General features: G+C 37.9%; 1 protein-coding gene across 14 annotated transcripts; it reads right to left on the bottom strand.

Moving 5' to 3' along the window:
• Positions 1–28,419: 28,419 nt before the first annotated feature.
• On the bottom strand, positions 28,420–100,387 carry LOC134475058 (zinc finger protein 709-like). Of its 14 annotated transcripts, none has more exons than XM_063244439.1 (7): positions 83,750–85,318; positions 69,581–69,707; positions 69,321–69,381; positions 60,571–67,786; positions 53,221–59,166; positions 43,294–43,420; positions 28,420–30,613 (listed from the first exon to the last, which is right to left on the bottom strand). In XM_063244439.1, exons 1-4 carry the CDS (start codon positions 83,750–83,752, stop codon positions 66,769–66,771), a joined length of 1,209 nt encoding a protein of 402 aa, XP_063100509.1. In that variant the 5' UTR covers positions 83,753–85,318; the 3' UTR covers positions 28,420–30,613; positions 43,294–43,420; positions 53,221–59,166; positions 60,571–66,768. The 14 variants fall into 14 exon arrangements, with proteins under 14 accessions (XP_063100509.1, XP_063100508.1, XP_063100497.1 ...); XM_063244438.1 differs by having other exon boundaries at positions 41,408–43,420; XM_063244437.1 differs by lacking the exon at positions 28,420–30,613 and adding an exon at positions 39,193–41,484.
• Positions 100,388–144,179: the final 43,792 nt, after the last annotated feature.

Consider the following 144,179-nt stretch of genomic DNA (forward strand, 5'->3'; position numbering starts at 1 on the left):
CAGTCCATTTTGTGAGAGAAGTGAGAAAGTCTTGTAATTCGAAAGGAAATCACCTCCTGTGGCCAACAGGTGCAGAAAACATTGAGCCTCCCAAAGTTGATTCACGCAGGCACAAGTCACTGTGATGTTCTGTGTCCCATTCAATGGCACATTTTAAGGCAGGATCTGAACAGAACTGGAGAGATCATGGGGGACAGAGCAGAGTCCTGTCCCACAGCTCCCATCACAGCTATATATGGAGCCATCCTTAGACCTCACAGGACTAAGAAGAGAGGTTTCTCAAACACAGAATGATACACAAATTGTCAAGATTTCTTTTCAAGAGTTTGATTCACAGTACGGTTTAAAGCAGAAAGGAACTGGGACCCTCACTAGCCTTTACATAGAGCATGCACAAGAGACCTGTTTGGAGAATGCCATGCATGATTGTTGGAGGGAACTCTGGCCAGGGCCATAGAGGTGCAGGTCTAGGGGTGAAAAACTCATAGCACAGCAAGGTTTTTCATGGGTTAACCAGTGCATTGGGAGTCTACACTTCAAACCAGTGCTTCCTGACAACAGGGACAACACTGAGCAAGGGCATTTGGATGCCAGAGTGGTCAGTCAGGTGAGGGGCAGCCCTGACTGACACAGCTGAGCAGAGTATCCCTCTGGAGCTGAATCCCTACCTGGTCCACCTCACTTCCTTCTTCAGGTCTGTCAGCAAGGACATCACACAGAAGCATGGCAACACAATTGAATTTTGCTCAGACTAAATCGTTTAGCTTCCTTTGAAGAAATGATTGAAAATGCACTAGTCTGAGAAAAACAAGGCTGAGAACAGCACTCTGCATGTTGTGTAAATAAACTGACCCTTTACAAGTCATGGAAATAATGCCTGTGGGTGAGTCTGCAATGGCAGAGTTGTGGAACGTCATGCATGCAGGTTTCACAATTGCAAAAGAATAACTCCAGGGGCTGAGGATTTAGCTCAGCGGCATAAACACCTGCCTTGCAGGCAGGCAGTCGTGAGTTCGGTCCCTGGTACAGATTTTAAAAAATAATAATAAATAAATAAATAAATAAAATAACTCCAAATAAATGCTACATGGCCATGACTTCCCTTTGGCACTGCATTGTAGCAAGCTAGATTTACTGAGCCACCTCAGTAAACCCAAGCAAAAACCCACCAGACAATTCCATCAAACAAATGTGATGTTTCAGCAGCTCTGCTCCCTGCTTGATGCTGCTGCTGGTTGACAATTTCAAGGTGTTTCCTTCTGCACAAGCCATCTCTGCCCCTCTCAGCTCATGATTGTTTCGGTGTGGATCAGACTACATCTTTACATAAAATCCCATCATGATTTCAGGATGGGTAGCAGTCTCCTGTTTACTGGAAATTATTTTTGAAGTTTGGGTGTAAGAATCCTTAGACCATGTGCTTAGCAATTTGAGGGGAAATGAGATTGTTTGAAGTAAATGTAGGAAACTCATTTGTCAGTGGCAGATTCAGTTGGTATTGAAGCCCATATGTTATGGGTAAACAGGCATGAGTCAGGGTTTGCTGTACAAAATGCTGGAAGGCACAGCAGTGTCCCCAAGTTCAGTTTCTGCTTTCCTTCCCTCATTCTACCAAGCTTGAGAGTAGATTCTCAGCATTCAAGCACATAGGGTTTGAACTACAGTAGAAATCTGTAAAAACTTCTGTTAACTGGGTAATGAAAAGACAAGGAAATGGTTTTTGGCAAAACACAGTTCTAAATATATGCTTAAATAAACAAAGCAGCCCCAAAAAATAACAACAACAAGAACTGTAATGACAATATTGTGTTTTGTTCCAATGCCACTACCTCAGTCTCAAAGATAGGAGCAAAATTTGCAGAATAGAAGCGTCACTGAAGACAGTGGTCTTTGTGGTCTTCATCTCCAGAGGTGCAGATTGGGTGCCCTGCCCACTAAGTCAGATGAATTCAGGATAGTACCTGAATCCTGGTGGAGGCTGAGACCAGGACCCAGGAAGTGAGGCCCCGGGGGCTGAGGAATCAGAGTTTTTGCTGTGTCCTGGCTGCTCTGCCTTCCCTTGCCTCCCGGGCTGCAGCACAGAATGAGGTGGGGGAAAAAGGTGTAAGGCAGGCAGTGCTGGGCTCCTGTGCAAGCTGCACACTCCCTGTGCTGCCTGAAAGCAGCAAGATTCAGGACTTCCTTGCTGGAAAAATAGACACTTGCTGAATACCAAGCCTGCTTATTTTATATTTACAGTGATGTTTGAAGTGTCTGTATTGTGCATAACTTTCAGTATATATAATGAAATTAAATCACCCATTTTCACATACCTATTCAAGAAATTAGCCACAATTAAATATTGACTGATTTCAATAATAGGAATATTGAATAGAACACTATAAATAATGCTATGGAATGGAAAAGTGGGAAAAACACCAAAAAGGATTCCCCCCAGGTTCAGTGGTCTGCCCTCCAGGAGCTCCTCTCTTCTGTCCTCACATGCTATTCAGGCCTGGGTCTCTTTTTTGCTGGGTGGAGAGAGGATCAGGCTTTGAGCTCTTCTATCATCTCAGGTAGGATCCAGGACATGGCCTAGGACATGGTCTTCTTTCAGCATTTTCTGTGACTATAATTTTAGAATTGGCTCAGCAGCTCTGTTGTGGTACATTCACGGTTTTTATCTATCCACACTCATAACTGAATAAGAAGAGATCATGCATGTCTCTCAAACTTATTTTTTATAATGAGGCCATAGAAGTGGAATTTCTAGGTTAAATGTATATAAATTGAATTTCCTGATCATAAAATTTACCCTAAAACTCACCATAGAGTTGGAGCCTGGAAGGGGAAGCCTGGGGCTGCTCAGATCTCTGTGGAGATCTGAAGTCAGGGGAAGATGGACCATGCAGATGTGGAGGACACCACAGCACCTAGTAGTGTACCATGTACAAGAAAGGCTCAGTTCCAGGACTCCTGATCCATCAGTCAGCTTCTCAGCATACAGCATACACTGCAGGCTGGGTAAGAGAGGGCTGTTGTGGCCCTGACGCCAGAGCTCCTCCCTGCAGCTCTGAGGCCCCATGGCTCACTCAGGGGAACTCTGTACAAGAAGATCAGCATGTTTCAGAGCCTACCTTGACTGAATGTCTTCCACCAAGGTGAGATCTCAACTGCCACATGTGGATTCACCACAGCTGTGGAGCAGGACAGGTGTTTACAGGAAGCAGGTCAGGAGGTGGGAACACTGCAGGCAGGTAAGGGTACAAAGCCTGAAATAACAGACCTGGGACTAACCTGCCCCGGTGTCCTCCAGGAGTAACTGTACCTGCAACAATGTGCTTTAAAAGACTAAATAACTTAACAGATTACTCACAAAAATATATACTGTAGGGGAAGTTTGAAGATACAAAAGTAAATTGCTACGTCCCTAAGTAAAATGTGATGTGACCCCTAATCAGGACATGATCTCCTATGGCGTCCCTGACCCACATCCTCAGAAGAATACACACCATTTGACACAACATTAACAAAAAAGGGCAATGAGTCAACAACCATAACTGCTTAATAATAACAACACATGGACTTCCGGGAGAACATGGCGGACAGATAGCAGCAACTACGGGAGGCTCTCTGAAAGACTCGCTCAGAAGCCAGGAATGGTGCGGACTATGGAGACATAAGCAGGTGGAGATATGCTCTGCTGACTCAGGAACGAACTGGGCTGAGAGAAACCAACTTGGAATGCAATCCTGGTGCTAAAACAGGAACAGAAAAGCCTCGGTGTGGAGGCTGGATGCCACGCCATTGTAAGCCGCGATTTGGGTTTCCCGCCGCGCGGCGGCTGGCTGCCTCTACAGTGGCTCGGCAAGGGGAGAGACGCGCAGAAGCTCTGAGAACGGCAATCTGCGAACGGCAGGGAGGCGTGCACTGACTTGTGGTGAGGTGAGTGAGAGAAACTGACACTCTACCACAGTTTGACTCCAGCAGAGGACTTTCTGGGCCCGAGCAGTCCTGCGGGAGCAGGGCGCGGTGGCGACTCCAGCCACACATCCCCCTCTCGGGCTGGACAGGTGAAAAGTGCCTGGCCTGCGTGACGCTGCCAGCGGACCTGGTAGGCTGTCCCAACCCAGATCCCAGAGCCTGACAGTGGCCGGGAGGGGAGACGCGTAGGCTGCCTGGTCCGTAACTCCCTGGTGCGCAGCGGTGAGCGGGAACACCTAACCGGCGCAATTCGATCAGGCTGTGGCTGACTGGGAGAGAAGCTGGGCCTCTTATATAAGCTTGCATATATAAGGAACAGAGAAGAAGAGGCAGCATGGGAAGAGGCAGCAACAAGAAAGGCTCCTCGGCCCCCAATTCTGAGAAACAGGCAATAGCAGACACCGCACCAATACACATAAGGCACCATATAGAGAGCCTCATAGACCAATTCAGGAATGAAGTTATCAACGACCTGAAGCTATAAGTATGCAGAATAGTTAGAGAAATGCTAAGCACCACCCAAGAAAAAACAGGTGGTGGAATGGAAGAACAGAAAAAAAGGGGAGAATTGTTTGATGGAGAAAACAGAGAAAGCATAGAATATGTGAAGCAGGTTCAAAGGGACTACCAAGATACTAAGAAGTCTATCGAAGACTGGCATAACAGCTTGAAAGAAACTAAGGACAGACTATCTGAACTGGAGGGCAGACTTGTAATATGGGAGAATGAAATGAAAAACTTCTTTAAAATAACAAAGAAACAAACAGCAATAATACAAAGACAAGAAGATGATAAGAGGATCCATAACTTAAGGATTAAGAACATAAAAGAAGAAGTAGGGACACAAACAAGTGAACTACAAAAGCTACTCACAGAAATAATCCAGGAGAATTTTCCTAATTTAGCAAAAGGTAAAGATACTCAGATGTATGAGGCATACAGGACCCCAGCTACCTACAACCCAAACAGAGCTACACCCAGGCATGTAATAATCAAAATTCCAGAAATTCAATACAAGAACAGAATATTAAAAGCTGTCAGAGACAAGAAACAGACCACTTACAAGGGAACACCCATCAGAATTACAGCAGATTTCTCTGCACAAACCATCAAATCACGAAGAGCGTGGGGAGAAATAATTCAAGCTTTGAAAGATAATAATCTCCAGCCAAGATTGCGATATCCTGCACAACTGTCCCTGGAAATTGATGGAAAAACAAGGTGCTTCCAGGATAAAGAGGAACTGGGGGAATTTGCAACCACCAATTCAACTCTACAGAGAGTATTGCAGGATATTCTAAAAAAAGAAAACTACAAAGAATCCAGAAATGATGGCAGAGAGGCCACAATGAATGGAGCAGAGAACAAAATGAAGAAAACAAACTGACAACTAATGACAGAAAACGAGCTCAACAGAAATGAGGCAGAGAAGATTGGATGATAGGAACAGCTATTTCGGAGAAAATGACATCTTAATAGGTAATACTGATTTAGTATCATCTTGTTTTGAAGTCTCATCTAGCTTTTGTCCTTCTGTCTCCAATGGTCTAAATAGGCTGTATCTTATTGGATTTTATTATGTATGATAGTATAAGCAAATACCTTTTAAAGACAAGGAGATTATACAGAAACCATTGTTCATTTTCTGTTAGTTGATTCTAAATACTCTGTAATGCTGTCATTCTCTTGAATGGTTTTACATTGTTTTGATATACTTAATGCTACAGTATACGAAGTTGTACTCAAGGATTTCAAAGAAAGAGACAATATGGTAACTACTTTTAGGTTAGGATTATCTGGTGGTGAAACACTACTCTGCTTAAATGGTTATGTTTTGATCTGCACTGTTTCGTTGTTATGCCCTCTTTTATCTCAATCTCCATTATTTACTTTTTTATCTTTATCCTTTTAATTAAAGGAAAAAAATAGCAGGATATATTATAGTAACCCACTTTGACTCTCCATTATCTCGATTTAAAGCCCTGTATTACTCTCACCATGTGGTTTTTAACTGATGTTCCCCTATTCTGTTTTGCTGGATAGTATCAGGTTCGAAAGTTTAGGCATCAGCTGTGAAGATAATGAGATTCATTATGACGCCCATTCTTGTTGACTTTTATCTACTTTTGAAGACCTACAATGTCTCCAATGTTTTGGTTTTGTCGGTTTTATTCTTTACTGTTTTGTTCAATTGTATTATAACTAACGATATAGGCAATTCTATTAGAGATAGCGGGAGGCATTATGGTAACCACTGTTGATCACCTTGTATTATGTTTTTACATTATCTATTATGTCCACCCTTTTGACTTGACCGATTTTGTTCTGTTATGTCACATTTGGTTTTACTCTCTTCCAAAAAAGTAATAAGAACCATGGGAGCAATGAAACCCAAAATGTGTAATAGTCATGGTACAAAAGAGAGGAAAAGAAAGTGCTCCAAACTATATAACTGCATGTACATTTAAGTGTATAAGATAGAAAATGGTATCACAGTTTTATTGGATCAATGAACAGAACTGTTTGCAGTATCATTGATGGAATGTCCACTTTATAAGCTTTAATTTTGTGACTTGAACAATTATTTCTAAGAAGACAATATGTAATCCATTAACTAGTGATTTCCTACTGTTCATTTTTTTTCTGTAAATCTGTATAACTTGTACCCTTTCCCTGCTTTTTTTTTCTTTTCTCCTTAAATAAAATTTTTAAAAAAATTTTAAAAAAAATAATAACAACACATGCCAGAATATGATAAATGCCCTGCTGACTTGTATGAAGTGTATAGTAAAGAATAAATACTGGATTTGGCCATGTTGGGACTTAGGGAGCTGAACAAGAAAACAAATCTCCTGCCTTCCTGGCAAGCACCCCTGGTGCAAGCCAGGAGGAGAACCAGTCAGCATCTCCCATGAGCCTACTGGTGCATGGACTGAGAGCCATACATCTCATTTAGCCACCATTGGTTAGCAAGGAGAGGCAGAATTCTGAGCATCTCTTAGGAAGATGACTGTGTGCAATATAGAATATATGGGAGATTTCTTTCTATCTTGTGTTTGAAAACCAGTGTTGTCTTTAGACTTTTGCTGTGTTCTGATTAATTGTTTTGCTCTATTCAATATTATCTTTTGACTGGTTTTAAAATGTTCTGTGTTTGTTTGGATTTCACTATAACTAATTGAATGGAAACCGATTGTGAAGATAATGAGATATACTATTGTACCTATTACTGTTATCACGGACCCTGCTGTGAATTTCTGTACCAATTTCAGTGCATTGTCTCAATTTGCTTTGTTCTGTTTGCTCTGTTGTATTTTCCTACCTTCAAAATAAAATTTTGAAAAAGAATAAATACTAATAATTTTTCATGTTTTTCAAGGGAAGGGAACCACCACCAATTCTTTTTAAATGACGAAGTCACCCTGATGACAAAGCCGGAATATAATGCATTCAAAAAATGATAATACTCTAATGGCCAATGTTCTTAATGAACATACACAAAAATATTCAAGTAAATGCTCATCAGCTAAATTCACCAGCACATACAAAATTTAAACACCACAATAAACATTGGGTTCACCCTCAGTGGTGCTACAATGGTTCCACTTGCACAAATCATTCAGTGTCACTTGCCACATTCACAGCATGAGGCACAGCTAACCCCTCAAGGGATTTAGAAAAATCACTTTGAGAAATTCAAAAGTTCACCATTCTTTCATGATAAGAACCATTCACACACACCATGGGTAGGAGGAATGAATCTCAGCACAGCAAAGAATAGGCATGACAAGCCCATCACTGACATCATGCTCAGAGGCTGACAAGCTGCAAGATTGGCTTCTCAGGTCAGGAACAAGACCAGGCTTTGGGCTCTTTTCAACACACTACTTGAAGTCCTAGTCCTAGAATTAATCAACAATAAGAATCCAAATGTTTACCAAATCAGAAAGGAAGAATTAAGAGGTACCTCTGTTTCCTGAGGATACATTTCATATAATAAACTTAAAACTCCACTGAACAACTTTTAGAACAAATTGGAAAATAACTTCATTTTCAAGGTGCAAAATCCATATGTCATAATCAATTCATATCTATGTGTCTCAAACAAACTGCAGACTCAAATACAAAGAACACAATTCATTTCATAATTCATCCAAAAGAATTAATAGTTATGTAAAATTTAAACCAAACACACCTTTTCTCAAAAAATTGTAGAAACTGAAGCAATGAGTGAAGTGGAACTAAGAGAAAAAAGGCAAATTATGATGGTGGACGGGAAAAATTCATGTTGTTATAATGTATATGCTACCCAGAGCAACTAGGAGTTTAAATGCCATTCCTGTCAAAATATCAGAGTCATTTTCTTAGAAATAGAAAAAACAAAATGAAAATGCACAGGGAAAGACAAGGAGTCATCCTATAGCCATGGAAAAAAACATTAAAGTAGAGGCAACAAAATACAGAGTTTTCTGGTATATAATAAAGTGACAACAGTCAAAAGGGTCCTACACTGCAAGAACTGGACCACAGGTTAAAAGGGCCAGCACAGTAGAGAAAAACTCATACAGTCACCAGGAATTTTGTTTTGTTTCACCTTTTTCCTTCCCTTCCCTCCCCCGCTTCACCTCTGCTTTCCTTCATTTCTGTTTACTTTAGTTTTCTTTCTTTTTCTTTTTCAGTTTTTGGTCAAGTTCTTCCCGTGTAGCTCTGGCCTAAGCTGAAATCAGAGTGTGTTGCAGGCTTGTCCGAAACTTACAGGAATCCTGCTGCCTCAGCCTCCTGAGTGCAGGCATTACAGGCATATTAAACATTCCATGCTCAGCCGATGAGTTTTTAACAACACTATGATGAAACCAGGTCTGTTGGAGCGTCTTGTAATGCCAGCAGTCCGGAAGGCTGAGGCAACAACATCATAAATTTAAGGACAGTCTAAGCAGTATAGCCACTTATCCAGAACCTGGATGAAAATATAAAGAATTTTAAATGTGGAAGGCCATGGAGCTAAGTGCAAATCTCAGTATTCAATCCATAGAAACTGAATGCAAAACAAAAAACTTGGAAAGTCCAATGGTAGAAAAAATAGTATTTAACACTGTCCTATCCTTCTGGAGGGCAGTGTGTCCCAATTGGCATTAGATTTCATGTTTTTCTTGTGGTTTGACTTCAAACAATCATCAAAATCCATGAGGGATTAAAAAAAAAAAAAACAGAATGTGCTTCAAGGACACCAAGTCTCAGACCCAGTGCAGAAGGCATTTGCAGTGATATTCTGAAGGGCATGATGAGCACAGTTACAAAGCAGAGAATCTACCAACAGTGTTAATGGGATTTTCAATCCTACTCACTGTGAAAAAAACTGCCAGTTAGGAAGTTGGTAGATGGCTTAACTAGATCCATTCTTTCTGCAAGTGTCTAAAGATCAAAGCCAATTATTTCATTCTATGAATGCACAAAATTACTGCTGATTACCAACTCAAGATAATACCTGCAATCATAGCACTTTGGGAGAGGGAGGGAGATTGAGTAAAGAAAGGTTTAAGCATGGCCTGGGAAACTCACAATCTTAGTGAGATCATGTTTTAGAATTTGTAAAAAACATTAACAAATTTTACAAATGTATGAAAATATAGATCATTAAGGAATCATTGTGCACAATGCAGTAGCCAATGTTATTCTCTCATTATTCTTCTGTATTTTATTCTTTTATAGACTTAACAGTAGCATCTATTAAGTGGTCCTTATTAATATGTAACTGAGTTACATTAAAATAAGACAAGAAAGTCTTTCCAAAAAACAGTAATCCTTTGCTCAAATCCTACTTCCATATATAAAGTTAGTACAAAAATAAAAAGAACCATCAAATTCTGTTTATACTATGTTATCCAAATCCTAAGATTGTGTATTCAGTAGCATACATACATTAATTTCAGTAAAAACGTCAAAAAAATTGAAACAGTTCAACTTCTTGGCAGTAGATCAATGTCTACCTCATGGTAAACCTAATGCTCAGTGTGCTGACTAAAGTACATATGTAAGAAAATTTCACGAAGAGTTGATTTGTTGATTTATAGATGATTTTTGTGTCTTTTTAAACCTTTTTAAATGTATCTTTTATTTTGATTTGTTTATTTATTTTTGAGACAGTATTTTGCTAGGAAGTTTAGGCTTTCATTGAACTCACATTGTAGCCAAGGCTCACCTCAACTCACAGCAATCTTGCTGCCTCAGACTTGTAACTTCTGGCATTAGAGATGTTTACTACCAAACCTGGCTCTTGTTTACTTTTTAAATTTTTTCCAAAATTAAATTACCCAGGATTATATGATATGTCATAGTTTATCAGGTGAGTTTTACAAAATGAACTCAGAAAGCACTGAAAATGCACTGAAGGAAACTCAAAATCCTCACCAACACTAAACATAGTGTAACATAACATAACATAACATAACATAACATAACATATTATAGCATTAAAAACACAACAAAACAAAGCAAAACAAAATAAGAAAATAGGGTTGGAGGTTTAGTTCAGCAGTATAAGTGCCCCCTTGGCAAACCTGAGGTCATAAGTTCAATCCTCAGTACCAAAAAGATAAGAACCACCTAACTGTGATTTTAAAATTGCTTCCAAGTGTACCTTAACAGTTTGTAAGCTAATCACACACAGGACATATAATCTGGCAATTTAACATCTAAGTACTTTTTCTTTGAAATAAAAATCTATGTCCACTCAAGACCATGTTTAAGAATGGCTGTGGCAGCTGGCTTTCCAGGGCCAACCCAGAAACAGAACAAATGGGATCAGTAGATGGGTGACAGATGCATGAACAAGTTGCAGTTGGCAGGTTCAGCCCCATGAGAGTGTGTGGTGGCTCCACCACCAATAGGCAGCAGTATGTGGAGAGCCCAGCACAGAGATGTTGCTTGAAGGAGACCAACCAAGAGCATTGAAAGTGAACAGGCTCAGAACCATCACCTCTAGGAAAGGCAAACTACCCAGCATGGACACAAAGCCCATGGTCTGTTTGGGATGGGAGAACAGGAAGTGAAAACAGTGACTAGGAGACAAATTCCCCAGGAGGGATGCCCATGTGTCCTCATTAGCACAGGGTGATGATGTCTATGGTCTTGCAAAGCCTCCCCTTGCCCTCACCACCTGCTGTCCTTCCTCAAAGGAGGCCATAGTATTGAGCACTACAGTGTGTGGCTGAGGTAAACATGAGTAAAACTTGCTATGAATCCTCCTTTCTGGACACATGGGTGTTATAACATGAAACATTTCCTATCCTTCAAGGAAAATTATTATGGGCATTGTGGGAACACCTCCATGCTCCTTAATGATAATGAAATGAAACTAACTTAAGTCCAGAAAAGACAGTCAAAATAAAATTTGAGAAATCTCTAAATGAAGAAACTGTGTACTTCATCCTCAAGGGAAAGGATTTTTGGAAGGAAAAGTCTAAAAACACACACATTTGCTAGTTTTTTAACTTGTTGTTTCTAAGTAGGACACAGATTGGCTCACAATAAAAAAAAAGGAGGTGGAGCCTCAACTGTGGACCCCAGCACATGATCTCACTTCCTTGGTGACAAGTCCAAACAGAACTCTGAAGGCTCTGGTCACCAGGCACTGAGGTCTGGGGATAGTTGGCCTTCATGGATGGCTGGCTCAAGATAGTGGACAAGGAACATGCTACACTGCTTTCCCAGGGCAATTGGCCCCATCATCAGGACCCTGTGTCAGGGAACCACGTGGGAACATATGGAGAGGATGGTTCACTTGGTCCAGGTGCTTCAGGAAGTTCAACTGGAAACACCCAGCTGTCAGCAGCTCAGGCCAGGACTCATTGGCACACAGAGGCACCCAGAGGCGCCCAGAGACAAGAGGAAGCCCAGAACACACATCCCTAGGCTCAACCCCCAGCCACTCAGAGACACTGAGTCCAGGACAAGTTCAGATACAGGGAAGTTAATTTCTCACCTGAACAGCCCCGTGGGACTTAGCCACCTGTGTATTCAAGTCCTGGCTATGTAAAAGCACCTCAGTCTCGGTTTACAACACTGAACTGTGGGGTCCTGAGTGGATCCAGAGTGCAGGGTCACTGAGGATGAAATGGGGGATCCATGGCAAGGGATGAGCTGTGGCCTGGGCCCCATGAAGACCTATGACAGAGGCTGTTCTGATTCCCAGGGATGAACTTCCACTGCCCTCACTGACACACACATGGGGAAAACATTTTCATCAACTCACTACCCAAATATATTTTCTTTTCTTTTCCTTCCTACTAGACCCTGGCCACCACTCATCCTATGTCCTTGTAATTTACCTGTCCTACCTTTTCCACATCCTGCAGTTATGTTTCTCCTCTGCCTTACCCTGCTGTAAGTAACTGTTTAATCTCGCCTTGTCTGAGAAGGGAAAATCCAGACAGACTGCATCAATTTCTCATTCAGGTATTCATGGACTTTTGGCAGGGCATAGAAAAAGAATTGAAGAATTTTTTGTAAATCTTAGGATTCTTTATTTTCTTAATTATGTTCCTGGCTTTATAGACATATACACGTCAAAACTGCTCCACATTTAATTACATGTAGGTTATTTCATGTCTATTTCATATGAAGGAGACTAACACACTTTCTTTCATTACAGAGCAGCACCATGGTAGTGTCACACCCATGTGTATACTTTAGATATTTCCAATGAAATATTATTAATATAGAAAGTGCAGTGTCACAAGCAGCATGTCCATTGAATTCCCATGTGGTTTATTTCCATGCAATTTTATAAATATGTCTGCCTATGTCCTCTTCTCTGGACAGAGTAAATTTGCATAAAGTCTGGCTCAGCATGTCACCACCTATAAGTTTCAGTTCTTACCCAGTAGTTCAATCAAAGAACCAGACACCTGAACACAGGCCAATTAAGAATAACGAGGCTTTGTGTACATAAGAAAAGAAACATAATGGTCAAGGAGGCAAACAAGCTGGAGAAATGAGCACTGGGAAACAGCAGTGGCATCAGGTCCCAGGTAGTAAAAACCAGCCCAGAACTTTAATCCACCAGGCTCCTGGCCAGGCTGGGGTAGATGGTGGGGGCCCAAAAGCTCTCCATGACTCCTCAGGAGCTGGGGTGCAGTCTTCAATCACAGATCTGCTGTGTCATGGTGTAAACCCCTGCAGCCTTCACAGAGGCCAGCCTATTGGATGCTCCATGCTATAAATGTTCCAGGCTGAAGTTATTCCACCAAGTCCTGGCTGTACTGTGCTGCTACTGGGGGTTGGCAACAGGAGAGATTAGGTCACTGATTCAGCAGCTGCTGGGTTTTCCACAAAGAAATAGCTGAATATGTGAGTGCCCCAGTGTGAGCTAAGGTGTAGCTCCTGAATTCGATGGATGATAGAAAGTTTTCCCATGGTCTATGAACCAAGTGGGCCTGTAAAGTGTCACAGGCTTGGGGCAAGGCATCAGTGACAGTGAGTGGTGAGTTCTAAGTCCAGGCTTTGCCCTGCCCAATGGACTGCATGTGACAATGGCAATGTGAGGTAACCTGAGGATGAAGACCTTAGTAGGGATGGTATCAAATTACAGGCAGGTGTGGATGGGGATAGTGCCCAGGTGAAGAGAACCCCATGTGGCCCTCTAGTGCCTCACCCTCGAGCATGCTAGAATCTCCACAGTAAAGGACTATGTGTGTTATCCCACTCCCGATGGACATTTGAGAACCAGTGCCAAGAGAGGGACAATGCCAGGTCCTAGGCACAGGACATGGGCAGAGTGAAGAGGATATGGGAGAAGTCCAAAGGAGAAAGACCTCCTAGCACAGGACCCAGCCGACTCACAAAGGCATTGGAACAGCAGCCCCCAAGCTCCTGGGACCTGAGCCTAAACATATGGGACTGATTTCAAGCAGCGTCCCAAGGGATACACACCCATGTGCACACACACAGGAACAAACAGTGATGCCATGGGCACACACTGGGTTGCTCAGAGGAAAAGTGATCTGATTCATTCAGTCTACATGCCTCAAATTCTCACATTATTCCTGGGCTGAACTAGGCTGGCACCAACATAGAACAGGACAATATGTCACTGGCCACCCAGAAGCTGGAAGGCTGGAGGAAAGGGACAAACCAATGCAGAATATAGTGGAAGAGAAGACCCAGGGCTATATCCCAATAAAGCAAGGGAACACAGAGGTCAAGGTCACTACATGGGGGATCTGAACAGCCTCACTGAGATGGAACTGATGCCTGAACCTGAGACATGCAGGCCCTAATGCTGTACAGAGTTGAGTCTGTGTGGCAGAAGACAGAGGACCAACCATTTAGAGATTCAAAGTCAAAAATTTTTTTAGTCAAGAAAGAGATGAGAAGAGAAAACAGAGGGCCTGGTGAGAATAAGAGAGGGGAGGAGTGGGGGAGTGAAAGGGGTGGGGGCAGAATCTCACATCTGCTATAGCGCATCAGTGACCACTGATGGTTGCATGGCTGCAAACTTAGGTACAGCAGGTAAACTTCAGTTCTCTCAGGTTCTATGGGTTAGGAATTCAGGAGGTGCTGCTGCGGAATCCACCATAGTTTCTCCTGACTAGGCTGCAGGCTCAGTGGAAACACTGCTGTGGCAGAATCTGTTCTCAGGCTCTCTCTCTTGCTAACAGGCAGGAACTCAGTTAGGATGGAGGTCTGATGTCTCCTCTGTCTGTTAACCTTTTTCTCTGCATAGAGCCAACCTCTCCTCAGGGAAAATGCAGAGATAGTCAGAGATTTAGAGAGGAAGACAGAATGAAACAGAGAGGAAGGAAGGAAGAACAGAGGAGGGAGAGAGCAGGAGGTTGGTCACAGTCATTTTATGTGTGAACCTTGGTAGTCACATCGAATTACATCTGCCATGTTCTGTTATTAAGAATAAGTAATTAATTGGGGAGAGAGCTCAAGATAGAGCACTTGCCTACCATGCATGAGGACCTGGGCTCAACTTCAGCCTGGCTAATACAAACCAGAACAAAATTCACTATGTGTTACTGACGCTCAAGGAATGGGCTACTCAGGAGGTGGCCATCAGAAGGTGAGCTGTCAGCAGTTGAGCACCCTTGCCAAGGGTGTAGTGATTCACACAGGTGTGAATGTAGGCACAGTGCTGGTAGATTTGGGGGTGCATCTGCATCCATAGTGCTTGCTTATCCTGTGTGAGGTCTTGACTTGAGGCCATAGCACCAACGCACAGAAGAAATTGAGATGCTTAGGGAACATAATGATGGCTGATCTGATGAATTTCTGCCCCCTTATGATGCCACCAGGGAAATATGTCCAGGAGGAGAGCGTTATTTCCACCACCATACAGCAGGAACCAGGCTTGTGTTCACCTCCCTTCCACCCCTTCATGGAATTTACCTCTAATTCTGTACACTGTGTACACATGACACCAGCCCACAAGGTTTAAAAGTGTTATCTCTCACTTCTGATGATGTCCCTAGGAAGCAGATGCCATAGTTCAGCGGGACACATTGGAAAGGAACTGAAACGCATTGTGTCTTTTCTAAGTTGACAAGGGAAGTGGGAAGGAGGAATTGGGTCTAAAACTAGGTCTGCTCAGACCAGCGACCCTGGCTTTATTGTGGTTTTTCCTTTCCCATGGGAAAGCTTTGCCTCTTGCCAAGGATCCATCACTTGGGTGGAGCTGTTGTCTTCACTCTGAATGACACTGGGCAGTCATTCCATGTGTTTCCATGGTATCCAGAGCAAGAATCTCTGGGGATGCCAGATGACCCAGTTCCACACAGACATCATGGAGGGAGCTGGTGAGGGCCTTAAATCATCAATGTACCAGGCATTGACCATGATGCAATGACCAGAGCAGATGCAAACATTGGTCTCTTGTGCTTCCATGTTATGAAAGCCACACAGTCACCCTGGAGAGCAGACCAGGTACTACCCACATTACTGTGAGTTTCCCTAATTCTTGGACTCTGTACACATGGCCATATAATAGGGGAAGGGGAGACCCATGAAGGCACACAGAATGGGGTGATGCATCCATATATGAACTGAAGGTTGAAGAAAGGCAGGCAGGAAGCACTCCCACTATCCACTCACTTTTCAGATAGTTACAGAGCAGCACCCTGTTGAGCACCCATGATTAAATAACACTGCAGACTCCTCTCTCTTTCTCACAGAGGCAATATGCCACAAGGGTGATAAAGGGAATTGCATTTCAGGCTTCCTGAGGAGTGGAGGACAGGTGGTCACAGCACTGTCCAGGGAACTCTGTCAGCAAGTGAGGGCTGATTATGGTTAGCACACAGGATACCCTCGGAGGGCAGTTTGGGAGGGAAGCCAGACCTGTAGTGCTGCTTACAACTGTCCTCCTCAGGATCAGAGTTTCCCTTCTTGGCTCCTGGCAGGTCCTGGAAGGTGGGACAACCAGCCCTATCAAATCTGATTGAGTTGGGCCAAGCCTAGCTCACTGAAAATGAGAAATACAGTGAGAAGGAATTGGCCTGGGTCTGTTGGTTTCTGAGGAGGACATAGGGCACTTTAGATGGAGAAAGACTCTCAGACTTGGGGCCTCCTGCAACACAGAGGCATGCAGAAGTGAGTGGGGTGAGGCAAAATAGGAAGTTTTCCTGGGCTGCATTTGTGCACCGAGCTGTTCCTGACAGGCCCTGGAAGGCTTTGGGGCTTGCAAGGGGCAAGGACAGTTGGGGATTTTTCTAAGGCAGCGCTGGTACCAGACAGAGCTCAAGGTCTACTTACAGATCTTGTGCCAGCCTCACCTCCAATGACCTCACCAGATCAATCTGAAAATCAAGGTCAGACACCCGGTCAGGTGGAATTCAAGGGCAGGTCTGTCGCTGGCTCCTTGGCAGGTGTCCTCAGCTCCACTTAGGGCTCAAGTCTTGCAAAGTACCCGCCCTTCGTTTCCCCTTCACTTTACCTCTTCTATTTCTCTCAGTTTTCATTTCTACTCTTAAATCTATAGTTATTTAAAACATTAAATTCTAAGATAATTTAATTTTAAGTTAAGATTTCATTAGTTTCCACATGTTCAGTTGAGTCACACATAAGCACATTGTCAATTGGTACAATCTTCACATCTGTCTAGTTCCACCTTTCTGCTCAGTGTTGGACCCATCCATACCCCTGTCTTTCCTGCTAGTCCCCACCCACCGCTGACCTTTCTCTCACTGTGATTTACTAACCTGGGTTTTTCATATCAGTTTATCAGATTCTGTTTGCCCAAACATTCCTGGAGGAGACTGGATGTTACTGCTGTTTGACAGAAGAGAAAACAACAGATAGACAAAGTCTATAGGGAAAATGTAGAGACCATTTGTATGTACTCATCTTTTCATGTCAGAAAATGTTTTCCATGATTTCAGTGATACAAAGGTACCTACAAATGACTGATTCATTGCATTTGAAAAACAACAATAATGCAAAAATCACAACAGGAAACCTTTCTTTACAACGAATAATCAGATAGATGTTTTTTATTACAAGTATGAAAGAGGTCTCATGAGTCCATATTGTGAGGTAAATGACAAATTCTTCTAACTCAAAGGGAATCACCAAGGCCAACAAGCACACAAAACACTGAGCCTCCTAAACCTGATACATGCAGGCACACATCTCTGAAATGTGCTGTTTCCCCATCCACTGACACATTTTAAGGCAGGTGCTGAACAACAATGGGAAGGACATGGAGGGCAGAGCACAGCCCTATCTCGCAGCTCCCATCAGAGCTCTAAACAGCCTTCCCTAGAACTCCTAGGAGTAAGAATAGAGTTTTCTCCCACACAGAATGCTGCACAAATATTCAAGAGTTTGATTCACAGTACTCTTTGAAGCAGGAAGTAACTGGGACCCTCCCTACCCTCCACATAGAGTATGCACAGGAGAGTTGTCTGGATGATGCTGTTCACTGTAGCTGGGGGGAAACTTGCCCTGGCCCCAGGGCCACAGAGCTTCAGGGCTAAGGATGACAAACTCATGGCATGACAAGGTTTTCCCTGGGCCAGGCAGTGCACTGGGCATCTCCACTGCAATCCAGTGCCTCCCAAAGCCAGGGACAGCACTGGGAAAAGACATTTGGATGCCTGGGTGGCCAGTCAGGTGAGGAGCTGCCCTGCCTGACACAGCTGTGCAAAGTGTGTCTCTCTGGAACTAAACCTCCAGCAGATCGCACTCATTGCCTTCATCAGGTCTGGCAGCAAGGATGTCACACAGAAGCACAGCAACACACTTGAAGTTTACTCAAACTAAATCGTTTAGCTTCCCTTCAAGAAATGACTGAAAATGCACAAGTCTGGAAAATCATGTCTGAGAACACTGGTCTGCATTTTGTATAAATAAACTGATCCTTTACAAGACATGGTGGTAATGCCCGTGAGTGGGTCTGCTATGGCAGAGATATAGACTCATGAACACAGGTTTTGTAACTGCAATAGAAAAATTGCAAATAAATGATGCATGTGCATGACTTTATGTTTATATTGCACTGAAGGAAGGGGGATCGAGGCAGCAACCTAGATTTACTGAGCTGCCTCAGTAAACCCAGGGCACAATGCACCACATGATTCCATTACCCAATTGTGAAAGCTCAGCAACTTGGTTCCTGCTTGCTGCTGCTGTTGCTTGACAATTTTGAGGTGTTTCTATCCGTGCCAGCCATCTCTGCCTCTCTTAGCTTCTATCCCCAGGGTGTAGATCAGACTATGTGTTTACAAAAAGTTCCATCTTGATTTCGGACCAGTGGCAGCCTCTCATGTACTGGAAATAATTCTTCAAGTTTGGCCATAAGAAACCTGATACAATGTGCTTGAGAGGAATTGAGATTGTGTGATATACATGCAGGAAACTCATTTTGTCTGTGCCAGACTCAGCTGCTACTGAAGCCCATATTTTTGAGGTTAAAAGATATGAGTTGGAGTGTTGGAAGGCACAGTCACATCCCCAATTTCAGTTTCTGCTTTGCTTCCCTCAGTTTACTAAGCTACAGAATGGATTCTGAGTGTTCAAATACATAGGGTGTGAAGTGCAGCAGAAAGCTGTACAAACTTCAGTTAACTGGGGTGTGAAAAGACAAGGAAAGTTTTTTGGCAAAATACACCTCTAAATAGGTATTTAAAGCATCAAAGAAACCAAGAAGAAGACAAAGATGAAGAGGAAGAGGAAGAGGAAGAGGAAGAAGAAGAAGAAGAAGAAGAAGAAGAAGAAGAAGAAGAAGAAGAAGAAGAAGAAGAAGACGAAGAAGAAGAAGGAAAAAGAAGAAGGAAAAAGAAGGAAAAGAAAGAAAAACAAAAAGTAATGCCAATGTGTGTGGTTATGTCTCCAATGCCTCAGCCTCATTTAGAAAGGAAAGGATCAAAATTTGCAGAATGGAAGGGTCACTGTGGAAAATGGACTTTGCCCCAAGGCACTGATGGTGTGTCTGGCCCACTATGTAAGTCCAACCCAGGGCAAAGCCTGGAGCCTGGTGGAGGCTGAGGCCAGGACTCAGGAGTTGAGGCCCCTGGGGCTGAGGTGGCAGAGTATTTGGTGCACCCTCATGGCTCTGCCTTATTGGGCCTGCAGGGCTGCAGCATGGATGCAGTGGTGGAAATGGGTGTAAGGCAGGAGGTGCTGGGCTCCTCTGCATGCTGCACACTCCCTGCTTGACCTGAACACAAAAAAAATTCAAGACATCCTTGCTGGAAAAAGAAACTCTGAAGAAGATTCTGGGTGTCCTCTACCAGACACAGATGAACACAGTGACTTCTCAGGTAGGGAGGGCACGACACCCACCACAGTGGGATCTGCATGGCTTCATGTGTTGGGGGTTTAAAAGTTATCATGAATGATGTGTTGCCTTCTTGAATAAAAGACTCCTTATTTTATATATCTATAAAGTTAAGTGTGAATTTTCTTCTATATGCATATCCTAATTAAATACAAAAGAATATTAAGTCATCCATTTCCACTCACCTATTCAAGAAAATACCAACTATTTATTCTTAAGTGAATTGAACAGAAGAGAAGTAATACTGAATGGAGCACTATAAATAATGCAGTGGAAAAACAAAATGGATAAAACCACAAAGGCATCCCTCCCAGGATGAGAGGTCTGCCATCCCTCCCAGGATGAGAGGTCTGCCATCTCTCTCATGTCCTCACCTGCTGTGCAGGCCTGTGTCTCTTCACTGCTGGGTGGAGAGAGAGCCAGGACACAAACTCTCCTCCATCTCAGGAAAGATCAGGGACATGGCCTAGGACATGGCCTTCTTTCAGCATTTTCAGGGGCTGTAATTTATAATTAACTCAGCTGCTGTGCTGTGGAACATTCAGGGTTTCTAACAGTCTACACCTTAACTGATGAAGAAGAGAATATGGTGTCTTTCAATCTCATTTCTTATAATGACCCTTAGAAATGGAATTTCCAGGTTAAATGTATATAAGGTGAACTTCACAGATTTTTCACCTGAAGCCTCAGCATAGAGTTAGAGCCTGGTAGAGGAAGACTGAATCTGCTCAGATCTATGTGGAGATCTAAAGTCAGAGAGATGGTCCAGGCAGAGGTGCAGGACACCATGGCTAAAAAAGGCCTGGTCCAGGTCGTCTCATCCTTGAGTAAGTTCTCAGGAAAGCATCACACACTGCACACTGGACAGGAGAGAGCTGGAATGGTTCGAGAGCTCCTGCCTACATGCCTGAGGGCCCCTCTCTCACTCAGGGAAGCTCTGTATGACAAGGTCAGTCTGTTACAGAGCCCAACTTGTCTGAATGTTTTCCACCCAGGTGCAGATCTGAACTGCCACATGTGGACTCACCGTAGCTATGGAGCAGGACAGGTGTTTACAGGGAGCAGGTCAGGAGATGGGGACACTGCAGGCAGGTCAGGGTATGAAGCCTTACATAAGAGACCAGGCACTCACCAGCCCCAGTTTCCTCCAGCAGTAACCACACCATGCAAGAGTGTGCATTAAATCTGAGTAACTGAAAGGAATTACTCACAAAATGATATATCGTAGAGATAGTTTGAAGATACAAAAGTAAATGGTAGCATCCGTAATTAAAATGAGATGTGACTCTTAATGGATATGTGGTGTCCATTGATGTCCCCAAACCACATGCATCAGAAGGAAATAGTCTGATGAACAGAGTAATAAGGAGCACAGACAATGTGTAAAAATCACAGCTGCTTAATAACAACAACAAAGCTGGGATACAATAAGTGCACTGGTGAATTTTAGCCAGTATATAATAAAGAATAAATACTGATTGTTTTTCAATTCTTCAATCAAGTTGAAGGAAAAAACAAAAACAACTTCTTTTAAGTGAGAAAATAATACTGAAAATGAAGCCAGACAATAATGTGTTAAAAATAATATAAATGAAAAAACTCTGTTGGCTAATATTCCTACCAAACATACACAAAACTGTTCAGCTAAATGTTTGCCATGTTAACTCACCAGCATATTCAAAATTAACCAACATGATCAACACTGGGCTCAATCTCAGTGGTGCAAGAATGGTCCCTCTCACACAAACTATCTGTTTCCACCGGTTTTAACATGTTGTATCTTACTATATTTTATGATATATAGTAGTATAAACAAAAATTTTTATAGGCAAAGAGATAATATAGAAACCATTGTTCATTTTCTGTTAACTGATTCTAAATACCCTGTAATTCTTTCATTCTCTTGAATGGCTTCACACTGTCTTGATATGCTTGATGCTATAGTATACAAATTTATACTCAAATAATTCAAGGAATCAAGCACTATGGTTACTACTATTATGTTAAATTATCTGGGAGTGAAACACAATTATGCTTAAATTGTTCCATTACGACCAGTGTTGTTCTATTACAATGTCCTCTTTTATCTTGATCTCCACCCTTTTTTTAAAAATTAAACTATTTTTTATTTTTTATCAATTAAGGGAAAACTAAATTAAAAAATAACGGGATATATTATAGTAACTATTTGTTTTCCTATTAACCTGATTTGAACCCCAATATTTGTTCTCCCCATCTTGTTCTGTCTGATTTTACTATATTCTATTTTGTTTGATAGTATCAAGTTTGAGGGCATAGGCAACCACTTTGAAGGCAATAAGATTTACTATGACGCCCATTTATAGCTTGACTATTATCTTCTTTTGAAATCTTGTAAGGTCTCCAGTTTAAGTTTTATTGGTCTTGGTCTGTACTGTTTTGATCAATTCTATTATACCTGATGATATAGGCAACTCTTTTTAAAAATAGCAAGAGGCACAATGGTAACCATTTTTGATCATCTGATACTCTATTTTTGTTTTTTTTTTTTTTTGTTTTTGTTTTAATTTTATTTAAGAGGAAAAAGAGAAAAACACAAAACAAAACAAAGTGGTATAAGGGTACACGTAATACAGAACTACAAAAAAAAAAAAGTAAGAAATCACCTGTTAATAGATTACATATTATCATCTTAGAAATAGTTGCTCAAATTACAGTATCAAAGAATACAAAGTGGACATTCAAACAGAGAGACTGCAAACAGCTGTGTTCAATGATCGAAAAACATTAATATAGTCAGCTATTTAACACCCCTAAACACACTTGCTGTTATATCCGTTAGAGCTCTTTTTTTTTTTTCCCTCTCCTGATAGGAAATTCATGGAATTTATCTTTGACTGCCTGGATCTTAATGCCAGCTCTATCTCTTGTCTAACAGTGTGAATAATTCTGGAAACAGTTTCCTCATCTGTAAAATAGAGTGCTCCTTTGGGCAGCACGTACACTAATCTATAAAACAGAGATACTAATGTATGTCATTAATATGTATACATATATACACACATTATATAACACACAAAATGCATAATATTGATTTAGTCTATTCAGAAGATCAAGTTAATTTGTGGAAAGTGCTTCAGCAGTGCTAGTTCATCTTACTTAGTTATTGCCAGCTTTTTAAATTGACATTTAAAGGCCATCTAATTGCCAACTTTCTTTCCATACATTTTCAACATTCTTTGCAACAAATAAAGGGAGGATGTAAGATTAATTTCATAGTCATTATAGATTATATGACATATACAAAGCAAAATTAACATGTTTGGCTCAGGACAGACTTCATCAGCCTACCAGGGAAGGAGTCAAATACGACTTACAATTTGCTTTCAGATACTTCAGTGCTAAATGGATTGACTTGTATTTTGTAGTGAAATCCTTTAATCTTTGCTTAGTTTTCATATAACATAACTCTTTGTAGAAATTTGTGAGTTAGTTCCTTTCTTGTGATATGTCTTCTAGGTTAAATGAAGGCATTTATTGAAGGCTCATTAAGTAATGGGCAATATAGGTGCTTTATGTGTATTAACTCCCTTAATTATCCTAATAAACCTATGAGTTGTAAGTACTATTATTATTCCTATGTTATAGAAGGCTTAATTAACCTGCAGGGATATTTTTAAATTTACCATAATTACACACCTAACAATATTGGAACTGAAATTTGACTGAACTATCTATCCCTTGAGCTCTATCAAATACTCTACAACTTGTCTTTGGATAAGACACATGTATACTTTACTAATCTATTTTAAATTTATGATCATTATATTAGGTCTGAAATAACAATTGAATTAATAATTGTACACCTACCATTTGCTACTTTCTGCAAATGGTGTTCCAAATGTGTTTTGAATTGAACATGAAAGTATTTGAAATAAATTTTAGAAATAAAAAATATGGCCCATGTAAATACAACAGGTAAGACATTACAAAGGGAATGGCCTCCACTCCAGCAAGGTGCACTTTCTAGGCCTACTAATTACATCCAGGGAATATGTCACATGAAATTTGTATCTATTTGTTTCAGGTAGCTTTCTATATTGATAATTCACAGTTTTCTTTTCTTTTTTTTTAATTTTTTTTTAAATTTTATTTAAGGAGAAAAGAAAAAAAGCAGAGAAAGGGTACAAGTTATACAGATTTGCAGGAAAAAAATGAACAGTAGGAAATCACTAGTTAATGGATTACATATTGTCATCTTAGAAATAATTGCTCAAGTCACAAAATTAAAGCTTGTAAAGTGGACATTCCATCAATGATACTGCAAACAGTTCTGTTCAATGATCCAATAAAACTCTGTGATATCATTTTCTATCTTATACACTTAAATATACATGCAGTTATATAGTATAGAGCACTTTCTTTTCCTCTCTTTTGTACAATGACTATTACACATTTTGGGTTTCATTGCTCCCATGGTTCTTATTACTTTTTTGGAAGAGAGTAAAACCAAATGAGACATAACAGGACAGAATCGGTCAAGTCAAAAGGGTGGACATAATAGATAATGTGAAAACATAATACAAGGTGATCAACAATGGTTACCATAATGCCTCCCGCTATCTCTAATAGAATTGCCTATATCGTTAGTTACAATACAATTGAACAAAACAGTATAGAATAAAACCGACAAAACCAAAACATTGGAGACATTGTAGGTCTTCAAAAATAGATAAAAGTCAACGAGAATGGGCGTTATAATGAATCTCATTATCTTCACAGCTGATGCCTAAATTTTCGAACCTGATACTATCCAGCAAAACAGAATAGGGGAACATCAGTTAAAAACCAGATGGTGAGAGTAATACAGGGCTTTAAATCGAGATAATGGAGAGTCAAAGTGGGTTACTATAATATATCCTGCTATTTTTTTCCTTTAATTAAAAGGATAAAAATAAAAAAGTAAATAATGGAATGGAGATTGAGATAAAAGAGGGCATAACAACGAAACAGCACAGATCAAAACATAACCATTTAAGCAGAATAGTGTTTCACCACCAGATAATCCTGACCTAAAAGTAGTTACCATATTATCTCTTTCCTTGAAATCCTTGGGTACAACTTCGTATACTGCAGCATTAAGTATATCAAAACAATGTAAAACCATTTAAGAGAATGACAGCATTACAGAGTATTTAGAATCGACTAACAGAAAATGAACAATGGTTTCTGTATAATCTCCTTGTCTTTAAAAGGTTTTTGCTTATACTATCGTACATAATAAAATCCAGTAAGATACAACCTATTTGGACCATTGGAGACAGAAGGACAAAAGCTAGATGAGACTTCAAAACAAGATGATACTAAATCAGTATTACCTATTAAGATGTCATTTTCTCCAAAATAGCTGTTCCTATCATCCAATCTTCTCTGCCTCATTTCTATTGAGCTCTTATTCTGTCAGTAGCTGTCAGTTTGTCTTCTTCACTTTGTTCTCTGCTCCATTCGTTGTGGCCTCCATTATTTCTGGATTCTTTGTATTTTTCTTTTTTTAGAATATCCTGCAATACTCTCTGTAGAGTTGAATTGGTGGTTGCAAATTCCCCCAGTTCCTCTTTATCCTGGAAGCACCTTGTTTTTCCATCAATTTCCAGGGACAGTTGTGCAGGATATCTCAATCTTGGCTGGAGATTATTATCTTTCAAAGCTTGAATTATTTCCCTCCACGCTCTTCGTGATTTGATGGTTTGTGCAGAGAAATCTGCTGTAATTCTGATGGGTGTTCCCTTGTAAGTGGTCTGTTTCTTGTCTCTGACAGCTTTTAATATTCTGTTCTTGTATTGAATTACTGGAATTTTTATTATTATATGCCTGAGTGTTGCTCTGTTTGGGTTGTAGATAGCTGGGGTCCTGTATGCCTCATACATCTGAGTATCTTTACCTTTTGCTAAATTAGGAAAATTCTCCTGGATTATTTCTGTGAATAGCTTTTGTAGTTCATTTGTTTGTGTCCCTACTTCTTCTTTTATGTTCTTAATCCTTAAGTTATGGATCCTCTTATCATCTTCTTGTCTTTGTATTATTGCTGTTTATTTCTTTGTTATTTTTAAGAAGTTTTTCATTTCATTCTCCCATATTACAATTCTGCCCTCCAGTTCAGATAGTCTGTCCTTAGTTTCTTTCAAGCTGTTATGCCAGTCTTCGATAGACTTCTTAGTTTCTTGGTAGTCCCTTTGAACCTGCTTCACGTATTCTATGCTTTCCCTGTTCTCTCCATCAAACAATTCTCCCCTCTTTTTCTGTTCTTCCATTCCACCATCTGTTTTTTCTTGGGTGGTGCTTAGCATTTCTCTAACTATTTTGCATACTTCTAGCTTCAGGTCGTTGATAACTTCATTCCTGAATTGGTCTATGAGGCTCTCTATATGGCGCCTTATGTGTAATGGTGCGGTGTCTGCTATTGCCTGTTTCTCAGAATTGGGGGCTGAGGAGCCTTTCTTGTTGCTGCCTCTTCCCATATTCTCTGTTACTTATATATGCAAGCTTATATGAGAGGCCCAGCTTCTCTCCCTGTCAGCCACAGCCTGATTGAATTGCACCGGTTAGGTGTTCCCACTCACCGCTGCACACCAGGCAGCCTATGTGGGGCCCGTCCCTCCCGGCTCTGGGATCTGGGTTGGGCCAGCCTACGGGGTCCACCGGCAGCGTCACGCAGGCCAGGCACTTTTCACCAATCCCGCCCTAGAGGGGAATGTGTGGCTGGAGTCGCCACCGCGCCCTGCTCCCGCAGGACTGCTTGGGCCCAGAAAGTCTGCTGGAGTCAAACTGTGGTGGAGTGTCAGTTTCTTTCACTCACCTCGCCACAAGTCAGAACATGCCTCCCTGCCCGTCCTGTTGTCGACTCCGTTCGCAGACTCCCGTTCTCAGAGTTTCCGTGCGTCTCTCTCCTTGCCGAGCCGATGTAGAGGCAGCCAGCCACCACGCGGCGGGAAACCCAAATGGCGTGGGGTCCAGCCTCATCAGCGAGGCTTTTCTGTTCCTGTTTTAGCACCAGGACTGCATTCCAAGTTGGTTTCTCTCAGCCGAGTTCGTTCCTGAGTCAGCAGAGCATAACTCCACCTGCTTATGTCTCTTTAGTCCGCACCATACCTGGCTTCTGAGCCTAGTTTTCAGAGAGCCTCCAGTAGTTGCTGTTATCTGTCCGCCATGTTCTCCCGGAAGTCCCGATACTCTATTTTTGAATCATGTACTATGCCCATCCTTCTGTTCTAACCAACTCTGTTTTGTTTAGTCATCTTAAGATTTATTCTCTTCAAAAAATGTAATAAGAATTGTGGGAGTAAAAAAACTCAAAAAGTGTAATTGTTATTGTGAAAAAGAGGAAAGGAAGGTGGTGTAAGGGATATAACTTCATGCTTGAGTGTGTAGGATGGAAAAACATATTACTGAGCTTTTGTTGGATCACTGAACATAACTTTCTGCAATCTCACTATATGAATGTCCACTTTCTATGCTTTAATTTTATAATTTGGACAACTGTTTCTAAGGTGACAATATGTAACCTATTAACTAGTGAGTTCTTACTGTATATTTCTTTAAATTCTGCATTACTTGTACCCTTTTACTCCTTTGTTTTTATTTCTTTTTTCTCTTTAATTAAAAAATAATCAATCCTGGAATGGATATCTTTTATTTATTTAATTTTTTGGCACTTGAGATCAAAATCATGACCTCACACTTGCCAGGCAGGTGCTTAAGCCACTGAGCTAAGTCCACAGCCCACCAATTGATATGTTTTACATCTTGTCCTCTTCAGAGTAGTTGCCTCTACTCTTACACTTGATACCAGCAAGCATACCAAATGTGAATAAAATCAGTCACGGCCAAATAACATTCAAACAAACCAGCTTCAAAGAAGATCAGTCATAGAAGACAATGTAAGTAATATAGGGATTCAGTTTTAGTTAATGGAAACTAAGGACAGTTACCATGGTATAACCTGCTATTTTTTGTTATCTCTCTGTGCCCTCAAATCTGAGTAGACAGACCAGAACAAAATATAACCAAACTAAACAGAGCAACAAGACTACTGTAGCTTTTAAATCCTGATACACTTTTAACAATGTCCACTGCCTTCCTTTTTTAGGCAATTCCTCACCTTTCTCCTTCTCAGGATACTATTATTCACTGTTCAGAGTGATATTAGTCTAGTCTCTCATGTTCAATTTCAGCACACATAAAGACAAAGACAGCTAAAGAGAATGAGAGACATTATGGTAGTCATTATCGACTTCCCCAAAATCAGTCTTGAAGACCGAAAAAGCCTGCATCATCCTGCAATTATTTGATTAGTTTTATAATATTTGGTGTACATTCAATGTGTGTGAAGATGGGAACAACTATTTGGAAGAAAACTAGACACAGTAAGATAGACAGTGAACATCTCCAGTGGACTTGCTTTGAAATCTGTGTTTCCTTATCTTGTTTCCTAATGAACTGTTCTGTTCTGTTTTGTCATGTTTAATCTTACCCTCTTTATTAAAAAAAGTGTGTAGGACAGATAGGCATATTAATAACTTTTTGTTGGATCACTGAGGTGAACTGTCGACAGTGTCATTAATTGAATATCACTTTGTATGCTTTAAATTTGTAACTTGAACAACTACTTCTAAGATGACGATACGAAACTAATCAACTAGTGATTTCTTATTGTTTATTTTTCTGAAATTCTGTATTATTTCTACACTTTTATCTTTAAATAAACATTACAATTCACCAAAAAATATGAAATTTAAGTTTTAAAGACAAAATATTAAGTACACAGGCACTATCCATATTTGAAAGTGAAAAGCTCATTTCAGTTTGGCATGTTTAATTACAAGATGCCATGTTGAAGCACAAAAACACTTTAAAAAATCTAGAGAGTTACAAGGAATTAACTGAAAATCATACAACATATGCAATTGAGTAGAGCTCCACCTCAGATTTGTCATTTGTGGAATATTTGTGAAGAAATATTGACATCTAACTTCTGTATTGATTATTTCTTCAGGTCTCCTTGGGATTTTTAAAGTAAACTTGGATCTAAACTGTCTGAACAGTGATTCTTTTTCTATGTATTTAACAAGAAACATGGATTGCCATATTTCTCACATTGTTAACCCGCATAGGATCTTTGCCCAGTGAGCTCTTTCAGATATGTAACAATGATCATGTGTGCTGAGAGTATTCCCATAACACATAGGATTTATCTATTTTGTGAGTTTTTTCACGTATTTCACTTACAATCTGGCTGATGAAGTGTCTCCACTTGCTTACATAGCCAGTGGTTCTTCCCAGTGTGAATTCTTTCATGTGTTTTGCAATGACTGTATGGGGTAAAAGCTTTGCCACATTGTTATATACATAGGGTTTCTTTACCAGTGTGAAGTCATGGATGTATTTTACAATATCCATGTGTGGTGAAAGCTTTCCCACATTCTTCACATACACAGGGTTTCTCAACACTGCAAATTTTTCATGTATTGGACAATGAGCATTTCTGCTGAAACCTTTCCCTCATTCCTTACATATGTAAGTTTTCTGCCCAGTGTGAAGATTTTCATGCATCATGCAATATGTACGTGTGCTGAAACCATTCTCATGATGCCTATATACACTGGTTTTATCTTGAGTGTGAACAATCATATTGCTTATAATGTCGATGTAGGGTAAAAACTTTCCCACATTGCTTACATACATAGGGTTTCTCTCCAATGTGAATTCTTTCATGCTTCCAACAATCTCCCTGTGTTTTAAAAGCTTTCCCACATTGCTTACATACAGAGTGTCTCTCCAGTGTGAATACTTTCATGTTCCTTACAATTTGCATGTGTGATAAAAGCTTTTCCACATTGCTTACATACATATGGTTTCTATCCAGTGTGAATTCTTTCATGTATCTTCCAATCACCCCATGTGATAAAAGCTTTCCCACATTGCTTACAAATATATGGTTTCTTTCCAGTGTGAATTCTTTCATGTTTCTTACAATCTCCCTGTGTTTTAAAAGTTTTACCACATTGCTTACATACATAGGGTTTCTCTCCAGTGTGAATTCTTTCATGAACCTTACAATTTGCATGTCTGTTAAAAGCTTTCCCACATTTCTTACATACATATGGTTTCTTCCCAGTGTGAACGTTTCATGTTGCTTACAATGTCCAGATCTGGTGAATCCTTTTCCACACTGCTGATATACATGGGGTTTCTCTCCATTGTGAATTCTTTCATGTTTCTTACAATCTCCCTGTGTTTTAAAAGCTTTCCGACATTGCTTACATACATAAGGTTTCTCTCCAGTGTGAATTCTTTCATGTTCCTTACAGGTTGGATGAAACCTTTTCCACATTGCTTACACACATAGGGTTTCTCTGCAATGTGAAGATTTGCATGTGTTTGAAAATGAATTTTACTGCTAAAATCTTTCCCACGTTTCTTACATATATGCAATTTCTGCCCAGTGTGAAGTTTTTCACGGATTACACAATAAGTACATGTGCTGAAAGCTTTCTCACAGTGCTTACATTCATAACATTTTTCTCTGGAGTGAAGACTTTCATGTACTTGACAATATGCACGTGTTGTAAATGCTTTCCCACACTGATTACATATGTAGGGTCTCTCTCCTCTGTGAATTCTTTCATGTTTCTTACAAATTCCATGTATAGTAAAACCTTTCCCGCATTGATTGCATACATAGGATTTCCCTCCACTGCAATATTTTTATGGATCTGAACATTGTGGTGTGTTTCTGTTTCTTTCACATTCACATTACCTTCTGCAGTACAAAGGAATACTTCTTTACACTGATTCCAAGATGTATGTCCATAGTATTTCCCTAGCTTGTCATTTCTGTAAAGAAAAATACAGGATTCATATATAGGATTTATAACCATATTACTAAGTTTTTGTTGGAGAGTTGAACAAAACTGCTTGCAGTCTCGCTGATTGAATCCCCACTCTGTATGTTTCACTTTTGTATTTCATAACTATTTCTATGAGCAGCATATGTAATCATCATCTTGCGATTTCTTACTGTTTATTTTCACTTTGAAAATAGTATTATTTCTACTTATTTTGTTTAGTTTAATCTTTTCTTATATTAAATTTAAAAAAGAACAATTCACAGTGAAATGGGTCTCCGTTTAATGACTGCATTAATGTCAAGTTCTGCTTTTAATGCCTGCTAAGAAATTCAGACCATGAAGCTACAGAATGGACTTGTAAGATATGTTGAAAACAACCATTCCCAAAAGACTGGTACACATTTGGAAATCTTAAAATTGGTACTTTAAAATTCAGAATCTTTAGCTTCACTTTGGGCATGGGTACATATGTGTATCATATATAGATTATTCTGATATGTTTCCCCATCACAATGTCCCTTCTGTCCTTAACCTGTAGTTCCCTTTTCCATATGGTCAGTCTTACTTTTCCCTATCAACTCTCTTTCATTTCATTCCACAATTTATATTTTGGTTTCTCATCTAAAAGAAACCCTGTGACCTTTTAGGTTTTATAGCTGAGCTATTTCACTGAATTGATGGGTGAAAGACCCATCTATCTCTTATGTCAAATGAAATTGTATTTTTATGTTTTGACATTATATAACACATATTTTTCTTTTCTGGGCTGGAAATGAACAACAGGTATGAGCATAAAATCTATAGCTTTTTAAAAATCTATTTTAAGAGATTTTCACGGATAATTAAGCTGTGAAGTTTGAACTTGAATTTGCCATTCTGCAAAATCTGATTCCTCGTATGTTGGGTTTAGAAAAATGCACAATCACAGTGAGTCTATTAACATTTTCCTTCTCCACACGTCCAGTGATAGATAGCTAAGCTTCAAGGCCTGATCTGTTATAACTTGATCTGCTTTGTATATGAGTAAGCATGTATCAGTATTTTATGCAGATTTGAGATTTTAAAAATATCCAGGACAAGTATCAGGGGATCAATTTCTAGAGACAACTGCATACTGATATTCAAAATGAGTGCACTAACATTCCACCAGCCTACTAAGAATATTAATCAGAATCGCTGATTGTCTAGAGCATGGCTTGGAAACATGAGCACTCAGTTTTATTTCAAATTCTATTGCAATCTTAGCAATTGTTAGATAATGAATGTGCATAGAAGAAAACACATTCCACATAACTGAAGTACCTGAAATAATAGTAACTGAAATAAAGAAGCAACATTGGGAAGCATCAAAGAAATTCAAACTAGAAATAATCTTGTAGGTAAAAAAAAAAAAAAAAGAAATGAAGGAGATTCTGAACATATCTAAAGAAGACACAGTTAAAAAATTGGAGGAACTAAACAAAAAGATAGAATCCCTGGATGAACTCTAGAAGAAACAAACAGAATACATAAAGCAGATGCAAAGTGATATACAGGAAATCAAAAACTCCATTGAACATTGTAAAAACTGCCTCAATGAATGTGAAGATACAATCTCAGACCTCGAAGACAAGATTGCAGCTAGTGAACAGGAAAGGAAAGATGTTTTTAAAATAACAAGAAATCACGAAATAACTATTCAACACCTGCAAGATGACGCAAAGCAGAACAACATTAGGTTGATAGGGATAAATGAAAAAGAAGGGGGACAACATAAAGGATATCAAGAGGATATTTAGAGAAGTAATAGCTGAAAATTTCCCAAACACGAGATTGGAAACTGATATCAAGATCAATGAAGCATATAGAAATCCAAATAGTCATAACCAAAATAAATCTACACCCAGACATATAATAATGACCATCCCAGAAATTGAGCAAAAGAATAGAATATTAAAAGCTGTCAAAGAGAAGAGACAGATCACCTATAAAGGAAAATGTATCAGAATCACAGCAGACTTCTCAGCAAAAACAATAAAGTCAAGAAGAGCATGCAATGAAGTATTTCAGATCCTAAAGGAAAATGATTGCCAACCTAGACTGATGTACCCTGAAAAACTGTCCTTCAAAATCAAAGGAGAAATAAGATTCTTCTATGACAAAGAAAAGCTGAAAAACTTCATGATCACCAAGCCAACCCTGCAAAGAATACTGAAAGACAGCCTAGATACATTTAGGAAAAAACCTCTAAACCAAACAGAAAGTTAAAAAGAGCAGAAAGATAAAGATGCAACAGCAGAAAGATAACATGTCAACAATAAACCAATATATAACAGCTCTAACCATTAATGTAAATGGTCTCAATGGACCAATAAAGGAAACCAACGGGCAGAATGGATTAAGAAACAAAATCCAACCATATGCTGTCTACAAGAAACCTATCTAAATCCAAAAGGATACTCGCAGACTGAAAGCCAAAGGATGGAAAACAATATTTCATGCAACAGGAACCAAAAACATAACAAAACAAAACAAGCAAATAAACAAAAAAACAGAGGTAGCTATTCTGTTTGCAGACAATGTGAACTTCAAGCCAATAATGATCAGAAGGGATGAAGAAGGTCACTAAACACTGCTTAGAGGAAAACTCCAAGAGGAAGAGAAAACTATCTTAAATTTATATGCACCAAACTCCAGAGCACCCAATTATATAAAGCAAGTACTAACAAAAATGAAAAATCAAATTAGCACTAACACAATTCTAACAGGAGATATTAACATATCAGTGACACCAATGGACAGATCAACCAGACAGAAAATGAGCAAATAAATAAAAGAACTAAATCGCACCTGTGAATAAATGGACTTAATAGACATATACAGAGTACTCTACCCAACAACAACAGAATACACATTCTTCTCAGTATTACATGGGTCATTTTCTGAAATAGACCACATATTAATTCACAGAGCATATTTAAATAAATGCAAAATGGTTGAAATTATCCCTTGCATGCTACCAGACCATACTACAATGAAATTAGAAATTAATAATAAAAGATACTGCAAAATTCCCACAAACACATGGAAACTGAATAACACTCTTGAGTATTCAATGAGTCACAGAGGAAATTAAAGCAGAAATTAAACAATACCTACAAAGAAATGAAAAAACTAATACAACATACCAGAATCAATGTGATGTAATGAAAGCTGTCCTCTGAGGAAAATTTATGGCACGAGTTCCCACATTAGGAAAACAGAATGAATAGAAATATATAACCTGATGTTATACCTCAAATATCTAGAAAAAGAAGAGCAAGTCAAGCCCAAAGCCAAAAGAAAAGAAGAAATTATAGAAATCAATGCAATAGAGACCAAAAAAAAAAAAAAATCCAAAAAATCAATGAATCAAAGACTTGGTTCTTTGAAAGAATAAATAAAATCGAAGAGCCACTAGCCAACCTTATTTTAAAAACGGAAGAAAATGTTCAAATGCATGCAATAAGGAATAAAAGAGGTGAAATTACTACAGACCCTATTGAAATACAGAAGATCAAAAACACCTATTTCGAAAACCTCTACTTTCAAAGGTTTTATAACACAGAGGAAATAGACAGATATCTAAAGCATATGAAGTACCATAGCTAGGTCATGAAGATGTAAATCTACAGAATAACTCAAATTCTATTAATGAAATTGAAAACATAATAAAATCGTTACCTACAATGAAGAGCCCAGGCCCAGACGGATTCACTGAAGAATTCTACAAGAAATATAAAGAAGACCTAATGCCAACACTCTGTAAACTCTTCAATGAAATGGAAAGGGAAGCAATCCTTCATAAATTGTTCCTAGAAGCAAATATTACTGTAGTACAAAAACCAGAGGAGGAACCAACTGAAAAAAAGAACTACAGAACAATCTCCCTAATGAACAAGGATGCAAAAATCCTCAATAAAATACTGGCAAATAGGATGGAGCAAATCAACAAGAAGATCATTTATCAGGACCAAGGGGGATTCATCCCAAGCATACTGAGATTGTTTAATATATGTAAATAAATAAATGTAATGCACCATATCAATAGAGCCAGAAGTTATAATCACATGATCATTAATATAGATGCAGAAAAAGCTTTTGATAAGGTCCAACATTCATTTATGATAAGAACCTTGCAGAAAATTGGAATAGATGGTCCTTACCTCAATATAATTAAGGCCAGCAATGACAAAACAGCCAGTACCATACGAAATGGTAAAAAATTGAAGGCCTTTACTTTAAATCAGGCACAAGACAAGGATGTCCCTTATCACAGCTCCTATTTAATATAGTACTGAAAATAATGGGCAGAGCAATTAGACAAGACAGAAACATAAAAGGCGTAAAGATAGGAAAAGAAGAAGTTAAATGATCAGTATTTGCAGATGACATGATACATTATATAGAAGATCCCTGAAGCTCCATTGAAAGACTCCTAGATATATTAATTCAGTAATGTAGCTGGATACAGAATCAATACTCAAAAATCAATAGTATTTCTATACACTAACAACAAAGTCACACAGACAGAAATAAGAGAGGCCACACCCTTCACACTAGCAAACAAAAAAATGAAATATTTAGTAATTACTCTCACGAAAGAAGTGAAAGACCTATACAGGGAAAATTATAACACACTGAAAAATGAAATTGAAGATGATCTCAGAAAATGGAAAGACATCCCTTGCTCATGAATAGGAAGAATAAATATTGTGAAAATGGCCATTCTCCCAAAACTTTTATTCAGATGCAATGCAATTCTGATAAAAATACCATCAACATACCTCATAGAACTTGAGAAATCACCCCTAAAATCATCTGGAATAAGAAGAAACCAAGAATAGCAAGGACAATTAGAAGCAGCAAAAGCAAGGCAGGAGGTACCACAATCCCTGACTTGAAGTTATACTACAAAGCAACTGTAGTACAATCAACATGGGCCTGGAATTGAAACAGAGCCGAAGATCAGTGGAATAGATGAGAAGATACAACCACCACTACAAACACACTCAACTCCCTTATCTTTGATAAATGGGCCAAACATGTTCACTGGAAGAATGACATTCTATTTAATAAATGGTGGTGAAAAACTGGCTCTCCATATGCCTAAAACTAAAACTAGACCCATGCCTATCACCATGTACTAAAATAAAATCTAAATGGATCAAAGATGTAAATATTAACAGAAACACTAAATCTATTGGAAGACAAATTGGGTAAAAACCTTGAAGAATAGGAGTAGGTAGAGAATTGATGAACAGGACTCAAACCTCATAGGAAATGCTTCCCAGAATCAATCATTGGGATCACCTCTTATTAAAAAGTTTCTGCACATCAAAAGAAATCTCCAGTATAGTGAAAAGAAAACCCACAAACTGGGAAAATGTCTTAGTGAACTGGCCCACAGACAGAGGACTTCTATCTAAAACATATAAAGCATTTTAAAAAATGAGTCCGCCAAAATTCATAGACCCAATCCAAAAATGAGCATCTGAGATGAATAAACAATTTTGAGATGAAGAAGTACAAATGACAAATAAATACATGAAAAAATGTTCACCATCAATGGTCATTAGAGAAATACAAATTAAAACCACATTCAAATTTCATCTCACTCCTGAAAGAATGGCCAAGACCAAGAAAACCACCAACAACAAATGTTGGAGACGCTGTTGGGAAAAAGGAACTCTTCTGCACTGTTTGTGGGACTGTAGACTGGTGCAACCATTGTGGAGATCAGTCTGGAGATTTATCAGAAACTTGGGACTGGAAGCACCTTTTGACCCAGCTCTTCTACTTCTAGGTGTATTCACCGAGGAACTGAAAGCATCATTCAACAGTGATATATGTGCACCCATTTTTATAGCAGCACAATTTATAACAGCCAGATCTTGGAAACAACCTAAGTATTCATCAACTGAGGAATGGATAAAAAAGTTATGGTGCTTTTATACAATAGAGTACTAGTCAGCTATAAAGAATAATCACATTGACATATAAATAAATGGATGCAGATTGAGACCATATTAAGAAGTGAAATAAATCAAACTCAAATGTATAAATACCAAATATATTCCCTAGTATAAGAAATGATAATACATAGAAGTATGTGGTAATCATGATACCCAATCATATTGGTTTGAATCCATATAATGTTTTTACTCACTAAGTGCAATGGTTTTATCCTGGGTTTCTCGATTTTAGTATCGAGGATAGTATGAATAGCTATTCTGAAGAAAATAACACATCATAAAAGCTAGTGCTGATTTAATATCTTCATTGGAACTCCCATCAAGCTGTTGTACATATTTCCACTGGTTTTACCATGTTGTGTCTTAATATATTTTACTGTATGTGATAGTATAAATAAAAATTTTTACAGGCAAAGAGATTATATAGAAATCGTTGTTCATTTTCTGTTAACTGGCTCTAAATACCCTGTAATTCTTTCATACCCTTGAATGGCTTCACACTGTCTTGATATGATTGATTCTATAGTATACGAACTTATACTCAAATAATTCAAGGAAAGAGGCACTATGGTGACTACTATTATGTTAGATTATCTGGTGGTGAAACAAAATGATGCTTTACTTGTTCAGTTCTGACCTGTGTTGTTCTATTACAATGTCTTTTTTATCTCGATATACACCCTTTTTAAAAAAAAAATTATACTATTTTTTATTTTTTTGTATTAAAGGAAAACTAAATTAAAAAATAGCGGGATATATTATAGTAACTATTTGTTTTCCTATTAACCTGATTTGAACCCCAGTATTGCTCTCCCCATCTTGTTCTGCCTGATTTTACTATATTCTATTTTGTTTGATAGTATCAAGTTTGAGGGTAGAGGCAACCACTTTAAAGGCAATAAGATTTAATATGATGCCCATTATGATTTGACTATTATCTTCTTTTGAAATCCTGTAAGGTCTCCAGTGTAGATTTTATTGGTCTTGTTCTGTACTGTTTTGATCTATTCTATTATAACTGATGATATAGCAACTCTTTTGAGGCACAATGGTAACCATTTTTGATCAGCTGATATTCTATTTTTGATTCAAGTACTATGCCCATCCTTATGTTCTAACCAAATCTGTTTTGTTAACTCACTTGAGGTTTTATTCTCTTCAAAAAAAAGTAGTAAGAACTATGGGAGTAAAAAAAACTCAAAAGTGTAATTGTTATTGTGAAGAAGAGAGGAAAGGAAGGTGGTCTAAAGGATATAAGTGCCTGTTTGAGTGTGTAGGAAGGAAAACCATATTACTGAGCTTTTGTTGGATCATTGAACAGAACTGTCTGCAATCTCGCTGTATTAATGTTCACTTTAGATGCTTTAATTTTATAATTTGGACAACTGTTTCAAAGAAGACAATATATAACCTATTAACTAGTGATTTCTTACTGTATTTTTTTTCTTGAAATTCTGTATTATTTGTACCCTTTTACTGCTTTGTTTTTTTATGTTCTTTTTTTCTCTTTAAATAAAAAAATTAAACCTGGAATTTATATCTTTTATTTATTTAATTTTTTTTTTTTTTTTTTTTGGTACTGGGGATCAAACTGGAAAGCTCACACTTGCCAGGCAGGGGCTTAAGCCACTGAGCTAAATCCCCAGCCCCACAATATATATCTGTCACATCTTATCATCTTCAGAGTAGTTGCCTCTACTGTTGGACTTGATACCAGCAAGCATACCAAATGTGAATAAAATCAGTCAAGGCCAAATAACATTCAAACAAGCTTCAAATAACATCAGTCATCGTAAGACAGTGTAAGTAATATAGAGTTTCAGTTTTAGTTAATAGAAAATTAAGGACAGATACCATCATAGTATAACCTTCTATTTTTGGGTTATCTCTCTGTGCCCTCAAATCTAATGAGTAGACAGACCACAAAAAAATATAATCAAACTAAACAGAGCAACAGAACTACTGTAGCTTTTAAATCCTGACACACTTTTAACAATGTCCTCTGCCTTCTTTTTTTAGGCAATTCCTCACCTTTCTCCTTCTAAGGATACTATTATTCACTCTTCAGAGTGATATTGGTTTAGTCTCTTATGTTCAATTTCAGCATACACAAAAATAAAGACGTCAACTACGAACAGAATGAGACACATTATGGTAATCATTATCAACTTCCCCAAAATCAGTCTTGAAAATCAAAAAAGTGTGCATCATCCTGTAATTATTTGATTAGTTCTATAATGTTCAGTATATATTCAATGCATGTGAAGATGGGAACAAATATTTTGAGGAAAACTAGAGACAGTAAGATAGAAAATGAACATCTCAGTGGACTTGATGTGAAACCTGTGTTTCCTTAACTTATTTCCTTGTGAACTGTTCTGTTTTGTCATGTTTAGTCTTACCATCTTTAAGATAAAAAACAAGTCTGTACAACAGATAAGCATATTAATAAGTTCCTGTTGGATCACGGAGGTGAACTGTTCACAGTGACATTATTTGAATATCATTTTGTATGCTTTAATTTTGTGACTTGAACAATTACTTCTAAGATAACAATATGTAACTAATCAACTAGTGATTTCTTATTGTTTATTTTTCAGAATTTCTGTATTATTTTTACACTTTTTGGGTTTTTTTTCCTTTAAATAAAAATAATTCATTAAAAAATATAAAAATTAAGTTTTAAAGACAAAATATTAAGTACATAGACACTATTCATACTTGAAAGTGAAAAGCCCATTTGAGTTTACCATGTTTAATTACAAGATGTCATGTTGAAGCACAAAGACACTTTAAAAAATCTAAAGACGTATAAGTGATTAACTGAAAACCATAAAAAATATGTACTTGAGTAGAGCTCCACTTCAGATTTGTCATTTCTGGAAAATTTGTGAAGAAATATTGACATCAAACTTCTGTATTGATTATTTCTTCAGGTCTATTTGGAATTTTTAAAGTAAACTTGGATCTAAACTGTCTGAAGAGTGCTGCTTTTTCTATGTATTTAACAACAAAAATGGATTGCCGTATTTCTCACATTGTTAATACACATAGGATCCAGTGAGCTCTTTCAGATATGCAGCAATGATCATGTGTGCTGAGATAAATACATAACACATAGGATTTATCTCTTGTGTGAATTTCTTCACATATTTCACTTACAATCTGGCTGCTGAAAGTGTCTCCACTAGCTTATGTAGCCAGTGGTTCTACTGAGTGTGAATTCTTTCATGTGTTTTGCAATAACTGTGTGTGGTAAAAGCTTTGCCACATTGTTATATGCATAGGGTTTCTCACCAGTGTGGAGTCATTGATGTATTTTACAAAATCCATGTGTGGTGAAAGCTTTCCCACATTCTTCACATAAACAGGGTTTCTCAACAGTGTAAATTTTTTCATGTATTGGACAATGAGCATTCCTGCTGAAAGCGTTCCCACATTCCTTACATATATAAGTTTTCTTCCCAGTGTGAAGTTTTTCATGGATTATGCAATATGTACTTGTGCTCAAAAAATTCATGATGCTTACATGCACTGTTTGTTTCTTGAGTGTGAACTTTCATGTTGCTTACAACTTCCCTGTTGGGTAAAAGCTTTCCCACACTGCTTACATATATAGGGTTTCTCGCCAGTGTGAATTCTTTCATGTTGCTTACAATGTCCATGTGTGGTAAAAGCTTTCCCACATTGCTTACATACATAGGGTTTCTCTCCAGTGTGAATTCTTTCATGTTTCTTAAAATATCCCTGTGTGTTAAAAGCTTTCCCACATTGCCTACATACATAGGGTTTCTCTCCAGTGTGAATTCTTTCATGTATTTTACAATTTCCCCGTGTGTTAAAAGCTTTACCACATTGCTTACATACATATGGTTTCACTCCAGTGTGAATTATTTCATGTGCCTTACAATGCCCATGTGTGGTAAAAGCTTTCCCACATTGCTTACATACATAGGGTTTCTCTCCTGTGTGAATTCTTTCATGTTGCTTAAAATACCCCCGTGTGTTAAAAGCTTTCCAACATTGCCTACATACATATGGTTTCACTCCAGTGTGAATTATTTCATGTGCCTTACAATGTTCATGTGTGCTAAAAGCTTTCCCACATTGCTTACATACATAAAGTTTCTCTCTAGTGTGAATTCTTACATGAACCTTACAATGTGCACGTGTTTTAAAAGCTTTCCCACATTGCTCACATACATATGGTTTCTCGCCAGTGTGAATTCTTTCATGTTGCTTACAATTTCCACGTCGGGTAAAACCTTTCCCACATTGCTTACATACATAGGGTTTCTCTCCAGTGTGAATTCTTTCATGATTCTTAAAATCTCCTTGTGTGTAAAAAGCTTTCCCACATTGCTTACATACATAAGGTTTCTCTCCAGTGTGAAATCTTTCATGTTTTTCACAATCTGCATGTTTGTTAAAAGCTTTCCCACACTGCTTACATACATATGGTTTCTCTCCAGTGTGAATTCTTTCATGTGTTTTACAATTTCCCCGTGTGTTAAAAGCTTTACCACATTGCTTACATATATATGGTTTCATTCCAGTGTGAATTATTTCATGAGCCTTACAATGTCCATGTGTGGTAAAAGCTTTCCCACATTGCTTACATACATAGGGTTTCTCTCCAGTGTGAATTCTTTCATGTTGCTTACAATGTCCAGATTTGGTGAAACCTTTTCCACAGTGTTGACATACATAGGGTTTCCCTCCACTGCAATATTTTTCATGGATCAGAACATTATGGTGTGTTTCTGCTTCTTTCACATTCACATTACCTTCTGCAGTACAAAGGAATACTTCTCTACACTGATTCCAAGATGTATGTCCACAGGATTTCCCTAGCTTTTCATTTCTGTTAAAAAAAAATACCACATATAGGATTGATAACCATATTACTAAGTTTTTATGGGAGAGTTGAACAAAACTGTTTGCAGTCTCGCTGTTTGAATCCCAATTCATATGTTTCACTTTTGTATTTCATTAAGTATTTCTATGAGCAGCATATGTAATCACTGTCTTTAGATATCTTACTGTTTATTTTCATTTTGAAAGCGGTATCATTTCTACTTACTTTGGTTTTTTTTTACTCTTTCTTTACATTAAATAAAAAAATAAGAAACATTCACAGTGAAATGGGTCTCAGTTTAATGACTGCATTAATATCAAGTTTTGTTTTTAATGCCTGCTAAGAAATTCTGACCATGAAATGACAGAATGGCCTTGTAAGACATGTTGAAACCAACCATTCCCAAAAGAATAATACACATGTAGAAATCTTAAAATTTGGTACCTTTTCAAATGCAGAATCTTTAGCTTCACTTTGGGCAAGGGTACATATGTGTATCACATACAGATCATTCTGATATGTTTCCCCATCACAATCTCCCTTCTGTGCTTAATCTGTAGTTCCCTTTTCCATATGGTCAGTCTTACCTTTCTGTATTAACTTTCTTTCATTTCATTCCACAATTTATATTTTGGTTTCTCATCTAAAACAAATCCTGTGAACTTTTAAGTTTTATAGCTGAGCTATTTCACTGAATTGATGGGAGAAAGAACAACCTATTTCTTATGGCAAATGACATTATATTATTTATTTTTTGATATTACATAACACATTTTTTTTCTTTTCCATGTTGGGAATGAACAAAAGCTATTAGCATAAAATCTACAACTTTTTAAATCTGTTTTAAGACATTTTCGCTGATCATTAAGCTGTGATGTTTGAACTTGAATTTTCCATTCTGCAAAATCTGATTCCTAGTGTGCTGGATTTACAAGAATGCACAATCACAGAGAGTCTATTAACATTTTCCTTCTCCACAAATCCAGTGATAGATAGCTAAGCTTCTTCAAGGCCTGATCTATTATAACTTGATCTGCTTTGTATATGAGCAAGCATGTATCAGTATTTTATGTGGATTTTGAATTTTTAAAAATATATCCAGGACAAGTATGAGGGGATCAATTTCTAGAGACAACTGCACACTGATATTCAGAATGAGTGCACTTAACATTCCACCAGCCTCCTAAGAATTTTGGTCAGAATGGCTGATTCTTTAGAGCATGGCTTGGAAACACAAGCACTCTGTTTTATTTCAAATTCTATTGCAATCTTACTAATTTTTAGATAATGAATGTATTGTATTCACATGCATATATGGGTAGAAAAACTGAAGGGAGAATGTCATAACTCAAAGTGTATGCCTTTTGTACACATCTATATGCAATGACATACATTTTCATGATTTAATCCACTCATTATACATACCCTAGCTTATACATCTTCGGAGAATATTACTGACAATAAATTGAATGGTGCCTCATTTCTTTGGCGGTCATTTTTCTGCTGACTCACTAATTACTCAGGAACATTCCTTCTCCTTATGAGCGTGAATTACCTTAAGTATCTCCAGTAAATTTTGCATTCTTTTTCAGCTTCCTGGATATCCCCAAGTCCTCCTGAATTGTAGACATACAAATACCAGCACCCATTAGAATAATATACACAAATTAATAGATTTTGTTTAGAGTTATGATTTAATGTGCCCAGGTCTGAGCTATTTTTAAAAATATTTTCACATTGTTTTTAATGAAACAGAACTGATGAGCGACATACAATATTCTGACAGCATGAATGACAAAAGTATTTTGTCCTTACCTATTGCAGTCATGTTCCTAAAGGTTTCGCCCATCACATCTCTGTAGAGGTTCTTTTGGGATACACTCAGCAAAGTCCACTCCTCATTGTTGAAGTTCACAACCACATCCTCCAAGGTCACCACCTCCTAAAGCATCATACATATATTTCTCACACGAAGGTTGAGACACCAGGTTTTGGGATATCTTATATTCTCTCCTACAAATTTGAATCAAAAGCAAAGTGTGGTGGTATATATCTAAAATTCCAGCACTCAAAATGCTGAGGCAGGATGGTTTCAGTGAGTTCAGGGCAATTCTAGGCTCCACAGGATGTTCAAATCTAGCTGATATACATACAGAAAGCTTGTCTCAATAAAACAAAACAAAAGTAAACAAATACAACCAAACAAAACAGCTGAATGAAGACTGATTTCTTCAAATTTAAATCCATGTCTTGGTCATTAATTTTGTGTATATGCACATTTTTGAAGACAGCAAATTTGATGATAGATTGCAACTCACTGCTAATGTAAGAGTGAAATAGGAGCACTGATTCTTGTGCTGAGTCACAGCAATATTCCCTGTGTACTGTCTCTAAAGCAGAGCTCACAGTGAGAAGCCTGTTGGACCAGCATCCACAAAGCACAGAACCAGATAAATATCCCATCAATCAAATGGGAAGCCAAACAAGCACCTCCCTTCCCTGGTAAGTGGTGATGATGTGCCAGACTGTGGCCTATCCAGGGGGAAACCAGCAGCAGCTCCTGAGATCCATGCCATGCTGCAATTTAGGACACTTGGAAGGCAAGGAAGCACCACTTCTCCCGGGTAAGCGGTGGCGGTCTCGCAGAATGCGGCCCTTCCAGGGGGAGAACCAGCAGCAGCTCCTGACATCCACGCCATGTGGGAACTTAGGACGCTGTGAAACCAAACAACCTGCCTGTCTCCCTACTAAGCAGTAGTGAACCTACTGATGTACGGCCTAGAATCAAACATCCTACTTCCCTACCGGTCTTCTCCTGTCACCCCCCCTCCCCCCGTTAGCAAATGGGAACCAGAAATCTGAGCGTCTCCTGGGAAGCAGACCATAACAAATAAGGGGGCCTTCCTTCTACTATCTCTTTGGAGGCAAATATTTTTATTACTGTTTTGCTCTATTCTGATTAATGGTATTGCTCTATTCAATATTCTGTTTTGATAAGTACTATAATGTTCTGTATTTCATCTCATTTTGATATATGTGTTTGAAAGAACAACTATTGGGGCTGGGGACTTAGCTCAGCGGCATAAGCACCTGCCTTGCAAGAAGACAGTCGTGGGTTCGATACCCGGTACTGATAAAAAGGAAAAAGACAAAAAAAACCCCACAACTATTATAAAGATAATAAAGTATACTGTGATACCTATTACTGTTATCGCAGTAACCAGTTGTGAAGTTGTGTACCATTTTCACTGTATGATCTTAGTTGGCCTTATTCTGCCTTGTTCTGTTGTATTTTACCACTTTCAAAATTTAAAAAAAGAAAAAAAATCTCATCAATCACTTTGATAGGCTATAGATAATGTCTCTTCAAATCTCATTTAGGCCAGTGAATACTTTGTTCTTAATATACTTCAGCAGCATTTTGAAACATGAATTTGGTTTCATAGAACAAAACATAAATAACATCCAATATGGTACACAAATAATAACTCAAATATTAGTGAAAAATGCTGTTTGTAAAAAATAAGTATATAAAAGGGAATGAGGCCCAAGATGTAATTTATAGCTCACTGTCACCAAGCGTTCACTTTCAATTCACATATAAGAAATATGTCCTGTGAGGCTGGTGAAGGACTTCTTCCTTGAATTTGGGGCTATCCTAAGTTACAGAGCTGTCTAACATAGAGAAACCCTGACTGTGACACCCCACAGACAAAGTGAAACTTGAAAAGAGACTGCATAAGACACCTTTGGTTTGTTTTTAAAAACTATAGCCATACAATATGGAAAAATTCCAAAAATATTCACACTTTATGAGAAACAATGTGGATATCTGCCATACAACAAAGAAAACACTTTCATAGTTGGGTATTTAGCTCAGTGGCATGAACGCCTGCCTGGAAAGCATAGGTCATGAGTTCGATCCTTGGTACAAAAAAATCCACATTTTACCTTCCTGACACTGGGGCATAATTAGACATAATCCAAGTTAGATCTCAAGTATGGAACAGAAAATTCATGGGTTGACAAGGATGTGAAACACTGATTGTTGCCAGAGCTGGTGTTGATCACCTCAATGAAGCAATCAGAACCCAACTTTAACTTCACACTTACTCTAAGAACTACCTGAATTTCAGTGAAGACCCTCTCTGTTGTATGCCCTGCTTTTGGCTTCCTGCATTCTGTCAGTCACTTGTACATCCTTTCCACGCTCCTCTGATCCATCCTCTGCAGGAAACCCTTAATGCCTAACTATTGATATCACTGCAAAATTTAGAGCTTCTCCTTTACACCACTTAGTAAATTCCATTGCAGAGCATTTCCATATTTAACTGTCTATGAACAACCAAGCCACTAAATCAGCTCTTAATTCAGAGATGACACACCTATTCCTTTCCACTCAAAAGGATATCACGTGTATATGTCCATGCAAATGCCTAAATTTCAGCATTTTTTGATGAGAATTTAACAGGTAACCCTTTCAGGAATTTGTCCTTCACAAATTTTTACCCTGTCCTTGATAACACTTTCATATTTGCTTCATTTTTCTCAGACTTCAAAACCCTATGGCTGTTCTCACAAACCTAGTCTGTGAGCAGGCGTGCCACATAAATACCTAAGTATGTTCAGAAATTATTTTGCACTGATCCATATAATACACAGGAGTTCATGAGTTGTTTGGGAAGCCTTTTTCCACTGAGGCACACTACTACACATCTCTGAATTCTCAGGACCATTGAGACTACCTGTCATGAGGATGGAAATATGAGAACATACTATAAATTGAGGAGATCGCTACAAATACAAAAAAGCCCAAGTTTAAGTTGAGCCATTGTGGCTATGAGGCCCTGCATTACAGACATTAATAAACTTTGGACATTCCAGATCTGTGACTCTGAGGAAAGAGAGCATAGACCTAGCTCATTACTGCTCTACAAGCTACAAAAAGTATCATAGTCAGGGTCTTCTCAAGCTCCTTCCAATGCCTAAGATTGTGGAGTTACCAGGCCAGCAGTGAATTTCAAAGATGATACTTGAGTCTGCTGCTGTCATAGTGAAGCCAGGGTTCTGGGGACCCCAAATCACCCTTGCCAACAGCAAAAGGCAAAAGGGACAGTGAATGACCCATGGACAATGCTGGAGGACCTCAGGAGCTGAAGCTAACTAAATACCTGAGGCTCCAGACACCGGAATTACTTCTAAATACTTGTAACTGGTTTCACCCAATCCACCCTATCTCTGGCCTCCCATCCACAACCTCGCCATTCCATGGCTCCAGGATCTCTCAGGTTCTTTGCTAATCAGGCCACAGGACATCAAAAGTACTAAATGAGATGCAGCAAGCATTTTGCTACCAGTATCCTACTCAGAAAAGGTAAATCATGCTGAGACACTGGAAGAGACAAAAGTCACAGCCAGCAATGGCCTGAAAATTGGACACTTCATATAGCCTGCCCCTTCATCACTGATTGACTCCTGCTCTACTGCTCTCCTTCTGAGTCAAGAATCAACAGGGAATGGAACCCCTCCCTGCAAGAGAGGATCTCAAAAGATAGACTATAGTGCTGGGACGTCTGGAGCTGCCATTCTTCTACAGTGGTGAACTCAGCTCGACCAGAGGAGTGTTTGTACTGAAGAGCTTTACCTCAGTCTTTTAATTTTCAAATCCATTTTATTTCAATGAAAAAAGAACACATCAACTAAAATTAAATTTCAAAACATGTCAATTGGGGGTAACACTTGAAAATACATTGCACACTGTAATCCCCAGATCATTCACCCAGAGCACAAGACATCTGTAATCAATTATCCAAACAGTACTGTTACAGGCACCTAAGTTAGTTAAATAGTATTGGCATAAGGCAGGGCTAGGTCCTCCAAGGAGTCCATGCAGGAGACGAGATACCATGCAACTATGGGGAAGACTGACACGTCATGCTATGGGCCAAGTCTCAAGACAAATGATAAGCAAATTCATCCATATCCTAAAGACTGATATTCTAAATAGTGCCTTAGCACTCTGAGGAGATCAGGACTCACCATTCAAAGAAAAGTATGCTTATTCTAAGGACTGACATTTTAAATATCTCCTATCATCCTGATGAACTCAGGTGTTACCCTCCCATAACCCTAAGGGAAAAGTCACAGCTGCCTAAGAATGCCTGCTTCCTATGTGACTCCCTTCACCTTTGTTCCCAATTTAATCAACTTTTACATGAACTTATAATCTTATTGGCTACCATAGCTCTGTCCCATCTTATGCCCATCTGCATTGTGAGTTCCGATTTTTCCCCACCTTAAACTCAGCTTACCACATGATTTTACTCTACAAAGTTCCCTAGAAAGACAGTGTTTGGCATCCCGCCAGGACCCCTTCTCTCTCTCAGGTGGCTTTCTTTCTCTCAAGAAGTATATTGTGCTCTTAATTTCTGTTGTTCCTAAAATTCATTCTTTCACTTTAGAGAACCCAAACTCATACCACAGCTAGAAGGTCAGGAATTTCATTCCACTATATCAGGATATGGTTGCCTCTATTTCTAATTAACTCAGCTGCCTGTAAATTTAAGAATTGTTTATCAATTTGACTTGGAGTAACTGTAGCAAGTAAAATGTTCTTAATGAATATATGGATATATATCATTAAAACGAAAAAACGATTATCACACTTTTTCTACCTAGCACCAGCCAACATTTTCAACTTTCAAGTATGTGGGAAAACAAAAAATAAAACCAACTCAGAAAATAGCAATCCTTAAGGGACAGTATATCATTCACTGTAATACCCATGTTATTGGCAGGTATTTCATAGGTCACAAAAGAAACATTGAGCCTATTAAATACCAAGTATCAGTTTCAATAAATGTGCTCATAGCACTGCATCGTTGACAATTGTGATTTTTTTTTTCTGTATGAGGGATTGAACTCGTGACCTTGTGCTCTCCAGGAAGCTCCTTGTATCCTTGAGTTCAATCTCCAGACCCAACTACTTTACATCTAAATATGACTATTAACAATGTTTAATTTGCCATTGACATATTTAGTTATAAATTTTGTAAATCTTAATTTTCACAAATGAAATTATTTTCTTTCCTTGCAGTTTAAATTACTTTTTTTTTTTAGGTACCGGGCATCAAAGCTACAACCTAGCACTATCCAGGCAGGTGTTTCTGCCTCCGAAGATAAATCCCTGGCCTGTATTAATGAATATTTCACTTTATTCATTCAAATAGAACTGTGATTTTAGCAAAGGATACCAATGTAGAGAGAAATTGATATACAATCAGAGAGGAACTGGAACCTCAAATAGTTATTGCAAAAAACTAAATACAACAGTCACTGCTACAGGCACAGCTGAAGAAAGCCAGACCTGAAGGTGAAGATGAAGTGACCAGGTCTACATGGTCCTGAAGAGAAAAACAACAGTTTGCAATGTACTACAGTTACCACCACCTCCTCCAGGAAGTTCAGATGGGCATCAATTACCATACTCAATGACCAGAACACCTGGACTATTGTTCCCACAAAATGCCTTGGTTCTTTCCACATACCTTTTCTGGCTGACTTGTTCCCCTGTTGAATATTATTAGTTAAGCAGCTATAAGCTTATAGGTTGATTGTAGTCTGAGAACCACACTGTACTCACATTGTGACTTTCCTGTATAAATGACCCCTGAGAATAGGTCTGGGCCAAAAACCCAAAGACCACTCCTGAAAATTCAGGGCTATACTTCCTTCTTTTTTTCTAAGAAAATTTTTGAACTTCTTTTGGTTTATGACTTCATTTCTCAATGTTGTGAGCCATTAAACTTGCTGCATTTGATATCAAACAGGGCAGGATTATATTTCTCTTATTTCAATTTAAATATGAAATGTCTGCTAAAGGCCATGTTCCAAAGCCAGAATTTCAGGCTGCTTGTTTGCCCTGAGTTTAACATTTCCATGAGCTTTTAGAAGTCCTCAGTCTAGTGAACTGCAAATGTACTGGAGGAAGCAGGTCACTGTGGTCCTGTAGCACAATAGGTGCCATTCCTAAGTCAGTGTTAGTCCCTGCCTCCTGGATGCCACTACATGGACTTCTTTCCTCTGCAACATCATTCAATAATTCCCATTTTTCATAACTCAAATTTCACTCAGCTCTATTATTGTTTGTTTTTAATAATTTTTCTGTCTACTTGGTTTTTTTTTTTTTTCATTTTAGTTTTTGATTTAAAGACATAGTCTCACTTTGGAGTTCTGGGAAGCCTTGCACTCACTATGTAGGTTAGGCTGTCTTTGAATATATGGCCATTCTCCTGTTTCAGTTTCTTCATTGCTGGGGAAAAGAGGTGGGCATTATAGCACATGGTGTTTGTCTTTTTTCTCTTCTGCTTTTCACTACTATTCTTTCATTTCAGGGGCACTGTTATTTAATCCTGAGGTTTGCTTGTGTCAGTAAGGTTTCTGCAGCTTGAGGTGATTTTGTGAACAATAATATAGGAAGCCAAGCAACCCAATTGAGAAATGTGGAATTTCATTAGCTGCTCTCAGCACCACTTGTATACAGAACCCCCACCCCCATTTCAGGATCTAAACAAGAGGCTCTGAACTGGAAAGTTAGAGATGTTTTAAAAGATAGAATCACCAAAAGATAGTTGGAAATCATTTAGCTAGAATCTTATAATAATTTTTGGATAACAACTGTATTCTGCTTCTTTTGTTGAGCACGTTAATTTTTTTCTTTGGGTATAGCTCATTTTGCTTTTCTCCTGGGACTTATACCCTGAGTGATTTTCCATTTTTCTGAGTGAAATACAGGGCACTAGTTAAATGCAAAGCTCAAGATGGCATCTATTAAGCCAACCTACAACACAGCTAAGTTACAAGCCTCAATATTTTCTAGGGTAAAAACACACAGATCTATAATCCCAGCACTCAAGAGGTTCAGACAGGAATGCTGCTTTGAGGTTAGGGCAATTTTGTGCTCCATAAATGGTTCAAATCTAGCTGATATACATAGAGAAAACTTGTCTCAATAAAACAAAACTAAACTACACAAATAAAACCAAACAAAACAGCTGAATGGAGAGTGATTTCTTCAAATTTTATTCCACATCATGGGGATTAATTTTTGTATATATACATTTTTGATACAGCAAATTTGATGCTATATTGCAACTCACAGCTAACGTACCAGCCAAACAGGAGCACTGATTCTTTTTTTTTTTAAAGAGGAAAAAGAGAAAAACACAAAACAAAACAAAGCGTTGTAAGGGTACACCTAATACGGAACTACAAAAAAAAAAAAAAAATAACAGTAAGAAATCACCTGTTAGTAGATTACATATTATCATCTTGAAAATAGTTGCTCAAATCACAGTATCAAAGAATACAAGGTGGACATTCAAACAGGGAGACTGCAAACAGCTGTGTTCAATGATCCAAAAACATTGATATAGTCAGCTATTTAACACCCCTAAACACACTTACTGTTATATCCCTAGAGCTCTTTTTCTTTTCTTTTTTCTTTTTTTTCCCTCTCTTGCACTGATTCTTATGGTGAGTCACCGCAAGAGTCCCTGTGCACTGCCTCCAAGGCAGAGCTCATAGTGAGAGCCTGCAGGACCAGCATCCATAAAGCACAGAGGCAGACAAATATCTCATGAATCACTTTGACGTACTAACAGTAATATCTCTTCAAATCTCATTTAGGCCACTGAGTCCTTTGTTCTTAATATACTTAAGCAGTATCTTGATATTTAAATTTGGTTTCATAGAACAAAGCATAAATAACATCAAATATGATACATAAATATAACTCAAATGTTCATGGAAAACGGATGTATGTTAAAAATGTATAAACAATGAAATCAGGTACAAGTTTCAAATTATAGCTCGGTGTCACCAAGTGATCACTCTCCATTCAGATATAAGAAATATATCTTGGGAGGCTGATGCAGGAGAACTTCCTTGAGTTTGGGGCTAGCCTAAGTTACAGAGCTGTCTGAAATATAGAAACCCTGACTGAGACACCCCACAGACAATGTGAAACTTGAAAAGTGACTGCATGCGACACCTTTGGTATGCTTTAAAAATTATATCCATACAATATAGAAAAATTCCACAATATTCAACATTTCTGAGGAACAATGTTAATATCATACATAGTGTGCAGAAAACACTTTCAGAGCGGGGTATTTAGCTCAGCAGCATGAACACCTACCTAGCAAGCTTGAGATCATGAGTTCTATCCCTGTTACAAAAAAATTCAAATTTTGCCTTCATGACACTGGGTCATAATTAGAGATAATCAAAATTAGATCTCAAGTGAAGAACAAAGAATTCATGTGTTGACAAGGATGTAGAATACTGATTCTTACCAGAGCTAGTGTTTTTCACCTCAAGGAAGAAATCATAAACCAACTTTAACTTCATGCTTACCCTAGAACTACCTGACTTTCAGGGAAGACCCTCTCTGTTGTATGTCCTGCTATTGGCACTCTGCATCCTGACAGTCACTTCCACATCCTTTCCACTCTCATCTGATCCACCCTAAGCAGAAAACCCTTCATGACTAAACTATTGATATCCCTGCACAATTTCAATTTATGGCATCTCCTTTACACCACTTAGTAAAGTCCACTGCAGAGCATTTCCATATTTCAAAAATGTATATGATCAACCAAGCTATTAAATCACCTCTTAATTCAGAGATGACACCCACATTCCTTTACATTCAGAAGGATATCACTTGTATATGTTCATGCAAATGACTACATTTAGGCATTTTTCCGTGAGAATTTAACAGGCAGCCTTTTCTGGAATTTGTCTTAGCAAGCACACTTTACCCTGCCCTTGATGACACTTTTATATCTGCTTCATTTTTCTCAAAATTTAAACCTCTATGGCTGTTCTCCCAAACATCGTCTATGAGCACATGTGTCACATAAAGTATGTTCAGAAATTCTTTGCATTGTTCTGTATAATACACAGCAGTTCATCCGGTGTTTGGGAAGCCTTCCTCCACTGAGGCACATCACTACACGTCTTTGAATTTTCAGAACCTTTGCCTCCACCTTCATGAGCATGGAAATATGAGAACATAGTATAAATTTAGGCGATCACAAAATACATAAATGCATAAGTTTAAGGAGAGCAGTTGTGGCTATCAGGTCCTACAGCACAGACATTTATAAACTTCTGGCTTTCATATCTGTTGCTGACAGGAATGAGAGCAGAGACCTAGCTTATTACAGCTGCACCCAGCTTGAAAACACATCGCAATCAGGGTCTCCTCATGCCCCGTCCTGGGCCCAGACTGTTGGAGGAGCAAGGGCAGCAGGCGATTTCAAAAATGGCATTGTGGCCTGGTGGTATCACAGTGATGACAGCATTCTAGGGACCCAGAACTGTCCTGGCGCCAGCGAGAGGTAAAAGGGACAGAGGATGACTCACTGCTAGTACTAGTGGACCTCAGGGTCTGAGGCTAAGCACACAGGCTCTAGACAGCACAGCTGCTTCTCAACACTTGTTTTTATTTTTTTTTCCTTTTCTTTTTCTTTCTTTCTTTCTTCATTTATTTTATTTATTTATTTATTTATTTTGGTCTTTTTCCTTTTTATCAGTACAGGGGATCAAACTCATGTCTGCCTGCTTTCAAGGCAGGCGCTTATGCCGCTGAGCTAAACCCCCAGCCCCTTCTCACCACTTCTAACTGGTCTCAACCCGATTCCACCCCATTTCACTGCTCCCATCCCATAACATCACCATTGCGTAGTTTGGAGGTCTCCCAGGTTCTGTCTAAGCAGTCCACAGCGAATAGAAGCAAAAAATAGTGGTCTAGCAAACATTAGTGCTCCCTTTTGTGCCCTGGCCTTGCAATTGACGCCATGACACCGGAAGACACCGCCTACCTTGGCCCGCCTGATTGGACAGTTCTTTAGCCAGCCTCTTCATCACTGATTGGCTCCTGCTCTCCTGCCTGCCTTCCGCACCAAGAATAATTGCAGAAAATAAAACACCCTGTAACTGTGGATCCCCAATGAAAGCTGGTGAGGCTTCTGGAGCTGGCTGTTTTCTGGAATGTTGACCTCAGCACGTCTGATGGGTATTTGCACTGAAAGTCTTTACCTCAGTCCTTGTTTTTTCTCCCAAACCCATTTTATTTGAAAGTTAAAAACTAAAAAATGTGGTCCACCGATTTAGCTTAAGTACCTGCCTGGCAAGCTAGAGGTCCTGCATTCCACACCAGATCTGGCTACCACAAACTGCTGCTATAAACGTGGGTGCACATATATCACTGTGGTATGATAATTTTTATTCTTTTGAGTAGATACCCAGAAGGAGAATAGCTGAGTTGAGTGGGAACTGTAGACCTAGTTTGTGTGGAATCTCCACACTGATTTCCACAGGGGTTGCTTTACCACCAACAATGGAGAAGGGTTCCTTTTTCCTCCACAACCTCTCCAGCATTCGTTATTGCTTCAATTCTTGACAGTAGGCATTTTTTCTGGGGCAAGGTGACATATCAGTGTTATTTACTTTGCAATTCTTAAATGACGAGTGATGCAGAACATTATATCACATATTTATTTGCTGTTTCTATTTCTTCATCTGAGAACTGTGTATTTCACCTCAGATGCACATTTTTGGATTTGGTCTTTAAATCTGGGAAGACTGAAATTTTTTAGTTTTTCATGCTCTCAATAGTAATACTTTGTCTGAGGAACAGTTGGCAAACATTTTCTCTCACGTTGTGGGTTGTCTTTTCACTCTTTTAGTTATTTCTAGCTGTTAAAAAGTTTTTCAGTAGGGTGAGATTCTCACTTAATTCTCTTCGATTTTTGCTGTTCAAAAATCGATGTTTTCTTCATAAAGACTTTGCTTACATGAATGTCTTCAAGAGTTTTACTTACTCTATCTTGCAGCAGATTTAATGTTTCTGTTTTAATATAAGATCTTTGATCTATTCTGATCTTAGCTTAATACACTTTGAAAGATAATATTCAGAATGTATGGAGCCAGTTTTTCCAGCACCATTTATTAAAGAGACTGCTTTTCTTCCAATGACTCTGTTTGGCACCTTTGTCAAAGATAAGATGGTTTAGTGGTCTGGGATTGTTTCCCCATTTTCTAATTTGTTGCTTTGATCTTTGCATCTGGTTTTTGTTTGTTTTGTTTTTTGTCAGTACCACATCTTTTTTTTTTTTTATCACAATACCTTTATAGTACAATTTCAAGTCAGGGATTTTGATGAATCTTATCTTTCCTTTGTTGCCCAGGATCACCTTTGCTACTCTAGGTCTCTTCTGGTTCCAGATGAATTTTAGGATTTATTTTGTGTAATTCTTTCAGATATGCTATGGGGTTTTGATTGGGATTGCACTAAATCTGTACAATAGCTTTGGAAGTATGGTCATTTTCACTATATTGAATTTCCCTACCCAAGACTATGGGATAGCTCTTCATTTTCAAATATCTTCTTCAATCTCCATTTTGAGAGTACTGTAGTTTACAATGTAGAGATCATTTACATCCTTTATTAGATTGATTCCTAAGTATTTCATTTGGTGGGATGCTATTGTAAAAGTTATTGTTTCCTTGATTTCTCTTTCTATGGGTTTTTTATTCTTGTTTATGAAGTCTATTGATTGTTGAGTGTTGCCTTTGTAACCAGCTATATTACTGAATTTGCTTCTTAAACTAGAAGTCTTTTGGTGGAATTTTTAGGGTCTTCTACGTAGAGTATCATGGCTTCTGCAAATAATGACATTTTAAGCTTTTCCTTTCCTATCTTTATTCCTTTTATTTCTTTCTCTTGTCTAACTGCTCCAGCTAGTTTCCAGGACTATATTCAATAAGAGTGGAGACAGTTGTCTCCACTTGTTTTGTTCCTGATTTTAGAGTGAAAGCTTTCAGTGTTTGTCCACTTAGTATGAGGATGACTGTTGGTTTGTAATAAAAGGCTTTTATCAGATTGAGATAAATATCATCTCCCCAATTTTTGTAGGTTTTTTATTATGAATAGGTGATGCAATTTGTCAAAATCTTTTTCTGCATCTATTGAAGTGATCAAATGAGTTTTGCTTTTGGATTTGTCAATACGGTGTATTATATGTATGGATTTATGTAAGTTGAACCACCCCTGAGTACCAGGGAATAATTCCAGTTGATCATGATGTAAAACCTTCTTGATGATATTCTGCAGTCTGTTTGCCAGTATCTTATTGGGGATTTTTGCTTCAATGTTCACTAGGCAGAATGGTCTGTAATTGTCTTTCTTATTTGGATTGTTCTCTGGTTTTGGTATCAGGGTACTGCTTGCTTCCAGGAATGAACTGAGAAGTACAATTTCCCATTTGATTTCATTAAATTTTGAGAAGTGATGGTGTTAGGTCTTCTCTAAATTTCTTATTTATCCCTGCCATTTCATAGCTACCCTGCTTTCTTTCAAGGATCAGTGGACTCTTTGCATAATGGGCTGCAAATGTTTTCAGGATTCACGTTCAATCCTCCAGGAATAAAAGTCCACTGATGTCAGAAAATATTCTGAGAAAAGGCCAGGGCAGGACACAACAGAACAGAGAGTTGGAAGTTTCTGTTAGAGGTATCAGACTTCATTTTCATGATTTTCACTCATTTCTATTAATTTTCCACCAAGAAACCCAGTATGTGAACACTAAAGGAGCACAGTTACCATGTATAGTGAAGACATTACATTTAAATGATAGTAATGGTCTGCAACAGTGTAAGGATGATATAAAAGCAAGCATCAGTACTCCAAGACAAGCTTGCTACTCATTCAGGCTCAAAAAAATGCTGAATTCTGAAAGTGATCATATTGCCAAGCATGGGGGTGACAATTATTGCTGAAATGGAACCTAATCCAATTAAACATTTCCTTCTGGTGAGGCAGGGACACCCAAGGACTTGACACTCAAAGTTCCCCTTGCCGTATAGTTCCCTTGTCACTAATTGGCACTCAGCTCTTTTTGTACTCTACTTTAAAAAAAAAAAAACATGGCCCCATGATGAAAAAACGGGGCAAGACCCCAAGATGACGAATGGGACAAGACATCTTTTTTAAAAGAAGCACTTTTATTTGCACTGTGTGCCCAGCGACACAGTGCAAATGGAATTTGCAAAGCTGTGCAACTGAGTTAGAGTTTTGACTGATTTTTATAGTTCATTTATGATTAGCTCATTGATCAGTAAGTACATAGTGATGAGAAACAGAAATAAGGTGGGCCTTTGTTCCCCTTTGCTTGAGGACAGAGGCATTTCACAGTGGGTGGTTGGCCAATTCATAGCCCTTGGTCTGCCAATTTCAGGAACATTTGTCTCTCATAATGGGAACAGTGGTTGGCACAGCATCATTTGTTTCTTACAAGGGAAACAATATTTGACATAGGACACAGGTCACTAATGTGGGGGGATGACGCATTACAGAACAGCAGAATGACGTGGTCAGTTAATTTATACCTATGTGGTTGGTGCTTGATTACTAGGGCAATGAGCTCAGTAGAATGATATTACTAATAACTATCTTTTTAAGTAATTATTTTTGTTAATTATCTTTTAATCAATTATTTTAATTTTTAGCATCTCAGTATAACACTCTTCAGGATTTTAATACTCCTAGAAGTCATATATGCCCTAAAGGCTGGTGATCCATTTGTTAACACCTTTTGGCTTCAGAAATGTGTAGGAGATTACTATGATTGCTTCTATATGTATAAACTGCAGCCATGTGTGTTAGAACCCATGAACGAAATCTGGTCTCTGGATCCTTCTTTCAGGTTCTGAAACTGTTCTCTGGCTCCTTGATGTAATAAAAAACTTACTTTTTCCTTTTCACTTTTTTCCAAGATATTTATGCTTTGGAAACAGTCAAAATCAAACAACCCTCATGGAAACCATGAGATAAAGAATATATTTATATTAAATTCTATAAGTCAGGTATTTTGTACCTGTATAAAAGTAAAGAAATAAATGTCTAATACAATTCAGCTAGCTGTATGTTCTGAATAATCTTCCAAATGCATCAACTCATTCTTCAACTAATTATGTAAATGAGTTTTTAATCCATGAAAACCCTAACAGTTTTTTAGCATTTACCTGTTTCAGTTTGACTCCAGCAATTCTTTGGAGATCAAAACCACTTAATTTCCTGTACAATCCATTCTGTGCCAAGCAGGCATAACTGGCATCTGGTCAGGAATTCTTGGTTAAAAACAAATGAACTGCTAGAAACACCGAGACTCATGTTACATAGTACTTAGCAAGTTGATGGAGGCCTCCGTAATTATCTACCAATTTCACTTATAAGTACTGACTTAGAAAAGTTATGCAGAATACTCACAATGATGTAAAGAGGTGTATAATCATGCCTTCTGAGAAATCACTATAATACCCCTCGATATGTTAAAAAGGTAGCATATGTTGATAAGTTAGCAATATATTTGTTGATAATAACACTTCCATCTACAGGTAAAGAAAATTTACATGCAACAAAATTTTCAGGAAACTTACAACTGGAAGGTAAGTTTTTATTGGAGCCTATGCCTAAATACCTAGCCCCCAAAAAAGTACACAGCAAAGGACCAAAAGAATGAGAAAAGTGGCATTGTCTTGAGGGCAACAGGAAGAGTGAAATCTTCAGAACTCATAACTCTGCTAAGCAGCCAGCCACCTGTCACTAGGCAGCCCATATTTAATCAGAACAAGCAAGGAAGTGAGTGGACAATGGTAAAAAGATGAGCAGGCCCCTGGGAGAGGTTCAAGGAACCCACAGAGCAACAGATGATTCTAATTAAGAAAAATTATTCAGGAAGTCTAGGTGGCCTCAGCTGTGGCCTATTTGTTCCTTGCGGTGTCTCCTCATTCTCAATTCAATCATGCCCAGGCCACATCACGGCCCTGCACATGTATTCATCTTCAACCCTTTCCAACAACTCTCTCTTATTTTGTTTTGTTGACTCCCAGGATGGGTGGCCAGCTTAAGGTGGGGAAGCATTGAGGAGAACTCCAGTTTAAACTCTTCATAGTCCATCAGTTCATAACAGCAGTTATTTACCAGAATAGCCAGCAATTGTCAGAGGATGTTAGCGATCCTAGCTCCCCCCTCAGCCAAGCTTTTACATTGCACTATATCTTCAGAGGCCAGACTTTTCTTCAGGATGTCCAAGGCCAAGCTAACATGAGACCTGCATTAACTACTGTCTTAGTTATTTTTTACTTGTTTCTGAGACAAAATACGTGAAGCCCAAGTTGAGAAAGGAAAGGTTTATTTCTTCATTTTTTGGAGGTTTCAGTCCACACTCAGTTGGCTCCAAGGCAGGTGTACATGGCTGGGCCACATTTCATGGCAGCAGCAAACAGCAAGCAGGAACCAGCAAAAACCAAGACACACATTTTTCCTGCCATTATATTACATTCTGGCTCCACCCCTATGTGGGTGTAGCACTAACACCATCAATCCACATACTACACAATGAACCATCACAAATGCATAATGCAAACTCATGAAGCCTGGCGGACACAGGCATAAACCATGACATTCCACCCCTGGCCCCCAGGACTCATGTATATCCATTATACAAAAGGCATTTAGTCCACTTCCAAGAGTTGACAACGTCCTATGTTTCAGCATTCCTGAACAGTCCAATTCCCAAGTCTCCTCCAAGATCTAAGGCAAACTCTTAACTGTAATCCCTGTACAAATCAAACAAGGTTAAACGTTTCTCAAATGCAAAGGCACAAGGTAAACATTACCATTCCAAAAGTTACAAGAATGGGAATATAAAGTACTGGAAACAAAAGAAGTCCAGCATGGTGAACATTAAGTCCTAGAATTCCATGTTCAGCATCAGAAGCAATCTGGTTCCAAACTCCAAAAGGCTTGGGTAATTCCACCCCCATGGCATTTCCAGCAATTTTAACTCCAACAGCTTTTCTCTTAAATCCTCTCTGCTCTCTTTTTGCAGCTTCCCTTGAATCAACCACATTCTTGCCTTTTCCAAACATCTGCAGTCTCCACCGCACCTTTGGTTTCACCCTTACGTCTTCACAAATTGCCCTCTCAGGGGCACACCTTTTGGCCTCCCAGGCACTTTGCAATTGAGGTGGATGCCATCTTGCCTCAGAATTTGTGCATTTTCCTTGCACCTAAAATCGGCACCTTGTGGATGCCACCAAGGTTTGCTGCTGACTGGAGCAGTACCTATACTTTTCTGCCTATTGGCTATAGGGGTTAGTTGCCTGGATTGCAGTGCTCTGTTTACATGATTGTGAGGAAAAGCTTCTCAAAGGGGCCATCATTCTGGAACCTCAAGTGGCTTCTGTTGACATTCTACAACATGGCATTCTGCAGCTTTTCCCTCTGAGCAAATTCTTTCACTTTTGCAGTGAGGCTGCACAGGGTGGGGACCCCCTTCCTATGATGCCGTGGGCCATCTTTCTTATCTCTCTGTTTCTCCTCAGGAATCAAAATCTCAACTCTGTCTTTGCAATCCACAGTCTTCCTGGAATTTTCCTTCTGGCCAAACTCACAGCATTGTACACTATCCTGCTGATCTCTTTGCTTTAGAAATGCAACATAAATCTGGCTAAAAGCCCCCAACAATAGCCATGCCACAGCCTCAAGGTTTGATTGCTTTTTAGTTTCTTTACCAAGATTAATCAGTCCATTGCCCTTTGTCTCAGTCTCAGCAAAGTCTCTGGGCAGTAGCAAAATGCAGACAAACCTTCTGCCAAGCCATAACACACACATTGTCGAGTCCAACAACCAATGCAGTCCTTCTTCCCAACAGAAAACTCCCAAGCCTGGTTTTTATCATCAAGCCTTCTATCAGCCTTCTGGTCTCCTGAGGTCTGACCAGAATCCCCTCTACAGAACAGCCTAAGCTGCTCCAGCTCTACGCATCCAGGTGACATGTCCAAACCTTTCCAAACTCTGCCCACAAGCCATTTCCAAAGCCTCTCGAAAAACATGGTCAAGAATAGTCACAGCAAAAGACCCCACTCCTAGGTACCAAATTCTGTCTTAATTACTTTTTACTTGTTGCTGAGACAAAATACCTGAAGCCCAATTTCAGAAAGGAAAGATTTATTTCTTACAGTTTTTGCAGGTTTCAGTTCACACTCCGTTGGCTCCAAGGCAGGCAGGTATGGCTGGGCCACAGTTCATGGAGGCTGCAAAAAGCACACAGGAACCAGCTAAAAGCAAGATACACCTTCTTCCTGCCATTGAATTACATACTGGCTCCACCCAATGTGGGTTTAGGACTGACACCATCAATCCGAACACTAGACAACGAACCATCATAAATGCACAATGCAAACTCATGAGGCCTGGGGGACACAGGCATAAACCATGACATTCCACCCCTGGCCCCCACGACTCATATACATCCATTATGCAAAAGACATTTAGTCCACCTCCAAGAGTTGCCAAAAGACCTTCCTATCAAGGTCACTTAGGTCTTCTCAGGAGTTATCTTAGAACCATGCATAACACCTCATGGCTCTTCTGTCAGTGTCTGCCACTTAGAAGAGTCACAATCATTGCTTCACCACGTTGCTCTCTGTGAAAGCTTGGGAGATTTTTCTCCTGTGACTCTTCTTAGGCACACCTTGCATTGAAGGTGACTTTCCTCTGTGGTTTCATCATATCCTTGATGAGACAACTAGGGACTCACTGGATATCTTAGGATGATGCAATCAGAGGTTATTTTATATCCTGGGTCTCCACCACCCTTGAAGGGCTGGGGCCAAAATATTGGCTATCCATTTAGCCCATCTGTTTCTCTACGTTTTGGCTTCCAAACCTTAGCTGTCAAACATCCAAAAGAAGTTTTTCATAACAATACAGTATATTACAGGCAGTAAGTGTAATATTACTCTTTTATCTAAACATGAAACATCTTAGAACATTAAATGAATCCTATTGTCTTCAATCCATGGACATTTTAGCATTTGAATACCTACAGTATTAACAGTTGCATATTTTACATAATATATCAGGAATCAGAAGCGTACATAGTATTGCATCATGACAATCTCGAAATTCTTGTAATAATCTAAATTCTTGTTTGACATAAATTATCCCTTTTAGTCAATCACCCTTATCTAATACAAAAGAAGTTTGTTGTATATTATTGAAAAACTTATTGATCTTTAGTTGAATGTGAATCTCACAAGTCTTTGTGAGCAGCAAAGGTGTGCACATGAGACAAAAATCTGTTACCATAAGTAATCCCCATTTTACAATCATGGAGTCTTACGCATCCAGAATTATGAATATATGCAATACATCATATAGTTGATTAAAATCAACTGTCATAACCATGTGAAACCTTTATACAGGCATCATCAAACCAAAAATATGTATTATTTCATTTGATAATGACCAATGTGAACATTTAGGAATAAATTTCATAAATTTATTTGAGGTGTCTCCTATAGTGATCTGGAGATCATTGAGGTCTCTAATCAATGGATAAAAACTGGTTAAAAATGTTAGCAGACAGCTGCTTTCTTATTTATCAATCAGAGCTTGGTCCACCAATCTAACTGCTAAGGGACTTTATTTATTTATATTTTTAAATTTATTTTTATTTAAAGAAAGACAAAACAAAACAGAAAGCAGGCATAAATAATACATACATTCAAATTAAAGAATAAACAGTAATAAGTCACTACTTTGTGTGTTTTATTGTCCTCTTTCAAATAATTGTTCAAGATACAAAAGTGGACCATATAAATGGGAATTCAAACAGGGAGACTTCAAGTAGTTCTGTTCAACTATCTAATAAAAACTAAGTAATATGGCAGTCAATCCTATACACTTAATCATGTATGTATTTATCCATATCTTCGTTTATGTTGAGTTTAAACAAAGCAAAGAAGATTAAAATCACTCTAGTTGAAGATTAATAGTATTGCTTGATTTCACATCATGACACGATGGAACCAGCCCTGGGTACTGTAGCCCCCTTTTTTCTCCTTCAAAGTATTTGTTCATTTCATCATGTATCATAAAATCAGTTCTTCTAAATTATTGATAGGTTTTATGGAAGCATGCATCTTAACATGTGTTACTATTCTTTCTATATTAGAGGGAGAACCAGAACAAAGCAGGACAGAGCAAAACATAATCCTAGAGATACATAAAACTAAAAAGACATATAAAACTGCTGTACAGGGAGTTCTACCATGGTTACTGTGTTGTCTCTTGTTATCATCAATAAAAATAGCTATATCATCGGATAAAGTATAATTGAATATATCACTGCATAACAGTATTAACAGAAATAGAACTTTGTAGATAGTGTAGAGCTACTAAAACAGATATTAATCAAGTCAGAATGGGTAATATAGAGAGTCATTTCTATTTTCAGTATAATTGTCTACACTCTGACGATACTATCAACCTAACGGTTTTGAATAAATAGTCAGTAACAAGAAGCAATCAAACAAATCAGATTTAAATAAATTCAGCAATGATATAACAGTATAAGTTATAGAGGAATCTGGTTTAAGTTAACAGGAAATTGAAGATGATTAATGTGGTATATCCTGATATTTTTGGGATAGCTGTCTGTGCCCTCAGATTTAGTGCTTGTATAAAAACTGGGATGGAATAAGTTCTATCTAAACAGAGTGGTACAAGTAATACGGGTTTTAATTCCTGATACACTTATAGCAATATCTTCTTCTGTCTTTTTAAAGTCTATTCTTCCCCTTCACTCCCCCAGGATGTACTGTGTATTTTTGGGTCTCCCCAACACCCTTGGTTTTATATTGTGTGGGCAACCTGCAATTTATCTAAGTGTTTCTGAACTTTCTCACTCCAGGACTTGATCTCTAGTTATATTTCTTTACTTATTAAAGCCTTTCTTTCCAACCTACCCATAAATACTGGTCCAGTTGCCCCTATTACTCTCTCATTCCCTATCACATCGAGTTCTATGTTCTCATATTCAATTTTGGTCCAAATACCCTTCTTCAGGTCAATTATACTTCCTATAAAGAGCATCTCAGTTGGCCCTATTTCTTGATCCACTCTGCCTGTGATTCTCTCTTTTTTTCCTTAATTTAGTGTATATAGGACATCTGCATTAGAAATTATATCGAACCTTCTCTGTCTCATTTCTGTTGTTCTATTTTTCTGTCATCAGTTGTCTATTTGTCTTCTTCACTTTGTTCATTTTGTTAATTGGCTCTAAATACGCTGTAATTTTTTCATTCTCTTGAATGGCTTCACACTGTCTTGATATGATTGATTCTATAGTATAGGAAGTTATACTCAAACAATTCAAGGAAAGAGGCACTATGGTGACTACTATTATGTTAGATTATCTGGTGGTAAAACAAAATGATGCTTTAATTGTTCTGTTCTGACCTGTGTTGTTCTATTACAATGTCTCTTCTATCTCGATCTCCACCCTTTTTAAAAAAAAAAATTCTATTTTTTTAAAGGAAAACTAAATTAAAAAATTGAGGGATATATTATAGAAACTGTTTTGTTTTCCTACTAACCTGATTTTTAACCCCAGTATTGCTCTCCCCGTCTTGTTCTGCCTGATTTTACTATATTCTATTTTGTTTGATAGTATCACGTTTGAGGGTATAGGCAACCACGTTGTAGGCAATAAGATTTACTATGATGCCCATTATGGCTTGACTATTATCCTCTTTTGAAATCCTATAAGGTCTTCAGTGTAGATTTTATTGGTCTTGTTCTGTACTGTTTTGATCAATTCTATTATACCTGATGATATAGCAATTCTTTTTAAAAATAGCAAAAGGCACAATGGTAAACATTTTTGATCAGCTGATATTCTATTTTTGCATCAAGTACTATGCCCATCATTATGTTCTAACCAACTCTGTTTTGTAAACTCACTTGAGGTTTTATTCTCTTCAAAAAAAGTAATAAGAAATATGGGAGTAAAAAAACCTCAAAAGTGTAATTGTTATTGTGAAGAAGACAGGAAAGGAAGGTGGTCTAAGAGATATAAGTGCCTGTTTAAGTGTGTAGGGAGAAAAACATATTACTGAGCTTTGTTGGATCACTGAACGGAACTCTCTGCAATCACACTGTAGGAATGTTTACTTTATATGCTTTAATTTTATAATTTGAACAATTGTTTCTAAGAAGGTAACCTATTAACTAGTGATTTCTTACTGTATTTTTCTCTTGAAATTGTGCATGATTTGTACCCTTTACTGCTTTGTTTCTTATGTTCTTTTTTTCTCTTTAAAAAAATTAAACTGGAATTTATATCTTTTATTTATTTTTTGGTACTGGGGATCAAACGGATTACTTTACACTTGCCAGGCAGGAACTTAAGCCACTGAGCTAAATCCCCAGCCACCCAATATATATCTTTCACATCTTATCATCTTCAGAGGAGTGGCCTCTCTACTCTTGGACTTGATGCCAGCAAGCATAAAAAATGTGAATAAAATCAGTCAAGGCCAAATAACATTCAAACAAACCAGCTTCCAATAAGATCAGTCATAGTAAGACAATGTAAGTAATACAGGGTTTCAGTTTCAGTTAATAGGAAATTAAGGACAGTTACCATCATGGTTTAACCTGCTATTTTTGGGTTACATCTTTGTGCCCTCAAATCTATTATGAGTACACAGACCAGAACAAAATATAATCAAAATAAACAGAGCAACAGAACTACTATAGCTTTTAAATCCTGATACACTTTTAACAATGTCCTCTGCCTTCTTTTTTTAGGCAATTCCTCACCTTTCTCCTTCTCAGGATACTATTATTCACTGTTCAGAGTATATTAGTTTAGTCTCTTATGTTCAGTTTCAGCATACATTAAAATAAAGACATCTACTACGAAGAGAATGAGACACATTATGGTAATCATCAACTTCCCCAAAATCAGTCTTGAAGATCAAAAAAGCCTGCATCATCCTGTAATTATTTGATTAGTTCTATAATGTTAAGTATATATTCAATGCTTGTGAAGATGGGAACAACTATTTGGAAAAAAACTAGAGACAGTAAGATAGACAATGAACATCTCAGTGGACTTGCTTTGAAACCTGTGTTTCCTTAACTTGTTTCCTTATGAACTGTTCTGTTTTGTTTTGTCATGTTTAATCTTACGATCTTTAAGATAAAAAACAAGTTTGTAGAACATATAAGCATATTAATATGTTTTTGTTGGATCACTGAGGTAAAATGTTCGCAGTGTCATTATTTGAGTATCACATTCTATGCTTAATTTTGTAACTTGAACAATTACTTCTAAGATGACAATATGTAACAAATCAACAAGTGAATTCTTATTGTTTATTTTTCAGAAATTCTGTATTATTTCTATACATTTTTGGTTTTTTTTTAATAAAAATAATTCACCAAAAATATAAAATTAAGTTTTAAAGACAAAATATTAAGTACATAGACACTATCCATACTTGAAAGTGAAAAGCCTATTTCATTTACCATGTTTAATTACAAGATGCCATGTTGAAGCACAAAGACACATTAAAAAATAAAGAGATATAAGTGATTAACTGAAAACCATACAAAATGTGTACTTGAGTAGAGCTCCACTTCAGATTTGTTGTTTCTGGAAAATTTGTGAAGAAATATTGACATCAAACTACTGTATTGATTATTTCTTCAGGTCTTCTTGGAACTTTTAAAGTAAACTTAGATCTAAACTGTCTGAAGAGTGCTGCTTCTTCTATGTATTTAACAATAAACATGGATTGCCGTATTTCTCACACTGTTAATACACATAGGATCCAGTGAGCTCTTTCAGATATGTAACAGTGATCAGGTGTGCTGAGTATTCACATAACATATAGGATTTATCTCTTGTGTGATTTTCTTCATGTATTTCACTTACAATCTGGCTGCTGAAAATGTCTCCACTTGCTTACGTAGCCATCCCAGTGTGAACTGTTTCATGTGTTTTGCAATGACTGTGTGTGTTAAAAGCTTTGCCACATTGTTATATGCATTGGGTTTCTCACCAGTGTGGAGTCATTGATGTATTTTACAAAATCCATGTGTGGTGAAAGCTTTCCCACATTCTTCACATAAACAGGGTTTCTCAACAGTGTAAATTTTTTCATTTATTGGACAATGAGCATTTCTGCTGAAACTTTCCCAAATTCAGTACATATATAAGATTTATGCCGAGTGTGAAGCTTTTCATGCATTATGCAATATGTACTTGTGCTCAAAAAATTCTCATGATGCTTATATAAACTGGTTTTAACTTGAGTGTGAACTTTCATGTTGCTTACAATGTCCACATTGGGTAAAAGCTTTCATATATAGGCTTTACATATATAGGGTTTCTCTCCAGTGTGAACTCTTTCATGTTGCTTACAATGTCTATATAGGGTAAAAGCTTTCCCACATTTCTTACATACATATGGTTTCTGGTCAGTGTGAATTCTTTCATGTTCCCTACACTGTCGATGTGTGTTAAAAGCTTTCCCACATTGCTTACATACATAGGGTTTCTCTCCAGTGTGAATTCTTTCATGTTCCTTACAATATCTATGTGTGGTAAAAGCTTTCCCACATTGCTTACATACATAGGGTTTCTCTCCAGTGTGAATTCTTTCATGTCTTTTACAATCTGCCTGTGTGTTAAAAGCTTTCCCACATTGCTTACATATATAGGGTTTCTCTCCAGTGTGAATTCTTTCATGTCGCTTACAATGTCTATGTCGGGTAAAAGCTTTCCCACATTGCTTACATACATATGGTTTCTCACCAGTGTGAATTCTTTCATGTTCCTTACACTGTCTGTATCTGTTAAAACCTTTCCCACATTGCTTACATACATAGGGTTTCTCTCCAGTGTGAATTCTTTCATGCTTCTTAAAATATCCCCGTGTGTTAAAAGCTTTCCCACATTGCTTACATACATACAGTTTCTCTCCAGTGTGAATTATTTCATGTTGCTTACAATTTCCATATTGGGTAAAACCTTTCCCACATTGCTTACATACATAGGGTTTCTCTGCAGTGTGAATTCTTCCATGTATTTTACAATTTGCCCGTGTGTTAAAAGCTTTCCCACATTTCTTACATACATATGGTTTCACTCCAGTGTGAATTATTTCATGTCGCTTACAATGTCCAGATTTGGTGAACCCTTTTCCACATTGCTGACATACATAGGATTTCTCCTCACTGCTATATTTTTCATGGATCTGAACATTGTGGTGTGTTTCTGCTTCTTTCACATTCACATTACCGTCTGCAGTACAAAGGAACACTTCTTTACACTGATTCCAAGATGTATGTCCATAGGATTGCCCTAGCTTGTCATTTCTGTCAAAAAAAATCACATATCAGATTGATAACCATATTACTAAGTTTTTATTGGAGATTTGAACAAAATTTTTTGCAGTCTCGCTGTTTGAATCCCCACTTCATATGCTTCACTTTTGTATTTCATTATTTCTCTGAGCAGCATATGTAATCATTGTCTTTAGATTTCTGTTTATTTTCACTTTGAGAGTGGTATCATTTCTACTTATTTTGTTTTTTTTTTTAGTTTTTCCTTACATTAAATAAAAAAATAAGAAACATTCACAGTGAAATGGGTCTCAGTTTAATGACTGCATTAATGTCAAGTTTTGTTTTTAATGCCTGCTAAGAAATTCTGACCACGAAATAACAGAATGGCCTTGTAAGACATGTTGAAAACAACCATTCCCAAAAGAATGCTACACATTTGGAAATCTTAAAATTTGATACCTTTTGAAATGCAGAATCCTTATCTTGACTTTGGGCATGGGTACATATGTGTATCACATACAGATCATTCTGATATGTTTGCCCATCACAATCTCCCTTCTGTCCTTAACCTGTAGTTCCCTTTTCCATATGGTCAGTCTTACTTTTCTCTATTAACTCTTTCATTTCATTCCACAATTTATATTTTGGTTTCTCATCTAAAAGAAACCCTGTGAACTTTTAGGTTTTATAGCTGAGCTATTTCACCAAATTGTTGGGACAAAAAACCACCTATTTCTTATGGCAAATGACATTATATAATTTATTTTTTGTCATTATATAACACATTTTTTTCTTTTCCATGGTGGGAATGAACAACAGCTTTTAGCATAAAATCTATAGCTTTTTAAATCTGTTTTAAGACATTTTCGCTGATAATTAAGCTGTGAAGTTAGAACTTGAATTTGCCATTCTGCAAAATCTGATTTCTTGTGTGCTGGATTTATAGGTATGCACAATCACAGAGAGTCTATTAATATTTTCCTTCTCCACAAATCCAGTGATAGATAACTAAGCTTCTTAAAGGCCTGATCTATTATAACTTGATCTGCTTTGTATATGAGCAAGCATGTATCAGTATTTTAAGTGCATTTTGAATTTTTAAAATATATCCAGAACAAGTATGAGGGGATCAATTTCTAGAGACAACTGCACACTGATATTCAGAATGAGTGCACTTAACATTCTAGCAGCCTTCTAAGAATTTTAGTCAGAATGGCTGATTCTTCAGAGCATGGCTTGGAAACACAAGAACTGCATTTTATTTCAAATTCTATTGCAATCTTAGCAATTTTTAGATGATGAATGTGTTGTATTCACATGTATATATGAGTAGAAAAACTGAAGAGAGAATGTCATAACTCAAAGTGTATGCCTTTCATACACATCTATATGCAATGTCATACATTTTCTTGATTTAATCCACTCATTATACATACCCTAGCTTATACGTCTTCAGAGAATATTACTGACATAAATTGAATATTGCCTCATTTCTTTGGCGGCATTTTTCTGCTGACTCACTAATTACTCAGGAACATTCCTTCTTCTTATGAGTGCAAATTACCTTAAGTATCTCCAGTAAATTTTGCATTCTTTTTCAGCTTCCTGGATATCCCCAAGTCCTCCTGAATTGTAGATATAGAAATACCAGTGCTCATTAGAATAATACATACAAATTAATAGATTTTGTTTAGAGTTATGATATAATGTGTCCAGGTCTGAGCTATTTTTAAAAATATTTTCACATTGTTTTTAATGAAACAGCACTGATGCGTGACATACAACATTCTGACAGCATGAGTGACAAAAGTATTTTGTCCTTACCTATTGCAGTCATGTTCCTAAAGATTTCGCCCATCACATCTCTGTAGAGGTTCTTTTGGGATGGACTCAGCAAAGTCCACTCCTCATTGCTGAAGTTCACGACCACATCCTCAAAGGTCACCACCTCCTAAAGGATCAATAATACATATACTTCTCACAGGAAGGTTGAGACACCAGGTTTGGGATATCTTAAATTCTCTCCTACAAATCTGAATCAAAAGCAAAGTGTGGTGATATATATCTATAATTCCAGCACTCAAAATGCTGAGGCAGGATGGTTTCAGTGAGTTCAGGGCAATTCTAGCCTCCATAGGGTGTTCAAATCCAGCTGATATACATATAGAAAGCTTGTCTCAATAAAACAAAACAAAACTAAACAAATACAACCAAGCAAAACAGCTGAATGAAGACTGATTTCTTCAAATTTAAATCATGTCTTGGTCATTAATTTTGTGTATATACACATTTTTGAAGACAGCAAATTTGATGATAGATTGCAACTCACTGCTAATGTAAGAGTGAAATAGGAGCACTGATTCTTGTGCTGAGTCACTGCAATAGTCCCTGTGTTCTGTCTCTAATGTAGAGCTCACAGTGAAAAGCCTGTAGGACCAGCATCCACAAAGCACAGAGGCAGATAAATATCCCATCAATCAACTGGGAAGCCAAGCAAGCACCACTTCTCCCTGGTAAGCAATGGCGGTCTGGCAGAATGTGGCCCTTCCAGGGGGAGAAACAGCAGCAGCTCCTGAGACCCACACCATGTGGGATCTTAGGATGCTGTGAAACCAAACAACTGGCCTGTCTCCCTACTAAGCAATAGTGAACCTACAGATGCACGGCCTAGAATCAAACATCCCACTTCCCTACCCCTCTTCTCCTGTCACCCCCCCTCCCCCGTTAGCAAATGGGAAACAGAAATCTGAGAGTCTCCTGGGAAGCAGACCATAACAAATAAGGGGGATTTCCTTCTACTATCTCTTTGAAGGCAAATATATTTGTTGCTGTTTTGCTCTATTCTGAGTAATAGTATTGCTCTATTCAATATTTTTTGATAAGTACTATAATGTTCTGTATTTCATCTCATTTTGATATATGTGTTTGAATGAACAACCATTGGGGCTGGGGATTTAGCTCTGCGGCATAACCATCTGCCTCGCAAGCAGTCATAGGTTCGATCCTCGGTACCGATAAAAAGGAAAAAAAAAAAAAAAGAAAGAACAACTATTATAAAGATAATAAAATATACTGTGCTACCTATTATTGTTATCGCAGTAACCAGTTGTAAAGTTGTATACCAATTTCACTATATGATCTTAGTTGGCCTTATTCTTCCTTGTTCTGTTGTATTTTACCACTTTCAAAATTTAAAAAAAGAAAAAAAATCTCATCAATCACTGTGATAGGCTGCAGATAATGTCTCTTCTAATCTCATTTAGGCCAGTGAGTACTTTGTTCTTAATATACTTCAGGAGCATTTTGAAACATGACTTTGGTTGCATAGAACAAAACATAAATAACATCCAATATGGTACACAAATAATAAATGTTAGTGGAAAATGCTGTTTTTAAAAAATAACTATATAAAATGGAAACAGGCCCAAGCTGTAATTTATAGCTCACCGTCACCAAGCATTCACTATCAATTCAGATATAAGGAATATATCTTGTGAGGCTGGTGAAGGACTTCTTCCTTGAATTTGGCGCTACCCTAAGTTACAGAGCTGTCTAACATAGAGAAACCCTGACTGTGACACCCCACAAACAAAGTGAAACTTGAAAAGAGACTGCGTAAGACACCTTCGATTTGTTTTTAAAAATTATACCCATACAATATGCAAAAATTCCAAAAATATTCAACACTTTCTGAGAAACAATGTGGATATCTGCCATACAACAAAGAAAACACTTGCATAGTTGGGTATTTAGCTCAGTGGCATGAACACCTGCCTGGAAAGCATAGGTCAGGAGTTTGATTCTTGGTACAAAAAAAATCCACATTTTACCTTCATTACACTAGGGCATAATTAGAGATAATCAAAATTAGATCTCAAGTGTGGAATAGAAAATGCATGGGTTGACAAGGATGTGAAACACTGATTTTTGCCAGAGCTGGTGTTGATCACATCAAGGAAGCAATCAGAACCCAACTTTAACTTCACACTTACTCTAAGAACTACCTGAATTTCAGTGAAGACCCTCTCTGTTGCATGTCCTGCTATTGGCTTCCTGCATTCTGTCAGTGACTTGCACATCCTTTCCACGCTCCTCTGATCCATGCAATGTTCATCTATATTCGTATCCTACATTACATATAAAAGAGTATTAAGTCATCCATTTCCACTCACCTATTCAAGAAAATACCAACTATTTATTCTTAAGTGAATTGAACAGGAGAGAAGTAATATTGAATGGAACACTATAAATAATGCAGTGGAAAATAAAAGGGAAAAACCACACAGGCATCCCTCCCAGGATGAGAGGTCTGCCATTGACCAGCTCCTCTCTCCTGTCCTCACTTGATGTGCAGGCCTGTGTCTCTTCACTGCTGGGTGGAGAGAGAACCAGGACACAAGCTCTCTTCAATCTCAGGAAAGATCAGGGACATGGCCTACTTTCAGCATTTTCAGTGGCTGCCATTTATAAAAAACTCAGCAATTGTGCTGTGGAACATTCATGGTTCCTAACTGTCCACACCTTAACTGATTAAGAAGAGAATATGGTGTCTATCAAACTCATTTTTTAAAATGAACCTTAAAGTGGAATTTCCAGGTTAAATGTATATAAGATGAATTTGAGGATCGCAGATATTTCACCTGAAGCCTCAGCATAGAGCTAGAGCCTGGTATAGGAAGACTGAGTCTGCTCAGATCTACGTGGAGATGTAAAGTCAGAGAGATGGTCCAGGCAGAGGTGCAGGACACCATGGCACCTAGCAGGAACCATGGCTAAAAAAGGCCCAGTCCAGGCTGCCTCATCCATCAGTGAGTTCTAAGGAAAGCGTCACACATTCCACACTGGAAAGGAAAAAGCTGAAATGGTTCTAGAGCTCCTTCCTACATGCCTAAGGCCCCCTGTCTCACTCAGGGGAGCTCTGCATGAGAAGGTCAGTCTGTTACAGAGCTCAAATTGACTGAATATTTTCCACCCAGGTGCAGATCTGAACTGCCACATGTGGACTCACCATAGCTATGGAACAGGACAGGTGTTTACAGGGTGCAGGTGAGGTGATGGAGGCACTGCAGGCAGGTCAGGGTACAAAGCCTTAAATAAGAGACCAGGCCCTCACCAGCCCCACTTTCCTCCAGCAGTAACCAAACCCTGCAAGAGTGTGCATTAAAAACTGAGTAACTAAAAGGAGTTACTCACAAAATTATATATTATGGAGATAGTTTGAATATACAAAAGTAAATGGTAACATCCATAAATAAAATGAGATGTGACCCTTAAAGGATATGTGGTGTCCATTGATGTCCCCAAACTACACGCATCAGAAGGAAACAGTCTGATGAACAGAGCAATAAGGAGCACAGGCAATGGGTAAACATCACAGCTGCTTAATAACAACAACAAAGCTAGGATACAATAAGTGCACTGGTGAATTTTATCCAGGATGTGGTAAAGAATGAATACTGATTGTTTTTCAATTCTCCCATCAAGTTGAAGAAAAAACCACCACCAACTTCTTTTAAGTGACAAGTCATCCTGAGAATGAAGCCAGATAATAATGTGTTAAAAATAAAATAAATGAAAATGCTCTGTTGGCTAATATTCCTAACGAACATACACAAAAGTATTCAGCTAAATGTTTGCCACATTAACTCACCATCATATTCAAAATTAACCAACACGATCAACACTGGGCTCAATCTCAGTGGTGCAAGAATGTTCCCTCTCACGCACAAACTAGTAAGTGTTGCTTCACACTTTCACAGCATAAGGTACAGCTAACCCCTGAAGAGATTTGGAAAGACAGCTTTGAGAACCTCAAAAGTTCACCATTTTTTCATGATATAAATCATTCATAGACTATCAGTAGGAGGAATGGACCTCAGCACAGCATGACAAGCTCCATCCTTGACATGGTGCTCAGGTGCTGACAAGCTGCAAGCTTAGCTTCTAGGGTCAGAAAGCAGACAAGGCTTGCAACTCTTTTCACCATACAGTACTCGAAGTCCTGGCCATAGAATTTAATCCAGAAAGAGAAAGCAAAGCCTTCCAAATCAGAAAGGAAGAATTAATTGTTGTTACAGTTCTCCTGAGGGTGCAGCATTGTATATAAGAAATTTAAACTACATTGACAACCTTATAGAACTAATTCACAAATCACTTAAATTGCAGGACACATGAGCAAATTGCTCTAATCAATTTATTACTACCTACTACAAACAAATTGTAGCGTCAAATACAAAGAACACAATTCAATTCACAAATAATCAAAAATAACTAAAGATTAGGGAAACTGAAGCAAACTCACATCTTCTTGGAATGCAATAAGTAGAAGAGCACTAACAGAAGAAAAGCCATACTGTGATGAGTGATGGGAAGAATTCATGTTATAATGTACATGCTACCCAGAGCAACCAGGTGTTTCAGTGCCATTCCTGTCAAAGTATCAGTGCCATTTTCCTAGAAACATTAAAAAAATTGAAATTCACAAGGAAGTACAAAGAGTCTTCCTATAGCCATAGAAAGAACATTAAAAGTAGAGGCATCAAAATACTAGTTTCCAGGTATTATAAAGTAACAGTAGTTAAAAGGGTTTTACACTGGAAGAAAAGGACCACAGACTAAAACAGCTTGCCCAGATGCACACCAAGTGACAAAATCACTAGGAATTTTGTTTCTTCTTTCCTTTCTTTTCTTCCCTATTTTTTCATTTTCATTTTATATTCAGGGTCTTGCTGTGTCATTGGAGCCTGAGCTGAACTCAGAATATGTTGCAGGCTTGTCTGGAACTCCAGGAACCCTGCTGCCTCAGCCACTTGAGTACAGGCATTACAGGCATTTTCACCATTCCTTGCTCAGCCAGTAAGTTTTTTTTTATTTGAAGAGAAAGACAAAAATAAATGAAGCAAGACAGTAAAAGGCTAGAAGCAACACAGAATTTCAAGAGAAAAAAACATACAGTAAGAGTTCACCAGTTAATATATCACACATTGTCAAGTTACAAACAGCTGTCCAGATTACAAAATTAAAGCATACAAAGTGGAGATTAATACACTGAGATTGCAGTCAGTTCTGTTCAATGATCCAAGACAAAGTCAGCAATATGGTTCTCTTTCCTACACAGCTAAATAAAGTTACAGTTGTATCCTGGAGATCACTTTCCTTCCTCTCTTTTTTACACTAACAATCGCGCATTTTAGTTTCCATTACTTCCACAGTTTTTTTACTTTTTCTTTGAAGAGGAAAAGAAAAAAGTGTGAAAAAAAACAGGCCAAAAAACAAAAAACAAAGCAAGACGGAGCACATCAATTTCTCCATTATGGTAAACCTTATGCTAGGTGTGCTGACTAAAGTACACACACAAAAGAACCTCACAAAGATTTCTCACTAGAAAGTCTATTTTTGACTTTTCATTTTTATCATTTTTTTTTGCTCGCTTCCTTCTTTGTTTTTTTCTTCAGACAGGGTTTGCTATGCAGTTCAGTCTGGGCTTGATCTTCCCTTGTGGCCCAGGATGACCGAAAACTCATCACAAACTTTCTGCCTCGGCCTTCAGAGTCCTGGAATAACAGGTGTGCAACAACATCCCTGATAGTGTTTTCCTCTTTAAATTTTGTCCAAAACAAAACTCCTCAAACTTTTTGATATGCTCAAAGTTCATTAGGTTGGTTATACAAAACCAAATCAGAAAGTATTGAAAACACCCTGAAGAACTTTCAAAATCGTCACTAACATACAACATAACATAACAGAGCACAATATAGTATAGCCTAATAACACAAATATAAATAAAAAAGGAACCACATAACTCTGCTTTAAATATCTGCTTCCAAAAATACAGCAAGAATTTCTAAGTTATCCATACACCAGCAATATGATGCATTTTCTTTGAAATAAATGTTGGTATCCACTCAAATGCTTGTGTAAGAATGAGTGTGGCAGCTTCCTTTTGAAGTCTGACCCAAAAACATAAAAAATGGCCATCACAAGATGGGTGACAGGTGCATGTCCTTGCTTCAGCCACATAATAGTGGGTGGTGGCAGCACAGAGAGAGCCCAGCATGGAAACACTGCTTCAAGGAAACCAACCAAAGAGTATTACAACTGAAAAGGCTCAGCACCATCCCCTCTAGGAAAGGGAAACTACTCATCAGGGACACAAAGCCCATGGTCTGATTGGCATGGGAGGAAAGGAAGTGACAGCAGCAGCTAGGAGACAAGTTCCCCAGGAATGATGCACATGTGTCCTTCATCAGTACGGGGTGATGATGTCACCTCCCCATTTTTGCCAGAGCTGGTTTTGATCACATCAAGGAAGCAATCAGAACCCAACTTTAACTTCACACTTACTCTAAGAACTACCTGATTTTCAGTGAAGACCCTCTCTGTTGTATGTCCTGCTATTGGCTTCCTGCGTTCTGTCAGTCACTTGTACCTCCTTTCCACGCTCCTCTGATCCATCCTCTGCAGGAAACCCTTAATGCGTAACTATTGATATCACTGCAAAATTTCTGTTTAGAGCTTCTCCTTTACACCACTTAGTAAATTCCATTGCAGAGCATTTCCATATTTAAACTGTCTATGAACAACCAAGCCACTAAATCAGCTCTTAATTCAGAGATCACACACCTATTCCTTTCCACTCAGAAGGATATCACGTGTATATGTCCATGCAAATGCCTAAATTTCAGCATTTTTTGATGAGAATTTAACAGGTAGCCCTTTCAGGAATTTGTCCTTCACAAATTTTTACCCCGTCCTTGATAACACTTTCACATTTGCTTCATTTTTCTCAGACTTCAAAACTCTATGGCTGTTCTCACAAACCTAGTCTGTGAGTAAGGGCGCCACCTAAATAATTAAGTATGTTCAGAAATTATTTTGCACTGATCTGTATAATACACAGGAGTTCATGAGTTGTTTGGGAAGCCTTTTTCCACTGAGGCACACTACTACACATCTCTGAATTCTCAGGACCTTTGCCACTACCTGTCATGAGGATGGAAATATGAGAACATACTATAAATTGAGGAGATCGCTACAAATACAAAAAAGCCCAAGTTTAAGTTGAGCCATTGTGGCTATGAGGCCCTGCATTACAGTCATTAATAAACTTTGGACATTCCAGATCTGCTACTATGAGGAAAGAGAGCAGAGACCTAGCTCATTACTGCTCTACAAGCTACAAAAACATCATAGTCAGGGTCTTCTCAAGCTCCTTCCAATGCCTAAGATTGTGGAGTTACCAGGCCAGCAGTGAATTTCAAAGATGATACTTGAGTCTGCTGCTGTCATAGTGAAGCCAGGGTTCTGGGGACCCCAAATCACCCTTGCCAACAGCAAGAGGCAAAAGGGACAGTGAATGACCCATGGACAATGCTGGAGGACCTCAGGAGCTGAAGCTAACTAAATACCTGAGGCTCCAGACACTGGAATTACTTCTAAATACTTGTAACTGGTTTCACCCAATCCACCCTATCTCTGGCCTCCCATCCACAACCTCGCCATTCCATGGCTCCAGGATCTCTCAGGTTCTTTGCTAATCAGGCCACAGGACATCAAAAGTACTAAATGAGATGCAGCAAGCATTTTGCTACCAGTATCCTACTCAGAAAAGGTAAATCATGCTGAGACACTGGAAGAGACAAAAGTCACAGCCAGCAATGGCCTGAAAATTGGACACTTCATATAGCCAGCCCCTTCATCAATGATTGACTCCTGCTCTACTGCTCTCCTTCTGAGTCAAGAATCAACAGGGAAAGGAACCCCTCCTTGCAAGAGAGGATCTCAAAAGATAGACTGTAGTGCTGGGACTTCTGGAGCTGCCATTCTTCTACAGTGGTGAACTCAGCTTGACCAGAGGAGTGTTTGTACTGAAGAGCTTTACCTCGGTCTTTTAATTTTCAAATCCATTTTATTTCAATGAAAAAAGAACACATCAACTAAAATTAAATTTCAAAACATGTCAATCGGGGGCGACACTTGAATATACATTGCACACTGTAATCCCCAGATCATTCACCCAGAGCACAAGACATCTGTAATCAATTATCCAAACAGTACTGTTACAGGCACCTGAGTTATTTAAATAGTATTGCCATAAGGCAGGGCTAGGTCCTCCAAGGAGTCCATGCATGAGACCAGATACCATGCAACTATGGGGAAGACTGACACATCATGCTATGGGCCAAGTCTCAAGACAAATGATAAGCAAATTCATCCATATCCTAAAGACTGATATTCTAAATAGTGCCTTAGCACTCTGAGGGGGTCAGCAGTCACCATTCAAAGAAAAGTATGCTTATTCTAAGGACTGACATTTTAAATATCTCCTATCATCCTGATGAACTCAGGTGTCACCCTCCCATAACCCTAAGGGAAAAGTCACTGCTGTCTAAGAATGCCTGCTTCCTATGTGACTCCCTTCCCCTTTGTTCCCAATTTAATCAACTTTTACATGAACTTATAATCTTATTGGCTACCATAGCTCTGTCCCATCTTATGCCCATCTGCATTGTGAGTTCCGATTTTTCCCCACCTTGAACTCAGCTTACCACATGATTTTACTCTACAAAGTTCCCTAGAAAGACAGTGTTTGGCATCCCGCTCAGGACCCCTTCTCTCTCTCAGGTGGCTTTCTTTCTCTCAAGAAGTATATTGTGCTCTTAATTTCTGTTGTTCCTAAAATTCATTCTTTCACTTTAGAGAACCCAAACTCATACCACACATGGAAGGTCAGGAATTTCATTCCACTATATCATGGTATGGTTGCCTCTATTTCTAACTAACTCAGCTGCCTGTAAATTTAAGAATTGTTTATCAATTTGACTTGGACTAACTGTAGCAAATAAAATGTTCTTAATGAATATACGGATATATATCATTAAATTGAAAAAACGATTATCACACTTTTTCTACCTAGCACCAGCCAACATTTTCAACTTTCAAGTATGTGGGAAAACAAAAAATAAAACCAACTCAGAAAATAGCAATCCTATAAGGGACAGTATATCATTCACTGTAATACCCATGTTATCTGCAGATATTTCATAGGTCACAAAAGAAACATTGAGCCTATTAAATACCAAGTATCAGTTTCAATAAATGTGCTTATAGCACTGCATCGTTGACAATTGTGATTTTTTTTTTCTGTATGAGGGATTGAACTCTTGACCTTGTGCTCTCCAGGAAGCTCCTTGTATCCTTGAGTTCAATCTCCAGACCCAACTACTTTAGATACTAAATATGACTATTAACAATGTTTAATTTGCCATTGACATATTTAGTGATAAATTTTGTAAATCTTAATTTTCACAAATGAAAATATTTTCTTTCCTTGCAGTTTAAATTACTTTTTTTTTAGGTACCAGGTATCAAAGCTACAACCTAGCACTTTCCAGGCAGGTGTTTCTGCCTCCTAAGATAAATCCCTGGCCTGTATTAATGAATATTTCACTTTATTCATTCAAATAGAACTGTGATTTTAACAAAGGATATCAATGTAGAGAGAAATTGATATACAATGAGAGAGGAACTGGAACCTCAAATAGATAATGCAAAAAACTAAATACAACAATCACTGCTACAGGCACAGCTGAAGAAAGCCAGGCCTGAAGGTGAAGATGAAGTGACCAGGTCTACATGGTCCTGAAGAGAAAAACAACAGTTTGAAATGTACTACAGTTACCACCACCTCCTCCAGGAAGTTCAGATGGGCATCAATTACCATACTCAATGACCAGAACACCTGGACTATTGTTCCCACAAAATGCCTTGGCTCTTTCCAAATACCTTTTCTGGCTGACTTGTTCCCCTGTTGAATATTATTAGTTAAGCAGCTATAAGCTTATAGGTTGATTGTAGTCTGAGACCCACACTGTACCCACATTGTGACTTTCCTGTATAAATGACCCCTGAGAATAGGTCTGGGCCAAAAACCCGAAGACCACTCCTGAAAATTCAGGGCTATTCTTCTTTCTTTTTTTCTAAGAAAATTTTTGAACTTCTTTTGGTTTAAGACTTCATTTCTCAATGTTGTGAGCCATTAAACTTGCTGCATTTGATATCAAACAGGGCAGGATTATATTTCTCTTATCTCAATTTAAATATGAAATGTCTGCTAAAGGCATTGTGCCAAAGCCAGAATTTCAGGCTGCTTGTTTGCCCTGAGTTTAACATTTCCATGAGCTTTTAGAAGTCCTCAGTCTAGTGAACTGCAAATGTTTTGGAGGAAGGAGGTCACTGTTGTCCTGTAGCACAATAGGTGCCATTCCTAAGTCTGTGTTAGTCCCTCCCTCCTGGATGCCACTACATGGACTTCTTTCCTCTGCAACATCATTCAATAATTCCCATTTTACATAACTCAAATTTCACTCAGCTCTATTATTGTTTGTTTTTAATAATTTTTATGTCTACTTGGTTGCTTTTTTTTTTTTTCATTTTAGTTTTTGATTTAAAGACATAGTCTCACTTTGGAGTTCTGGGAAGCCTTGCACTCACTGTGTAGGTTAGGCTGTCTTTGAATATATGGTCATTCTCCTGTTTCAGTTTCTTCATTGCTGGAGAAAAGAGGTGGGCATTATAGCACATGGTGTTTGTCTTTTTTCTCTTCTGCTTTTCACTACTATTCTTTCATTTCAGGGGCACTGTTATTTAATCCTGAGGTTTGCTTGTGTCAGTAAGGTTTCTGCAGCTTGAGGTGATTTTGTGAACAATAATATAGGAAGCCAAGCAACCCAATTGAGAAATGTGGAATTTCATTAGCTGCTCTCAGCAGCACCACTTGTATACAGAACCCGCACCCCCATTTCAGGATCTAAACAAGAGGCTCTGAACTGGAAAGTTAGAGATGTTTTAAAAGATAGAATCACCAAAAGATAGTTGGAAATCATTTAGCTAGAATCTTATAATAATTTTTGCATGACTACTGTATTCTGCTTTTTTTGTTGAGCAGGTTATTTTTTTTTCTTTTGGTACAGCTCATTTTGCTTTTCTCCTGGGACTTATACCCTGAGTGATTTTCCATTTTTCTGAGTGAAATACAGGGCACTAGTTAAATGCAAAGCTCAAGATGGCATCTATTAAGCCAACCTACAACACAGCTAAGTTACAAGCCTCAATATTTTCTAGGGTAAAAACACACAGATCTATAATCCCAGCACTCAAGAGGTTCAGACAGGAATGCTGCTTTGAGGTTAGGGCAATTTTGTGCTCCATAAATGGTTCAAATCTAGCTGATATACATAGAGAAAACTTGTCTCAATAAAACAAAACTAAACTACACAAATAAAACCAAACAAAACAGCTGAATGGAGAGTGATTTCTTCAACTTTTATTCCACATCTTGGGGATTAATTTTTGTATATATACATTTTTGATACAGCAAATTTGATGCTATATTGCAACTCACAGCTAACATACCAGCCAAACAGGAGCACTGATTCTTTTTTTTTTTTTAAAGAGGAAAAAGAGAAAAACACAAAACAAAACAAAGCGGTGTAAGGGTACACCTAATACAGAACTACAAAAAAAAAAAAAAAAAACATAACAGTAAGAAATCACTTGTTAGTAGATTACATATTATCATCTTGAAAATAGTTGCTCAAATCACAGTATCAAAGAATACAAGGTGGACATTCAAACAGGGAGACTGCAAACAGCTGTGTTCAATGATCCAAAAACATTGATATAGTCAGCTATTTAACACCCCTAAACACACTTGCTGTTATACCCCTTAGAGCTCTTTTTCTTTTCTTTTTTCTTTTTTTTCCCTCTCTTGCACTGATTCTTATGGTGAGTCACCGCAAGAGTCCCTGTGCACTGCCTCCAAGGCAGAGCTCATAGTGAGAGCCTGCAGGACCAGCATCCATAAAGCACAGAGGCAGACAAATATCTCATGAATCACTTTGATGTACTAACAGTAATATCTCTTCAAATCTCATTTAGGCCACTGAGTCCTTTGCTCTTAATATGCTTAAGCAGTATCTTGATATTTAAATTTGGTTTCATAGAACAAAGCATAAATAACATCAAATATGATACATAAATAATAACTCAAATGTTCATGGAAAACTGATGTATGTTAAAAATGTATAAACAATGAAATCAGGTACAAGTTTCAAATTATAGCTCAGTGTCACCAAGTGATCACTCTCCATTCAGATATAAGAAATATATCTTGGGAGGCTGATGCAGGAGAACTTCCTTGAGTTTGGGGCGAGCCTAAGTTACAGAGCTGTCTGAAATATAGAAACCCTGACTCAGACACCCCACAGACAATGTGAAACTTGAAAAGTGACTGCATACGACACCTTTGGTTTGCTTTAAAAATTATATCCATACAATATAGAAAAATTCCACAATATTCAACATTTCTGAGGAACAATGTTAATATCATACATAGTGTGCAGAAAACACTTTCAGAGTGGGGTATTTAGCTCAGCAGCATGAACACCTACCTAGCAAGCTTGAGATCATGAGTTCTATCCCTGTTACAAAAAAATTCAAATTTTGCCTTCATGACACTGGGTCATAATTAGAGATAATCAAAATTAGATCTCAAGTGAAGAACAAAGAATTCATGTGTTGACAAGGATGTAGAATACTGATTCTTACCAGAGCTAGTGTTTTTCACCTCAAGGAAGAAATCATAAACCAACTTTAACTTCATGCTTACCCTAGAACTACCTGACTTTCAGGGAAGACCCTCTCTGTTGTATGTCCTGCTATTGGCACTCTGCGTCCTGACAGTCACTTCCACATCCTTTCCACTCTCATCTGATCCACCCTAAGCAGAAAACCCTTCATGACTAAACTATTGATATCCCTGCACAATTTCAATTTATGGCATCTCCTTTACACCACTTAGTAAAGTCCACTGCAGAGCATTTCCATATTTCAAAAATGTATATGATCAACCAAGCTATTAAATCACCTCTTAATTCAGAGATGACACCCACATTCCTTTACATTCAGAAGGATATCACTTGTATATGTTCATGCAAATGACTACATTTAGGCATTTTTCAGTGAGAATTTAACAGGCAGCCTTTTCTGGAATTTGTCTTAGCAAGCACACTTTACCCTGCCCTTGATGACACTTTTATATCTGCTTCATTTTTCTCAAAATTTAAACCTCTATGGCTGTTCTCCCAAACATCGTCTATGAGCACATGTGTCACATAAAGTATGTTCAGAAATTCTTTACATTGTTCTGTATAATACACAGCAGTTCGTCCGGTGTTTGGGAAGCCTTCCTCCACTGAGGCACATCACTACACGTCTTTGAATTTTCAGAACCTTTGCCTCCACCTTTCATGAGCATGGAAATATGAGAACATAGTATAAATTCAGGCGATCACAAAATACATAAATGCATAAGTTTAAGGAGAGCAGTTGTGGCTATCAGGTCCTGCAGCACAGACATTTATAAACTTCTGGCTTTCATATCTGTTGCTGACAGGAATGAGAGCAGAGACCTAGCTTATTACAGCTGCACCCAGCTTGAAAACACATCGCAATCAGGGTCTCCTCATGACCCGTCCTGGGCCCAGACTATTGGAGGAGCAAGGGCAGCAGGCGATTTCAAAAATGGCATTGTGGCCTGGTGGTATCACAGTGATGACAGCATTCTAGGGACCCAGAACTGTCCTGGCGGCAGCGAGAGTTAAAAGGGACAGAGGATGACTCACTCTACCACTAGTGGACCTCAGGGTCTGAGGCTAAGCACACAGGCTCTAGACAGCACAGCTGCTTCTCAACACTTGTTTTTATTTTTTTTCCTTTTCTTTTTCTTTCTTTCTTTCTTCATTTATTTTATTTATGTATTTATTTATTTTGGTCTTTTTCCTTTTTATCGGTACAGGGGATCAAACTCATGTCTGCCTGCTTTCAAGGCAGGCGCTTATGCCGCTGAGCTAAACCCCCAGCCCCTTCTCACCACTTCTAACTGGTCTCAACCCGATTCCACCCCATTTCACTGCTCCCAGCCCATAACATCACCATTGCGTAGTTTGGAGGTCTCCCAGGTTCTTTCTAAGCAGTCCACAGCGAATAGAAGCAAAAAATAGTGGTCTAGCAAACATTTAGTGTTCCCTTTTGTGCCCTGGCCTTGCAATTGACGCCATGACACCGGAAGACACCGCCTACCTTGGCCCGCCTGATTGGACAGTTTTTCAGCCAGCCTCTTCATCACTGATTGGCTCCTGCTCTCCTGCCTGCCTTCCCCACCAAGAATAATTGCAGAAAATAAAACACCCTGTAACTGTGGATCCCCAATGAAAGATGGTGGAGGCTTCTGGAGCTGGCTGTTTTCTGGAATGTTGACCTCAGCACGTCTGATGGGTATTTGCACTGAAAGTCTTTACCTCAGTCCTTGGTTTTTCTCCCAAACCCATTTTATTTGAAAGTTAAAAAGTAAAAAAAGTGGTCCAGGGATTTAGCTTAAGCACCTGCCTGGCAAGCTAGAGGTCCTGCATTCCATCCAAGATCTGGCTACCACAAACTGCTGCTATAAACGTGGGTGCACATATATCACTGTGGTATGATAATTTTTATTCTTTTGAGTAGATACCCAGAAGGAGAATAGCTGAGTTGAGTGGGAACTGTAGACCTAGTTTGTGTGCAATCTCCACACTGATTTCCACAGTGGTTGCTTTACCACCAACAATGGAGAAGGGTTCCTTTTTCCCCCACAACCTCTCCAGCATTCGTTATTGCTTCAATTCTTGACAGTAGGCATTTTTTCTGGGGCAAGGTGACATATCAGTGTTATTTACTTTGCAATTCTTAAATGACGAGTGATGCAGAACATTATATCACATATTTATTTGCTGTTTCTATTTCTTCATCTGAGAACTGTGTATTTCACCTCAGATGCACATTTTTGGATTGGGTCTTTAAATCTGGGAAGACTGAAATTTTTTAGTTTTTCATGCTCTCAATAGTAATACTTTGTCTGAGGAACAGTTGGCAAACATTTTCTCTCACGTTGTGGGTTGTCTTTTCACTCTGTTAGTTATTTCTAGCTGTTAAAAAGTTTTTCAGTAGGGTGAGATTCTCACTTAATTCTCTTCGATTTTTGCTGTTCAAAAATCGAAGTTTTCTTCATAAAGACTTTGCTTACATGAATGTCTTCAAGAGTTTTACTTACTCTATCTTGCAGCAGATTTAATGTTTCTGTTTTAATATAAGATCTTTGATCTATTCTGATCTTAGCTTAATACACATTGAAAGATAATATTCAGAATGTATGGAGCCAGTTTTTCCAGCACCATTTATTAAAGAGACTGCTTTTCTTCCAATGACTCTGTTTGGCACCTTTGTCAAAGATAAGATGGTTTAGTGGTCTGGGATTGTTTCCCCATCTTCTAATTTGTTCCTTTGATCTTTACATCTGGTTTTTGTTTGTTTTGTTTTTTGTCAGTACCACATCTTTTTTTTTTTATCACAATACCTTTATAGTACAATTTCAAGTCAGGGATTTTGATGAACCCTATCTTTCCTTTGTTGCCCAGGATCACCTTTGCTACTCTAGGTCTCTTCTGGTTCCAGATGAATTTTAGGATTTATTTTGTATAATTCTTTCAGATATGCTATGGGGTTTTGATTGGGATTGCACTAAATCTGTACAATAGCTTTGGAAATATGGTCATTTTCACTATATTGAATTTCCCTACCCAAGACTATGGGATAGCTCTTCATTTTCAAATATCTTCTTCAATCTCCATTTTGAGAGTACTGTAGTTTACAATGTAGAGATCATTTACATCCTTTATTAGATTGATTCCTAAGTATTTCATTTCGTTGGATGCTATTGTAAAAGTTATTGTTTCCTTGATTTCTCTTTCCATGGGTTTTTTATTCTTGTTTATGAAGTCTATTGATTGTTGAGTGTTGCCTTTGTAACCAGCTATATTACTGAATTTGCTTCTTAAACTAGAAGTCTTTTGGTGGAATTTTTAGGGTCTTCTACGTAGAGTATCATGGCTTCTGCAAATAATGACATTTTAAGCTTTTCCTTTCCTATCTTTATTCCTTTTATTTCTTTCTCTTGTCTAATTGCTCCAGCTAGTTTCCAGGACTATATTGAATAAGAGTGGAGACAGTTGTCTCCACTTGTTTTGTTCCTGATTTTAGAGTGAAAGCTTTCAGTGTTTGTCCACTTAGTATGAGGATGACTGTTGGTTTGTAATAAAAGGCTTTTATCAGATTGAGATAAAGATCATCTCCCCAATTTTTGTAGGTTTTTTATTATGAATAGGTGATGCACTTTGTCAAAATCTTTTTCTGCATCTATTGAAGTGATCAAATGAGTTTTGCTTTTGGATTTGTCAATACGGTGTATTATATGTATGGATTTATGTAAGTTGAACCACCCCTGAGTACCACGGAATAATTCCAGTTGATCGTGATGTAAAACCTTCTTGATGATATTCTGCAGTCTGTTTGCCAGTATCTTATTGGGGATTTTTGCTTCAAGGTTCACTAGGCAGAATGGTCTGTAATTGTCTTTCTTATTTGGATTGTTCTCTGGTTTTGGTATCAGGGTAATGCTTGCTTCCAGGAATGAACTGAGAAGTACAATTTCCCATTTGATTTCATTAAATTTTGAGAAGTGATGGTGTTAGGTCTTCTCTAATTTTTTATTTATCCCTGCCATTTCATGGCTACCCTGCTTTCTTTCAAGGATCAGTGGACTCTTTGCATAATGGGCTGCAAATGTTTTCAGGATTCACGTTCAATCCTCCAGGAATAAAAGTCCACTGATGTCAGAAAATATTCTGAGAAAAGGCCAGGGCAGGACACAACAGAACACAGAGTTGGAAGTTTCTGTTAGAGGTATCAGACTTCATTTTCATGATTTTCACTCATTTCTATTAATTTTCCACCAAGAAAGCCAGTATGTTAACACTAAAGGAGCACAGTTACCATGTATAGTGAAGACATTACATTTAAATGATAGTAATGGTCTGCAACAGTGTAAGGATGAAATAAAAGCAAGCATCAGTAATCCAAGACAAGCTTGCTACTTATTCAGGCTCAAAAAAATGCTGAATTCTGAAAGTGATCATATTGCCAAGCATGGGGGTGACAATTATTGCTGAAATGGAACCTAATCCAATTAAACATTTCCTTCTGGTGAGGCAGGGACACCCAAGGACTTGACACTCAAAGTTCCCCTTGCCATATAGTTCCCTTGTCACTAATTGGCACTCAGCAATTTTTGTACTCTACTTTAAAAAAAAAAAAAACATGGCCCCATGATGAAAAAACGGGGCAAGACCCCAAGATGACGAATGGGACAAGACATCTTTTTTAAAAGAAGCACTTTTATTTGCACTGTGTGCCCAGCGACACAGTGCAAATGGAATTTGCAAAGCTGTGCAACTGAGTTAGAGTTTTGACTGATTTTTATAGTTCATTTATGATTAGCTCATTGATCAGTAAGTACATTGTGATGAGAAACAGAAATAAGGTGGGCCTTTGTTCCCCTTTGCTTGAGGACAGAGGCATTTCGCAGTGGGTGGTTGGCCAATTCATAGCCCTTGGTCTGCCAATTCCAGGAACATTTGTCTCTCATAAAGGGAACAGTGATTGGCACAGCATCATTTGTCTCTTACAAGGGGAACAAAATTTGACATAGCACACAGGTCACTAAGGTGGCGGGGGATGACGCATTACAGAACAGCAGAATGACGTGGTCAGTTAATTTATACCTATGTGGTTGGTGCTTGATTACTAGGGCAATGAGCTCAGTAGAATGATAATATTACTAATAACTATCTTTTTAAGTAACTATTTTTGTTAATTATCTTTTAATCAATTATTTTAATTTTTAGCATCTCAGTATAACACTCTTCAGGATTTTAATACTCCTAGAAGTCATATATTCCCTAAAGCCTGGTGATCCATTTGTTAACACCTTTGGGCTTCAGAAATGTGTAGGAGATTACTATGATTGCTTCTATATGTATAAACTGCAGCCATGTGTGTTAGAACCCATGAACGAAATCTGGTCTCTGGATCCTTCTTTCAGGTTCTGAAACTGTTCTCTGGCTCCTTCATGTAATAAAAAACTTACTTTTTCCTTTTCACTTTTTTCCAAGATATTTATGCTTTGGAAACAGTCAAAATCAAACAACCCTCATGGAAACCATGAGATAAAGAATATATTTATATTAAATTCTATAAGTCAGGTATTTTGTACCTGTATAAAAGTAAAGAAATAAATATCTAATACAATTCAGCTAGCTGTATGTTCTGAATAATCTTCCAAATGCATCAACTCATTCTTCAACTAATTATGTAAATGAGTTTTTAATCTATGTAAACCCTAACAGTTTTTTAGCATTTACCTGTTTCAGTTTGACTCCAGCAATTCTTTGAAGATCAAAACCACTTAATTTCCTGTACAATCCATTCTGTGCCAAGCAGGCATAACTGGCATCTGGTCAGGAATTCTTGGTTAAAAACAAATGAACTGCTAGAAACACCGAGACTCATGTTACATAGTACTTAGCAAGTTGATGGAGGCCTCCGTAATTATCTACCAATTTCACTTATAAGTACTGACTTAGAAAAGTTATGCAGAATACTCACAATGATGTAAAGAGGTGTATAATCATGCCTTCTGAGAAATCACTATAATACGCCTCGATATGTTAAAAAAGGTAGCATATGTTGATAAGTTAGCAATATATTTGTTGATAATAACACTTCCATCTACAGGTAAAGAAAATTTACATGCAACAAAATTTTCAGGAAACTTACAGCTGGAAGGTAAGTTTTTATTCGAGCCTATGCCTAAATACCTAGCCCCCAAAAAAGTACACAGCAAAGGACCAAAAGAATGAGAAAAGTGGCATTGTCATGAGGGCAACAGGAAGAGTGAAATCTTCAGAACTCATAACTCTGCTAAGCAGCCAGCCACCTGTCACTAGGCAGCCCATATTTAATCAGAACAAGCAAGGAAGTGAGTGGACAATGGTAAAAAGCTGAGCAGGCCCCTGGGAGAGGTTCAAGGAACCCACAGAGCAACAGATGATTCTAATTAAGAAAAATTATTCAGGAAGTCTAGGTGGCCTCAGCTGTGGCCTATTTGTTCCTTGCGGTGTCTCCTCATTCTCAATTCAATCATGCCCAGGCCACACCACGGCCCTGCACATGTATTCATCTTCAACCCTTTCCAACAACTCTCTCTTATTTTGTTTTGTTGACTCCCAGGATGCGTGGCCAGCTTAAGGTGGGGAAGCATTGAGGAGAACTCCAATTTAAACTCTTCATAGTCCATCAGTTCATAACAGCACTTATTTACCAGAATAGCCAGCAATTGTCAGAGGATGTTAGCAATCCTAGCTCCCCCCTCAGTCAAGCTTTTACATTGCACTATACCTTCAGAGGCCAGACTCTTCTTCAGGATGTCCAAGGCCAAGCTAACATGAGACCTGCATTAACTACTGTCTTAGTTATTTTTTACTTGTTTCTGAGACAAAATACGTGAAGCCCAAGTTGAGAAAGGAAAGGTTTATTTCTTCATTTTTTGGAGGTTTCAGTCCACACTCAGTTGGTTCCAAGGCAGGTGTACATGGCTGGGCCACATTTCATGGCAGCAGCAAACAGCAAGCAGGAACCAGCAAAAACCAAGACACACATTTTTCCTGCCATTATATTACATCCTGGCTCCACCCCTATGTGGGTGTAGCACTAACACCATCAATCCACGTACTACACCATGAACCATCACAAATGCATAATGCAAACTCATGAAGCCTGGGGCACACAGGCATAAACCATGACATTCCACCCCTGGCCCCCAGGACTCATGTATATCCATTATACAAAAGGCATTTAGTCCACTTCCAAGAGTTGCCAATGTCCTATGTTTCGGTATTCCTGAACAGTCCAATTACCAAGTCTCCTCCAAGATCTAAGGCAAACTCTTAACCATAACCCCTGTACAAATCAAACAAGGTTAAACATTTCCCAAATGCAAAGGCACAAGGTAAACATTACCATTCCAAAAGTTACAAGAATGGGAATATAAAGTACTGGAAACAAAAGAAGTCCAGCAGGGTGAACATTAAGTCCTAGAATTCCATGTTCAGCATCAGAAGCAATCTGGTTCCAAACTCCAAAAGGCTTGGGTAATTCCACCCCCGTGGCATTTCCAGCAATTTTAACTCCAGCAGCTTTTCTCTTAAATCTTCTCTGCTCTCTTTTTGCAGCTTCCCTTGAATCAAACACATTCTTGCCTTTTCCAAACATCTGCAGTCTCCACCGCACCTTTGGTTTCACCCTTACGTCTTCACAAATTGCCCTCTCAGGGGCACACCTTTTGGCCTCCCAGGCACTTTGCAATTGAGGTGGATGCCATCTTGCCTCAGAATTTGTGCATTTTCCTTGCACCTAAAATCAGCACCTTGTGGATGCCACCAAGGTTTGCTGCTGACTGGAGCAGTACCTATACTTTTCTGCCTATTGGCTATAGGGGTTAGTTGCCTGGATTGCAGTGCTCTGTTCACATGATTGTGAGGAAAAGCTTCTCAAAGGGGCCATCATTCTGGAACCTCAAGTGGCTTCTGTTGACATTCTACAACATGGCACTCTGCAGCTTTTCCCTCTGAGCAAATTCTTTCACTTTTGCAGTGAGGCTGCACAGGGTGGGGACCCCCTTCCTATGATGCCGTGGGCCATCTTTCTTATCTCTCTGTTTCTCCTCAGGAATCAAAATCTCAACTCTGTCTTTGCAATCCACAGTCTTCCTGGAATTTTCCTTCTGGCCAAACTCACAGCATTGTACACTATCCTGCTGATCTCTTTGCTTTAGAAATGCAACATAAATCTGGCTAAAAGCCCCCAACAATAGCCATGCCACAGCCTCAAGGTTTGATTGCTTTTTAGTTTCTTTACCAAGATTAATCAGTCCATTGCCCTTTGTCTCAGTCTCAGCAAAGTCTCTGGGCAGTAGCAAAATGCAGACAAACCTTCTGCCAAGCCATAACACACACATTGTCGAGTCCAACAACCAATGCAGTCCTTCTTCCCAACAGAAAACTCCCAAGCCTGGTTTTTATCATCAAGCCTTCTATCAGCCTTCTGGTCTCCTGAGGTCTGACCAGAATCCCCTCTACAGAACAGCCTAAGCTGCTCCAGCTCTACGCATCCAGGTGACATGTCCAAACCTTTCCAAACTCTGCCCACAAGCCATTTCCAAAGCCTCTCGAAAAACATGGTCAAGAATAGTCACAGCAAAAGACCCCAATCCTAGGTACCAAATTCTGTCTTAATTACTTTTTACTTGTTGCTGAGACAAAATACCTGAAGCCCAATTTCAGAAAGGAAAGATTTATTTCTTACAGTTTTTGCAGGTTTCAGTTCACACTCCGTTGGCTCCAAGGCAGGCAGGTATGGCTGGGCCACAGTTCATGGAAGCTGCAAAAAGCACACAGGAACCAGCAAAAAGCAAGATACACCTTCTTCCTGCCATTGAATTACATCCTGGCTCCACCCAATGTGGGTTTAGGACTGACACCATCAATCCGAACACTAGACAACGAACCATCATAAATGCACAATGCAAACTCATGAGGCCTGGGGGACACAGGCATAAACCATGACATTCCACCCCTGGCCCCCACGACTCATATACATCCATTATGCAAAAGACATTTAGTCCACCTCCAAGAGTTGCCAAAAGACCTTCCTTCAAGGTCACTTAGGTCTTCTCAGGAGTTATCTTAGAACCATGCATAACACCTCATGGCTCTTCTGTCAGTGTCTGCCACTTAGAAGAGTCACAATCATTGCTTCACCACGTTGCTCTCTGTGAAAGCTTGGGAGATTTTTCTCCTGTGACTCTTCTTAGGCACACCTTGCATTGAAGGTGACTTTCCTCTGTGGTTTCATCATATCCTTGATGAGACAACTAGGGGCTCACTGAATATCTTAGGATGCTGCAATCAGAGATTATTTTATATCCTGGGTCTCCACCACCCTTGAAGGGCTGGGGCCAAAATATTGGCTATCCATTTAGCTCATCTGTTTCTCTAAGTTTTGGCTTCCAAACCTTAGCTGTCAAACATCCAAAAAAAGTTTTTCATAACAATACAGTATATTAGAGGCAGTAAGTGTAATATTACTATTTTATCTAAACATGAAACATCTTAGAACATTAAATGAATCCTATTGTCTTCAATCCATGGACATTTTAGCATTTGAATACCTACAGTATTAACAGTTGCATATTTTACATAATATATCAGGAATCAGAAGCGTACATAGTATTGCATCATGACAATCTCGAAATTCTTGTAATAATCTAAATTCTTGTTTGACATAAATTATCCCTTTTAGTCAATCACCCTTATCTAATACAAAAGAAGTTTGTTGTATATTATTGAAAAACTTATTGATCTTTAGTTCAATGTGAATCTCACAAGTCTTTGTGAGCAGCAAAGGTGTGCACATGAGACAAAAATCTGTTACCATAAGTAATCCCAATTTTACAATCATGGAGTCTTACGCATCCAGAATTATGAATATATGCAATACATCATATAGTTGATTAAAATCAACTGTCATAACCATGTGAAACCTTTATACAGGCATCATCAAACCAAAAATATGTATTACTTCATTTGATAATGACCAATGTGAACATTTAGGAATAAATTTCATAAATTTATTTGAGGTGTCTCCTATAGTGATCTGGAGATCATTGAGGTCTCTAATCAATGGATAAAAACTGGTTAAAAATGTTAGCAGACAGCTGCTTTCTTATTTATCAATCAGAGCTTGGTCCACCAATCTAACTGCTAAGGGACTTTATTTATTTATATTTTTAAATTTATTTTTATTTAAAGAAAGACAAAACAAAACAGAAAGCAGGCATAAATAATACATACATTCAAATTAAAGAATAAACAGTAATAAGTCACTACTTTGTGTGTTTTATTGTCCTCTTTCAAATAATTGTTCAAGATACAAAAGTGGACCATATAAATGGGAATTCAAACAGGGAGACTTCAAGTAGTTCTGTTCAACTATCTAATAAAAACTAAGTAATATGGCAGTCAATCCTATACACTTAATCATGTATGTATTTATCCATATCTTCATTTATGTTGAGTTTAAACAAAGCAAAGAAGATTAAAATCACTCTAGTTGAAGATTAATAGTATTGCTTGATTTCACATCATGACACGATGGAACCAGCCCTGGGTACTGTAGCCCCCTTTTTTCTCCTTCAAAGTATTTGTTCATTTCATCATGTATCATAAAATCAGTTCTTCTAAATTATTGATAGGTTTTATGGAAGCATGCATCTTAACATGTGTTACTATTCTTTCTATATTAGAGGGAGAACCAGAACAAAGCAGGACAGAGCAAAACATAATCCTAGAGATACATAAAACTAAAAAGACATATAAAACTGCTGTACAGGGAGTTCTACCATGGTTACTGTGTTGTCTCTTGTTATCATCAATAAAAATGGCTATATCATCGGATAAAGTATAATTGAATATATCACTGCATAACAGTATTAACAGAAATAGAACTTTGTAGATAGTGTAGAGCTACTAAAACAGATATTAATCAAGTCAGAATGGGTAATATAGAGAGTCATTTCTATTTTCAGTATAATTGTCTACACTCTGACGATACTATCAACCTAACGGTTTTGAATAAATAGTCAATAACAAGAAGCAATCAAACAAATCAGATTTAAATAAATTCAGCAATGATATAACAGTATAAGTTATAGAGGAATCTGGTTTAAGTTAACAGGAAATTGAAGATGATTAATGTGGTATATCCTGATATTTTTGGGATAGCTGTCTGTGCCCTCAGATTTAGTGCTTGTATAAAAACTGGGATGGAATAAGTTCTATCTAAACAGAGTGGTACAAGTAATACGGGTTTTAATTCCTGATACACTTATAGCAATATCTTCTTCTGTCTTTTTAAAGTCTATTCTTCCCCTTCACTCCCCCAGGATGTACTGTGTATTTTTGGGTCTCCCCAACACCCTTGGTTTTATATTGTGTGGGCAACCTGCAATTTATCTAAGTGTTTCTGAACTTTCTCACTCCAGGACTTGATCTCTAGTTATATTTCTTTACTTATTAAAGCCTTTCTTTCCAACCTACCCATAAATACTGGTCCAGTTGCCCCTATTACTCTCTCATTCCCTATCACATCGAGTTCTATGTTCTCATATTCAATTTTGGTCGAAATACCCTTCTTCAGGTCAATTATACTTCCTATAAAGAGCATCTCAGTTGGCCCTATTTCTTGATCCACTCTGCCTGTGATTCTCTCTTTTTTTCCTTAATTTAGTGTATATAGGACATCTGCATTAGAAATTATATCGAACCTTCTCTGTCTCATTTCTGTTGTTCTATTTTTCTGTCATCAGTTGTCTATTTGTCTTCTTCACTTTGTTCATTTTGTTAATTGGCTCTAAATACGCTGTAAGTTTTTCATTCTCTTGAATGGCTTCACACTGTCTTGATATGATTGATTCTATAGTATACGAAGTTATACTCAAACAATTCAAGGAAAGAGGCACTATGGTGACTACTATTATGTTAGATTATCTGGTGGTAAAACAAAATGCTTTAATTGTTCTGTTCTGACCTGTGTTGTTCTAGTACAATGTCTCTTCTATCTCGATCTCCACCCTTTTTTTAAAAAAAATTCTATTTTTTTAAAGGAAAACTAAATTAAAAAATTGAGGGATATATTATAGAAACTGTTTTGTTTTCCTACTAACCTGATTTTTAACCCCAGTATTGCTCTCCCCGTCTTGTTCTGCCTGATTTTACTATATTCTATTTTGTTTGATAGTATCACGTTTGAGGGTATAGGCAACCACGTTGTAGGCAATAAGATTTACTATGATGCCCATTATGGCTTGACTATTATCCTCTTTTGAAATCCTATGAGGTCTTCAGTGTAGATTTTATTGGTCTTGTTCTGTACTGTTTTGATCAATTCTATTATACCTGATGATATAGCAATTCTTTTTAAAAATAGCAAAAGGCACAATGGTAAACATTTTTGATCAGCTGATATTCTATTTTTGCATCAAGTACTATGCCCATCATTATGTTCTAACCAACTCTGTTTTGTTAACTCACTTGAGGTTTTATTCTCTTCAAAAAAAGTAATAAGAAATATGGGAGTAAAAAAACCTCAAAAGTGTAATTGTTATTGTGAAGAAGACAGGAAAGGAAGGTGGTCTAAGAGATATAAGTGCCTGTTTAAGTGTGTAGGGAGAAAAACATATTACTGAGCTTTGTTGGATCACTGAACGGAACTCTCTGCAATCACACTGTAGGAATGTTTACTTTATATGCTTTAATTTTATAATTTGAACAATTGTTTCTAAGAAGACAATATGTAACCTATTAACTAGTGATTTCTTACTGTATTTTTTTCTTGAAATTGTGCATGATTTGTACCCTTTACTGCTTTGTTTCTTATGTTCTTTTTTTCTCTTTAAAAAAATTAAACTGGAATTTATATCTTTTATTTATTTTTTGGTACTGGGGATCAAACGGATTACTTTACACTTGCCAGGCAGGAACTTAAGCCACTGAGCTAAATCCCCAGCCAGCCAATATATATCTTTCACATCTTATCATCTTCAGAGAAGTGGCCTCTCCACTCTTGGACTTGATGCCAGCAAGCATAAAAAATGTGAATAAAATCAGTCAAGGCCAAATAACATTCAAACAAACCAGCTTCCAATAAGATCAGTCATAGTAAGACAATGTAAGTAATACAGGGTTTCAGTTTCAGTTAATAGGAAATTAAGGACAGTTACCATCATGGTTTAACCTGCTATTTTTGGGTTACATCTTTGTGCCCTCAAATCTATTATGAGTACACAGACCAGAACAAAATATAATCAAAATAAACAGAGCAACAGAACTACTATAGCTTTTAAATCCTGATACACTTTTAACAATGTCCTCTGCCTTCTTTTTTTAGGCAATTCCTCACCTTTCTCCTTCTCAGGATACTATTATTCACTGTTCAGAGTATATTAGTTTAGTCTCTTATGTTCAGTTTCAGCATACATTAAAATAAAGACATCTAATACGAAGAGAATGAGACACATTATGGTAATCATCAACTTCCCCAAAATCAGTCTTGAAGATCAAAAAAGCCTGCATCATCCTGTAATTATTTGATTAGTTCTATAATGTTAAGTATATATTCAATGCTTGTGAAGATGGGAACAACTATTTGGAAAAAAACTAGCGACAGTAAGATAGACAATGAACATCTCAGTGGACTTGCTTTGAAACCTGTGTTTCCTTAACTTGTTTCCTTATGAACTGTTCTGTTTTGTTTTGTCATGTTTAATCTTACGATCTTTAAGATAAAAAACAAGTTTGTACAACATATAAGCATATTAATAAGTTTTTGTTGGATCACTGAGGTAAAATGTTCGCAGTGTCATTATTTGAGTATCACATTCTATGCTTAATTTTGTAACTTGAACAATTACTTCTAAGATGACAATATGTAACAAATCAACTAGTGACTTCTTATTGTTTATTTTTCAGAAATTCTGTATTATTTCTATACATTTTTGGGTTTTTTTAATAAAAATAATTCACCAAAAATATAAAATTAAGTTTTAAAGACAAAATATTAAGTACATAGACACTATCCATACTTGAAAGTGAAAAGCCTATTTCATTTACCATGTTTAATTACAAGATGCCATGTTGAAGCACAAAGACACATTAAAAAATAAAGAGGTATAAGTGATTAACTGAAAACCATACAAAATGTGTACTTGAGTAGAGCTCCACTTCAGATTTGTTGTTTCTGGAAAATTTGTGAAGAAATATTGACATCAAACTACTGTATTGATTATTTCTTCAGGTCTTCTTGGAACTTTTAAAGTAAACTTAGATCTAAACTGTCTGAAGAGTGCTGCTTCTTCTATGTATTTAACAATAAACATGGATTGCCGTATTTCTCACACTGTTAATACACATAGGATCCAGTGAGCTCTTTCAGATATGTAACAGTGATCAGGTGTGCTGAGTATTCACATAACATATAGGATTTATCTCTTGTGTGATTTTCTTCATGTATTTCACTTACAATCTGGCTGCTGAAAATGTCTCCACTTGCTTATGTAGCCATCCCAATGTGAATTGTTTCATGTGTTTTCCAATGACTGTATGTGTTAAAAGCTTTGCCACATTGTTATATGCATAGGGTTTCTCACCAGTGTGGAGTCATTGATGTATTTTACAAAATCCATGTGTGGTGAAAGCTTTCCCACATTCTTCACATAAACAGGGTTTCTCAACAGTGTAAATATTTCATTTATTGGACAATGAGCATTTCTGCTGAAACCTTTCCCAAATTCAGTACATATATAAGATTTATGCCGAGTGTGAAGCTTTTCATGCATTATGCAATATGTACTTGTGCTGAAAAAATTCTCATGATGCTTATATACACTGGTTTTAACTTGAGTGTGAACTTTCATGTTGCTTACAATGTCCACGTTGGGTAAAAGCTTTCATATATAGGCTTTACATATATAGGGTTTCTCTCCAGTGTGAACTCTTTCATGTTGCTTACAATGTCTATATAGGGTAAAAGCTTTCCCACATTTCTTACATACATATGGTTTCTGGTCAGTGTGAATTCTTTCATGTTCCTTACACTGTCGATGTGTGTTAAAAGCTTTCCCACATTGCTTACATACATAGGGTTTCTCTCCAGTGTGAATTCTTTCATGTTCCTTACAATATCTATGTGTGGTAAAAGCTTTCCCACATTGCTTACATACATAGGGTTTCTCTCCAGTGTGAATTCTTTCATGTCTTTTACAATCTGCCTGTGTGTTAAAAGCTTTCTCACATTGCTTACATATATAGGGTTTCTCTCCAGTGTGGATTCTTTCATGTCGCTTACAATGTCTATGTCGGGTAAAAGCTTTCCCACATTGCTTACATACATATGGTTTCTCACCAGTGTGAATTCTTTCATGTTCCTTATACTGTCTGTATATGTTAAAACCTTTCCCACATTGCTTACATACATAGGGTTTCTCTCCAGTATGAATTCTTTCATGCTTCTTAAAATATCCCCGTGTGTTAAAAGCTTTCCCACATTGCTTACATACATACGGTTTCTCTCCAGTGTGAATTATTTCATGTTGCTTACAATTTCCATACTGGGCAAAACCTTTCCCACATTGCTTACATACATATGGTCTCACTCCAGTGTGCATTCTTACATGAACCTTGCAACATGCCTGTGTTTTAAAAGCTTTCCCACATTGCTCACATACATATGGTTTCTCTCCAGTGTGAATTCTTTCATGTTGCTCACAAGCTCCATGTTGGGTAAAACCTTTCCCACATTGCTTACATACATAGGGTTTCTCTGCAGTGTGAATTCTTTCATGTATTTTATATTTTGCCCGTGTGTTAAAAGCTTTCCCACATTTCTTACATACATATGGTTTCACTCCAGTGTGAATTATTTCATGTTGCTTACAATGTCCAGATTTGGTGAACCCTTTTCCACATTGCTGACATACATAGGATTTCTCCTCACTGCTATATTTTTCATGGATCTGAACATTGTGGTGTGTTTCTGCTTCTTTCACATTCACATTACCTTCTGCAGTACAAAGGAATACTTCTTTACACTGATTCCAAGATGTATGTCCATAGGATTGCCCTAGCTTGTCATTTCTGTCAAAAACAATCACATATCAGATTGATAACCATATTACTAAGTTTTTATTGGAGATTTGAACAAAATTTTTTGCAGACTCGCTGTTTGAATCCCCACTTCATATGCTTCACTTTTGTATTTCATTATTTCTCTGAGCAGCATATGTAATCATTGTCTTTAGATTTCTTACTGTTTATTTTCACTTTGAAAGTGGTATCATTTCTACTTATTTTGTTTTTTTTTTAGTTTTTCCTTACATTAAATAAAAAAATAAGAAACATTCACAGTGAAATGGGTCTCAGTTTAATGACTGCATTAATGTCAAGTTTTGTTTTTAATGCCTGCTAAGAAATTCTGACCATGAAATAACAGAATGGCCTTGTAAGACATGTTGAAAACAACCATTCCCAAAAGAATGCTACACATTTGGAAATCTTAAAATTTGATACCTTTTGAAATGCAGAATCCTTATCTTGACTTTGGGCATGGGTACATATGTGTATCACATACAGATCATTCTGATATGTTTGCCCATCACAATCTCCCTTCTGTCCTTAACCTGTAGTTCCCTTTTCCATATGGTCAGTCTTACTTTTCTCTATTAACTCTTTCATTTCATCCCACAATTTATATTTTGGTTTCTCATCTAAAAGAAACCCTGTGAACTTTTAGGTTTTATAGCTGAGCTATTTCACCAAATTGATGGGACAAAAAACCACCTATTTCTTATGAAAAATGACATTATATTATTTATTTTTTGACATTATATAACACATTTTTTTCTTTTCCATGCTGGGAATGAACGACAGCTATTAGCATAAAATCTATACCTTTTTAAATCTGTTTTAAGACATTTTCACTGATCATTAAGCTGTGAAGTTTGAACTTGAATTTGCCATTCTGCAAAATCTGATTGCTTGTGTGCTGCATTTACAGGTATGCACAATCACAGAGAGTCTATTAATATTTTCCTTCTCCACAAATCCAGTGATAGATAGCTAAGCTTCTTCAAGGCCTGATCTATTATAACTTGATCTGCTTTGTATATGAGCAAGCATGTATCAGTACTTTAAGTGCATTTTGAATTTTTAAAATATATCCAGAACAAGTATGAGGAGATCAATTTCTAGAGACAACTGCACACTGATATTCAGAATGAGTGCACTTAACATTCCACTAGCCTTCTAAGAATTTTAGTCAGAACGGCTGATTCTTTAGAGCATGGCTTGGAAACACAAGAACTCCATTTTATTTCAAATTCTATTGCAATCTTAGCAATTTTTAGATGATGAATGTGTTGTATTCACATGTATATATGGGTAGAAAAACTGAAGAGAGAATGTCATAACTCAAAGTGTATGCCTTTCATAAACATCTATATGCAATGTCATACATTTTCTTGATTTAATCCACTCATTATACATACCCTAGCTTATACGTCTTCAGAGAATATTACTGACATAAATTGAATATTGCCTCATTTCTTTGGCGGCATTTTTCTGCTGACTCACTAATTACTCAGGAACATTCCTTCTTCTTATGAGTGCAAATTACCTTAAGTATCTCCAGTAAATTTTGCATTCTTTTTCAGCTTCCTGGATATCCCCAAGTCCTCCTGAATTGTAGACATACAAATACCAGCACTCATTAGAATAATATACACAAATCAATAGATTTTGTTTAGAGTTATGATTTAATGTGTCCAGGTCTGAGCTATTTTTAAAAATATTTTCACATTGTTTTTAATGAAACAGAACTGATGAGCGACATAGAATATTCTGACAGCATCAATGACAAAAGTATTTTGTCCTTACCTATTGCAGTCATGTTCCTAAAGGTTTCGCCCATCACATATCTGTAGAGATTCTTTTGGGATGGACTCAGCAAAGTCCACTCCTCATTGCTGAAGTTCACAACCACATCCTCAAAGGTCACCACCTCCTAAAGGATCGATCATACATATATTTCTCACAGGAAGGTTGAGACACCAGGTTTGGGATATCTTAAATTCTCTCCTACAAATCTGAATCAAAAGCAAAGTGTGGTGATATATATCTATAATTCCAGCACTCAAAATGCTGAGGCAGGATGGTTTCAGTGAGTTCAGGGCAATTCTAGCCTCCATAGAGTGTTCAAATCCAGCTGATATACATATAGAAAGCTTGTCTCAATAAAACAAAACTAAACTAAACAAATACAACCAAACAAAACAGCTGAATGAAGACTGATGTCTTCAAATTTAAATCATGTCTTGGTCATTAATTTTGTGTATATACACATTTTTGAAGACAGCAAATTTGATGATAGATTGCAACTCACTGCTAATGTAAGAGTGAAATAGGAGCACTGATTCTTATGCTGAGTCACTGCAATAGTCCCTGTGTTCTGTCTCTAATGCAGAGCTCACAGTGAGAAGCCTGTAGGACCAGCATCCACAAAGCACAGAGGCAGATAAATATCCCATCAATCAACTGGGAAGCCAAGCAAGCACCACTTCTCCCTGGTAATCAGTGGCAGTCTGGCAGAATGTGGCCCTTCCAGGAGGAGAACCAGCAGCAGCTCCTGAGACCCACGCCATGTGGGAACTTAGGATGCTGTGAAACCAAACAACTGGCCTGTCTCCCTACTAAGCAATAGTGAACCTACAGATGCACGGCCTAGAATCAAACATCCCACTTCCCTACCCCTCTTCTCCTGTCACCCCCCCCCTCATTAGCAAATGGGAAACAGAAATCTGAGAGTCTCCTGGGAAGCAGACCATAACAAATAAGGGGGATTTCCTTCTACTATCTCTTTGAAGGCAAATGTATTTGTTGCAGTTTTGCTCTATTCTGAGTAATGGTATTGCTCTATTCAATATTTTTTGATAAGTACTATAATGTTCTGTATTTCATCTCATTTTGATATATGTGTTTGAAAGAACAACTATTGGGCCTGGGGATTTAGCTCTGCGGCATAAGCACCTGCCTCGCAAGCAGACAGTCATAGATTCGATCCCCGGTACTGATAAAAAGGAAAAAAAAAAAAAAGAAAGAAAGAACAACTATTATAAAGATAATAAAATATACTGTGATATCTATTATTGTTATCGCAGTAACCAGTTGTGAAGTTGTGTACCATTTTCACTATATGATCTTAGTTGGCCTTATTCTGCCTTGTTCTGTTGTATTTTACCACTTTCAAAATTTAAAAAAAGAAAAAAAAATCTCATCAATCACTGTGATAGGCTGCAGATAATGTCTCTTCTAATCTCATTTAGGCCAGTGAGTACTTTGTTCTTAATATACTTCAGCAGCATTTTGAAACATGAATTTGGTTTCATAGAACAAAACATAAATAACATCCAATATGGTACACAAATAATAAATGTTAGTGGAAAATGCTGTTTTTAAAAAATAACTATATAAAATGGAAACAGGCCCAAGCTGTAATTTATAGCTCACTGTCACCAAGCATTCACTATCAATTCAGATATAAGGAATATATCTTGTGAGGCTGGTGAAGGACTTCTTCCTTGAATTTGGGGCTATCCTAAGTTACAGAGCTGTCTAACATAGAGAAACCCTGACTGTGACACCCCACAAACAAAGTGAAACTTGAAAAGAGACTGCATAAGACACCTTTGATTTGTTTTTAAAAATTATAGCCATACAATATGGAAAAATTCCAAAAATATTCAACACTTTCTGAGAAACAATGTGGATATCTGCCATACAACAAAGAAAACACTTTCATAGTTGGGTATTTAGCTCAGTGGCATGAACACCTGCCTGGAAAGCATAGGTCATGAGTTCAATTTTTGGTACAAAAAAAATCCACATTTTACCTTCATAGCACTGGGGCATAATTAGAGATTATCAAAATTAGATCTCAAGTGTGGAATAGAAAATGCATGGGTTGACAAGGATGTGAAACACTGATTTTTGCCAGAGCTGGTGTTGATCACATCAAGGAAGCAATCAGAACCCAACTTTAACTTCACACTTACTCTAAGAACTACCTGAATTTCAGTGAAGACCCTCTCTGTTGCATGTCCTGCTATTGGCTTCCTGCATTCTGTCAGTGACTTGCACATCCTTTCCACGCTCCTCTGATCCATGCAATGTTCATCTATATTCGTATCCTACATTACATATAAAAGAGTATTAAGTCATCCATTTCCACTCACCTATTCAAGAAAATACCAACTATTTATTCTTAAGTGAATTGAACAGGAGAGAAGTAATATTGACTGGAACACTATAAATAATGCAGTGGAAAATAAAAGGGAAAAACCACACAGGCATCCCTCCCAGGATGAGAGGTCTGCCATTGACCAGCTCCTCTCTCCTGTCCTCACTTGATGTGCAGGCCTGTGTCTCTTCACTGCTGGGTGGAGAGAGAACCAGGACACAAGCTCTCTTCAATCTCAGGAAAGATCAGGGACATGGCCTACTTTCAGCATTTTCAGTGGCTGCCATTTATAAAAAACTCAGCAATTGTGCTGTGGAACATTCATGGTTCCTAACTGTCCACACCTTAACTGATTAAGAAGAGAATATGGTGTCTATCAAACTCATTTTTTAAAATGAACCTTAAAGTGGAATTTCCAGGTTAAATGTATATAAGATGAATTTGAGGATTGCAGATATTTCACCTGAAGCCTCAGCATAGAGCTAGAGCCTGGTATAGGAAGACTGAGTCTGCTCAGATCTACGTGGAGATGTAAAGTCAGAGAGATGGTCCAGGCAGAGGTGCAGGACACCATGGCACCTAGCAGGAACCATGGCTAAAAAAGGCCCAGTCCAGGCTGCCTCATCCATCAGTGAGTTCTAAGGAAAGCGTCACACATTCCACACTGGAAAGGAAAAAGCTGAAATGGTTCTAGAGCTCCTTCCTACATGCCTAAGGCCCCCTGTCTCACTCAGGGGAGCTCTGCATGAGAAGGTCAGTCTGTTACAGAGCTCAAATTGACTGAATATTTTCCACCCAGGTGCAGATCTGAACTGCCACATGTGGACTCACCATAGCTATGGAACAGGACAGGTGTTTACAGGGTGCAGGCGAGGTGATGGAGGCACTGCAGGCAGGTCAGGGTACAAAGCCTTAAATAAGAGACCAGGCCCTCACCAGCCCCACTTTCCTCCAGCAGTAACCAAACCCTGCAAGAGTGTGCATTAAAAACTGAGTAACTAAAAGGAGTTACTCACAAAATTATATATTATGGAGGTAGTTTGAATATACAAAAGTAAATGGTAACATCCATAAATAAAATGAGATGTGACCCTTAAAGGATATGTGGTGTCCATTGATGTCCCCAAACTACACGCATCAGAAGGAAACAGTCTGATGAACAGAGCAATAAGGAGCACAGGGTAAACATCACAGCTGCTTAATAACAACAACAAAGCTAGGATACAATAAGTGCACTGGTGAATTTTATCCAGGATGTGGTAAAGAATGAATACTGATTGCTTTTCAATTCTCCCATCAAGTTGAAGAAAAAACCACCACCAACTTCTTTTAAGTGACAAGTCATCCTGAGAATGAAGCCAGATAATAATGTGTTAAAAATAAAATAAATGAAAACGCTCTGTTGGCTAATATTCCTAACGAACATACACAAAAGTATTCAGCTAAATGTTTGCCACATTAACTCACCATCATATTCAAAATTAACCAACACGATCAACACTGGGCTCAATCTCAGTGGTGCAAGAATGTTCCCTCTCACGCACAAACTAGTAAGTGTTGCTTCACACTTTCACAGCATAAGGTACAGCTAACCCCTGAAGAGATTTGGAAAGACAGCTTTGAGAACCTCAAAAGTTCACCATTTTTTCATGATATAAATCATTCATAGACTATCAGTAGGAGGAATGGACCTCAGCACAGCATGACAAGCTCCATCCTTGACATGGTGCTCAGGTGCTGACAAGCTGCAAGCTTAGCTTCTAGGGTCAGAAAGGAGACAAGGCTTGCAACTCTTTTCACCATACAGTACTCGAAGTCCTGGCCATAGAATTTAATCCAGAAAGAGAAAGCAAAGCCTTCCAAATCAGAAAGGAAGAATTAATTGTTGTTACAGTTCTCCTGAGGGTACAGCATTGTATATAAGAAATTTAAACTACATTGACAACCTTATAGAACTAATTCACAAATCACTTAAATTGCAGGATACATGAGCAACATGCTCTAATCAATTCGTTACTACGTACTACAAACAAATTGTAGCGTCAAATACAAAGAACACAATTCATTTCACAAATAATCAAAAATAACTAAAGATTAGGGAAACTGAAGCAAACTCACATCTTCTTGGAATGCAATAAGTAGAAGAGCACTAACAGAAGAAAAGCCATACTGTGATGAGGGGTGGGAAGAATTCATGTTATAATGTACATGCTACCCAGAGCAACCAGGTGTTTCAGTGCCATTCCTGTCAAAGTATCAGTGCCATTTTCCTAGAAACATAAAAAAAAATATGAAAATTCACAAGGAAGTACAAAGAGTCTTCCTATAGCCATAGAAAGAACATTAAAAGTAGAGGCATCAAAATACTAGTTTCCAGGTACTATAAAGTAACAGTAGTTAAAAGGGTTTTACACTGGAAGAAAAGGACCACAGACTAAAACAGCTTGCCCAGATGCACACCAAGTGACAAAATCACTAGGAATTTTGTTTCTTCTTTCCTTTCTTTTCTTCCCTATTTTTTCATTTTCATTTTATATTCAGGGTCTTGCTGTGTCATTGGAGCCTGAGCTGAACTCAGAATATGTTGCAGGCTTGTCTGGAACTCCAGGAATCCTGCTGCCTCAGCCACTTGAGTACAGGCATTACAGGCATTTTCACCATTCCTTGCTCAGCCAGTAAGTTTTTTTTTTTATTTAAAGAGAAAGACAAAAATAAATGAAGCAAGACAGTAAAAGGCTAGAAGCAACACAGAATTTCAAGAGAAAAAAACATACAGTAAGAGTTCACCAGTTAATAGATCACACATTGTCAAGTTACAAACAGCTGTCCAGATTACAAAATTAAAGCATACAAAGTGGAGATTAATACAGTGAGATTGCAGTCAGTTCTGTTCAATGACCCAAGACAAAGTCAGCAATATGGTTCTCTTTCCTACACAGCTAAATAAAGTTGCAGTTGTATCCTGGAGATCACTTTCCTTCCTCTCTTTTTTACACTAACAATCGCGCATTTTAGTTTCCATTACTTCCACAGTTTTTTTACTTTTTCTTTGAAGAGGAAAAGAAAAAAGTGTGAAAAAAAACAGGCCAAAAAACAAAAAACAAAGCAAGATGGAGCACATCAATTTCTCCATTATGGTAAACCTTATGCTAGGTGTGCTGACTAATGTACAGACGCAAAAGAACCTCACAAAGATTTCTGACTAGAAAGTCTATTTTTGACTTTTCATTTTTATCATTTTTTTTGCTCGCTTTCTTCTTTATTTTTTTCTTCAGACAGAGTTTGCTATGCAGTTCAGTCTGGCCTTGATCTTCCCTTGTGGCCCAGGATGACCTAAAACTCATCACAAACTTTCTGCCTCAGCCTTCAGAGTCCTGGAATAACAGGTGTGCAACAACATCCCTGATTGTGTTTTCCTCTTTAAATTTTGTCCAAAACAAAACTCCTCAAAGTTTTTGATATTCTCAAAGTTCATTAGGTTGGTTATACAAACCAAATCAGAAAGTATTGAAAACACCCTGAAGAACTTTCAAAATCCTCACTAACATACAACATAACAGAGCATAATATAGTATAGCCTAATAACACAAAAATAAATAAAAAAGGAACCACATAACTCTGCTTTAAATATCTGCTTCCAAAAATACAGCAAGAATTTCTAAGTTATCCATACACCAGCAATATGATGCATTTTCTTTGAAATAAATGTTGGTATCCACTCAAATGCTTGTGTAAGAATGAGTGTGGCAGCTTCCTTTTGAAGTCTGACCCAAAAACATAAAAAATGGCCATCACAAGATGGGTGACAGGTGCATGTGCTTGCTTCAGCCACATAATAGTGGGTGGTGGCAGCACAGAGAGAGCCCAGCATGGAAACACTGCTTCAAGGAGACCAACCAAAGAGTATTACAACTGAAAAGGCTCAGCACCATCCCCTCTAGGAAAGGGAAACTACTCATCAGGGACACAAAGCCCATGGTCTGATTGGCATGGGAGGAAAGGAAGTGACAGCAGCAGCTAGGAGACAAGTTCCCCAGGAATGATGCACATGTGTCCTTCATCAGTACGGGGTGATGATGTCACCTCCCCATTTTTGCCAGAGCTGGTTTTGATCACATCAAGGAAGCAATCAGAACCCAACTTTAACTTCACACTTACTCTAAGAACTACCTGATTTTCAGTGAAGACCCTCTCTGTTGTATGTCCTGCTATTGGCTTCCTGCGTTCTGTCAGTCACTTGTACCTCCTTTCCACGCTCCTCTGATCCATCCTCTGCAGGAAACCCTTAATGCGTAACTATTGATATCACTGCAAAATTTCTGTTTAGAGCTTCTCCTTTACACCACTTAGTAAATTCCATTGCAGAGCATTTCCATATTTAAACTGTCTATGAACAACCAAGCCACTAAATCAGCTCTTAATTCAGAGATCACACACCTATTCCTTTCCACTCAGAAGGATATCACGTGTATATGTCCATGCAAATGCCTAAATTTCAGCATTTTTTGATGAGAATTTAACAGGTAGCCCTTTCTGGAATTTGCCCTTCACAAATTTTTACCCCGTCCTTGATAACACTTTCACATTTGCTTCATTTTTCTCAGACTTCAAAACTCTATGGCTGTTCTCACAAACCTAGTCTGTGAGCAAGGGCGCCACCTAAATAATTAAGTATGTTCAGAAATTATTTTGCACTGATCTGTACAATACACAGGAGTTCATGAGTTGTTTGGGAAGCCTTTTTCCACTGAGGCACACTACTACACATCTCTGAATTCGCAGGACCTTTGAGACTACCTGTCATGAGGATGGAAATATGAGAACATACTATAAATTCAGGAGATCGCTACAAATACAAAAAAGCCCAAGTTTAAGTTGAGCCATTGTGGCTATGAGGCCCTGCATTACAGACATTAATAAACTTTGGACATTCCAGATCTGCTACTATGAGAAAAGAGAGCAGAGACCTAGCTCATTACTGCTCTACAAGCTACAAAAACATCATAGTCAGGGTCTTCTGAAGCTCCTTCCAATGCCAAAGATTGTGGGGTTACCAGGCCAGCAGTGAATTTCAAAGATGATACTTGAGTCTGCTGCTGTCATAGTGAAGCCAGGGTTCTGGGGACCCCAAATCACCCTTGCCAACAGCAAGAGGCAAAAGGGACAGTGAATGACCCATGGACAATGCTGGAGGACCTCAGGAGCTGAAGCTAACTAAATACCTGAGGCTCCAGACACCAGAATTACTTCTAAATACTTGTAACTGGTTTCACCCAATCCACCCTATCTCTGGGCTCCCATCCACAACCTCGCCATTCCATGGCTCCAGGATCTCTCAGGTTCTTTGCTAATCAGGCCACAGGACATCAAAAGTACTAAATGAGATGCAGCAAGCATTTGGCTACCAGTATCCTACTCAGAAAAGGTAAATCATGCTGAGACACTGGAAGAGACAAAAGTCACAGCCAGCAATAGCCTGATAATTGGACACTTCATATAGCCAGCCCCTTCATCAATGATTGACTCCTGCTCTACTGCTCTCCTTCTGAGTCAAGAATCAACAGGGAAAGGAACCCCTCCCTGCAAGAGAGGATCTCAAAAGATAGACTGTAGAGCAGGGACTTCTGGAGCTGCCATTCTTCTACAGTGGTGTACTCAGCTCGACCAGAGGAGTGTTTGTACTGAAGAGCTTTACCTCGGTCTTTTAATTTTCAAATCCATTTTATTTCAATGAAAAAAGAACACATCAACTAAAATTAAATTTCAAAACATGTCAATCGGGGGTAACACTTGAATATACATTGCACACTGTAATCCCCAGATCATTCACCCAGAGCACAAGACATCTGTAATCAATTATCCAAACAGTACTGTTACAGGCACCTGAGTTATTTAAATAGTATTGCCATAAGGCAGGGCTAGGTCCTCCAAGGAGTCCATGCAGGAGACCAGATACCATGCAACTATGGGGAAGACTGACACGTCATGCTATGGGCCAAGTCTCAAGACAAATGATAAGCAAATTCATCCATATCCTAAAGACTGATATTCTAAATAGTGCCTTAGCACTCTGAGGGGGTCGGGAGTCACCATTCAAAGAAAAGTATGCTTATTCTAAGGACTGACATTTTAAATATCTCCTATCATCCTGATGAACTCAGGTGTCACCCTCCCATAACCCTAAGGGAAAAGTCACTGCTGCCTAAGAATGCCTGCTTCCTATGTGACTCCCTTCCCCTTTGTTCCCAATTTAATCAACTTTTACATGAACTTATAATCTTATTGGCTACCATAGCTCTGTCCCATCTTATGCCCATCTGCATTGTGAGTTCCGATTTTTCCCCACCTTAAACTCAGCTTACCACGTGATTTTACTCTACAAAGTTCCCTAGAAAGACAGTGTTTGGCATCCCGCTCAGGACCCCTTCTCTCTCTCAGGTGGCTTTCTTTCTCTCAAGAAGTATATTGTGCTCTTAATTTCTGTTGTTCCTAAAATTCATTCTTTCACTTTAGAGAACCCAAACTCATACCACACATGGAAGGTCAGGAATTTCATTCCACTATATCATGGTATGGTTGCCTCTATTTCTAACTAACTCAGCTGCCTGTAAATTTAAGAATTGTTTATCAATTTGACTTGGACTAACTGTAGCAAATAAAATGTTCTTAATGAATATATGGATATATATCATTAAATTGAAAAAACGATTATCACACTTTTTCTACCTAGCACCAGCCAACATTTTCAACTTTCAAGTATGTGGGAAAACAAAAAATAAAACCAACTCAGAAAATAGCAATCCTATAAGGGACAGTATATCATTCACTGTAATACCCATGTTATCTGCAGGTATTTCATAGGTCACAAAAGAAACATTGAGCCTATTAAATACCAAGTATCAGTTTCAATAAATGTGCTCATAGCACTGCATCGTTGACAATTGTGATTTTTTTTTTCTGTATGAGGGATTGAACTCTTGACCTTGCGCTCTCCAGGAAGCTCCTTGTATCCTTGAGTTCAATCTCCAGACCCAACTATTTTAGATACTAAATATGACTATTAACAATGTTTAATTTGCCATTGACATATTTAGTTATAAATTTTGTAAATCTTAATTTTCACAAATGAAATTATTTTCTTTCCTTGCAGTTTAAATTACTTTTTTTTTTATGTACCAGGCATCAAAGCTACAACCTAGCACTTTCCAGGCAGGTGTTTCTGCCTCCTAAGATAAATCCCTGGCCTGTATTAATGAATATTTCACTTTATTCATTCAAATAGAACTGTGATTTTAGCAAAGGATATCAATTTAGAGAGAAATTGATATACAATGAGAGAGGAACTGGAACCTCAAATAGTTAATGCAAAAAACTAAATACAACAATCACTGCTACAGGCACAGCTGAAGAAAGCCAGACCTGAAGGTGAAGATGAAGTGACCAGGTCTACATGGTCCTGAAGAGAAAAACAACAGTTTGAAATGTACTACAGTTACCACCACCTCCTCCAGGAAGTTCAGATGGGCATCAATTACCATACTCAATGACAAGAACACCTGGACTATTGTTCCCACAAAATGCCTTGGCTCTTTCCAAATACCTTTTCTGGCTGACTTGTTCCCCTGTTGAATATTATTAGTTAAGCAGCTATAAGCTTATAGGTTGATTGTAGTCTGAGACCCACACTGTACTCACATTGTGACTTTCCTGTATAAATGACCCCTGAGAATAGGTCTGGGCCAAAAACCCAAAGACCACTCCTGAAAATTCAGGGCTATTCTTCTTTCTTTTTTTCTAAGAAAATTTTTGAACTTCTTTTGGTTTATGACTTCATTTCTCAATGTTGTGAGACATTAAACTTGCTGCATTTGATATCAAACAGGGCAGGATTATATTTCTCTTATCTCAATTTAAATATGAAGTGTCTGCTAAAGACATTGTGCCAAAGCCAGAATTTCAGGCTGCTTGTTTGCCCTGAGTTTAACATTTCCATGAGCTTTTAGAAGTCCTCAGTCTAGTGAACTGCAAATGTAATGGAGGAAGGAGGTCACTGTTGTCCTATAGCACAATAGGTGTCATTCCTAAGTCTGTGTTAGTCCCTGACTCCTGGATGCCACTACATGGACTTCTTTCCTCTGCAACACCATTCAATAATTCCCATTTTACATAACTCGAATTTCACTCAGCTCATTATTGTTTGTTTTTAATAATTTTTCTGTCTACTTGGTTGCTTTTTTTTTTTTTTTTTTCATTTTAGTTTTTGATTTAAAGACATAGTCTCACTTTGGAGTTCTGGGCAGCCTTTCACTCACTATGTAGATTAGGCTGTCTTTGAATATATGGCCATTCTCCTGTTTCAGTTTCTTCATTGCTGCGGAAAAGAGGTGGGCATTATAGCACATGGTGTTTGTCTTTTTTCTCTTCTCCTTTTCAATACTATTCTTTCATTTCAGGGGCACTGTTATTTAATCCTGAGGTTTGCTTGTGTCAGTAAGGTTTCTGCAGCTTGAAGTGATTTTGTGAACAATAATATAGGAAGCCAAGCAACCCAATTGAGAAATGTGAAATTTCATTAGCTGCTCTCAGCACCACTTGTATACAGAACCCCCACCCCCATTTCAGGATCTAAACAAGAGGCTCTGAACTGGAAAGTTAGAGATGTTTTAAAAGATAGAATCACCAAAAGATACTTGGAAATCATTTAGCTAGAATCTTATAATAATTTTTGCATGACTACTGTATTCTGCTTCTTTTGTTGAGCAGGTTATTTTTTTTCTTTGGGTACAGCTCATTTTGCTTTTCTCCTGGGACTTATACCCTGAGTGATTTTCCATTTTTCTGAGTGAAATACAGGGCACTAGTTAAATGCAAAGCTCAAGATGGCATCTATTAAGCCAACCTACAACACAGCTAAGTTACAAGCCTCAATATTTTCTAGGGTACAAACACACAGATCTATAATCCCAGCACTCAAGAGGTTCAGACAGGAATGCTGCTTTGAGGTTAGGGCAATTTTGTGCTCCATAAATGGTTCAAATCTAGCTGATATACATAGAGAAAACTTGTCTCAATAAAACAAAACTAAACTACACAAATAAAAGCAAACAAAACAGCTGAATGCAGAGTGATTTCTTCAAATTTTATCCCACATCTTGGGGATTAATTTTTGTATATATACATTTTTGAGACAGCAAATTTGATGCTATATTGCAACTCACAGCTAACGTACCAGCCAAATAGGAGCACTGATTCTTTTTTTTTTAAGAGGAAAATGAGAAAAACACAAAACAAAACAAAGCGGTGTAAGGGTACACCTAATACAGAACTACAAAAAAAAAAAAAATAACAGTAAGAAATCACCGGTTAGTAGATTACATATTATCATCTTGAAAATAGTTGCTCAAATCACAGTATCAAAGAATACAAGGTGGACATTCAAACAGGGAGACTGCAAAAAGCTGTGTTCAATGATACAAACACATTGATATAGTCAGATATTTAACACCCCTAAACACACTTGCTGTTATATCCCTTAGAGCTCTTTTTCTTTTCATTCCCTCTCTTGCACTGATTCTTATGGTGAGTCACCGCAAGAGTCCCTGTGCACTGCCTCCAAGGCAGAGCTCATAGTGAGAGCCTGCAGGACCAGCATCCATAAAGCACAGAGGCAGACAAATATCTCATGAATCACTTTGATGTACTAACAGTAATATATCTTCAAATCTCATTTAGGCCACTGAGTCCTTTGTTCTTAATATACTTAAGCAGTATCTTGATATTTAAATTTGGTTTCGTAGAACAAAGCATAAATAACATCAAATATGATACATAAATAATAACTCAAATGTTCATGGAAAACTGATGTATGTTAAAAATGTATAAACAATGAAATCAGGTACAAGTTTCAAATTATAGCTCAGTGTCACCAAGTGATCACTCTCCATTCAGATATAAGAAATATATCTTGGGAGGCTGATGCAGGAGAACTTCCTTGAGTTTGGGGCTAGCCTAAGTTACAGAGCTGTCTGAAATATAGAAACCCTGACTGAGACACCCCACAGACAATGTGAAACTTGAAAAGTGACTGCATACGACACCTTCGGTTTGCTTTAAAAATTATATCCATACAATATAGAAAAATTCCACAATATTCAACATTTCTGAGGAACAAAGTTAATATCATACATAGTATACAGAAAACACTTTCAGAGCTGGGTATTTAGCTCAGCAGCATGAACACCTACCTAGCAAGCTTGAGATCATGAGTTCTATCCCTGTTACAAAAAAAATTCAAATTTTGCCTACATGACACTGGGTCATAATTAGAGATAATCAAAATTAGATGTCAAGTGAAGAACACAGAATTCATATGTTGACAAGGATGTAGAATACTGATTCTTACCAGAGCTAGTGTTTTTCACCTCAAGGAAGAAATCATAAACCAACTTTAACTTCATGCTTACCCTACAACTACCTGACTTTCAGGGAAGACCCTCTCTGTTGTATGTCCTGCTATTGGCACTCTGCGTCCTGACAGTCACTTCCACATCCTTTCCACTCTCATCTGATCCACCCTAAGCAGAAAACCCTTCATGACTAAACTATTGATATCCCTGCACAATTTCAATTTATGGCATCTCCTTTACACCACTTAGTAAAGTCCACTGCCGAGCATTTCCATATTTCAAAAATGTATATGATCAACCAAGCTATTAAATCACCTCTTAATTTAGAGATGACACCCACATTCCTTTACATTCAGAAGGATATCACTTGTATATGTTCATGCAAATGACTACATTTAGGCATTTTTCAGTGAGAATTTAACAGGCAGCCTTTTCTGGAATTTGTCTTAGCAAGCACACTTTACCCTGCCCTTGATGACACTTTTATATCTGCTTCATTCTACTCAAAATTTAAACCTCTATGGCTGTTCTCCCAAACATCGTCTATGAGCACATGTGTCACATAAAGTATGTTCAGAAATTCTTTGCATTGTTCTGTATAATACACAGCAGTTCATCCGGTGTTTGGGAAGCCTTCCTCCACTGAGGCACATCACTACACGTCTTTGAATTCTCAGAACCTTTGCCTCCACCTTTCATGAGCATTGAAATATGAGAACATAGTATAAATTTAGGTGATCACAAAATACATAAATGCATAAGTTTAAGGAGAGCAGTTGTGGCTATCAGGTCCTGCAGCACAGACATTTATAAACTTCTGGCTTTCATATCTGTTGCTGACAGGAAAGAGAGCAGAGACCTGGCTTATTACAGCTGCACCCAGCTTGAAAACACATCGCAATCAAAGTCTCCTCGTGCCCCTTCCAGGGCCCAGACTGTTGGAGGAGCAAGGGCAGCAGGCGATTTCAAAAATGGCATTGTGGCCTGGTGGTATCACAGTGATGACAGCATTCTAGGGACCCAGAACTGTCCTGGCGCCAGCGAGAGGTAAAAGGGACACAGGATAACTCACTGCTAGCACTAGTGGACCTCAGGGTCTGAGGCTAAGCACCCAGGCTCTAGACTGCACAGCTGCTTCTCACCACTTCTTTTTTTTTTTTCCTTTTCTTTTTCTTTCTTTCTTTCTTCGTTTATTTTTATTTATTTATTTATTTATTTATTTATTTATTTTGGTCTTTTTCCTTTTTATCGGTACAGGGGATCGAACTCATGACTGCCTGCTTTCAAGGCAGGCGCTTATGCAGCTGAGCTAAACCCCCAGCCCCTTCTCACCACTTCTAACTGGTCTCAACCTGATTCCACCCCATTTCACTGCTCCTATCCCATAACATCACCATTGCGTAGTTTGGAGGTCTCCCAGGTTCTTTCTAAGCAGTCCACAGCGAATAGAAGCAAAAAATAGTGCTCTAGCAAACATTTACTTCTCCCTTTTGTGCCCTGGCCTTGCAATTGACGCCATGACACCGGAAGACACCGCCTACCTTGGCCCGCCTGATTGGACAGTTCTTCAGCCAGTCTCTTCATCACTGATTGGCTCCTGCTCTCCTGCCTGCCTTCCCCACCAAGAATAATTGCAGAAAATAAAACACCCTGTAACTGTGGATCCCCAATGAAAGATGGTGGAGGCTTCTGGAGCTGGCTGTTTTCTGGAATGTTGACCTCAGCACGTCTGATGGGTATTTGCACTGAAAGTCTTTACCTCAGTCCTTGGTTTTTCTCCCAAACCCATTTTCTTTGAAAGTTAAAAACTAAAAAACGTGGTCCAGCGATTTAGCTTAAGCACCTGCCTGGCAAGCTAGAGGTCCTGCATTCCATCCAAGATCTGGCTACCACAAACTGCTGCTATAAACGTGGGTGCATATATATCACTGTGGTATGATAATTTTTATTCTTTTGAGTAGATACCCAGAAGGAGAATAGCTGAGTTGAGTGGGAATTGTAGACCTAGTTTGTGTGGAATCTCCACACTGATTTCCACAGTGGTTGCTTTACCACCAACAATGGAGAAGGGTTCCTTTTTCCCCCACAACCTCTCCAGCATTCGTTATTGCTTCATTTCTTGACAGTAGGCATTTTTTCTGGGGCAAGGTGACATATCAGTGTTATTTAATTTGCAGTTCTTAAATGACGAGTGATGCAGAACATTATATCACATATTTATTTGCTGTTTCTATTTCTTCATCTGAGAACTGTGTATTTCACCTCAGATGCACATTTTTGGATTGGGTCTTTAAATCTGGGAAGACTGAAATTTTTTAGTTTTCCGTGCTCTCAATAGTAATACTTTGTCTGAGGAACAGTTGGCAAACATTTTCTCCCACGTTGTGGGTTGTCTTTTCACTCTGTTAGTGATTTCTCTTGCTGTTAAACAGTTTTTCAGTAGGGTGACATTCTCACTTAATTCTCTTCGATTTTTGCTGTTCAAAAATCGAAGTTTTCTTCATAAAGACTTTGCTTACATGAATGTCTTCAAGAGTTTTACTTACTCTATCTTGCAGCAGATTTAAGGTTTCTGTTTTAATGTAAGATCTTTGATCTATTCTGATCTTAGCTTAATACACTTTGAAAGATAATATTCAGAACGTATAGAGCCAGTTTTTCCAGCACCATTTATTAAAGAGGCTGCTTTTCTTCCAATGACTCTGTTTGGCACCTTTGTCAAAGATAAGATGGTTCAGTGGTCTGGGGATGTTTCCCCATCTTCTAATTTGTTCCTTTGATCTTTGCATCTGGTTTTTGTTTGTTTCGTTTTGTCAGTACCACATCTTTTTTTTTTAATCACAATACTTTATAGTATAATTTCAAGTCAGGGATTTTGATGAACCCTATCTTTCCTTTGTTGCCCAGGATCACCTTTGCTACTCTAGGTCTCTTCTGGTTCCAGATGAATTTTAGGATTTATTTTGTGTAATTCTTTGAGATATGCTACGGGGTTTTGATTGGAATTGCACTAAATCTGTACAATAGCTTTGGAAGTATGGTCATTTTCACTATATTGAATTTCCCTACCCAAGACTATGGGATAGCTCTTCATTTTAGAATATCTTCTTCAATCTCCATTTTGAGAATACTGTAGTTTACAGTGTAGAGATCATTTACATCCTTTGTTAGATTGATTCCTGAGTATTTCATTTGGTTGGATGCTATTGTAAAAGTTATTGTTTCCTTGATTTCTCTTTCCATGAGTTTTTTATTCTTGTTTATGAAGTCTATTGATTGTTGAGTGTTGCCTTTGTAACCAGCTATATTACTGAATTTGCTTCTTAAATTAGAAGTCTTTTGGTTGAATTTTTAGGGTCTTCTATGGAGACTATCATGGCTTCTACAAATAGTGATATTTTAAGCTTTTCCTTTCCTATCTTTAGTCCTTTTATTTCTTTCTCTTGTCTAACTACTCCAGCTAGTTTCCAGGACTATATTGAATAAGAGTGGAGACAGTTGTCTCCACTTGTTTTGTTCCTGATTTTAGAGTGAAAGCTTTCAGTGTTTGTCCACTTAGTATGTGGTTGACTGTTGGTTTGTAACAAAAGGCTTTTATCAGATTGAGATAAAGGTCATCTCCCCAATTTTTGTAGGTTTTTTATTATGAATAGATGATGGACTTTGTCAAAATCTTTTTCTGCATCTATTGAAGTGATCAAATGAGTTTTGCTTTTGGATTTGTCAATATGGTGTATTATATGTATGGATTTATGTAAGTTGAACCACCCCTGAGTACCAGGGAATAATTCCAGTTGATCATGATGTAAAATTTTCTTGATGATATTCTGCAGTCTGTTTGCCAGTATCTTATTGGAGATTTTTGCTTCAATGTTCACTAGGCAGAATGGTCTGTAATTCTCTTTCTTATTTGGATTGTTCTCTGGTTTTGGTATCAGTGTAATGCTTGCTTCCAGGAATGAACTGAGAAGTACAATTTCCCATTTGATTTCATTAAATTTTGAGAAGTGACGGTGTTAGGTCTTCTCTAAATTTCTTATTTATCCCTGCCATTTCATAGCTACCCTGCTTTCTTTCAAGGATCAGTGGACTCTTTCCATAATGGGCTGCAAATGTTTTCAGGATTCACGTTCAATCCTCCAGGAATAAAAGTCCACTGATGTCAGAAAATATTCCGACAACAGGCCAGGGCAGGACACAACAGAACAGAGAGTTGGAAGTCTCTGTTAGAGGCAGCAGACTTCATTTTCATGATTTTCACTCATTTCTATTAATTTTCCACCAAAAAACCCAGTATGTGAACACAAAAGGAGCACAGTTACCATGTATAGTGAAGACATTACATTTAAATGATAGTAATGGTCTGCAACAGAGTAAGGATGAAATAAAAGCAAGCATCAGTACTCCAAGACAAGCGTGCTACTCATTCAGGCTCAAAAAAATGCTGAATTCTGAAACTGATCATATTGCCATATGGGGGTGACAATTATTGCTGAAATGAAACCTAATCCAATTAAACATTTCCTTCTGGTGAGGCAGGGAGACCCAAGGACTTCACACTCTAAGTTCCCCTTGCTGTATAGTTCCCTTGTCACTAATTGTCACTCAGCTCTTTGTTGTACTCTATTTAAAAAAAAAAAACATGGCCCCATGATGAAAAAATGGGGCAAGACCCCAAGATTGCGAATGGGACAAGACATCTTTTTTTAAAAAAGCACTTTTATTTGCACTGTGTGCCCAGCGACACAGTGCAAATGGAATTTGCAAAGCTGTGCAACTGAGTTAGAGTTTTGACTGATTTTTATAGTTCATTTATGATTAGCTCATTGATCAGTAAGTACATAGTGATGAGAAACAGAAATAAGGTGGGCCTTTGTTCCCCTATGCTTGAGGACAGAGGCATTTCACAGTGGGTGGTTGGCCAATTCATAGCCCTTGGTCTGCCAATTTCAGGAACATTTGTCTCTCATAATGGGAACAGTGGTTGGCACAGCATCATTTGTTTCTTACAAGGGAAACAAAATTTGACATAGGACACAGGTCACTAAGGTGGGGGGGATGACGCATTACAGAACAGGAGAATGACGCGGTCAGTTAATTTATACCTATGTTGTTGGTGCATGGTTACTAGGGCAATGAGCTCAGTAGAATGATAATATTACTAATAACTATCTTTTTAAGTAATTATTTTTGTTAATTATCTTTTAATCAATTATTTTAATTTTTAGCATCTCAGTATAACACTCTTCAGGATTTTAATACTCCTAGAAGTCATATATGCCCTAAAGGCTGGTGATCCATTTGTTAACACCTTTTGGCTTCAGAAATGTGTAGGAGATTACTATGATTGCTTCTATATGTATAAACTGCAGCCATGTGTGTTAGAACCCATGAATCAAATCTGGTCTCTGGATCCTTCTTTCAGGTTCTGAAACTGTTCTCTGGCTCCTTGATGTAATAAAAAACTTACTTTTTCCTTTTCACTTTTTTCCAAGATATTTATGCTTTGGAAACAGTCAAAATCAAACAACCCTCATGGAAACCCTGAGATAAAGAATATATTTATATTAAATTCTATAAGTCAGGTATTTTGTACCTGTATAAAAGTAAAGAAATAAATATCTAATACAATTCAGCTAGCTGTATGTTCTGAATAATCTTCCAAATGCATCAACTCATTCTTCAACTAATTATGTAAATGAGTTTTTAATCTATGTAAACCCTAACAGTTTTTTACCATTTACCTGTTTCAGTTTGACTCCAGCAATTCTTTGGAGATCAAAACCACTTAATTTCCTGTACAATCCATTCTGTGCCAAGCAGGCATAACTGGCATCTGGTCAGGAATTCTTGGTTAAAAACAAATGAACTGCTAGAAACACCGAGACTCATGTTACATAGTACTTAGCAAGTTGATGGAGGCCTCCGTAATTATCTACCAATTTCACTTATAAGTACTGACTTAGAAAAGTTATGCAGAATACTCACAATGATGTAAAGAGGTGTATAATCATGCCTTCTGAGAAATCACTATAATACCCCTCGATATGTTAAAAAGGTAGCATATGTTGATAAGTTACCAATATATTTGTTGATAATAACACTTCCATCTACAGGTAAAGGAAATTTACATGCAACAAAATTTTCAGGAAACTTACAACTGGAAGGTAAGTTTTTATTGGAGCCTATGCCTAAATACCTAGCCCCCAAAAAAGTACACAGCAAAGGACCAAAAGAATGAGAAAAGTGGCATTGTCTTGAGGGCAACAGGAAGAGTGAAATCTTCAGAACTCATAACTCTGCTAAGCAGCCAGCCACCTGTCACTAGGCAGCCCATATTTAATCAGAACAAGCAAGGAAGTGAGTGGACAATGGTAAAAAGATGAGCAGGCCCCTGGGAGAGGGTCAAGGAACCCACAGAGCAACAGATGATTCTAATTAAGAAAAATTATTCAGGAAGTCTAGGTGGCCTCAGCTGTGGCCTATTTGTTCCTTGCGGTGTCTCCTCATTCTCAATTCAATCATGCCCAGGCCACACCATGGCCCTGCACATGTATTCATCTTCAACCCTTTCCAACAACTCTCTCTTATTTTGTTTTGTTGACTCCCAGGATGGGTGGCCAGCTTAAGGTGGGGAAGCATTGAGGAGAACTCCAATTTAAACTCATCATAGTCCATCAGTTCATAACAGCAGTTATTTACCAGAATAGCCAGCAATTGTCAGAGGATGTTAGCGATCCTAGCTCCCCCCTCAGCCAAGCTTTTACATTGCACTATATCTTCAGAGGCCAGACTTTTCTTCAGGATGTCCAAGGCCAAGCTAACATGAGACCTGCATTAACTACTGTCTTAGTTATTTTTTACTTGTTTCTGAAACAAAATACGTGAAGCCCAAGTTCAGAAAGGAAAGGTTTATTTCTTCATTTTTTGGAGGTTTCAGTCCACACTCAGTTGGCTCCAAGGCAGGTGTACATGGCTGGGCCACATTTCATGGCAGCAGCAAACAGCAAGCAGGAACCAGCAAAAACCAAGACACACATTTTTCCTGCCATTATATTACATCCTGGCTCCACCCCTATGTGGGTGTAGCACTAACACCATCAATCCACATACTACACAATGAACCATCACAAATGCATAATGCAAACTCATGAAGCCTGGCGGACACAGGCATAAACCATGACATTCCACCCCTGGCCCCCAGGACTCATGTATATCCATTATACAAAAGGCATTTAGTCCACTTCCAAGAGTTGACAACGTCCTATGTTTCAGCATTCCTGAACAGTCCAATTCCCAAGTCTCCTCCAAGATCTAAGGCAAACTCTTAACTGTAATCCCTGTACAAATCAAACAAGGTTAAACGTTTCTCAAATGCAAAGGCACAAGGTAAACATTACCATTCCAAAAGTTACAAGAATGGGAATATAAAGTACTGGAAACAAAAGAAGTCCAGCATGGTGAACATTAAGTCCTAGAATTCCATGTTCAGCATCAGAAGCAATCTGGTTCCAAACTCCAAAAGGCTTGGGTAATTCCACCCCCATGGCATTTCCAGCAATTTTAACTCCAACAGCTTTTCTCTTAAATCCTCTCTGCTCTCTTTTTGCAGCTTCCCTTGAATCAACCACATTCTTGCCTTTTCCAAACATCTGCAGTCTCCACCGCACCTTTGGTTTCACCCTTACGTCTTCACAAATTGCCCTCTCAGGGGCACACCTTTTGGCCTCCCAGGCACTTTACAATTGAGGTGGATGCCATCTTGCCTCAGAATTTGTGCATTTTCCTTGCACCTAAAATCAGCACCTTGTGGATGCCACCAAGGTTTGCTGCTGACTGGAGCAGTACCTATACTTTTCTGCCTATTGGCTATAGGGGTCAGTTGCCTGGATTGCAGGGCTCTGTTCACATGATTGGGAGGAAAATCTTCTCAAAAGGGCCATCATTCTGGAACCTCAAGTGGCTTCTGTTGACATTCTACAACATGGCACTCTGCAGCTTTTCCCTCTGAGCAAATTCTTTCACTTTTGCAGTGAGGCTGCACAGGGTGGGGACCCCCTTCCTATGATGCCGTGGGCCATCTTTCTTATCTCTCTGTTTCTCCTCAGGAATCAAAATCTCAACTCTGTCTTTGCAATCCACAGTCTTCCTGGAATTTTCCTTCTGGCCAAACTCACAGCATTGTACACTATCCTGCTGATCTCTTTGCTTTAGAAATGCAACATAAATCTGGCTAAAAGCCCCCAACAATAGCCATGCCACAGCCTCAAGGTTTGATTGCTTTTTAGTTTCTTTACCAAGATTAATCAGTCCATTGCCCTTTGTCTCAGTCTCAGCAAAGTCTCTGGGCAGTAGCAAAATGCAGACAAACCTTCTGCCAAGCCATAACACACATCAGGTGGAGTCCAACAACCAATGCAGTCCTTCTTCCCAACAAAAAACTCCCAAGCCTGGTTTTTATCATCCAGCCTTCTATCAGCCTTCTGGTCTCCTGAGATCTGACCAGAATCCCCTCTACAGAACAGTCTAAGCTGCTCCAGCTCTACTCATCCAGGCGACATGTCCAAACCTTTCCAAACTCTGCCCACAAGCCATTTCCAAAGCCTCTCAAAAACATGGTCAAGAATAGTCACAGCAAAAGACCCCACTCCTAGGTACCAAATTCTGTCTTAATTACTTTTTACTTGTTGCTGAGACAAAATACCTGAAGCCCAATTTCAGAAAGGAAAGATTTATTTCTTACAGTTTTTGCAGGTTTCAGTTCACACTCCGTTGGCTCCAAGGCAGGCAGGTATGGCTGGGCCACAGTTCATGGAAGCTGCAAAAAGCACACAGGAACCAGCAAAAAGCAAGATACACCTTCTTCCTGCCATTGAATTACATCCTGGCTCCACCCAATGTGGGTTTAGGACTGACACCATCAATCCGAACACTAGACAATGAACCATCATAAATGCACAATGCAAACTCATGAGGCCTGGGGGACACAGGCATAAACCATGACATTCCACCCCTGGCCCCCACGACTCATATACATCCATTATGCAAAAGACATTTAGTCCACCTCCAAGAGTTGCCAAAAGACCTTCCTTCAAGGTCACTTAGGTCTTCTCAGGAGTTATCTTAGAACCATGCATAACACCTCATGGCTCTTCTGTCAGTGTCTGCCACTTAGAAGAGTCACAATCATTGCTTCACCACGTTGCTCTCTGTGAAAGCTTGGGAGATTTTTCTCCTGTGACTCTTCTTAGGCACACCTTGCATTGAAGGTGACTTTCCTCTGTGGTTTCATCATATCCTTGATGAGACAACTAGGGGCTCACTGAATATCTTAGGATGCTGCAATCAGAGATTATTTTATATCCTGGGTCTCCACCACCCTTGAAGGGCTGGGGCCAAAATATTGGCTATCCATTTAGCTCATCTGTTTCTCTAAGTTTTGGCTTCCAAACCTTAGCTGTCAAACATCCAAAAAAAGTTTTTCATAACAATACAGTATATTAGAGGCAGTAAGTGTAATATTACTATTTTATCTAAACATGAAACATCTTAGAACATTAAATGAATCCTATTGTCTTCAATCCATGGACATTTTAGCATTTGAATACCTACAGTATTAACAGTTGCATATTTTACATAATATATCAGGAATCAGAAGCGTACATAGTATTGCATCATGACAATCTCAAAATTCTTGTAATAATCTAAATTCTTGTTTGACATAAATTATCCCTTTTAGTCAATCACCCTTATCTAATACAAAAGAAGTTTGTTGTATATTATTGAAAAACTTATTGATCTTTAGTTCAATGTGAATCTCACAAGTCTTTGTGAGCAGCAAAGGTGTGCACATGAGACAAAAATCTGTTACCATAAGTAATCCCAATTTTACAATCATGGAGTCTTACGCATCCAGAATTATGAATATATGCAATACATCATATAGTTGATTAAAATCAACTGTCATAACCATGTGAAACCTTTATACAGGCATCATCAAACCAAAAATATGTATTACTTCATTTGATAATGACCAATGTGAACATTTAGGAATAAATTTCATAAATTTATTTGAGGTGTCTCCTATAGTGATCTGGAGATCATTGAGGTCTCTAATCAATGGATAAAAACTGGTTAAAAATGTTAGCAGACAGCTGCTTTCTTATTTATCAATCAGAGCTTGGTCCACCAATCTAACTGCTAAGGGACTTTATTTATTTATATTTTTAAATTTATTTTTATTTAAAGAAAGACAAAACAAAACAGAAAGCAGGCATAAATAATACATACATTCAAATTAAAGAATAAACAGTAATAAGTCACTACTTTGTGTGTTTTATTGTCCTCTTTCAAATAATTGTTCAAGATACAAAAGTGGACCATATAAATGGGAATTCAAACAGGGAGACTTCAAGTAGTTCTGTTCAACTATCTAATAAAAACTAAGTAATATGGCAGTCAATCCTATACACTTAATCATGTATGTATTTATCCATATCTTCATTTATGTTGAGTTTAAACAAAGCAAAGAAGATTAAAATCACTCTAGTTGAAGATTAATAGTATTGCTTGATTTCACATCATGACACGATGGAACCAGCCCTGGGTACTGTAGCCCCCTTTTTTCTCCTTCAAAGTATTTGTTCATTTCATCATGTATCATAAAATCAGTTCTTCTAAATTATTGATAGGTTTTATGGAAGCATGCATCTTAACATGTGTTACTATTCTTTCTATATTAGAGGGAGAACCAGAACAAAGCAGGACAGAGCAAAACATAATCCTAGAGATACATAAAACTAAAAAGACATATAAAACTGCTGTACAGGGAGTTCTACCATGGTTACTGTGTTGTCTCTTGTTATCATCAATAAAAATGGCTATATCATCGGATAAAGTATAATTGAATATATCACTGCATAACAGTATTAACAGAAATAGAACTTTGTAGATAGTGTAGAGCTACTAAAACAGATATTAATCAAGTCAGAATGGGTAATATAGAGAGTCATTTCTATTTTCAGTATAATTGTCTACACTCTGACGATACTATCAACCTAACGGTTTTGAATAAATAGTCAATAACAAGAAGCAATCAAACAAATCAGATTTAAATAAATTCAGCAATGATATAACAGTATAAGTTATAGAGGAATCTGGTTTAAGTTAACAGGAAATTGAAGATGATTAATGTGGTATATCCTGATATTTTTGGGATAGCTGTCTGTGCCCTCAGATTTAGTGCTTGTATAAAAACTGGGATGGAATAAGTTCTATCTAAACAGAGTGGTACAAGTAATACGGGTTTTAATTCCTGATACACTTATAGCAATATCTTCTTCTGTCTTTTTAAAGTCTATTCTTCCCCTTCACTCCCCCAGGATGTACTGTGTATTTTTGGGTCTCCCCAACACCCTTGGTTTTATATTGTGTGGGCAACCTGCAATTTATCTAAGTGTTTCTGAACTTTCTCACTCCAGGACTTGATCTCTAGTTATATTTCTTTACTTATTAAAGCCTTTCTTTCCAACCTACCCATAAATACTGGTCCAGTTGCCCCTATTACTCTCTCATTCCCTATCACATCGAGTTCTATGTTCTCATATTCAATTTTGGTCGAAATACCCTTCTTCAGGTCAATTATACTTCCTATAAAGAGCATCTCAGTTGGCCCTATTTCTTGATCCACTCTGCCTGTGATTCTCTCTTTTTTTCCTTAATTTAGTGTATATAGGACATCTGCATTAGAAATTATATCGAACCTTCTCTGTCTCATTTCTGTTGTTCTATTTTTCTGTCATCAGTTGTCTATTTGTCTTCTTCACTTTGTTCATTTTGTTAATTGGCTCTAAATACGCTGTAAGTTTTTCATTCTCTTGAATGGCTTCACACTGTCTTGATATGATTGATTCTATAGTATACGAAGTTATACTCAAACAATTCAAGGAAAGAGGCACTATGGTGACTACTATTATGTTAGATTATCTGGTGGTAAAACAAAATGATGCTTTAATTGTTCTGTTCTGACCTGTGTTGTTCTAGTACAATGTCTCTTCTATCTCGATCTCCACCCTTTTTTTAAAAAAAATTCTATTTTTTTAAAGGAAAACTAAATTAAAAAATTGAGGGATATATTATAGAAACTGTTTTGTTTTCCTACTAACCTGATTTTTAACCCCAGTATTGCTCTCCCCGTCTTGTTCTGCCTGATTTTACTATATTCTATTTTGTTTGATAGTATCACGTTTGAGGGTATAGGCAACCACGTTGTAGGCAATAAGATTTACTATGATGCCCATTATGGCTTGACTATTATCCTCTTTTGAAATCCTATGAGGTCTTCAGTGTAGATTTTATTGGTCTTGTTCTGTACTGTTTTGATCAATTCTATTATACCTGATGATATAGCAATTCTTTTTAAAAATAGCAAAAGGCACAATGGTAAACATTTTTGATCAGCTGATATTCTATTTTTGCATCAAGTACTATGCCCATCATTATGTTCTAACCAACTCTGTTTTGTTAACTCACTTGAGGTTTTATTCTCTTCAAAAAAAGTAATAAGAAATATGGGAGTAAAAAAACCTCAAAAGTGTAATTGTTATTGTGAAGAAGACAGGAAAGGAAGGTGGTCTAAGAGATATAAGTGCCTGTTTAAGTGTGTAGGGAGAAAAACATATTACTGAGCTTTGTTGGATCACTGAACGGAACTCTCTGCAATCACACTGTAGGAATGTTTACTTTATATGCTTTAATTTTATAATTTGAACAATTGTTTCTAAGAAGACAATATGTAACCTATTAACTAGTGATTTCTTACTGTATTTTTTTCTTGAAATTGTGCATGATTTGTACCCTTTACTGCTTTGTTTCTTATGTTCTTTTTTTCTCTTTAAAAAAATTAAACTGGAATTTATATCTTTTATTTATTTTTTGGTACTGGGGATCAAACGGATTACTTTACACTTGCCAGGCAGGAACTTAAGCCACTGAGCTAAATCCCCAGCCAGCCAATATATATCTTTCACATCTTATCATCTTCAGAGAAGTGGCCTCTCCACTCTTGGACTTGATGCCAGCAAGCATAAAAAATGTGAATAAAATCAGTCAAGGCCAAATAACATTCAAACAAACCAGCTTCCAATAAGATCAGTCATAGTAAGACAATGTAAGTAATACAGGGTTTCAGTTTCAGTTAATAGGAAATTAAGGACAGTTACCATCATGGTTTAACCTGCTATTTTTGGGTTACATCTTTGTGCCCTCAAATCTATTATGAGTACACAGACCAGAACAAAATATAATCAAAATAAACAGAGCAACAGAACTACTATAGCTTTTAAATCCTGATACACTTTTAACAATGTCCTCTGCCTTCTTTTTTTAGGCAATTCCTCACCTTTCTCCTTCTCAGGATACTATTATTCACTGTTCAGAGTATATTAGTTTAGTCTCTTATGTTCAGTTTCAGCATACATTAAAATAAAGACATCTAATACGAAGAGAATGAGACACATTATGGTAATCATCAACTTCCCCAAAATCAGTCTTGAAGATCAAAAAAGCCTGCATCATCCTGTAATTATTTGATTAGTTCTATAATGTTAAGTATATATTCAATGCTTGTGAAGATGGGAACAACTATTTGGAAAAAAACTAGCGACAGTAAGATAGACAATGAACATCTCAGTGGACTTGCTTTGAAACCTGTGTTTCCTTAACTTGTTTCCTTATGAACTGTTCTGTTTTGTTTTGTCATGTTTAATCTTACGATCTTTAAGATAAAAAACAAGTTTGTACAACATATAAGCATATTAATAAGTTTTTGTTGGATCACTGAGGTAAAATGTTCGCAGTGTCATTATTTGAGTATCACATTCTATGCTTAATTTTGTAACTTGAACAATTACTTCTAAGATGACAATATGTAACAAATCAACTAGTGACTCCTTATTGTTTATTTTTCAGAAATTCTGTATTATTTCTATACATTTTTGGTTTTTTTTTAATAAAAATAATTCACCAAAAATATAAAATTAAGTTTTAAAGACAAAATATTAAGTACATAGACACTATCCATACTTGAAAGTGAAAAGCCTATTTCATTTACCATGTTTAATTACAAGATGCCATGTTGAAGCACAAAGACACATTAAAAAATAAAGAGGTATAAGTGATTAACTGAAAACCATACAAAATGTGTACTTGAGTAGAGCTCCACTTCAGATTTGTTGTTTCTGGAAAATTTGTGAAGAAATATTGACATCAAACTACTGTATTGATTATTTCTTCAGGTCTTCTTGGAACTTTTAAAGTAAACTTAGATCTAAACTGTCTGAAGAGTGCTGCTTCTTCTATGTATTTAACAATAAACATGGATTGCCATATTTCTCACACTGTTAATACACATAGGATCCAGTGAGCTCTTTCAGATATGTAACAGTGATCAGGTGTGCTGAGTATTCACATAACATATAGGATTTATCTCTTGTGTGATTTTCTTCATGTATTTCACTTACAATCTGGCTGCTGAAAATGTCTCCACTTGCTTACGTAGCCATCCCAGTGTGAACTGTTTCATGTGTTTTGCAATGACTGTGTGTGTTAAAAGCTTTGCCACATTGTTATATGCATTGGGTTTCTCACCAGTGTGGAGTCATTGATGTATTTTACAAAATCCATGTGTGGTGAAAGCTTTCCCACATTCTTCACATAAACAGGGTTTCTCAACAGTGTAAATTTTTTCATTTATTGGACAATGAGCATTTCTGCTGAAACTTTCCCAAATTCAGTACATATATAAGATTTATGCCGAGTGTGAAGCTTTTCATGCATTATGCAATATGTACTTGTGCTCAAAAAATTCTCATGATGCTTATATAAACTGGTTTTAACTTGAGTGTGAACTTTCATGTTGCTTACAATGTCCACATTGGGTAAAAGCTTTCATATATAGGCTTTACATATATAGGGTTTCTCTCCAGTGTGAACTCTTTCATGTTGCTTACAATGTCTATATAGGGTAAAAGCTTTCCCACATTTCTTACATACATATGGTTTCTGGTCAGTGTGAATTCTTTCATGTTCCTTACACTGTCGATGTGTGTTAAAAGCTTTCCCACATTGCTTACATACATAGGGTTTCTCTCCAGTGTGAATTCTTTCATGTTCCTTACAATATCTATGTGTGGTAAAAGCTTTCCCACATTGCTTACATACATAGGGTTTCTCTCCAGTGTGAATTCTTTCATGTCTTTTACAATCTGCCTGTGTGTTAAAAGCTTTCCCACATTGCTTACATATATAGGGTTTCTCTCCAGTGTGAATTCTTTCATGTCGCTTACAATGTCTATGTCGGGTAAAAGCTTTCCCACATTGCTTACATACATATGGTTTCTCACCAGTGTGAATTCTTTCATGTTCCTTACACTGTCTGTATCTGTTAAAACCTTTCCCACATTGCTTACATACATAGGGTTTCTCTCCAGTGTGAATTCTTTCATGCTTCTTAAAATATCCCCGTGTGTTAAATGCTTTCCCACATTGCTTACATACATAAGGTTTCTCTCCAGTGTGAATTATTTCATGTTGCTTACAATTTCCATAATGGGTAAAACCTTTCCCACATTGCTTACATACATAGGGTTTCTCTGCAGTGTGAATTCTTTCATGTATTTTACAATTTGCCCGTGTGTTAAAAGCTTTCCCACATTTCTTACATACATATGGTTTCACTCCAGTGTGAATTATTTCATGTCGCTTACAATGTCCAGATTTGGTGAACCCTTTTCCACATTGCTGACATACATAGGATTTCTCCTCACTGCTATATTTTTCATGGATCTGAACATTGTGGTGTGTTTCTGCTTCTTTCACATTCACATTACCGTCTGCAGTACAAAGGAATACTTCTTTACACTGATTCCAAGATGTATGTCCATAGGATTGCCCTAGCTTGTCATTTCTGTCAAAAAAAATCACATATCAGATTGATAACCATATTACTAAGTTTTTATTGGAGATTTGAACAAAATTTTTTGCAGTCTCGCTGTTTGAATCCCCACTTCATATGCTTCACTTTTGTATTTCATTATTTCTCTGAGCAGCATATGTAATCATTGTCTTTAGATTTCTGTTTATTTTCACTTTGAAAGTGGTATCATTTCTACTTACTTTGTTTTTTTTTACACTTTCCTTACATTAAATAAAAAAATAAGAAACATTCACAGTGAAATGGGTCTCAGTTTAATGACTGCATTAATGTCAAGTTTTGTTTTTAAGGCCTGCTAAGAAATTCTGACCATGAAATAACAGAATGGCCTTGTAAGACATGTTGAAAACAACCATTCCCAAAAGAATGCTACACATTTGGAAATCTTAAAATTTGATACCTTTTGAAATGCAGAATCCTTATCTTGACTTTGGGCATGGGTACATATGTGTATCACATACAGATCATTCTGATATGTTTGCCCATCACAATCTCCCTTCTGTCCTTAACCTGTAGTTCCCTTTTCCATATGGTCAGTCTTACTTTTCTCTATTAACTCTTTCATTTCATTCCACAATTTATATTTTGGTTTCTCATCTAAAAGAAACCCTGTGAACTTTTAGGTTTTATAGCTGAGCTATTTCACCAAATTGTTGGGACAAAAAACCACCTATTTCTTATGGCAAATGACATTATATAATTTATTTTTTGTCATTATATAACACATTTTTTTCTTTTCCATGGTGGGAATGAACAACAGCTTTTAGCATAAAATCTATAGCTTTTTAAATCTGTTTTAAGACATTTTCGCTGATCATTAAGCTGTGAAGTTTAAACTTGAATTTGCCATTCTGCAAAATCTGATTTCTTGTGTGCTGGACTTATAGGTATGCACAATCACAGAGAGTCTATTAATATTTTCCTTCTCCACAAATCCAGTGATAGATAGCTAAGCTTCTTAAAGGCCTGATCTATTATAACTTGATCTGCTTTGTATATGAGCAAGCATGTATCAGTATTTTAAGTGCATTTTGAATTTTTAAAATATATCCAGAACAAGTATGAGGGGATCAATTTCTAGAGACAACTGCACACTGATATTCAGAATGAGTGCACTTAACATTCTAGCAGCCTTCTAAGAATTTTAGTCAGAATGGCTGATTCTTCAGAGCATGGCTTGGAAACACAAGAACTCCGTTTTATTTCAAATTCTATTGCAATCTTAGCAATTTTTAGATGATGAATGTGTTGTATTCACATGTATATATGGGTAGAAAAACTGAAGAGAGAATGTCATAACTCAAAGTGTATGCCTTTCATACACATCTATATGCAATATCATACATTTTCTTGATTTAATCCACTCATTATCCATACCCTAGCTTATACATCTTCGGAGAATATTACTGACATTAAATTGAATATTGCCTCATTTCTTTGGCGGCATTTCTCTGCTGACTCACTAATTACTCAGGAACATTCCTTCTCCTAATGAGCGCGAATTACCTTAAGTATCTCCAGTAAATTTTGCATTCTTTTTCAGCTTCCTGGATATCCCCAAGTCCTCCTGAATTGTAGACATAGAAATACCAGTGCTCATTAGAATAATACATACAAATTAATAGATATTGTTTAGAGTTATGATATAATATGTCCAGGTCTGAGCTATTTTTAAAAATATTTTCGCATTGTTTTTAATGAAACAGCACTGATGCATGACATACAACATTCTGAAAGCATGAGTGACAAAAGTATTTTGTCCTTACCTATTGCAGTCATGTTCCTAAAGGTTTCGCCCATCACATCTCTGTAGAGGTTCTTTTGGGATGGACTCAGCAAAGTCCACTCCTCATTGCTGAAGTTCACGACCACATCCTCAAAGGTCACCACCTCCTAAAGGATCAATAATACATATACTTCTCACAGGAAGGTTGAGACACCAGGTTTGGGATATCTTAAATTCTCTCCTACAAATCTGAATCAAAAGCAAAGTGTGGTGATATATATCTATAATTCCAGCACTCAAAATGCTGAGGCAGGATGGTTTCAGTGAGTTCAGGGCAATTCTAGCCTCCATAGGGTGTTCAAATCCAGCTGATATACATATAGAAAGCTTGTCTCAATAAAACAAAACTAAACTAAACAAATACAACCAAACAAAACAGCTGAATGAAGACTGATTTCTTCAAATTTAAATCATGTCTTGGTGATTAATTTTGTGTATATACACATTTTTGAAGACAGCAAATTTGATGATAGATTGCAACTCACTGCTAATGTAAGAGTGAAATAGGAGCACTGATTCTTGTGCTGAGTCACTGCAATAGTCCCTGTGTTCTGTCTCTAATGCAGAGCTCACAGTGAAAAGCCTGTAGGACCAGCATCCACAAAGCACAGAGGCAGATAAATATCCCATCAATCAACTGGGAAGCCAAGCAAGCACCACTTCTCCCTGGTAAGCAATGGCGGTCTGGCAGAATGTGGCCCTTCCAGGGGGAGAAACAGCAGCAGCTCCTGAGACCCACACCATGTGGGATCTTAGGATGCTGTGAAACCAAACAACTGGCCTGTCTCCCTACTAAGCAATAGTGAACCTACAGATGCACGGCCTAGAATCAAACATCCCACTTCCCTACCCCTCTTCTCCTGTCACCCCAATCCCCCGTTAGCAAATGGGAAACAGAAATCTGAGAGTCTCCTGGGAAGCAGACCATAACAAATAAGGGGGATTTCCTTCTACTATCTCTTTGAAGGCAAATATATTTGTTGCTGTTTTGCTCTATTCTGAGTAATAGTATTGCTCTATTCAATATTTTTTGATAAGTACTATAATGTTCTGTATTTCATCTCATTTTGATATATGTGTTTGAATGAACAACCATTGGGGCTGGGGATTTAGCTCTGCGGCATAACCATCTGCCTCGCAAGCAGTCATAGATTCGATCCTCGGTACCGATAAAAAGGAAAAAAAAAAAAAAGAAAGAACAACTATTATAAAGATAATAAAATATACTGTGATACCTATTATTGTTATCGCAGTAACCAGTTGTAAAGTTGTGTACCAATTTCACTATATGATCTTAGTTGGCCTTATTCTTCCTTGTTCTGTTGTATTTTACCACTTTCAAAATTTAAAAAAAGAAAAAAAATCTCATCAATCACTGTGATAGGCTGCAGATAATGTCTCTTCTAATCTCATTTAGGGCAGTGAGTACTTTGTTCTTAATATACTTCAGCAGCATTTTGAAACATGAATTTGGTTGCATAGAACAAAACATAAATAACATCCAATATGGTACACAAATAATAAATGTTAGTGGAAAATGCTGTTTTTAAAAAATAACTATATAAAATGGAAACAGGCCCAAGCTGTAATTTATAGCTCACCGTCACCAAGCATTCACTATCAATTCAGATATAAGGAATATATCTTGTGAGGCTGGTGAAGGACTTCTTCCTTGAATTTGGCGCTACCCTAAGTTACAGAGCTGTCTAACATAGAGAAACCCTGACTGTGACACCCAACAGACAAAGTGAAACTTGAAAAGAGACTGCGTAAGACACCTTCGATTTGTTTTTAAAAATTATACCCATACAATATGCAAAAATTCCAAAAATATTCAACACTTTCTGAGAAACAATGTGGATATCTGCCATACAACAAAGAAAACACTTGCATAGTTGGGTATTTAGCTCAGTGGCATGAACACCTGCCTGGAAAGCATAGGTCAGGAGTTCGATTCTTGGTACAAAAAAAATCCACATTTTACCTTCATTACACTAGGGCATAATTAGAGATAATCAAAATTAGATCTCAAGTGTGGAATAGAAAATGCATGGGTTGACAAGGATGTGAAACACTGATTTTTGCCAGAGCTGGTGTTGATCACATCAAGGAAGCAATCAGAACCCAACTTTAACTTCACACTTACTCTAAGAACTACCTGAATTTCAGTGAAGACCCTCTCTGTTGCATGTCCTGCTATTGGCTTCCTGCATTCTGTCAGTCACTTGCACATCCTTTCCACGCTCCTCTGATCCATGCAATGTTCATCTATATTCGTATCCTACATTACATATAAAAGAGTATTAAGTCATCCATTTCCACTCACCTATTCAAGAAAATACCAACTATTTATTCTTAAGTGAATTGAACAGGAGAGAAGTAATATTGAATGGAACACTATAAATAATGCAGTGGAAAATAAAAGGGAAAAACCACACAGGCATCCCTCCCAGGATGAGAGGTCTGCCATTGACCAGCTCCTCTCTCCTGTCCTCACTTGATGTGCAGGCCTGTGTCTCTTCACTGCTGGGTGGAGAGAGAACCAGGACACAAGCTCTCTTCAATCTCAGGAAAGATCAGGGACATGGCCTACTTTCAGCATTTTCAGTGGCTGCCATTTATAAAAAACTCAGCAATTGTGCTGTGGAACATTCATGGTTCCTAACTGTCCACACCTTAACTGATTAAGAAGAGAATATGGTGTCTATCAAACTCATTTTTTAAAATGAACCTTAAAGTGGAATTTCCAGGTTAAATGTATATAAGATGAATTTGAGGATCGCAGATATTTCACCTGAAGCCTCAGCATAGAGCTAGAGCCTGGTATAGGAAGACTGAGTCTGCTCAGATCTACGTGGAGATGTAAAGTCAGAGAGATGGTCCAGGCAGAGGTGCAGGACACCATGGCACCTAGCAGGAACCATGGCTAAAAAAGGCCCAGTCCAGGCTGCCTCATCCATCAGTGAGTTCTAAGGAAAGCGTCACACATTCCACACTGGAAAGGAAAAAGCTGAAATGGTTCTAGAGCTCCTTCCTACATGCCTAAGGCCCCCTGTCTCACTCAGGGGAGCTCTGCATGAGAAGGTCAGTCTGTTACAGAGCTCAAATTGACTGAATATTTTCCACCCAGGTGCAGATCTGAACTGCCACATGTGGACTCACCATAGCTATGGAACAGGACAGGTGTTTACAGGGTGCAGGCGAGGTGATGGAGGCACTGCAGGCAGGTCAGGGTACAAAGCCTTAAATAAGAGACCAGGCCCTCACCAGCCCCACTTTCCTCCAACAGTAACCAAACCCTGCAAGAGTGTGCATTAAAAACTGAGTAACTAAAAGGAGTTACTCACAAAATTATATATTATGGAGATAGTTTGAATATACAAAAGTAAATGGTAACATCCATAAATAAAATGAGATGTGACCCTTAAAGGATATGTGGTGTCCATTGATGTCCCCAAACTACACGCATCAGAAGGAAACAGTCTGATGAACAGAGCAATAAGGAGCACAGGCAATGGGTAAACATCACAGCTGCTTAATAACAACAACAAAGCTAGGATAAAATAAGTGCACTGGTGAATTTTATCCAGGATGTGGTAAAGAATGAATACTGATTGTTTTTCAATTCTCCCATCAAGTTGAAGAAAAAACCACCACCAACTTCTTTTAAGTGACAAGTCATCCTGAGAATGAAGCCAGATAATAATGTGTTAAAAATAAAATAAATGAAAATGCTCTGTTGGCTAATATTCCTAACGAACATACACAAAAGTATTCAGCTAAATGTTTGCCACATTAACTCACCATCATATTCAAAATTAACCAACACGATCAACACTGGGCTCAATCTCAGTGGTGCAAGAATGTTCCCTCTCACGCACAAACTAGTAAGTGTTGCTTCACACTTTCACAGCATAAGGTACAGCTAACCCCTGAAGAGATTTGGAAAGACAGCTTTGAGAACCTCAAAAGTTCACCATTTTTTCATGATATAAATCATTCATAGACTATCAGTAGGAGGAATGGACCTCAGCACAGCATGACAAGCTCCATCCTTGACATGGTGCTCAGGTGCTGACAAGCTGCAAGCTTAGCTTCTAGGGTCAGAAAGGAGACAAGGCTTGCAACTCTTTTCACCATACAGTACTCGAAGTCCTGGCCATAGAATTTAATCCAGAAAGAGAAAGCAAAGCCTTCCAAATCAGAAAGGAAGAATTAATTGTTGTTACAGTTCTCCTGAGGGTACAGCATTGTATATAAGAAATTTAAACTACATTGACAACCTTATAGAAATAATTCACAAATCACTTAAATTGCAGGACACATGAGCAAAATGCTCTAATCAATTTATTACTACCTACTACAAACAAATTGTAGCGTCAAATACAAAGAACACAATTCAATTCACAAATAATCAAAAATAACTAATGATTAGGGAAATTGAAGCAAACTCACATCTTCTTGGAATGCAATAAGTAGAAGAGCACTAACAGAAGAAAAGCCATACTGTGAAGAGGGATGGGAAGAATTCATGTTATAATGTACATGCTACCCAGAGCAACCAGGTGTTTCAGTGCCATTCCTGTCAAAGTATCCGTGCCATTTTCCTAGAAACATTAAAAAAATTGAAATTCACAAGGAAGTACAAAGAGTCATCCTATAGCCATAGAAAGAACATTAAAAGTAGAGGGATCAAAATACTAGTTTCCAGGTATTATAAAGTAACAGTAGTTAAAAGGGTTTTACACTGGAAGAAAAGGACCACAGACTAAAACAGCTTGCCCAGATGCACACCAAGTGACAAAATCACTAGGAATTTTGTTTCTTCTTTCCTTTCTTTTCTTCCCTATTTTTTTCATTTTCATTTTATATTCAGGGTCTTGCTGTGTCATTGGAGCCTGAGCTGAACTCAGAATATGTTGCAGGCTTGTCTGGAACTCCAGGAACCCTGCTGCCTCAGCCACTTGAGTACAGGCATTACAGGCATTTTCACCATTCCTTGCTCAGCCAGTAAGTTTTTTTTTATTTGAAGAGAAAGACAAAAATAAATGAAGCAAGACAGTAAAAGGCTAGAAGCAACACAGAATTTCAAGAGAAAAAAACATACAGTAAGAGTTCACCAGTTAATAGATCACACATTGTCAAGTTACAAACAGCTGTCCAGATTACAAAATTAAAGCATACAAAGTGGAGATTAATACAGTGAGATTGCAGTCAGTTCTGTTCAATGATCCAAGACAAAGTCAGCAATATGGTTCTCTTTCCTACACAGCTAAATAAAGTTACAGTTGTATCCTGGAGATCACTTTCCTTCCTCTCTTTTTTACACTAACAATCGCGCATTTTAGTTTCCATTACTTCCACAGTTTTTTTACTTTTTCTTTGAAGAGGAAAAGAAAAAAGTGTGAAAAAAAACAGGCCAAAAAACAAAAAACAAAGCAAGACGGAGCACATCAATTTCTCCATTATGGTAAACCTTATGCTAGGTGTGCTGACTAAAGTACACACACAAAAGAACCTCACAAAGATTTCTCACTAGAAAGTCTATTTTTGACTTTTCATTTTTATCATTTTTTTTTTGCTCACTTCCTTCTTTGTTTTTTTCTTCAGACAGGGTTTGCTATGCAGTTCAGTCTGGCCTTGATCTTCCCTTGTGGCCCAGGATGACCTAAAACTCATCACAAACTTTCTGCCTCAGCCTTCAGAGTCCTGGAATAACAGGTGTGCAACAACATCCCTGATTGTGTTTTCCTCTTTAAATTTTGTCCAAAACAAAACTCCTCAAAGTTTTTGATATTCTCAAAGTTCATTAGGTTGGTTATACAAAACCAAATCAGAAAGTATTGAAAACACCCTGAAGAACTTTCAAAATCCTCACTAACATACAACATAACATAACAGAGCACAATATAGTATAGCCTAATAACACAAAAATAAATAAAAAAGGAACCACATAACTCTGCTTTAAATATCTGCTTCCAAAAATACAGCAAGAATTTCTAAGTTATCCATACACCAGCAATATGATGCATTTTCTTTGAAATAAATGTTGGTATCCACTCAAATGCTTGTGTAAGAATGAGTGTGGCAGCTTCCTTTTGAAGTCTGACCCAAAAACATAAAAAATGGCCATCACAAGATGGGTGACAGGTGCATGTCCTTGCTTCAGCCACATAATAGTGGGTGGTGGCAGCACAGAGAGAGCCCAGCATGGAAACACTGCTTCAAGGAAACCAACCAAAGAGTATTACAACTGAAAAGGCTCAGCACCATCCCCTCTAGGAAAGGGAAACTACTCATCAGGGACACAAAGCCCATGGTCTGATTGGCATGGGAGGAAAGGAAGTGACAGCAGCAGCTAGGAGACAAGTTCCCCAGGAATGATGCACATGTGTCCTTCATCAGTACGGGGTGATGATGTCACCTCCCCATTTTTGCCAGAGCTGGTTTTGATCACATCAAGGAAGCAATCAGAACCCAACTTTAACTTCACACTTACTCTAAGAACTACCTGATTTTCAGTGAAGACCCTCTCTGTTGTATGTCCTGCTATTGGCTTCCTGCGTTCTGTCAGTCACTTGTACCTCCTTTCCACGCTCCTCTGATCCATCCTCTGCAGGAAACCCTTAATGCGTAACTATTGATATCACTGCAAAATTTCTGTTTAGAGCTTCTCCTTTACACCACTTAGTAAATTCCATTGCAGAGCATTTCCATATTTAAACTGTCTATGAACAACCAAGCCACTAAATCAGCTCTTAATTCAGAGATCACACACCTATTCCTTTCCACTCAGAAGGATATCACGTGTATATGTCCATGCAAATGCCTAAATTTCAGCATTTTTTGATGAGAATTTAACAGGTAGCCCTTTCAGGAATTTGTCCTTCACAAATTTTTACCCCGTCCTTGATAACACTTTCACATTTGCTTCATTTTTCTCAGACTTCAAAACTCTATGGCTGTTCTCACAAACCTAGTCCTTGAGTAAGGGCGCCACCTAAATAATTAAGTATGTTCAGAAATTATTTTGCACTGATCTGTATAATACACAGGAGTTCATGAGTTGTTTGGGAAGCCTTTTTCCACTGAGGCACACTACTACACATCTCTGAATTCTCAGGACCTTTGCCACTACCTGTCATGAGGATGGAAATATGAGAACATACTATAAATTGAGGAGATCGCTACAAATACAAAAAAGCCCAAGTTTAAGTTGAGCCATTGTGGCTATGAGGCCCTGCATTACAGTCATTAATAAACTTTGGACATTCCAGATCTGCTACTATGAGGAAAGAGAGCAGAGACCTAGCTCATTACTGCTCTACAAGCTACAAAAACATCATAGTCAGGGTCTTCTCAAGCTCCTTCCAATGCCAAAGATTGTGGGGTTACCAGGCCAGCAGTGAATTTCAAAGATGATACTTGAGTCTGCTGCTGTCATAGTGAAGCCAGGGTTCTGGGGACCCCAAATCACCCTTGCCAACAGCAAGAGGCAAAAGGGACAGTGAATGACCCATGGACAATGCTGGAGGACCTCAGGAGCTGAAGCTAACTAAATACCTGAGGCTCCAGACACTGGAATTACTTCTAAATACTTGTAACTGGTTTCACCCAATCCACCCTATCTCTGGCCTCCCATCCACAACCTCGCCATTCCATGGCTCCAGGATCTCTCAGGTTCTTTGCTAATCAGGCCACAGGACATCAAAAGTACTAAATGAGATGCAGCAAGCATTTTGCTACCAGTATCCTACTCAGAAAAGGTAAATCATGCTGAGACACTGGAAGAGACAAAAGTCACAGCCAGCAATGGCCTGAAAATTGGACACTTCATATAGCCAGCCCCTTCATCAATGATTGACTCCTGCTCTACTGCTCTCCTTCTGAGTCAAGAATCAACAGGGAAAGGAACCCCTCCCTGCAAGAGAGGATCTCAAAAAATAGACTGTAGTGCTGGGACTTCTGGAGCTGCCATTCTTCTACAGTGGTGTACTCAGCTCGACCAGAGGAGTGTTTGTACTGAAGAGCTTTACCTCGGTCTTTTAATTTTCAAATCCATTTTATTTCAATGAAAAAAGAACACATCAACTAAAATTAAATTTCAAAACATGTCAATCGGGGGTAACACTTGGATATACATTGCACACTGTAATCCCCAGATCATTCACCCAGAGCACAAGACATCTGTAATCAATTATCCAAACAGTACTGTTACAGGCACCTGAGTTATTTAAATAGTATTGCCATAAGGCAGGGCTAGGTCCTCTAAGGAGTCCATGCAGGAGACGAGATACCATGCAACTATGGGGAAGACTGACACATCATGCTATGCGCCAAGTCTCAAGACAAATGATAAGCAAATTCATCCATATCATAAAGACTGATATTCTAAATAGTGCCTTAGCACTCTGAGGAGGTCAGGACTCACCATTCAAAGAAAAGTATGCTTATTCTAAGGACTGACATTTTAAATATCTCCTATCATCCTGATGAACTCAGGTGTCACCCTCCCATAACCCTAAGGGAAAAGTCACTGCTGCCTAAGAATGCCTGCTTCCTATGTGACTCCCTTCCCCTTTGTTCCCAATTTAATCAACTTTTACATGAACTTATAATCTTATTGGCTACCATAGCTCTGTCCCATCTTATGCCCATCTGCATTGTGAGTTCCGATTTTTCCCCACCTTAAACTCAGCTTACCACACGATTTTACTCTACAAAGTTCCCTAGAAAGACAGTGTTTGGCATCCCGCTCAGGACCCCTTCTCTCTCACAGGTGGCTTTCTTTCTCTCAAGAAGTATATTGTGCTCTTAATTTCTGTTGTTCCTAAAATTCATTCTTTCACTTTAGAGAACCCAAACTCATACCACACATGGAAGGTCAGGAATTTCATTCCACTATATCATGATATGGTTGCCTCTATTTCTAACTAACTCAGCTGCCTGTAAATTTAAGAATTGTTTATCAATTTGACTTGGACTAACTGTAGCAAATAAAATGTTCTTAATGAATATACGGATATATATCATTAAATTGAAAAAACGATTATCACAGTTTTTCTACCTAGCACCAGCCAACATTTTCAACTTTCAAGTATGTGGGAAAACAAAAAATAAAACCAACTCAGAAAATAGCAATCCTATAAGGGACAGTATATCATTCACTGTAATACCCATGTTATCTGCAGGTATTTCATAGCTCACAAAAGAAACATTGAGCCTATTAAATACCAAGTATCAGTTTCAATAAATGTGCTCATAGCACTGCATCGTTGACAATTGTGATTTTTTTTTTCTGTATGAGGGATTGAACTCTTGACCTTGCGCTCTCCAGGAAGCTCCTTGTATCCTTGAGTTCAATCTCCAGACCCAACTATTTTAGATACTAAATATGACTATTAACAATGTTTAATTTGCCATTGACATATTTAGTTATAAATTTTGTAAATCTTAATTTTCACAAATGAAATTATTTTCTTTCCTTGCAGTTTAAATTACTTTTTTTTTTATGTACCAGGCATCAAAGCTACAACCTAGCACTTTCCAGGCAGGTGTTTCTGCCTCCTAAGATAAATCCCTGGCCTGTATTAATGAATATTTCACTTTATTCATTCAAATAGAACTGTGATTTTAGCAAAGGATATCAATTTAGAGAGAAATTGATATACAATGAGAGAGGAACTGGAACCTCAAATAGTTAATGCAAAAAACTAAATACAACAATCACTGCTACAGGCACAGCTGAAGAAAGCCAGACCTGAAGGTGAAGATGAAGTGACCAGGTCTACATGGTCCTGAAGAGAAAAACAACAGTTTGAAATGTACTACAGTTACCACCACCTCCTCCAGGAAGTTCAGATGGGCATCAATTACCATACTCAATGACAAGAACACCTGGACTATTGTTCCCACAAAATGCCTTGGCTCTTTCCAAATACCTTTTCTGGCTGACTTGTTCCCCTGTTGAATATTATTAGTTAAGCAGCTATAAGCTTATAGGTTGATTGTAGTCTGAGACCCACACTGTACTCACATTGTGACTTTCCTGTATAAATGACCCCTGAGAATAGGTCTGGGCCAAAAACCCAAAGACCACTCCTGAAAATTCAGGGCTATTCTTCTTTCTTTTTTTCTAAGAAAATTTTTGAACTTCTTTTGGTTTATGACTTCATTTCTCAATGTTGTGAGCCATTAAACTTGCTGCATTTGATATCAAACAGGGCAGGATTATATTTCTCTTATTTCAAATTAAATATGAAATTTCTGCTAAAGGCCATATTCCAAAGCCAGAATTTCAGGCTGCTTGTTTGCCCTGAGTTTAACATTTCCATGAGCTTTTAGAAGTCCTCAGTCTAGTGAACTGCAAATCTTTTGGAGGAAGGAGGTCACTGTTGTCCTGTAGCACAATACGTGCCATTCCTAAGTCTCTGTTAGTCCCTCCCTCCTGGATGCTACTACATGGACTTCTTTCCTCTGCAACATCATTCAATAATTCCCATTTTACATAACTCAAATTTCACTCAGCTCTATTATTGTTTGTTTTTAATAATTTTTCTGTCTACTTGGTTGCTTTTTTTTTCATTTTAGTTTTTGATTTAAAGACATAGTCTCACTTTGGAGTTCTGGGAAGCCTTGCACTCACTGTGTAGGTTAGGCTGTCTTTGAATATATGGCCATTCTCCTGTTTCAGTTTCTTCATTGCTGCAGAAAAGAGGTGGGCATTATAGCACATGGTGTTTGTCTTTTTTCTCTTCTCCTTTTCACTACTATTCTTTCATTTCAGGGGCACTGTTATTTAATCCTGAGGTTTGCTTTTGTCAGTAAGGTTTCTGCAGCTTCAGCTGATTTTGTGAACAATAATATAGGAAGCCAAGCAACCCAATTGAGAAATGTGAAATTTCATTAGCTGCTCTCAGCACCACTTGTGTACAGAACCCCCACCCCCATTTCAGGATCTACACAAGAGGCTCTGAACTGGAAAGTTAGAGATGTTTTAAAAGATAGAATCACCAAAAGATAGTTGGAAATCATTTAGCTAGAATCTTATAATAATTTTTGCATGACTACTGTATTCTGCTTCTTTTGTTGAGCAGGTTATTTTTTTTTTTTGGGTACAGCTCATTTTGCTTTTCTCCTGGGACTTATACCCTGAGTGATTTTCCATTTTTCTGAGTGAAATACAGGGCACTAGTTAAATGCAAAGCTCAAGATGGCATCTATTAAGCCAACCTACAACACAGCTAAGTTACAAGCCTCAATATTTTCTATGGTAAAAACACACAGATCTATAATCCCAGCACTCAAGAGGTTCAGACAGGAATGCTGCTTTGAGGTTAGGGCAATTTTGTGCTCCATAAATGGTTCAAATCTAGCTGATATACATAGAGAAAACTTGTCTCAATAAAACAAAACTAAACTATACAAATAAAAGCAAACAAAACAGCTGAATGGAGAGTGATTTCTTCAAATTTTATTCCACATCTTGGGGATTAATTTTTGTATATATACATTTTTGAGACGGCAAATTTGATGCTATATTGCAACTCACAGCTAACGTACCAGCCAAACAGGAGCACTGATTCTTTTTTTTTTTTAAGAGGAAAAAGAGAAAAACACAAAACAAAACAAAGCGGTGTAAGGGTACACCTAATACAGAACTACAAAAAAAAAAAAAATAACAGTAAGAAATCACCTGTTAGTAGATTACATATTATCATCTTGAAAATAGTTGCTCAAATCACAGTATCAAAGAATACAAGGTGGACATTCAAACAGGGAGACTGCAAACAGCTGTGTTTAATGATCCAAAAACATTGATATAGTCAGCTATTTAACACCCCTAAACACACTTGCTGTTATACCCCTTAGAGCTCTTTTTCTTTTCTTTTTTTTTCCCTCTCTTGCACTGATTCTTATGGTGAGTCACCACAAGAGTCCCTGTGCACTGCCTCCAAGGCAGAGCTCATAGTGAGAGCCTGCAGGACCAGCATCCATAAAGCACAGAGGCAGACAAATATCTCATGAATCACTTTGATGTACTAAGAGTAATATCTCTTCAAATCTCATTTAGGCCACTGAGTCCTTTGTTCTTAATATACTTAAGCAGTATCTTGATATTTAAATTTGGTTTCATAGAACAAAGCATAAATAACATCAAATATGATACATAAATAATAACTCAAAAGTTCATGGAAAACTGATGTATGTTAAAAATGTATAAACAATGAAATCAGGTACAAGTTTCAAATTATAGCTCAGTGTCACCAAGTGATCACTCTCCATTCAGATATAAGAAATATATCTTGGGAGGCTGATGCAGGAGAACTTCCTTGAGTTTGGGGCTAGCCTAAGTTACAGAGCTGTCTCAAATATAGAAACCCTGACTGAGACACCCAACAGACAATGTGAAACTTGAAAAGTGACTGCATACGACACCTTTGGTTTGCTTTAAAAATTATATCCATACAATATAGAAAAATTCCACAATATTCAACATTTCTGAGGAACAATGTTAATATCATACATAGTATGCAGAAAACACTTTCAGAGCGGGGTATTTAGCTCAGCAGCATGAACACCTACCTAGCAAGCTTGAGATCATGAGTTCAATCCCTGTTACAAAAAAATTCAAATTTTGCCTTCATGACACTGGGTCATAATTAGAGATAATCAAAATTAGATCTCAAGTGAAGAACAAAGAATTCATGTGTTGACAAGGATGTAGAATACTGATTCTTACCAGAGCTAGTGTTTTTCACCTCAAGGAAGAAATCATAAACCAACTTTAACTTCATGCTTACCCTAGAACTACCTGACTTTCAGGGAAGACCCTCTCTGTTGTATGTCCTGCTATTGGCACTCTGCGTCCTGACAGTCACTTCCACATCCTTTCCACTCTCATCTGATCCACCCTAAGCAGAAAACCCTTCATGACTAAACTATTGATATCCCTGCACAATTTCAATCTATTGCATCTCCTTTACACCACTTAGTAAAGTCCACTGCAGAGCATTTCCATATTTCAAAAATGTATATGATCAACTAAGCTATTAAATCACCTCTTAATTCAGAGATGACACCCACATTCCTTTACATTCAGAAGGATATCACTTGTATATGTTCATGCAAATGACTACATTTAGGCATTTTTCCGTGAGAATTTAACAGGCAGCCTTTTCTGGAATTTGTCTTAGCAAGCACACTTTACCCTGCCCTTGATGACACTTTTATATCTGCTTCATTTTTCTCAAAATTTAAACCTCTATGGCTGTTCTCCCAAACATCGTCTATGAGCACATGTGTCACATAAAGTATGTTCAGAAATTCTTTGCATTGTTCTGTATAATA

This window comes from Cavia porcellus, unplaced genomic scaffold, assembly GCF_034190915.1.
Source record: "Cavia porcellus strain 051 isolate PalLab524CR breed Dunkin Hartley unplaced genomic scaffold, mCavPor4.1 scaffold_50, whole genome shotgun sequence".
NCBI lineage: Eukaryota > Metazoa > Chordata > Mammalia > Rodentia > Caviidae > Cavia > Cavia porcellus.

Bases quoted from the DNA above. Each gene is read 5' to 3' on its own strand.
- LOC134475058 (XM_063244427.1), bottom strand. From the start codon at position 41,591: ATGAATTGGGATTCAAACAGCGAGACTGCAAACAGTTTTGTTCAACTC.